This window comes from Bombus bifarius, unplaced genomic scaffold, assembly GCF_011952205.1.
Source record: "Bombus bifarius isolate JDL3187 unplaced genomic scaffold, Bbif_JDL3187 scf7180000008026, whole genome shotgun sequence".
NCBI classification, from domain to species: Eukaryota; Metazoa; Arthropoda; class Insecta; order Hymenoptera; family Apidae; genus Bombus; species Bombus bifarius.
The window spans coordinates 1,265,290-1,384,573 of NW_022884399.1; the positions used below are offsets into that span (position 1 = coordinate 1,265,290).

At 29.7% G+C, this 119,284-nt stretch overlaps 8 protein-coding genes across 21 annotated transcripts; 5 read left to right on the plus strand and 3 right to left on the minus strand.

Moving 5' to 3' along the window:
• Nucleotides 1–4,414: 4,414 nt before the first annotated feature.
• LOC117207289 lies at nt 4,415–18,869 on the plus strand. The gene is made up of 3 exons (XM_033447338.1): nt 4,415–7,095; nt 7,245–7,645; nt 18,409–18,869. Exons 1-2 carry the CDS (start codon nt 6,464–6,466, stop codon nt 7,636–7,638), a joined length of 1,026 nt encoding a protein of 341 aa, XP_033303229.1. The 5' UTR covers nt 4,415–6,463; the 3' UTR covers nt 7,639–7,645; nt 18,409–18,869.
• Nucleotides 18,870–24,886: 6,017 nt separating this feature from the next.
• On the plus strand, nt 24,887–30,278 carry LOC117207254 (cytochrome P450 4g15-like). The gene is made up of 5 exons (XM_033447258.1): nt 24,887–25,157; nt 25,668–25,736; nt 27,698–27,866; nt 28,565–28,734; nt 30,021–30,278. Exons 1-5 carry the CDS (start codon nt 24,999–25,001, stop codon nt 30,210–30,212), a joined length of 759 nt encoding a protein of 252 aa, XP_033303149.1. The 5' UTR covers nt 24,887–24,998; the 3' UTR covers nt 30,213–30,278.
• LOC117207255 (cytochrome c iso-1/iso-2-like) lies at nt 25,772–26,962 on the minus strand. Its single transcript, XM_033447259.1, has 2 exons — nt 26,836–26,962; nt 25,772–26,100 (listed from the first exon to the last, which is right to left on the minus strand). Exons 1-2 carry the CDS (start codon nt 26,960–26,962, stop codon nt 25,916–25,918), a joined length of 312 nt encoding a protein of 103 aa, XP_033303150.1. The 3' UTR covers nt 25,772–25,915.
• Nucleotides 30,279–30,982: 704 nt separating the features above from the next.
• Nucleotides 30,983–40,817, minus strand: LOC117207294. 3 transcript variants are annotated; one of them, XM_033447345.1, is made up of 10 exons: nt 40,519–40,817; nt 39,355–39,547; nt 38,593–38,719; nt 35,223–35,437; nt 35,049–35,139; nt 33,940–34,208; nt 33,305–33,564; nt 32,561–32,853; nt 32,098–32,292; nt 31,346–31,687 (listed from the first exon to the last, which is right to left on the minus strand). In XM_033447345.1, the coding sequence occupies exons 2-10, from the start codon at nt 39,532–39,534 to the stop codon at nt 31,509–31,511; spliced, it is 1,809 nt and encodes a 602-aa protein (XP_033303236.1). In that variant the 5' UTR covers nt 39,535–39,547; nt 40,519–40,817; the 3' UTR covers nt 31,346–31,508. The 3 variants fall into 3 exon arrangements, with proteins under 3 accessions (XP_033303235.1, XP_033303236.1, XP_033303234.1); XM_033447343.1 differs by having other exon boundaries at nt 39,328–39,547; nt 40,519–40,813; XM_033447344.1 differs by lacking the exon at nt 40,519–40,817 and having other exon boundaries at nt 30,983–31,687; nt 39,328–39,534.
• A 3,925-nt stretch (nt 40,818–44,742) lies between these two features.
• Nucleotides 44,743–60,875, plus strand: LOC117207264 (monocarboxylate transporter 2-like). 4 transcript variants are annotated; one of them, XM_033447293.1, is made up of 10 exons: nt 44,745–45,379; nt 48,993–49,368; nt 52,241–52,367; nt 52,673–52,816; nt 54,254–54,381; nt 54,638–54,778; nt 57,466–57,757; nt 58,457–58,612; nt 59,802–59,993; nt 60,672–60,875. In XM_033447293.1, exons 2-10 carry the CDS (start codon nt 49,288–49,290, stop codon nt 60,833–60,835), a joined length of 1,425 nt encoding a protein of 474 aa, XP_033303184.1. In that variant the 5' UTR covers nt 44,745–45,379; nt 48,993–49,287; the 3' UTR covers nt 60,836–60,875. The 4 variants fall into 4 exon arrangements, with proteins under 4 accessions (XP_033303187.1, XP_033303185.1, XP_033303184.1 ...); XM_033447296.1 differs by lacking the exon at nt 57,466–57,757 and having other exon boundaries at nt 44,743–45,379; nt 58,420–58,612; XM_033447294.1 differs by lacking the exon at nt 52,673–52,816 and having other exon boundaries at nt 44,743–45,379.
• A 4,919-nt stretch (nt 60,876–65,794) lies between these two features.
• On the plus strand, nt 65,795–80,492 carry LOC117207263 (monocarboxylate transporter 9-like). Of its 3 annotated transcripts, none has more exons than XM_033447292.1 (8): nt 65,795–66,030; nt 70,517–70,703; nt 72,463–72,733; nt 73,409–73,653; nt 75,098–75,401; nt 76,810–77,037; nt 78,173–78,367; nt 79,682–80,492. In XM_033447292.1, exons 2-8 carry the CDS (start codon nt 70,623–70,625, stop codon nt 79,864–79,866), a joined length of 1,509 nt encoding a protein of 502 aa, XP_033303183.1. In that variant the 5' UTR covers nt 65,795–66,030; nt 70,517–70,622; the 3' UTR covers nt 79,867–80,492. The 3 variants fall into 3 exon arrangements, with proteins under 3 accessions (XP_033303183.1, XP_033303181.1, XP_033303182.1); XM_033447290.1 differs by lacking the exon at nt 65,795–66,030 and adding an exon at nt 66,079–66,230; XM_033447291.1 differs by lacking the exon at nt 65,795–66,030 and adding an exon at nt 66,087–66,230 and having other exon boundaries at nt 70,524–70,703.
• A 4,940-nt stretch (nt 80,493–85,432) lies between these two features.
• LOC117207335 (protein spaetzle 4) lies at nt 85,433–93,458 on the plus strand. Of its 2 annotated transcripts, none has more exons than XM_033447431.1 (6): nt 85,433–85,653; nt 86,979–87,154; nt 89,112–89,267; nt 89,465–90,238; nt 92,179–92,301; nt 93,100–93,458. In XM_033447431.1, the coding sequence occupies exons 1-6, from the start codon at nt 85,624–85,626 to the stop codon at nt 93,338–93,340; spliced, it is 1,500 nt and encodes a 499-aa protein (XP_033303322.1). In that variant the 5' UTR covers nt 85,433–85,623; the 3' UTR covers nt 93,341–93,458. The 2 variants fall into 2 exon arrangements, with proteins under 2 accessions (XP_033303322.1, XP_033303321.1); XM_033447430.1 differs by lacking the exon at nt 85,433–85,653 and adding an exon at nt 86,099–86,189.
• An 11,015-nt stretch (nt 93,459–104,473) lies between these two features.
• LOC117207334 (disks large homolog 5) lies at nt 104,474–116,761 on the minus strand. 6 transcript variants are annotated; one of them, XM_033447427.1, is made up of 14 exons: nt 116,640–116,761; nt 115,886–115,991; nt 115,246–115,263; nt 114,708–114,855; nt 114,233–114,581; nt 113,717–114,136; nt 112,271–113,359; nt 111,629–112,193; nt 110,246–111,352; nt 109,057–110,080; nt 108,723–108,964; nt 108,372–108,601; nt 107,976–108,195; nt 104,474–107,887 (listed from the first exon to the last, which is right to left on the minus strand). In XM_033447427.1, the coding sequence occupies exons 2-14, from the start codon at nt 115,926–115,928 to the stop codon at nt 107,781–107,783; spliced, it is 5,562 nt and encodes a 1,853-aa protein (XP_033303318.1). In that variant the 5' UTR covers nt 115,929–115,991; nt 116,640–116,761; the 3' UTR covers nt 104,474–107,780. The 6 variants fall into 6 exon arrangements, with proteins under 6 accessions (XP_033303318.1, XP_033303317.1, XP_033303314.1 ...); XM_033447426.1 differs by having other exon boundaries at nt 111,587–112,193; XM_033447423.1 differs by having other exon boundaries at nt 110,246–112,193.
• Between the last annotated feature and the right edge of the window lie 2,523 nt (nt 116,762–119,284).

Below are 119,284 nucleotides of genomic sequence, written 5' to 3' on the forward strand. Positions count from 1 at the left end.
TGAAAGTATACGCGGAGCCCCACGAAGCTGTTGCGGTTCAGCTAACAATGCCAACTAAGGATTTTAAAATTTGTCGGTGTGCATAATCCTTGAACGATGCAACGTCGTTTCTCGTACGCTCGTTTCTCTCGAGCGGAGATTAAAGATTTTCTTGTGAGGGTCTATTGGACCCGAGTCTATATATTTTGTATTATATATTCGCCGAGCTCCCCATTTTCGTCGTAGAATCTATTTAGTCTCCCTAGTTTAGATTCGCAGGGCATAAGACTAGATACAGAATCTAGATCAAATCTCTGCGGAGACCTCTAAGCGCTTTGGGTGCTTTGAAAAAAGAAACTTGCCGGCTATTTTACAAAATTTGCAGGGGAGATGTATTATTGTGTAACATCCTGCAAAATGCAAAATTAGCATGGTAACATATTCTAAAAGAATGTATTGTAATGGTAGTTATACCAATCATTTGTCATTCTTTCAGATTACTTTACTATGGGAAGTTATATTTTAGAGATTCCTTAATAGAAACATGATTAACAATATGTAATTGTTGTTAATAATTTAGGTTGCAGTAAGAAAATAAATTGTTGTTTAACATTTATTTTATTTTAATAAAACATTTTATTTTACATATTTATTTTAATAAAATTAAGTATGAATGGCAATAACTATTATTTTATTTCGTTTATAAATAGAGTGTTGCATTTATGCTATAAGCGGTAGGCTACTTTGAGATTTAAGAATTAGGCAGAAAATAAAGTTTTGCCCCGATTCGCCCAATTTTCTTTCTCTCTATAATATAAAGCTTGCAATTTAAATATACAATTCTAGAAAAATATACAACAGAATGATTTTAACTGGTTGTCATTTTTCAACACATAAATAATAAATGATGGTAATAAATTCAATTTTGGTTTCAGCTGTTCAATATCTTTGTTTTACAGTATTTTGTTCATTACTCTTCAATTCGAACATTAATGTGGAGATTTTATAAAAACAAAGGAAGTTTCGTTTTTGTCATATAACTTCTTTCCTAAACATGTTTACATTATCAGAAGTGTTCTAGAAATATCCTGTATTGTGTATTATAATTAAAAAGACTCAGTTTGGCATAGGAATAATTATTTCAATTTCATCTATAGGACAAAGGATCTATTTTCAAATACACGAGCTGAATACACATAAATTCTAATGCTTAACCCAGTCGCAAATTATTATTATAATCAGAGATCCGTAAGGGATTGCACGTCGTCCGTATGTTTCACACTATAAATTGAACCGTGCCCCCCATTATACGGGGTTGGCCCGCGTTCTCAGGCCTAGGTATACAGAATATAAACTGGATCTAGGCCAAATCCCTCTGGACCTTTCGTTCCTGCGATACAATCACGAACCCATGGATGAATTGTGAGAAAATTTATTTGGAGTTTCGTTTTTTGTTCATATTACAATTTACGAGCAGGAAATGCCGTTACACTGTACTCTTGTGTAAGAGTCACTTATGTATAATTGTTTTAATCGTTATGGTGACCGAAATTTATTATTTAACATTTATTTATTATTAATTATTTAATTTACCTTCTAATTTATCTTCCGTGTGCTTCAACTCAAAATTTTATTAGTGAAATTTAAAATCCAATTTTTATGGTACAAATTATGGTACAATTATGGCATATGCTATGGTTATCGTTTTATTTGAACAATATTGATATTATTCTTGAATAATGTTTAAATATTAATACAGTATTATGTAAATAATCTTGACGACATTAAACTAACAAATAATTTAAAGTGCTTTTGTATATAATTGAATATTATTATCTATTGCATTCACTATTTTACTTGTGCACACTATTTATTTTAAATTTGAAATTTATTAATTACTTAGAGATTTTTTAGATTACATTTAAAAAACTTTAACATTATTGAAATACAACATGGGATTACGATATTAATAAGCGAGTATACTATAAAGAATTATAAAATGTGAATTATAAAAACATATAATATACACATAACATACATGTATAATATTATATGTATGTTATTACATATAATAATACCATAAAATTATATAGTATAAAACTATAAACTAAGATATAACTTCTACACATATACATGTTTCTTATATACACAAAATAAATACATACGCGTAATTTATTAGCTTTAAATATATCATACGTATGTACTTTATTAAATTCATTTCTTTACTATAACAATATAGGTTATCATTTATCGTTTGTTTAGTTATTACTATGTGTTATGTTAAATTAAAATCACGATATCACGGAAAATTAGAACTTCCTCGAATATGGTCAAACTTTTAAACATCGTAATGGAAATTCTATTTTAAGCTTGGAACATTACCGGCCTTCGCGAGTGCACCGCCCCGAAACACGAAACTTCCGTGGCAAACCGAATGTCGTTCTTCCTGTTTTGCACCGTGCAACACTTAGCGCAGGAAAATGAATTAATTCATTCAGTGGACCTTTAATTACGAAGCTTTCACAATCTGACATAAGATTGTTTGAAATATATCTAAACTCGTTTCAGTGGAAATAAAAGAATTTAATCTGTAAGCGAAGCTACAAAGATATCTTTCGGTTCGTTTTGATTGTGAAACTATCGACCATCTGCAGATGTACTGAAAAATTGTTTTCATTTCGTTATATACAACCGACGTTGATACACAAAGGGATGGAGGAAATCGGATCAACGAAATAATCCTTTCTCTCGTCTGAAATCTTTTTGAGGACGGAAACTTGATATGTAAACTCGACTAAGTGTAGTCAGCTTCACTACTCGGAAATATAGATCACAAAATCTGCTTCCATAGCTTAAATATATTTTCGGAAGATTTACATAATCCACGATTAACAGAAAAACCAGATTACGTCAAAGCATATTTTTCAATGTGATTAGCCCAAGTGTGTAATTTTGTAGATAATGATTTTTGCAAGATAAATCAGTAAATATTAGTAAGACTGCAGTTGCATCGTCTTATAATAATAAATACTATAAAGGAATTTGAAGGTGTTATTTTATACACGGTGATATTACATAGTGTGCAAATAAGGTACTAATACATGCGTGTATGCACATTTGAAATGAAACAATACTAATAGGAATACATCTATGTGCATCTAATTAAATAAGCTTTCCACGTAATTGTTAGCATTATCTGTCGTGAAGACTGTTTTAAAGTAAGTACATATATAAAACGTAAGGTCAGCTCTATCTTTAAGGACGTAACTTAAATATTCATTTGTGACTAAATCTAGATATCTACTTGCTTAAAACCAACAACTGAGGAATAATATAGTTTCAATGTTAGCATCCGAATGAAGCATACTTAAAAATGGAGTTAGAATAAATAAGAAGATCCCAGGCAAAGTATTTTTTTAATAGACTACTAAATAGACTACTAAAAAATACCACGCATGTATACAAACAATACTGTTGTTGAACACAAATTAATGGTATAATATTTTTACTGTAATCATATCTGTAACAATTTCGTTTAAATAAATTATATCATACAATAATGTCATCGAGTTAATAATATGTACATATTACCGTTAACATTGGGAAAACTCATTTACTCAAAATTCTCACGAACGACTATATAGATGGTATTAAATTCGCTATACTGATTCGTCGAACCACCCTCGCAAATTTTCGGAACATTTCTTTTACAGTAGGTGCCCTCGGATTCACTTTCGCGTAGCTCTCGAAATAACAGGGTCCATAGTAGCTGTAGTCAAGGATCAACGGACATGAATGTATGGCGCGCGCGCTTTCGTTCTCATTGCTCGCCAATAGATTCTTCGAGCGCGACGCCCGTTTACGCACAGTCTCATAGACACAGACCCATACGTGCATAAAGTACGCAACTGGCACACGCGCTCCCCCCGGCATATGGCGCGCACGGTCCCCCTTTTCAGTTCCGGGGGAGAAGAAACGAGGGGGCTGCGGCGCGTGCTCAAAATCCCCACTACCTCTTCCTCTTTGCACAACACGCGTTTCCCTCGCGTGCTTCTTGCTCGCTCTTTCGCCTTCTTTCTGTCCCTCGTAAACCCTAATTCCCCTCGCCCCCTGCACAGCGTCTCCCCTGAAACCAGCCCTCGGTCTCACTCTACGGTGCAGCAAAATGCTGAAACCTAACCCATCTATCGGATGTCCGCGTTCATTCTCAACGCAGACGCCATGCGGTGCGTAACACGGAGGTCTGATCAGAAACGAGAACTGCCATTCGCCGGGAAGAGCTCTGTGAAAAAGTGACCGCTGACGAATGCCGAGAAATCATCGGCCACAGTGTCAACGAAATCTTGATAACCCGAAGGAATTTCGGACTGAGCTCTCGCGTGACTGTTTCTTTCGATCGGTTCGATGGGATCGAATGGTTCATGATGGGCTCATCGCGAGTGAGTTCGAACGTGAGATCGTGTTGGTAGAAATTCGCCATTCAGTGTGAGTTCAATATTTTTACAAGTTGAAGGTTGAATCGATTGACGAATTTTGTAAGTGTGAAGAAAACGGGAACGTTTGTAAAATCCTGTCGTAATTGTCGTTCGAGATTATTAAGTTGGTTTCTTTGATTAGACCGGCATTGGCTACGGCGCGTGCTTACAAAACCCCCCACCACCTGGTCCCTTTGCTACCCCTTTTTCTCCCATGCGCGCTACCGTACATAAGTACGTCCGTGTCATTCCGTGGCGTAGTAAAATATTAGACGGGATCTAACCTCTTGTCGAAGAGGTTTCCACGCTCATTTTGTAGTTAAACGCTATGCAGTCCGCGACGCGGTTTTGTTTAAAACGATGCTACTCTGATCGGTAGCGAACGCTCGATGACAGTTTTATCGCCTGAATGGAGTTATATTTGTGTAACGTATGTGAATTTCGACCACTTTCAAGGAAGCAGAATTGCGACTGTAACGTTCGTCTTGAAAACCGTAATCGACCAAAAGAATTGTTAATGTTGAAATTACGCCAAAGAAGAAAATTTGTATGGTGCTCGAAAAGTATTAACGACCTATATCAAAATATTGATCTCAGGATTCTTGACCATTTGAATTACTTAATGGATTTGTGCCTTAAATTTTTAGTAGCAAGTGACCTTAGTCCTACAGATAGAGGAACGAAAATTGGTTACAAGTGCCTTAATAGCCGAAATAGATAAATCGATTCGTAATAAGTGTTGAAACACGAACAATGGTTATTTGTACCGTTATAAATCATTAAGATCGTTTCAATGCTCTATTTGAAGTTATTAAAGTGCTTTCCTTTTAAATAAGAGCATTTAACTGGTGCTATACAATTCCTTCAGTCATATTGTGATAATACAATTCAAAGATCTCGATTCTAATTGAGACGTCACGCGACGTTTGAATGATATTCTACAATTTCAAAAGTTACTGTTTCGTAGCAAGAGATACGCGAATGAAGAGTTGGACGTTGACAATTGTTTTTGATATTATTAATGTTTTTAAAATGTAACGAATTCAGATTCCGAAGAATAATTTCCGAGGAGTCGACGACCGTCGTGGAGAAGAATAGACGGTGACCTCATGCTTTACTTAAGCCGTTGTGACCGACAACGAGACAATTGGATCTTGGTTCGGGTCATCAGCTTCATCATTTGGTAGAAAAAAGGCCTATGGCCTATCGAAAACTTTGGCAAAATCGCTCGTTTAGCAGAGATCGTAACAATAACAGCGTTTTATTAAATATCTGTTTATGCTTACCAATTTTTCAACAAGAAAGTATACGCTCTCGTACCTGTTATGTTATAAGAATCATAAATAATTTCAATCATTTTTTTGTATAAAAAGGATATATAATCTGTCGTTACTCATTGATACATAAAACAAAAGAAATGTCTTAGAAATAAATGGTACTGTTATTCTTGTAAAATAAAAAGTGCAAATTAGAAACTCTTAAAACAAAACCGAATGATACATAGGAGTATACCTTTATGCTGGAGTGATATTTTTTAGTATTAAAGAAGATATAATTCTAAAAAGAATCATTGTCAGGCAACTTTGATAATCTTCAAGATTTTAGTCGTTAAAAGATATTCTGATCCAAATTTAAGTATCAAATCGAATAGTCGTCTAACCGTCTGTATCGATAAACATCTTTGTCTTCGAAGGGAGAGCGTGGTTTATTTATAAGTCTATCAATTAGACTCGTCCTCGAAAGGCATTAGAGTCGATAAGTTACTCGTTCTCTTCGCTATTCTCACAATATAAGCTCGTTCTGCAATCGCCACGATTCGAGCTTGTTATTTTTAAAAAAGAGCATTTTGTATTAAAATTACATTGAACGATTTTGCGTTCATGCACTTGAAAAAGACTGATGATAACAGACTTTACCAACGATCGTTTCGACCACGTTGTAACGTTGTATGTATTCGCCCAGTGAATGAAACTTTTTGGCTTGGCTATTAAAGCAGAAAGGTGATCAAAATGACGACTATGGGAGTTACTGTATTTTGTAATAGGGTACAAATAAATGGAAATGATCAAGAGCAACTAATGTTGCTAAGAACGTTGCAAGATAACGAAAGCAACATAATCGGCAATCAAACTCATCTGATAGTCCCCAAAAATAATAATAATACTAACGCAACCGCTTCTGCAACCGTGTTGCCGCCCTACGATCCCTCTAGATTGAAGAAACACGGAAAAAACGGACAGCCGCCGCCTGTTGCGGTTGCAAGAAGAAATGCACGCGAGAGGAATCGGGTTAAACAAGTGAACAATGGATTCGCAACTTTGAGACAACACATTCCGAGTCACATCGCTGCAGGTTATGGCGATAGAGGCAAGAAATTGTCGAAAGTAGAAACCCTGCGAATGGCCGTGGAGTACATTAGGGGACTTCAAAGGTTGCTCGCCGAAGCTGATGGGGTTGAATACGATTCGAATGTTGGTGCTACACAGTGTATGCCTTCGCCCACCAGCAGCGTTGTTTCATCGAGTCACAACGGTTCTGGGGAGAGACTCGTCTTGGAAGACGATGTCCTTGCTGCCGAAGACGATGATGGCGAACAGCTAGATGAAGACGAAGAAATTGGAAAACAGAAAACTACATCCAAGTAATTCTTTTGTTTTACATTTTATATTCTTATGTTGATCAATATAGCAATTTATTTAAAATGGCCCAACTTAAAATTTAAAGTAACAGTAAAGTATTGCCAGTAAAACGGATTGAAGTAATAACAATGTTTATATTAATGATTTTCAGATTGTCACCAAATCGAACTGCAGTTACATCGCCCCGTGATTACTACTCATCTTCGATAGGGGATGAAGAGAATCTCGAACCGAGGACTCTATCGAACACGCAGAATTTTTCCCGACTCTCGCCTAATTCGGTAGCATCTCCACCTTCGGAATATTATGGACAAAATGAAGAGAACCTCGAGCCTCAAATTCTATCGCCGTATAGTGGCGCCGGGGATAGCGAAGAGGGTGCAGCCACCGTTTATGCGGCAAGTCCGGAAACCTTTTCTGGAGCCCTGTATTATAAGCAGGAGATCACCGAATCCGGTGAATTCATGGACGTCGTAAGCTGGTGGGAACAAGAGCAGGGTAGGCTAGTACATCAGCAACATAATCAACGCCTCACACACGTGTAGTAGGAAGGTTCGTACTTTACATTTTTTTATAAAATCTTTCCCATTTACTTTACCTCCTATTTCTAATAGAGAGTTTATGAATTTCATAACTGATTATAATTATTAGATTGCGGATACTTATGTAAATTCGTATTTTTATGGACGTAATTGAAGAAATGGAATCTCAACAGAGATTTATTTTACTTCGTAAATATTATAAATACTATATTTTGTATATATTTATATATTTATATATTTTTTCAGTTTTGCAAATTGTTTTACCTTTCAATTCCCCATACATAAAAATCCGTAGTCTACTGATTACACGATTACGTATTTACTAAAGTAAAGAAATCCAAAATACATATTTTGCATTCCTTATTTGCAATGTGGAATGATTACAAATTATCGATCTTTAAATGTATATAATTATATGTTCAACAGAATATATGTACTAATAAGTGTTTGATACCTATACTATTTTAAACAAAAGATATACAAAACAAACAAACCTAAACCAAGATTTAATTTTATATAAATCATTCATAAATAAAATCATATTTGGTTAAAAGAGTTACAATTATACATAACGAGGCACGACAAAATTATATTTGAAACATGTTTCTTCTTGAATCTTATGTCAAAAATTATTCATGAGTTTAATAGACATCTTATTAGGATATAAATAATTACATTCTTGAATATCTATATTGAGCTATAACATATGTTAAAAATATCATTTCATCGTGAGAAGTATTGATGAACAACGCGCGTGAAATAAAGCTGCATCATTATCAAAATTCAGAAAAGTTACACGTGCGTTATGGTCGTGCATCAACGAACCGGATGAGCGACAATAGAGAGCCGCGTAATATTGTTTTACGTTCGTAAAACTCGCATGGTTCGAGTAGAAGAGTGCTCATTGAAGTACTTTAAGTGGCTTGAACCGACAGGGCTGTTGATCGGCGCCGCGCACGTGACAATTACTCCGAGGAAGCGTCGCCAAGTGGAAACTCGTGTACGGCGTTTCCTTTCGAACACGTGCTCGAGCGTCGACGCTCCCAAAAATAAACTTTACACGTTATAACCACTTTGCGAAGTATGTGACGACGTGACATTCGAGTATACCCTATATGCACTCCAATTTCGAAACAATAAAAAAGGAATGTTGAGTAAAAATTTATTTGCAAACGACGATATGATATTCTGTTTTAAAGTTTATTATATTTATATAGTGGGCTCTTTAAATGGCTTATATTGAACGTAATCATGCATATTGTGGAAAAATGGAAAATAGTAGATAAAGAATCAGGATAACTATTGATTTGAATCAAAGTCTCATAGCTTGGATTAAGATTAGATAAAACTACTTAATTATTTCCTTCAGAAAAAAGTAGTAAAAGAACATACATTTAAATGAATTGATATTTTATGAAATGTTGATACATTGAGCATTCTTATATGCTTTAGTTGGTGTATAATATTCACGATTAATGTTCTACTATATTATATTAATGTTCTATTAAATTATACATATCAATGTTGTATTAAATTATACATATATAATTTTGCATTATACACATATAATTATACATATTAATGTTCTACTAAATTATACATATATAATTTTTCTTCGTGAAATTATGATTTCCTTTGAAACAGCACTTGCAAAAAATTAGTATTTAAAGAGTGATAGATTTTTAATATATATATATTACAATACATACACTTTACATAAAATATTAGATTATAACACTCCAAAAATTACTTTCTTCAGTTGAAGTAAATACAAAATAATCTGAATAAACATTACAAGCTAATTTTTCAGACACCACTGCATGGAACCAATTTATTTCGTTTGAATTATATTTCCAAGGGAATTTTTAAATTTATTTTAAATGGAAAGCAATTAATTTCTCTTTTTTAATATTATTATAGAATCAGATAACATTTAGATGAAGCTTGTTCTTTTATTCTGTGTAGTTCAATAGTTGTGACGGAAACTAAAGTACTTTTGAAAAATTAAAAAAAAATTTTAAAAGAAATTTTTATTCTATATTTTCGACTTCGTTTTTCGCGTAGAATCACCCCCTTTCCGCTTGTACCACCAGTTACCAACCACCCTGTATATTTAGGTTATTGCTAGAACAAGATAAATCAAGAAATTCTTTTGTGTTTACATTATTCTATTTTTCTTCGTATTTATCAACAATTTGACCTGTTTGCTTATAATGTAACGTATCGCATATCTTTAAGAACTTATTAAGTTATTAATCGATGAATGTATTTGCTTTCGATAATAACGGCGTTAAATTTTAATGCATTGTGTCTCTTCTCTAAAACTACCAGAAAAAATATGTTCCTATTATTAGTATTCTATTATTAATAATTGGTAAAGAAAATATTTTTTCTACAGCACAAAGTAATCTAATCTTAAAAGTATTAAAACATGCCAAAGTTTTCCTACTCTTTAGTGTACAATATTTTGTAATTTTTTGTTCATAATTGTTACACACCTTCCACTTTTCTCATATTTTTGCTACGTTAACACATATTTTATTTTTTGTTCTTTCCTGTTTTTAGGAGAACGGTAGAAAATTGCATGCTTTAATGATTTTAGTTGGTTCAACAAAGTGAAGTAAATAACATTCATTTGTATTCTATTTCGTTTCTCCGTTTCGTTCATTTCATAAATGCACAGTACTACATAGTAACTTATATCTCGTGATAAGATTACGCTAAAGTGTACTTACGCCAATACCATGAAGGCAGCTCTTTTGCTGTATAGACGTATCAGGTATACGAACAAACGCGCGTCAAGGAAATTTCAAGTTCATATCAGCTTATTCGACTAGTCGGCCCGTACGTTTCGAAACCCTGCTGCCACTGTGGCATGTAACATCAAAAGTGCGCTCCCATAAACGGAAGTAGTTTACCATTTTACCATATGTTAGCTATCCTCCTCGAAAATATCTCTCGACCAGACCTTTCTCAATCTTCGTGGTTTCCAATTGCTCGACATTGATCCGTTTCTCTTCGCGTCGCTCACGCATATGCTCGCCTCCCTAAGTCAAATCGTATTTTATGTTTTTAGGTTGTTTCAAAGATGTAAAACTTTTGTCGTGTAATGAATTTGTTAATAGAATTTTACAGTTAATGTATACGTGCATTACATAAGCAAATATTTAACTAAGAAAAGTATTATTTTTTATCAGGTGTTGCTAATTTCTGTAGGTATTGATTAGTTGTATTAAATAAGTTGTTCTTTGTCACACTCTATAACATAATTTGTTACGGAATTACATTTAATGTTATTACTGTAGAATATCCCGTACAATAATTCCGATTTTTCAGATAATTACTAATGATTAACATTAATTCTAATTTCAAATATGCAAAGATTGATTACAAAATTTAAGTTACATGAATTATTTATCTTTCCTTAGTAATTAGATGAATGTTTATCGATTTTATGTGTTAATAAATGACATTTAAATAAGATAATTATTATTAGCTAAGATAAGATATTAAAACGTTGACTGTTTTATTAAAATGTGTTACTTAATATAACGTAAAATCCTAGAACAAACGATAGAAATATTTTTGTATAAACAGATGTTTCCAGGCAATCTAACTTTCTAACACGAAAATTAAATTTTACAATATTAATTTTATAATATTATAGGATAAAAGTTAAAAAGGAATTGATGCAGTTATATAACATATTAAAAAGGGGGTTAATTATCATGGAAATAAATTAAAAACATTTTTCAATTTTTTCGCATCTCGGTATTAATGAAATAAACGTCGACGGAGATGCAATGCTGAAATCGAGTTATAGAGAAAAGAAATCAGCTTGCTGTGCAGTCGAGTTATAAATAGAAATCATGATTTCCTTAAAAACATTCGTAACCCACGTGCCATATACTAAGTCTGATATAATGTTTGATACATGTGCACATATCGGTACTCAAGGCGGCCATAAGGCGACAGAAGCTCTTCGTATTTTTAACATATGGGTGGCAAGAGGACAGTCGTTAAGTAAGGAATACGGGAGATAATTTGGAAACTAAAATTCGAGTTTAAAAACCGGAACAAGTATTTATTTGTTTCTTCGATTCCTTTTTTTTTGATAAAAATACCATATTTCTAAATTTGTTTTTTAAATTTTGCACAATTAATATGTATAAAATAATTTTAATTGAAATAATCTTAAAATATTATAATAATTTTATTAATCGACTGGTGGAAAATTATATAATAATTATGATATAAGTAAATTTTTTTATTTCAACTCTTAAGTTTCATAGACAACTATGTTAGTTTCTATATATTATTATAGTTGTTTTTTACTTTCTCTCGATAGGAACATGCTTTAGTACCTTCGAAAAATATATAAGGCTTTTTATACCTAAAATATCATTTTATTACAAAATAGTATTAGAAACTGATATAATTCTTAGTTCACCAATCGTAAATGGAATATTTAAACATAAGATTTGTAGTGTAGATGGGATTTTATACAATAATATAAATATTGTAGATGTTAAATGTATTGTAACTATTGTAGGTATTCTTGAGGGTGCAAAACAAACAAATATTGTTCTTATAATTAACAATTTCTCAAAACAAGTAACAAAACAAGTAAAACAGTAACTAGTTACACAGAAATATACACACACGTGTGTACACATATGTATCTGCATTTACTTGCAGTTATCTGTATATAATTATTGCACATATAAGGATTGTTCTAATAATTAAAATTTGTAGTTGAATAGTAGAAATATACTAACCTTTTAAAACAACATTTAATATGTGTCTATGTTAGCAGTTAACAAGTATGAAGAACGTTGTAAGATATTTATAAAAAAATATAACATTCATGTTTTATAATGTCATTATTACTTATAAGATTGATCTGTTATTTTTAACTTACTTAAAAAGTGCCTATTTGAAACTGCTCAGATCATATCTAAATACATTTTTTTGAAGATTATTTTTCTTAATAACGTAAAATAATGGAATCTATTTTGGAAATGTAAATGAAGAAATCTTTCATATAATATACTAATTTCGAAACGTATCATATATTTACTGATTACAGAAGAACAACTAAAAGGTTTCCCTTAATCCTTTGTATTGTGACATTATTATCTACTATGAGAAAATACATTAAATGTTTATAAATATGAATTCTCTTATACTTAGCTTAAACACTGAAACCCTCAAGTTTCAGTGCCATATGGGTAATAGCACTGCGATTAAGAAGCTTTAGCGAAACGACTACCATATGTCAAGTAATATATTTGTGCATACCCGCCTTCTTTCCAACTTCTCATTTTGAGATTGCCAGTATTGAATCAACCTCTAAAACGTATCATTATTGAAAGAACATATCGATTCTGTAAGAATTGTAACCTTGCTACGTGCAAGGTACAATGTCGAAATTTTTTGATAATTATTAGCGACTTTAGCGAAATGACCGATATTAACTTTCACGTTATACGCAATTTAATTTCCACTCGTCCTACTGGCCAAAACTTTTTTCACAAGGTTCACCTTTAAAAGAAATCATTAACGTGTTTGCGTTCTTACGGTCCTTATAAAGTCTCTTTTTCGTTCCTTACGTCGTTCAATTACCTTGGCCTTAAAACGAATTCCCCGCGTCAATCATACAAATTAAAATGATCCGCTTCTGGCAATAAGCAGTCCACCAGTTTCGATTTTTCTTTTTTCTTTCCGGTTTTTACGATACTCGACGCGGAGGCCTGGTTCACGAGAAATTTCTGAATACCGGAGGCGTAGTTCTCGATGAAAGTAGCAATAAAATGTGTATCCTAGGGAGTAAGAAGTTCCACGCGAGAGTCGGGCCGAACGAGTGGACAACCAAGCAAGTAATTCTCGACAATTATAAAGTGAGGTCATCTACGAAATTTACGAGATGCGTCGCCGCGGCAAATTAATTTAATAAATTCCTTCCTTGGCTCCCGGTCACGTTGATATCGTCCCGTTGCGCGCGAGCCCATCGGCCTTCTTTCGGCTTCTCCATTTTACTCTGCTCCGCACTACTCTCTTTTGACCTCTCCTTTCTTCTCTTTTATTCTTTTCTTTTGTTTTGTTTCGTTCTCCTCTGTCTGCACTGTTGTGCTCGTAACGAGCACGCCGAAACTTTAACCTTGCTATAATCGCAACTATTTTTCTCCGGCGACCGTACGAAAAGCCGGAAGCTGTTCGATGAAATTTCTTCTTTAACTAATGATTATGCATCCTCATACGCCGACCGAAATTTCTTATGGCGGGTAAAGATACGCCGACATCGGTAGCGTTTTAATCCCGCTGTTAATCGAGAGAATTTTTCTTCGGGGCGCGTGACATACAACGTGCGATTACGTTTAGTCGTAAGTGATAGGTACAAATGTTATTCTTGCGAACGTAAAGGATGTTATTGCTGGGAAGTGTAATGGAATAGCGACAGTCTGTTAATCTTTGTCCATCGTGATCACAAGAAAAATATGTTCGATTAAATTTCACGATTGGACAATAATCAAGCTAATTTATATTTCGGAGTTTTATGTTGCTGAATACATTGTCGTTGTAAAAATATATTAATTTATATTTATAATTGGGAGAATATATGACTTATGTGCAGAATTAATATATTTACGTAATAGGATTTTTTAAAAAATAAATAGTTAGGAAGAATTACCTATAAGATATTAATTATAGAAGAAGTTACAGGAAGGGCAAGCAGATGATTTCTTTGAATTATTTAATATTTGCTGAAGCCAACTTAATAGTATACGTATCCAGTATTTCCATTTAAAAAACAAACGTAGTAAGACGTGCAACTGCGTCATAAAATAAAATGGTAGTAACATTTATGCAAGCCTGCTGTTGTTCTTCTCCTTCGACTTGGTGCGCCAAGAACAAAAGAATTTAAAGGTTTGCCATGCTGGTAACCCGCATGTTGCCTATCTTATCAATAAACATTACCAGCATGACAATGTGACGGCGTCCGTATCGGCGACGGTTTGCAGCCGATTATGCTGTTTAGAAATTAAACCTTTTCCGCGAACGAGATCCGTGTTTTTAAAAATTGGAATTGTTTTATTTATCTTTTAGAAACATTTTAATATATGTGTCTAGTATTACACATATATACCATTAATTACAAGTCACATTGGAACATCAAAATAATTTTTATTTCTGATTTTTGCGGCTGTGATATTTTCACATATAATAAAACACTAATATTACTAATTTATCATGTACATTATATATTTATAGTGTATCAAAACAATGAAAAAATAATTTTCAAAATTATTTGTTTATTTTGTTACCGAATGTCCGCAACAGACATACATTATAATATATTACATTATAATACATACATTATAATTAATTCCCAGATTAATTATTGTAACTAGACTGTTTCCTTATTATTGTGAAAATATTAATTACGTACCTTATTCACTGTGTACTTTAATTATCTACAGAAGTTTAGAGTAAGTTAAATATAGAAAAAGACAATAGAGTTACAATTAAAACATACATCTGGGATATAGAGATATATAATAAGATAATAGAATAAAAGATAGATTATTCTTCGCCTTATTACATCTATTTTTTACACATTAAATGATTTTTATTTAAAATTAGTAATACGAATATTCGAAGTTTAAAAGTTTAAACAGATCATATTGTCTACTTAGTACATACATACACTTATCTGCATACTAACTGCATATTAAGAAATATATTATTAAAATTATGTATTTAAGAACTAGAGAGAACTTAAACAAATATAGAATAAATTAATGCGATTATTGTTATCTGAATAGTTGCAGTAGGAAAATAAGTATTACTTTAACAAAGAAGATATATTATTTATTATACTATATTGAATTCCATAATACTGTTAAATTCCTGATTATGAATATGCCAATAAATTTGAATAAATTTGATACGAAAAAATTAAGTCAGTAAAATAGGTACATAAATTTGATAATACAAATAATAATAGTACATAATGAAATTTATGCACCGAGTGTTAAAAAATTACTTATCATGGCTTTGACAGGTGATTCTACACCTTCGGATCGGCACAGTGAAGATTTATTTAAAAAAGTATCCGCAAAATTAATTCCGATATCGGATTTTAAAATTAAATTATTTTTCATTACATTCTGTGGAATTTGTTACCAGATATAAAAGTCGCAAAGGGACCGTGGGTCCCTCAACTCAATCGTTCTCTTGGAAAGAAAGTGTTAAATTTTCATTAATTGTATATACTAGCTAAAACTAATTTTCTTTATAACATATTTGTTTAAAAATAATATATTTGCCTTACAGTCAGATGTAGGGTAAACCTCATCTATTGTCGCACGTGGATACTCGGATACATTATTCGATATTCCATGTTTTCCTTTTTGTCCTGTCGTATCTGTGTAATGTTCATGTCTACGTGGCAACTTCTACATGGTCACTACTGTCGTTTAACGTCGGACACGCATTTTCATATTCCGCCTAAGTCTCCCCAAGGTATTATGTGAAATGATTTTACATGATGGAAGGTATATTTAATCTGATGTTCGAATTGTTCAACGGATGTAATCCATCCAACCGAACTGAAATCCATTGAATGGTCCAATCGTTGAAAATCACAACCATCTGAAATTTTTTCTGAACCGCAGCGGTCTTCCATTGTTGTTTGCCGATTGTCGATATATTTCACGTACCAAAGAATAAGTGCTACTAGCTTCATCAATAGCACGCTATGCAAATTCTACCTGACTGCGAGATTTAACGTATTATAACCAAACTCAGTTCTATGTGTTCTACGTCCCTTGTGACATGACTTACACGATGTAATAAAAAAATTTGAAATTTAAGATCAAGATCAATTTCGCCGTTGCTTCTTTAGCTCTCTACTACGCCTACGTTTTCCACTAATGCGATAAAATATGATGTGCGATAAAATGAAAATGTTCCAGACGCTTTTCGGTCAAAGAACCACTTTCTGTGGTTCTTTAACATTTCAAAGTGTTCCTCTTAAAAGCAATTTCAAGTCGCGCCCTGCTACTGATAAGCAAATGTCCTTGCAGTGTCTTTCTTGTTTTTTTTTTTTTTTTTTTTGGTTTTATCTGGAAGCGATACTCTTCAAGGATCGCAACTTTATATATAATTAACGTAATTTATTTGTTAGTGGTAATATAGCATGTGACATTTTCCAGTAGAAGTGCTATTGATGCTTTTATTTTAACTTCACTGCATTTATGCCATTTACATGAATAATATAGCGATATGTTCCCTAAATATTCTTTTTTACTATGAGTTTCCATGAAATGTAGCACATTAGGAAATTATTAAGACTCATAAAACTATTATAAAAATAATATTTTTTTGAACATATAAAATTTATAGTATCAGGTGATTGGTTGAAATCAATAATGTTATTCCTGTAAATAAATTGTTTAACCATAATAGTCGAAATTGTCATAAGATAAAGAGTACTATAATACATATTATATAGTCTTAGATTATTTACGGAAAGACTACATCTTGTCTAATATTGCATAGTTTTTGTAAAAGATCATATAGAATGATTTATTAAATAAAAAACATATTGCATTCTCTAAGAAGCAGTTTCATTAGTTAATCATGTTTTAATTAGTATTTGGCAATTTTTATGGAGATTCAAGTAAATTATAAATGATTATGAATGAAGTTAGCGAAACAATTGCTAATTGGTACTATGTAAATATTGATTTGTAAAATTAACTTAATTCTGTCCATGAATCATACAATACAAATTTTGGTGAGGAAAAGTATAAGTTCCTTTTGTCATCAAGTGATGGGTACTTCCGTGAATTCTCTCCCAAATGCGTATACTTTTCCCACGATCTCTGGAGTTGCAACAGGGTGTCTCTAAGATTCGTCTGTTCGTTTCCGTACTTAATTCTCGTTGATCCAGGTAAATAAGGATCTTCACGATCGAGCTGAAAGAAATACAATGGCCAGGTGGGATAGTATCCCGAGGTTATATAGGAGTCTTCTTCCTCTTCCCGTAGAAACTTTTAAACCATTTGGGGAAAATATAAAAACTGATTTCTGAAATAAATCACTCAGGAAGAATTTGAGGGGTTCCGTTAAAATAACGGTTTCTCATGAGAAAAAATTATCTTAATAATATGGCTATAGCTAATCATTGTCGTATTGTTTTTTTCCATGTCCACGATGGCACATAATAAGTAATTATGTAGTTCATGGTAAATGATAATGAAGGGAAACGTTTCCATGTAGACCTGTATACCGGAAGGAAATTAAATTACAAGTCAAATATATATCATATTAAAAATCACATTGATTTCATGACTATAACATAGTAAGTAGCATAACAAAATATTGTAAATAATAGAGTTTCAATCTAATTTAATTATTTGTTTTTTAGAAAATATCATTTCCTATCCCTTCTATGCTATGTTAAACATTAAAAGGTATCAATAGTTCCTTGTTATACTGGAATAAAATGATTATACATCTCTTAAATTATTTTATGTATAATATATTTTCTACTGCTATAAATAAATACTTCTTCCTTAATTTTTAATCCTTTTGTAATATTTTCCAGTATATAATTTATTTTAATTCAATTTAACATTATGAAAAGTACTTAATTAAAGTAATTGATCTTGTTGGATTTGAAGCTGATAAAAATTTGCTACATTCCATTATTGCTGTTCCATCATAATTCGTATTAGTAATTTTTTTATTTCTTGTATGTTACAGGTCTCATAGAAAGTCTTAGACACACAACTCGTTTGAGTGATCTCACGAAGAGTTGCTTCGGAACCAAATTCCAATCGATTTTAACGTGGCAGTAAGAATAACGACAAAACCTGTACTTACCGCACAAAGTACTTCCACAAAGACACCACTGCCTATGATGTCTTTCCGCCTCGGTTTTATCTTTTTTATTTGATAACACATATAGAATATGCGTGATCCAATTCGATAGCAAAACGTTTCTCGCTCGAGTGCCTTAATACAACTATTTCAATTATAAGCAAAGTGATTTCTGCATTAATTAGAGTAATTCCTTAAAATCGTAATATGTGTGTTTGAATTACGAGGAAAGATTGACAAATTTATTAAATTTTTATAAATTCAAGTATAAGTAAATAAGTTTTTTAACGACCATAGTGAATATTTAGATTCTTTAAAAAATTCAGTATATCTAAGTACATACCTAAATACTGTGCAGAGGTAAGAAATTGACTAGTAAAAGAAATTTTTGTTACTACCATATTTCTAAACTGCGGATGTTTATGCAAATTTGGAATTCTTCTTCATTTTTTTGGTATTTTGCATTCGTAGATTTCTCGTAAATACATAATCATCCCGATTCTACATACTTCAAATCAAATAATGTATGACATCGCGTGACGAAGAGGACAAGTAGGACTTTTTGAGATCGAATAAGATACAAACTTCAGAGTATTCTGTGGATCCAAAGTAATTACCGTTAATACAAGGTAAAGAACAAATCAACAAGGTGGAACGTAATTATTCCTATCTATCTCTGTGCTGTTGAAAATAAAATAATGAGATTTTCGAATGTACTTTATTTTGCTTGTGTGGCATTTCACTAACCATCTTCTCACTTCTGCATAGTACTTGCATTTATACATTTTGTTGTCTTTCAACGTGATTCAGATATAAAAATACAGCTGATGAAAATTTATATCTTATTTATAAAACAACTGTACGTATATTACATTTCAAATTTTTAAAATATTGCATAAGTACACGTTCTATGGTTTGCATAAGACATAATAGTTATATACATATGATATTTTAACGAATTTTTAATTATGCTTTTCTCGTCACTCAATACCAATAAATATACGATACCATTTAAGATCTCGCAAGCAAAAAATTTAAGTATTTGTAAACCATAAGCAAGAAATAACAAAGAAATTTCTGTTTTTTCTTTCTTTTTTTGCCATTTAATAAGATTTTAAGATATCTACGAACAAGAAATTTTGTAGATATCGTGAAATATAAATGGTAATGAATTAGTTTTAACACATACTGTTGTCCATGTTATTTATACAGGCTAATTGTGAAATCGTGGTACAATGGAAATGAAGATGACTTCTCACGCAAAACGATGTCATAAATATAAATTAAAATTTTTTCATATAAAGTTTCATTTTCGAGAAAATCAAATTTGAATTTCGTTAAATACGGTTCCACTTTACTGCTAGATGCAATCTGCTTCCTTTACTCAATCGGACTAGTCGTCACCAATCATGTTTGCGTTAACAAACAATATCAGACATTCAAAAATTAATAAACAGCAATATCTTTTTTACTTCATTTACATTTTCCATCCTGATAGTCAATTTTGGCTATAAATAAAAATCCTCGCTGTTCATTATTCTCTACGGTCCTATTAACTTCTGACTAATTCGATATTATTCTGTAAACGGAATATAGTGATAACAAGCAAAATTGAGCGAACGAAACAAAATGGAGCATGTGTAGGTACTTAGCGAACGTTTGAATTGGGAAAATGAAAAATATGAAATTTTATTTTACTTTCAAGTTAATTCTGCGTGAGAAACCAACTTCCGGTTATGATTATACTACGATTTTACGAACATTCTGTATATGCGAAACATATTCTTGTTAAATAAACATATTTTTAGAGAAATACTGAAACTTCAACAACAGGATATTATAGTAAATTAGAAATACGATTTACAAACGAGAGGCGGTACTCTTATTACTCATAAAATAAAAATTCTTATTAAAGTTGATTTATTACTACCAAACTTTGACGCAATGTTAGGCAAAGCAATAAATTTTCTGAAAAGGTGATGTAGTTTCACGTTCAGGATGTTATGTTTGACCTCGTACTAGTATTATGCGAATTATCATTAGACTAAAGACAATATAAGAATGAAAAGCGGTACAGTAAAATCGAAGAATGTGTATATACGGAAGTGCCTTAAATGAAATTGAGGGGAATTGTATTTTTTCTACTTTAACTTTTTAACGAGTATTTAAGAAACGTTTTAATATTTATATTTATAACGTTGTCCACTCATTAGGAATTAATTATAATACATAAGGCAATACGCTTCGAAAAAGGAAAAAAAAAAGTAATTTCGCGTGCCAAAAATGGAAAATGTTACTCCCACGATATTATTTAATTACTATTAAGTCTTGGTCAGTATCTGTTATGTTAAGAAAAAGGAAAATTTAAACGAATTATTCTACAAATTATACTTGTTCTTGATCGTTCGGTATTAGGAGTACATAATATTAATCAATTAAATCAAAATTGCATATCTTTATAAAACCTGACGATCGGATCCATTGTAATTAGTTTATTCTTATACAAGAATGTTACGTGAGTTACAAAATCATTGGAATAATTACAGTAAAAGTATTGAATATATGAAAAATTAATCTGAAATTTTTATAGTTACATATATTTAGATAATAAAGATTATATTTAAATAAAATTTGGAAATATCTATTATATAAATATAAATATAAATATACAATGTTCATTAACATTTACCATAGAAATTTATTCAATTGATAAATTGTTAATATATTAATTATTATTAATTGAAATTTCATTGATATAAAATTCGCATTTGATACCAAATATATTACTTTTTCATGATTATCGTAGCTAGATACATAAAATCATATATCAAAGCTCATGAGAGTACTTTTCTAGGAACTTTTTGTACAAAAAATTTTGAAATTTTATCAAAATTTTACTATTATAATCACGGTAGTCGTATTTTATTAGAGTTCTAACTAAATTTAAAAAAGTACGTAATATATTCATAAAAGAATTCTATGGTAAGTGTTCAAATATTTCCGTGAGCTGCTGTAAAGCAGTAAAAGATTTACCAATGAAATTTTAGGATCCTACCAGATCCATTAACATATTTTATTACAGGACAATGAGATAATTCAATCTTTTATTAAAGGCTAGAACCGTATTATATTCTAACATATATTCGAATGTCTTTGTAATTCACTGTGTATCATAAACTTTTTTTTTGTATACTATATGTATGTATTTCATTGGCACATTTTTCACTATGATGAAAAATATCGATTTGTTGTAAATTCTGCATTAGCCTAAAGTACTTGTTTATTTCTATTAATTTAATTAAATGCGAACTTAAGTTACTAACGATGTAGCAATTTCTCCTAACTTAATTATAAAACGCACAGTACGTACGTCCAATTATATAGAAGGGAGGAAGTTTGCACAGAAGTCTTAAATTATTTTGCGTTTGTACGATACGATAAAAAAATCTTTGTAAATACAAGTGCCTTAAATATAACTACAGTGGTAGGAATTTTACTGGTAAGCTGTCTTCGATATGACGAAAAGCTGGGATTTTCGGTTGAGTTAGTTCCACGCATAAATTCATATAAAAATGTAAAGATATTATAATAGAATAATTCTTATACAATAAGATGTGACAATACAAAAAGATTTTTGCTCTCAATTCCAGTCAACGACTGTCCTGCGTGTAATTTTTTCTTATTATTATGAGCGAAATATTCTGTACTGAGTGGCGTATTTTCACTTCATTGCGTATATTAGAAAAATTATAATGTAAAGTGTATGTATCCTTCTGATGTTGGACCTGTAGGGCAGTGGAGCAAGGAAAGAATTTTTAAAACAGAAAAATTCCATATTTTCCACACAATATATACTGAAACTTGCACTTTTTCTATTTTACTACCACTGTCACTCAGTCCGATCTATGTAAATATTCCTAGAACACATTTGATCACATTTACGATCTTGAGTGATTGATCATCTGACCATACATGTTTCTTTCGTAGTCTAATTTCAAGTAATCGGTATCTTCCTCGCATTTTTATCGTTCGAAACTCAGCTACTCGCTATAAACATTTATATTAAATTCCCAGTCCTGTACCGTAAGGATTTTTTAATTTGTATCTCCTGTAACAGTTTTTATGAAATATTTAAAATACATTTTATTATTTATACAATTCGATTGTTATTTATTTATTATACCTTCATAAATGATCGTGGAAGACTCGTTAAAGTGCGTACGATTATAATAATGTTGTTTGTTTAATTAATCTTCAACGTAATGAAGGAATTTATTTACACTCTCTTTCCTTAGAATTTATAAATCAGATTTTATAGTAAATAGAATCTTGTACATTTTATTATTAAACAATAATTTCCAATCTTATTATTACCTATTAGGCAGATAAGAACTATAATTCTAAAATTTTGAGAATAATTACCGATATTGATTGGTGTTTAATATCTATACATGTGGATATATGTGTAAGCATCATAAATATTTTCAATTCTCTCTATTCTTAATCCATTCACATATCATATAGTATAGAAACACTTTGTTATTTCTCTTTTTTAATTTATTTCATTTTTCATTCGCGTTACAATGGAAACTCAAGTACAAAATTCTGCAAATATCATTTTCAAGATTATAAGATGATAATTTCTAGAAGATACACTAACCAAATAGTACTTTTATTCACGACATTTGTAAAGTATCGTTTTTTCATAAGAAAACTAACTAAACTAACCAAACATTAACCGGAACATTTTATAACACATACATATGTATGTATACCGCAAAAGAGGAAAAGAAATTATTTTTCATTCGAAATGGTATACATATATGATAGAAACATATGGCGTCTGGTATTCATTATTGTTTCAATACGTTTACATTCAAACTGAAATTCAAATACAGTATTTGCCGATCATGTCCGCGTTGAATAATAAATATTGTTCACCTGCAATTAAAATAAATGACTCACGTTTATACATTTATACATATACATAAAATTTTATTTTTATTTACATTACTAACATTTTCCTTTAAATGATCTCTTTATGTCTTTCGTATCTTTTATTTATTATATTTTTTAAATATAGATTTTAGTAAAAATATAATTTGTGTAACTTTCCTAAAAGTATCGGTTATGATATCGAATATTAATTGAAAGGTGTTTAGATATAATGACAGAATAAGATTAGAAATGTTTGAATTTCATGTTACTATAGACATATCTCTAATCATCAAATATTTTTAATTTCCGTATGTATATATAGAAATATTTAATGATATTCTGTATTTAATAATAATAATTTTACAAATTTACATAAATGTATAATAATAAAAAAATGCGATTATTTTCCATAGATACATACATATGCATAGTCGACTATTATGACGTAATAAAATTAATTTTTACAAATGAATACACATGTAATAAAAAGATTACCATCCGCTGATAGTTAATCTTATGAGATTGTTTACATGTTTCAAAAGTTCTTTATTTTATTTAATTTTCATACATACTATTAACAAGCTTTTTTGATACATAATTTAAATCCGTAATAATCCGTGATAATCAATTATATCATTGGTATGTCATTATTCCATATATTCTAACTCCATTGGTGTGTTATTGTTACAATTCAACCAAAGTATCTAAATATTTGTAAACAATACCATTTAATTAATGTAACAAATATCGTATGACTAGATTATACGAGTATGAATACAATACAATAATTCTATAATTTTTATTTCTAATCGGTATCGTTTATTTGCAACCCACATCGTATTTATTTTTATTTTGAAAAAATAATTTCAAAGAATGTATTGTGCATTTGATGGGTTACAAACGTATTTTCATCGAGGCGTGTCAGTCGCCTGTTTGTGAACAATTCGGTTGGTCAGGAAGTAGCGCCGGTAGTAGTAATAAAGGGTGGTTGATTTGGCGTCCATCGATAATTTTGTAATTTCGTGAAATTGGTCCCGCTTAACCGAACTCGACGAGGGAAAGTTCCTTTTTCTCGCCCCCCTATTTCGTACCTTTTCTATCTATACAACCCTCCTCGTTGTTTTTTTATTATCTTACAGGGTCGATTTCCGGACACGTACCATGTAGGGGGTGATCGGCAAATTGCTACGTCATTTCCGGAAGTACTTGTTTCCACATCAACGATCTAGCGGTTATTGTTATAATCGTCTTTTCATCTTAAGGTACGTGTATACGTGTATGTATAGCATATTACTTACTTACACGTAATGTAATAGTTAAAAATGACTATACCTTTCACGATTAGCATTTTTTAATTTTTCACCTTTTAAAATATAATAAACTATAGCTCAATTTGTTGAAATTAATCTTTGTTTCGCACATCTGTACTCACGTCTTATTTAAGCATTAAAAGTAAACAAACGAAATAAAAAGAAATAAACGTGTTGCAGAAGGATGGCGCAAATGTAAATGAAAAGTATAAAAATCTTCCAAAAATGCATTATGTTAGAGATGATTTAGACGATATCGATGAAAATGGTATTGGTGAAAAGAAAAGATTTGCTCTCCTGGATCTTTTATTGGAGCTTTCAAGAAATGGTGCGAAACTGACCGATCAAGAAATTCGAAAAGAAATAGATACTATAATGTTTGAGGTAATAGAAGTAATCATACATTCCTTCCAAAAGTTCTTAAAATAAAGTATATATATTTAAATCACTACGGTTTAACGAAAGTTTCATATGTAAAGCAGTTCAATTAATAATTATTTATTTATATAATATATATAGAAAACCTCACTTAATTTTATGATAAACTAAGCTAAGTGAATTCGAAACATGTTTTCGATTGTATGTTACTCTCAATTGTCCGGAAAATCATGTGAATAATTAATCTTTCATTCTTCGTATGTAATATGTCATAAGAAAATGTTTAAACTAAATTTATTCTATAAATTTTATGCAGAAGAAACATTTTAAATTGAAAATGACACTATTTTACAGTGTTTAGTACAAAGTTATAGCTTTTTGTTTTAAAAATAAAAGCTTATAAATTTTTAGATGTTACATAATCTCCTTTTATCAAAAAATTTCTTTCGAATAAAACAGAAAATAAATATAAAAATGCTTTTTTCGTATAATGAAAGGACGTTACATACATTTTAGGGTCATGACACTACCGCTGCAAGTTCTAGCTTCGTTCTTTGCGTGCTTGGAATTCATCAAGACATCCAGGTGAGTAGAGTAATAGTGCATTAAAATATGGGCAACAAATCTAACGAGTCATTTTTCTCTAATTTTGTTAATTTATTATTTATTTTATTTGTTTATTTTCATCGAACTAACGCTAAGAATACCTTATTTTGGTCACTGTACAAAATATTTCACATAAGTAGATGCAATTTTTCGAATTTTCATTTCAACGTTGCTAAGAAAGCGATTATATCTCTACGATCTTCCGCTTTTTTAATACCATTGAACATCATTTTCGTGCCAGGGATAAATTGCTTCGGAAATTGTAAATATTCGTTTAAAGTATTCTCGTCCCATACAACACCTTTTTTCCTCATCGCATCGGTAGATTTAAATCCAGGTACAGCTAAATTTATAATTTTTTATAAATGATTTTACATGAACTTTTAACAAATATGATACTTATAAAGCGATAAATTAAATAAAAGGAGCTTTTTTGCTCTCTTAGGTATTTTTTTACATTTTGTTAAACAAACATTTTATTATTCACGACATATGTATTATTAAATGTACCTATCGCCTCTATGAATGTGTGTGTCGATATAATTTGGGTATACGAAGATAACGAAAAACCAAATAGGAAAGATTTTTTTCATAATGAGAAAGATGGAAGATACTCCTATTTTCTTAATTAATTGGAAACTAAGAGAAACATATATGTGTAGCATAGTAACATTTGTATATTTATGATTCACATATGGTTATATTAGGTTAAATGTATATTTTAGAAATAAAAGTTAATAAAAATGGGATAGTGTATTGTGCGAATGGAATTTGAATAAACGATATTTATAAGTAAAATTATCATATGAAATTAAATATTACGTCGGTATATTTGGAATATAGATTGAAGACAATTTTTTATATTGTACTTATATATAATGTTAAATACGAAACGAAAATAGTATTTAGTTACCATTCACATATAATATATGATTGTTTTGTATATGTCCCTACATAAATCATATGTATATTTACTCGTATCCTATACGTACGTAATATACATGTAACATACGCAAAACATATTTTTCCGTATTTCAGTGCAAAAATTAATTAATATACAAAGATAATATATACATACTGCCACATGTTTTGCCAAATATTCCAAAAAGGTTAGGACCTATTTTATGTCGCTCGTTTTTATTACACGTATGACACATGCCACACATTCTGAGAAATAAAGTTTTCCCATGTACTGGATCTCCCATTCTCGCACAAAAATTTCCTCTCGGTGAAAAAGATTACATCGATTGTCTGTGTAATAATTGAGGGTTAATGTTTTACCATTCCTCTAAGTTCTAAGTTGATGTTGATCGATTACAATATAACTTGAAGTTTTCAAGTAAGGGATATCTTGATGAATTTAGTTTTTTATGGACATGAATCTATTTGTCTTTCTCAGATCATCTATAGTTTTATTTTAAACCTACCATTAGACTATCGTACAGATCGTAAAAAAAATTGCAGTTGAGTTAATCAGTCCATGAAACTAATCGATAATTGCAGATACTGGTAATTAACTTAACGTTGATTAAAAACATTAATTATTAATTACAATTTAATTAAAACTTTATTTGTTGCTAAAGAACTAAATTACTAATTTAATTTTTTATTTAATTGATGATTACTTAATAAACTATTTCAGTTGTAATTAAAAATTGTTAAACGTATTAAATATTATTCAATCGTGTAAAACATATATTATTAATTGTTAATATATATTTTCGCTTATTTTAATAAGAATGTATTGCTTTCTACAAGTTCTTCTTTTTTTTCTTTTAACAATCATCGTTACTAATTTCAAATAATTTCTTTTATATGAAAATAGGTTATAAGAACAAACTATTAATCTTTCATTTATTATATTTCATTTAATTATCTATCTTGTGAAGCTTAATATTTTCTGTATTTTTATTATCTGTAAAATACGATAATTATTACAGGAACGAGTATTCGAAGAACTAAACGAGATTTTCGGGGAATCAAATAGGCCTTGCACTTTCCAAGATACTCTAGAAATGAAATATCTCGAAAGAATAATTTACGAAACATTAAGACTTTTTCCACCAGTTCCCGCCATTGCAAGACATCTTAACAACGACGTCAAAATAGGTCAGTTTTGTATTTTATCTAACAAACGAATATTATTTGTTATTTATTTTTCCATAATACATAATACATACAACTAGAAGTTAAAATCTTGCTGCCACATTTCCAGAATTAATGAAAATTAAATAATAATTATTTTACTATACTCTTCATTATTGCAAAATAGATATTATCATAAACTGGCATATTTCTATTATCACTTAAAATAATTTTTCGAAATGTCCCCATTGGTTTAAAATCAGATTAAAAATATTAAAGCGTACAGATTAATTATACCTACTTGCAATTTTAATTTATATAAATGATATTAATGTAAATAATATAATCGACTACATTTTTAATATGAAAGATACCACTTGGATATTGGTTGCTGATAGTTTGCTGAAATTTGCACAGAAATTAGTTTTTTGGAAAATATTACGCCTTCTTCTATCAAAAATCATTCATAATTAAATCCATTACAAATGAACAGGTTTTGTCCCACGAACAGTTCTGGCGATGAATTAACATTGCCTGAAAATGTATAATATTTATTCAGTTTATTCGAATGTCTTTGTAAAAATTAATTCTATCAAAATCCTCAGTATCAATGATTGCTAGTTAAAATATCGTTTAAAGTTCGACTCTGTATTATCGACAGTTTATTGATTAAAACCGTATTAAATAGAATTCATTTGATGTATCTTACGATTCTTTTACAGTGACGGAATTATTTATTATCAAAAGGTTGTACGATTTTGATTATAGAGTTCACCGATTGAAAAAATTCTATCCAAACCCTGATGTGTTTGATCCTGATAACTTTGTGCCGGAAGAAATGCAGAACAGACACTATTACTCGTTCATTCCTTTTAGCGCAGGGCCAAGATATTTCTTTTCTTCATTTTCGCATCAATTCATTAATCTTATCGTTATGTTTATCATTATTCTTATCCTTATATTTTACATGATGTGAATTAAGTAATTAAAGTATGTATACAAAGTCGCCTTTGTCCATATAATGTCAGCATTACGTACCATTGCCTGACAAAGTCCGACGAAATAGTTGAATAGCGAACATGGGAGGTTTATAGTGGATACATTGTAGATAATGATAAATTCATGCGGTCACCGTCGTGCTAAGTTGTTCCTGTTTCATTCGTTTCAGTTATACCATTCCTTTTATAACGAAGTATCGGTATTGGGTTATGCATATAAATATTTCTTCTAAAATTTATACCAAGTAATGTTATTTAATAATAAACATCAGTCCCTAGAAGTAAATAAAATAGGAACAACCTGTCTCTCACTGACCACACATTTTTATATACGTATCGAAACTCACATGACTCTAATCTGATCTATTTCTGCGCTTAATGACAATATTATTTGCCGGTGATTTTCTAAATTTTCATCTAGTATTGCCAACCTTAAAAGCTGCAAAAGTTTCATAAAATTCAAAACAACGATGTTTTCCGAAAACACATAATGATAAAAACAACAGAAATAATAAAAAAATAATAAAAGTAAAAGATGTACAGATACTAACTTCCATTAATAAATTTACTTTGATGGAAAGCGATAACGTATTTATGTTAACACTTTACCGACCGATAGTCTATTAATCGGCTTTTTTCGTCGCCGACGTTCACCAACCGATAGCCTATTAATCGGCTTTTTGTCACTGACAATCTTTCTCATTATTTGAGCAATAATTTGTTATTTAGTACTAAGGTACCCTACTCAGTTGCGTCAGTTGCGTTGCTTTGTACGCTCCCACAGTTTTATATCAATTTGAAAAATTTACCGTTCGCGATGAACGAAAAGAATGGTATTGGAGAGTCTAAACCGAAACAAAGCCGGCGCCAGTGAGAATCTGCGCCTGAGATGCCGGTCGGACGTGCGTATGCTTTGAATCGCTAGCGGTCGGTATAGTGTTAATTAAAGAAAACGTTTCATATGTCAGAAGTAGACTGTGAATATTTATGCATTTATGGAAAATTTAAAGCTATGAAAATGTACAGAATGCATGTAATACGCAAAGGTATATAAAATACTCAAAATATGACACTCGTTATGATACTTAATGAGTAAAACAAACCTCTGCGAGGTTTCATTTCCGCTTTTTATAAATGTGATTGTGTCTTATGTTATTATATTGCGTTTTTTTTTAGGTGATGCGTGAGAAGGAAGTACGCGATATTGAAGTTAAAGGTTTTATTGTCGACGATCCTGCGGAACTACAAGATCCTGCCGGATCTCACAGAAAAGGACTTCCGGCTGAAGGTTGACATTATTCTCAAAAGAGTAGGCGGCTTCCGAATAAAAATCGAGCCACGAAACAAAAGCTATCAGGAGGTTCTCGTTTAAATGAAGTTCTCATAAATGATTCGTACTACATTATTAACATTAATAGCAATAACATGTTCAAAATATCTGCACACATTTTTGTGAGTATTGTAAAATGGATTATGATATAAGTAAACATTATATTAGGTATATATAGATATGTAACATTCAAGGCTCCTTATATGTGTGAATAAATTATGTTTATATACAATGATTGCATATACTATAAATGGCACAAGTGTTAAAATTATATCTAGGTTTAGTAATAAAACTTTGCATAACATTTTTTGTTTTTTGAACTCTTGAAAAGACGTAGAATACTTAAAAAGGACTTATCTATAGCATGTTGCATAGAAATACAATTCCGAGATAATAAAATATTAAAGTAATAAAAATTCATTTCGAGGAACTACCAGTTCACGGTTATTTTAATCTTAGACTGGCAATCATCATCTACTGACCATGTTGTCAAATTACCTGTTGTCCCTGTAGACGTAAACAATATTATACAAAACTGTATAAAAATATGTGTAATATTAAATGAAGAAGTAACTGTCATTAAATATCACATTCCAAATTCATCTTTCGTTTTTCATAGTGACTATCGCTATATATATATATACTTACATATATGCTATATAAGATATATTATTATATATATATCATATATTATCCTCCAATTTTTCTTATTATTTTTCATGATCCACATTTAATCGAATTTAACAAATTATGAATTAATATATAATTAAAAAAGTTAAAAACAAATCGTTTTTAAAAGTCATACACAAAGATTATTATACAATGTTCTCTTCATTTATTTCTTATTTTTACATTTAATAATAATTGCCACGATATGTGCAACAACTTGAATATAAAATATTCGTTTCAGTGTCATTCGCGACAGACTTAGAATTGGATACAAGATTTGTCTATGTACACCCGATATAATATTATGACTTATACTTAACAAATTTAAATTAATTGAAATTTGTGGTTTTCCCGATTGTTCGTAAAGCATTTTACGATAGGATATGTAAAAAGTTTAACTGATATGTATGATCTGAAAAATATAAATGACTACATATCGTTGTAAAGATCTGTACATTGTATCTCACGCTGCAATAATTAGCGCTATGGGTAGTAACCCCGAATTCACAACAATTTCCATTTTACGAACAAATACATTTTGTAAAAAAATATTTTTAATTGCCGTAAAAAAATATCTAAATTTATTTTTGTACAAAAGAGTTTCTACTATCAAATAGTAAAGACGTGTATTACACACAAGGTCTTTCTCCCTCTCTCTCTCCTTTTGCATCAATCTGTAGAAAAGGAACCGGAAGTTTGGGCAGCAATTTTATCCATCCGTTCCTTCCTTCTCTTTGGTAAATCTACTGAAAGGAACTGTACTGCCCATGGAATAACGAACAGGACGTTCATTAATATAAGGGCAAGCTGGCAGACTACGAAACTGTTGGTCCAGTCTTTCAGGAATCCTGAAAGAGATCATTTATATTTTAAAATTCGCTTTCATCTCCTTATAGTAAATACATATGCTTTTTACATTTCGTTCGTCATTAATATTTGAGTAAAACATTAATTTTGAGTAAAAGTGATTAATAGTGATAAAACATTTGTATTTACAATATTTTTATTTTTACGGCCGAATCGTATTTTTCTATTACTAGACAATTTTTTAAGTTTGAGGGAAATAGAAAAGAAACGTTATCGCGTGTTTCAATTTTACGTTAAAGATCTTTTTAAAACATTAAAAGTCTTCCTCTCGACTGAAGCGGAAACGAAACTGAGACGTAAGAACGTCGGAAATCACATCAAAGTAGTGTAACTAAAGTTACCATTAATTTTTAAGATATTGTTTTCAGCAGATTATGGTAATTTTACTTACCAACAATTGGACCAAATAATATAGAGATCACTCCGTTAATAGCGCCGGCAATTCCGTATGCTGAAGCAAATTTATCAATACTGATATCTTCTATAATGGCCAATGGCTGAGGAACCAATAACCATGATCTAACCATTCCTATAATTGTTATCATCACAAATGTACCGATCAAGGTATCATTGTACAGCAAGTATCCTGAAAAATAAATTCAGACTTTTAGAGGTATACATGTTTTTATGCAACGCGATAGTAGCTTGAACCGAAACAAAAAATTGTTTATAATTTTGAGAATATGTAGTAAATTTCCAATCTATGTTTACTAAGATTTAACAAATATGATTTACTTTCAAAATTTCGAAACACTTTCTTGCAGCAACTTTATAATTTGTGCTTTTGTGATTTATAATATTGTGAAACGTAATTATTGTATTATATTAAAATTTAATGCATATAATTTACTGACCAACTTTTGCGAACGCCATGCAGATCATAGCGACGAAGAACATGTATTTCGCTTTGACTTTTACCAACAAGATGAAAATTGTGAGTAAAATCTTGGATACCAATTCCGCGGTTGCGGAGATAGTAATCGCTTGGGCTGCTTGGCTCTTCGTGTAACCATTGTTAGTTATCATCAGTGGCAAAAGATAAGTAAACGTGAAATCGCTCGACATAACGAAACTAGTGCCCAGACAAATGTTTAGGAAACCACAATTTTTTAAAAGTGAGATTTCCAAAAGTTCACCCAATATTTCTCTACAATGTTAAACATTTTCTTATTGATCTTCGATATTTTTGAAATAAATTAGATATTATAAGAAATTTAATAAAATACGAAAAGTCATATTCAGTAATTGAGTTATTATAAAGAAATTAGAAAGGAATAGAGAGCTGAGAATGATAATGGTGTAAGTCAGTTCATTGCTCTTTTATATAAAATAATATTCTGTATATGTTACTGCAAAAAATTCATGATATTTTCTTAAATCATGGGATCATTGCGACTGAGAACATAGTTACTTAATTATAAAACTTAATTCTAAAACGAAATGTATAGTAGTTTCGAAAATTGAAATGTATGAATAAATTCAAATTTCTAAAAACTTAACTTACACCATTATGATTTTCAATTTAACAAATGCAAGAGATGTTGCAGAGTGTTTAAAGGTTAACAATAAAGAAAATTATGTAAGAATAATTCACGTACTCTAATTGACCTTTACCGATATCCTTTTCTTCCTGCATAGAAACTTGAATTCCTTTCTCTGTTCGTTTTTCTTTAGTTTTCTCAGGATGATGTTGCCTAGTATCTCCTAAACTGCCAATACTTGTCACCAAATTCACTAAACTTGATGATGACAAGGTCGATAGTCGTCGTGTTAGCAACTCGCGCATTGATCCAGATCTTATTCGGTTGCATATTCTGCCCTCTAACTCCGATATCGAAGCTACCCTTTTTGCAGGTGACTGTATTTAACAGAACATGTAAATTTAATAAATAAAGTACGAAATTGAGACCTTTATTAAAGATAATTGTTCTAATGTACTTAAATAGTTGAAAAACTTATAATAGAAATGACTCGTTTCCATATCTGCATTTTTCCAGGACAACAAAAGAATACTTTGCGAACTTTAATTTTCGTTCAATACATTTCAATTTTTTAAACATAATATTCACGATATTACACAGGATGTCCCAGCAGAATACAATCGTTTAAATATCTGCCTTCTCCATAGTTGTATGAAAAAACTTTTCAAGACAACTGCTTTCTCTCATATGTCTTTCTTAATACGTATTCCTTCCTTCAAAGTAACAATATCAGAACAACGTATAAAATTTACTTTCAATGTTTCAATTAAAAGCGGAACCTGTTTTCCGCTTTCGCCCTTGAGACTCGTTAAGCTGCTCCATCTGGTTTTTGCAGGAGTTCGTATAACTTCACTGTAACGACGATTTGAGAATACTATACCGCGCAACTTCCGTTCTTCTCTCTCGCGCATCTTTTCCACGCGAACTTCTTCCGGTTTCTTCGCATGCCATTCGACAGGGTGCATCATTGTCATACCGACGATGCAGTTCAAACTCATGGCACCCGTCATCAATGCTGTTCCTATAACACAGTAAAAGTTAGCGATCAAATACTGAAAATCTCAATATGTCGAAACTTTCTGTTATAGCTGCGATCAAGAATTCTCAAAACCCAGATAATGCTTGATGTAGCGGCATATGAAAATCTACTGGTCAATTAAGTGGCGAATTTTCTATTTGCAAATGTATGAGTTGTGGATTTATAAACTGGTCGAATGGTTGAAGAATTGTAGACTGAGGAGAGGAAAGTGTGGCTGAAGTTACAATGTGTCATTCGATTATATTGTAAGTGCGACAAATCGTTTTTGTTGTTGAAATGTGAAACATTCTGAATCTTGATATGTACCAGCATCAGGGATACATATGGCTCATTGATCAATTCGTTTATACAGATTAAAGCAATTTAAAATTCATTATGCTCATTTTCAGACTCCAAGGGCGAATTAATAGAGTACCATAGTATTAGTTAACTATTATATTATTTAGAAAATAAAGCATTTAAATATCGATAGCAGATAAATTCTGACATTTTCGAATGAATGTTTCTTGAAAATGAAATCTCCAATGCAATTGTGTTATTCTTGATTTTTGTCTTATTTTGAATGGCAGAATCTCCCTCAATTAATTTATACCACGATTAAACCTAAAAACCAAAAATGTTTAATGAGCGAAATAAGACAGATTTAGACAGCCGTGTTTGTTGCAGTGAGCGCAACATTTTTAATAGTGATGCTTCATATTTTGCATGATTGTTATGATCGAGCAAATGGAGCTTGACTATATAAACTATATAATTATATAGTTTAATATTAATATTTATTAATATTATAAACATATGTTATAAATATAGAAAGAAATTTACCTCGAAACCCATACATCCTCATCATTTTTTCAATACATATAGGATAGGCGATTCCTCCTAAGCCGACGATAACTTGGGCCGCGCTCATTACCTAAATAGCAAGAATTTCTCTAAAAAACTAAGAATATAAGTATGTTAACAATTATATCGGCCAGCGGCCCTGCATTTACGTACTGGTGCCCTTTTCTTTACGAAGTAAGCATTGAAGTTCGTGTTGCAAATGGTAACAATGAGACCAAGACCCATTCCTTGGAGAAAATTTAAAAATGCCATTTCGTAGACATTTGTAACGAAAGCCAGACAGACATTTGGTAACGAGAAGAGCACCGCACCAAATACCCCCACTGGCCTCATAGAATATCTCTTTATTAGCGAGTTGGTCATTAAACCTGAAATTTAAGTTACAATTATTATATTTTATCTTCTAACTGTTGAAATCCGTGATATAGTCCTTACATAATTGTGAGATACTTTTGTTTAAAATAATTTTATATTTTTCAATCAAATTTGAAGTAGGTGTTGCAATAAGGAATTAGATCTATTTTCTAGTAATTTCAATAAATCAACAAGAACCAACCAGGAATCAAGTACTTTCTCAAACATATAAATATTAATAGTTAAATAATATTCATATTAATAACGTTTTGCAACTCTGTATATAAAACTTCTAAATATTGAAAACTATACCCCTTTTCCTCTGCAATAAATACAATTCAAATATTAGGAGTCTCTTTATTGCTGCAAATCCTTTATCTCCCAGAGTCTAAGTGTCGTAGTTTACTTAATTTTTCACTTTCAAGTGATCGCAGCACATTCACCAATTAAAAAGTATGTACACTAATAACAAATATAACAATCACACCACCGTAAGCACTATACCTATTCATAAATCTTTAAATCACTTTTATGTGATTTACAGATTTACAGATAAGCATCGTAGCGTATAATAAAGAACGTTCAAATAAAATGTAAATTACATTAAAGTTGTCAACCGGTTTAATTATTCTACAGATAATCAAATGGTTAAGTGGATGCAATAATTAGAATCTGCTGATTCATCTCTCAAGTATTGAAATCCCAGCATATAGTCTATAGCTTCGACACGAATTCTTTATCAACATTGTTCTTTGATAACAACGAATGAAATAAAAATTTGTTTTAAATGTAGAAGTTATCAATACGAGAAATTAGATCCATAGTGCAAAACAATTCATAGCATTCTGAGCTCTGGTTGAAGAATCAGTTCCACTTCAGACTAGAATCATTGTAAGAGCTATATTAGAAAACAAAATACGTTTTCCTAAACTCCTTTACACTTTTTAGCTTTATGATATTTTTCGGTTCCTTTCTTATTATTCAATGCAAATATTATTTAGTATAATTCAAAATACGGAGAGTTTGAAGGAACATTTTATTTTAAACTTTAACATTTTAATAAGTCTTCACAGGAAGGCAAAGAACTACTAAATTAATAAAATTGATATAATATATTCAAACTTCAATTTTCTATTTTGTGCAAACATTAAATAATTAATTACTTGTCTATTGTTTTGACTGCTTAACTTATTACTTGGAAGTACCCAAAATTATTGTGTTATGTATGTAAATAAATTATATTAATACATTATATGACATATCCAATGCAAATATTAGCAATAGAAACAAAAATGTAATATACTTATTATTAAATTATATTGTTATTTTGCCATAAAATCGTTAACTATAATTGTTTCGCAATTTCGCTCTTATCTAATAGCTGTAAAGCTATAAAAGATTTACATAACAATTCGTGAGCCGCCGTCATACGCTTATCGGTAATGTTTTCAGTATTTAATAGTATTTAGTAGGAAACACACGATACTCTTTGTGATAATCTAATTGCACTTATAATTATATTAAGTAACTCTAAACACTACATAACATCTTAGTACTGAAATACACAGAAAGATATATAATTTGTAATGTAATACAGATTTATTTTCTAATATAAACAATCAGGTTTTATTAAACAAATTTCGTTTTATTTAAAACAATTTGATAATATATAGTGAATAATGAAATTATTGAAAATTATATATCCTAATTTAATTTTGATGAGAATATTATTTTTATTCACAAGGGCGATGACACCATCGATTATGAATAAATCAATGTTAAATATAATTTATATATTCGAAGGAAGAAAGAATAGTAACCATACAAAGTACAACTTATAACATCATGGGAATAAATATTGTATGAAGTGTACCTATTTTATGTTTCTTTAATTAATTATTCGATCAACTATTATCGTTATATAAACTATTATTATCATGAGATGGTATTATCAATTCAATTACCAACAACGAGAATTACACGTGAGTCTAAAAATATATTGTATCAACACGTTAGGATTTCCAAGCATAAAGTCTAAAATTATTCAATGACGTTTATCACTTTTATGTTCTTTTGTAACAAAGCATATCAAAAAGTAAATATATCAAACTATAAAATGTAATTGTAAAGTAGATATGATTAGCTTCGTAATAGTTATTTTCCATTAGTATTTCTAATTTCGTCTGTTTTAATATTTAAAAATCAATTATTGAAAGACACATTGTTTAATATATTTCTTTTCCTGTTAAATTTCAAATCCTTATTTTTATGTTTTTATTTTAATACCTTACAGTAACTGAAAAACTTTTAATTATACTATAATCATAATTTAATTATCTCTTTATGTTCTTTTATTTTATTGAAGTATTATATTAAAAAATAATTTTTTTTATAGAAAATTTGGCTCTGTAATCATGAATGTTATGGATATCTATTATTGATATTATGGATAAATAAAAAAGAAATATGACATTGAATGCGTGTATTAAAGCTGTAAATTAAGGCAAGGCACATTATTTGTACGGACAGACACGATTTTCACTTCCTGGTGTCTAGACATATTCATTCCACGTAGATAAACGTAAAATACATGTGATCAAATTGGACGAGTAATAATGTTACATCTTTTACAGTTTGAAAAGAATTCATGCATACATGTACATGTATACAAAGCGAATCATAAATATATGTCCTGTTCATGTCCATATTTCAGGGAGTGAATCTACACACAAAAAAAAAAAATAAGTAAGAAGGGTTTTGAGAACATATGTTCTACATATTTTAGTTTTCAAGTTATGGATAATTAAAGAAAATTTTCGAAGTGTCTGCTTCGTGCCTAGGCATACAGTATTACACGACATTGAGTATTCTTTTTGAGTATTCACGGAGTCTCAAATCCATTTTTCATCTGTTCTGTTAAGTTGCTGTTAAGGAATATTTTTGCTGTAAAAAGGAAAGAAGGCAAAATTTTAAAGATTTTTTGTAATCACCCATAACTCGAAAACTAAAGATACGTGGGATATATGGTCATGCTTTTTACTTATTTTAATGCATAGATTCACCGCTTAAAGTATGGAGACATGGATATATTCATGACTCACCCTGTATATTGCACCTACCGATTCCATTGCAATGATAGAAAGAATAAAAAGTGGGACAGGCTGCTTACCAGCAATTGAAAATGTAATCATAAAAACAGAATTGAAAAGTGTCATTGTTGTGCCAGCTTGACCAGTTGCTTCAAGAAAGTCTCCAAATATTATTGCAAATGATGTAGTTGGTCCAAATGTTGTAATCTAAAAAAGAAAAAATTAATTGCATATTATAAAAGTAATCATAGAAAAAAAGATGACTCTTATACAATATTCTATCATTTGATAATTTTCAAATGTTATAAGAAATACTTATATCACGATAAAATTTCTGACGAATGAAATAATTATTGTTCTGCATTATTTTTACTATACTATCTTAATATATGAATTACAATTACGTCTTTAATGCCTTATTGCCCCAAAGTACTAAACGCCATTTTATTCGTAAGTTAAAATTCACACACTTAATGACATTGCAAAAATAAAATTTAAAGAATTGTTAATAACTGAAGAACAATATAATCGGCTATTAATAAAAAGATACTTTTGAAATATATCTACCATTCTTTTGACTAATAAAAAATATATATACACATTAAGTATAAAATGCGAAATATTTGCAAAAGTAATGACTTTACTGAATGGCATATTGATATATTTTATGGTTATACATACGAAATGATACCGATATTGTCTCTTAATTGTTATAAGAAATGTGAATGAATAAATGAAATTAAACGATGAAAGAAGAACCAAAGGAGAAAAATTGCAAAATTTATGTTTAATACTAATTGAACATAAATACTAACAAATACTACTATCATAGCAAAAGCTACCATCCACCCCCAGCCACCATCTGGAGCCAAGTCTTCTAATGTAATTTCATCATCGTCATCGTCATCTTCTCCTCCCTTGTAGGGTAACAAAGCGTTACTTTGAAGTTTCTTTTCATTCTCGGTAAAGACGGTCGTAGTTGGATCCATTGTGGTTGTTCCATTACTCGTAACTACCGTCATATTCTTATCAAATCTATATATAATAGAAAATATTTGTTAATTAACTGCTTTGATTATTCACTATCATATTAAGAGTTGTGTTTAATATCTCTCAATCTTTCTCTAACACAAACCAACAAATTTCTTTAAAACTTAAAAAGAATTTTTTTAGAATTTTACATTTTAATCCTCATCAGTTTTATATGCAAACACAATTTTAATTAACAAGTAAATAACTAAGTTGAAAACAATAAGTTAAAAATTACTGTCTTAGTATCAGTATTAAGTATTTTTAAGGATTATAAATGGAATCTAACAATATAAGGCGTCCCTGGAAAAGATATTCTTTTTAAATGAAACGAGGGAAAAACTATCTTATACACATATGCATAACGGCATAATTAAATGAATATTATAATATATTTTCGGTATAGTTACTATCTTCGTTGTTACAGAACTGAAATCATCACAAAAGCGATCCAAATGTCTGTTGGGATACATCTAACACTTTTACTTATCATTGAATTTTACGATCTCTCTTAATATTTTCGAATGCGTTTGTTTAACCTCTCCACAATTCTATTTAATAATTCGTTAAACACTATTTATTTAATCGGATTTACATTTTTGATATTACTTTGATAAGACAGCTTTTATTTTATTTTCCATTTTTTTTAAGTAATCTTTCTCAAGGACGACCTGTATATGCCTACATATATTTAAGCATGATACTGCAATAGTACTATATTCATAAATTCTGCATCACTCAAAACTTTCTAAAATTTGCACATACATATAAATTAAAAAATAAGAGGAAAGACAAAATTTCTTGAATCTACTAATACCTAAAACTTGTTTACAAGAACAGTATCCATATTTTGTGCACTAATAACAATCGCAGGAGATATTTTTGAATGAATGAAAGATAATTATTTTATATATTGACACAATCGAGTGGAAAAGTATGGTATAAGACAAAGTTGAATACATAAACAAGGATCTTACCAGCTGAAAGTCTTCAATTTCTTCCAATTGATAGATAGAGGAACTGTGGTTATAATTAATAAATTTTATACAGTATATGACAGTCGGCTGGATGGTTTTTGACTGAACGAAACAGGGTACAAACGATTTCGAAGACTTTCTTATCTATGTACACAATGTCACCGTACTAAATACCTATCCTTAATAAGAATGAAATATTGCTACCGTAGCATCTGGAATTAGGAAATCATTTGAGGAAAAAATCAGATTGTAAATGAAATTTTGCAATACTACGTGCAAAACTGATTAAATCGCGAGATAATAATAAGGAAATAATAACAATACAGTAATATGTTTTCATACACATATACGGTGCTCTGTTTTTGTATTCCGCTTCTCTTATGCTTTTACTTTAGCTTATAATAAATAATTATTTCATAGTACAAGGCATAATATAAAGAAGTATTTAGGATACAAATATGTATTTACAATGATATAGCAAAAAAGGAGAAAATATAATGTCTCTATTAAATATATCTGTGATTTGACAATATGTATTTTAATTGTTTTAAAAGATATGTAATCATAAAAATGAAAATAACCGATGATATATATTTTTTTTAGTAATCTTTTGTACATTTTAATAACATGCAACATGTGTACATTATAAACTGTAATTTTAATTAATGATTCTAATAAATTAATTTATAATTGTGGTAGGAGATACATAAAATTTTATAATTATCATGTATTATTTATGATCAAATGATTTAAACAAGAATTCTATTAAAATCAAAAATATAACACATTCTCTGAAATATAAAAGTGAAATACAGCAAAACATCTAAGTTCGAAGCATACTACGCGTTTCAACTTCATATCTGTGCCTAAATGTGTAGAAACATTTAGAAAATTTCGTTAAAGGTTTGAAAAGCTAAATTGTAGATAGTAGTAAATTTTGTTCGCTCGGAATTTTTTAAAAATTACTTATTTTATTCATACATACACACTACTTTTAGACATAATTTCATTATGTACCTGCATGTTTCGACTATTTACACGTTTATTTGATCACCGGTTTTTCTGATATTCACAGTTTATCCCTGTTAAAAATATTTCATCTTTCACATCGTTAAAAATATTTCAAAAATTTTACTTTACATTTGAACGATTTTACTCCATAAATAACAACCATTATTTTTTCATGATACTTTTCCTAATAAGTTTAAAAACTTTATTTCACTAAACGAAATCATTAACCAAAAATTCATTTCCATGTAATTTAAAATGTAATACAATACGTTAAACTTTAAACGATACTTCTTTTTGATCCTAACATATGCACTACAGTTTCCACTGTATAGATATGGTTGCAGGAGATAAGGCGTACGCAGACTGTAAGCTCTACGCATTGGAAGATTTGTAAAATACCAAAGAAAATCGATGATACATCACTACAATATTTACGTATTATAAGTGTTCCACCATATATCATGTGTCTTATCGCCCACATATGATACGAATATCCCCTCCAGGATAGATATAGTATATCTATCTATTTTAGAGATTTATATTCCGAAAGGAAACAATTTTGTAAGTTTATGGAAATATTATAACTAGACTACAGATATTTATATAGATCCATATTTTCATAACCATAACTAAAGAAACGGAATCCAAATAATTTGTTCCGCCTAGCAAATGTAATTTTTCATTTTATTTATATCTTTGTTTAAATTTTGTTATGTTTAAAAAAATGAAGAAAAAAGAATGAACACATAGCAATAAAAGCTATTGAATGATTTAAAAGACAGAAAGCAAAAATAGCTGCATGGACTTAAACAATCCTATATGCAGACAATGTTATTAAAAATTAGGTGATGGAGTTATATTTCTTGCACATTGTGTATCTATGTATTACTGCATCTTCAAATTTTCTATAAATACATAAGCATATACAATCTTTTTATAGTAATCAATTGCTGCTTTATTGTTTGTTTATTTTCTTATCTTACTTCCTTAAAGTTTCGTATTTTTAATCTTCAAATACTTCATAGAATTATATTTGATGTCAATAAGGATGATATAAGTAATTGAATAACGATGTATCATACTCTACTTTCTTATCGCAACATTTCAAAGCTGTTGTAACAGTTGCAATACATTATGGATATTTAAATAGAAATGAAAGTCTAAAATATAAGTTAAATTAAAATATAAATTAAATTAAATATTATTAGAATGTTAACTCTATACGCAAATACACAGTTATTGTTTATACGTGTCTATCTTTATTCTTTTATAATTTAGTGCCCAAATATATCGATGTATTAAAAATCATATTTTTAGTCAATAACTTCATATGCTAGATATGATAGCAGTAAAATTGCGTTTCTTGGCGCTTTAAGTAACATAATTAACGCGTTCCGAATACGTTTATCACGTTTCAACGTGATAAAATACAATACATACAGTCTTCGCACGTGATAGATCGTTTGTATGAGAAATATTATGTACACGTTGACATTATTAATATAATTCATGTATATGTACATGCCTTTCTATGTTTAATCGTATGAATAATATACCTACTGATATTTTTACTAACCAATAAATAATTTTTTGTAGCCTTTCGTAAATTTATTACCAATTATTTGAATTGACAACAAAAAATGAATTTCGATAAATCTCCTCTCATCATTTAGTTTAATTAATCATTAAGTTCAGGGTGAATAATATTATAAATGTTGAAACATTGATTGCGATCAAAGTATATTTGCGGTGCAAAAATAAATTTGCTTTTAAACCGCAGCTAGTTCATACCGCAAGTAATTTAAACCGTTGGTAAAAAATATTCTTATTGGTCATGTTAATTAATCCATGTAACGTACAGTTACTACTGAAGCTAATAATGAATAATTTAACTGATTTATATAACTCTCTAATGATTAATCACATTATATTATTTTATTTTTATAACTTTTGTATAAAAATAAATTTGTTGTTATTCAGTTTCTCCTTGCGATATATTTTATTTTTAATTTGTTGTATACATTAGAGGAATAAATTTAGCTTACACATTTATTTAACTTAACATGAATAATCGTAACAATGAAGTCATGAAAAATGCGTGACTTCTCAATATAAAGCACCTCACATTTTAAAAGTGGAGAAATTTTTTAATGTACAAACGGGGTGTTATTCGCTTGTGTTATCAATCTTATTGTAACATGTACATATGGACTTCGCGAGACATAATATGATAAGAATAATAAATAATAAGAAGATAATTGAGAAATTCTTGAAATTAGATCAGAATACAATTTTTCTTTCGTGTAACATGACAGAATAAAATAATTTTTACCATTAAAAATTCAACTAGCAAATGTAAGTTTTTTCAGTACGTATGCATCCATAGTAGTTTATGTATTGAATATTCATGTTAGTTGTGCTAGCTATGTTTCTCTTTTAAAGATTGCAACCAGACCATAAAAATAATGCTAGATTTGTAATGCGAATTATCGAAAATGTTTTATATGTGACTGTATCTATGGTTTACTCTTTGAATAAATCAAAGGCGTAAAATTCACATACTTGAATTGTTTTGAATTGTGCAATCAAAGTGTAATGGCAGTAACAAATAAAGAAATTAGAGTAGTATTGATAATAACAATAATGTCAACTGTGAAAGTGATAAAGCTATCTATTTCTGAAATATTTCATTTTGAACCATTATATCAACATGTATTTCATTTTATTTGAGCATACCTGTTGAAAGATATAGCAATGTAAATATATTCGATATAAAATAGGCATTATCACACACATCCACACATCCACAAATAAACAACCGGCGAATTTATAAAAAAAAAAAAGGAGAATATGAAAAACGACGTCCGTTTCTTCACTTTACTCGTTCTCGTTCGAGAGAACGAAAAAAGTTAGAAAGGAGCAGGAAGAAAGAAATGATTCATGATTATGAAGAAGAAGGATCATTAGTAATCAATCCATCATTGTTATCACCGTTCCAAACAATATGTGTGTATCTTCATTTTAGCCTAAATCGATTCAGTTTTTGATTTAAATTCCTTGGTGTGTAAATGACCGCTACGAGAAGCGTGTTTCTATTAAATGCAAAATGAAACAATATTGCGCGGCGATATTGACGCGGATGTTCGAACGTAAAGCTTTGTCAACGTCAATGCACATTCCGCCGGTAATGCTGCGAAAATCGATCTCACCACGCGCGTACAGTGTCGCACTCGGACGAAGTTCACGTAATAGAACGAGGTGTGCACGATGCAACGAGACAGTCAGTTTCGAGACCGAGTATAATAAAAATCGGCTGCGATTCGGGAAACGGAGAACATCGAAGAAGTGACACTCGGGAAAACCAAGGTTGGATCGACTGATCGCCTGCACACTAGCCGCGAAACGCGACGAAACGAACGCGAGGCAGCAGTGATCGTGGTCAAACGAGAATAACGAGATATCGGTAATCTCTTGTGTCTGCTCCGCTTCGGGCTTTCGTTCCTTCTCGTTGTCGAACGATCTTCCTCCAGTGTATTCACTTAACACGAACTACGATAAACATAGCAGTGGAAAAGGACGTGTGTGACATTACGAAGACTTTTCAGTACGCGACATTCGATGTTCACCATCCTGGATGGCATCTGTTCATGATCATTCATAGTGAACGCGATCCGTAAAACGGGAAGACGAAATTTGTGTGCGAAAAATATACAATTCTGTGGTGAAATATGGACAATAGGACGAACTGCTTCTTTCGTCCGACTCTGGTTATATTTTTAATGGAAATACGAGTTTTTGAGACCGAATACGATTATCGATATATATCTGTTCTATATTCTGAACTGTCCTTGTAAGTACGCGTTTTATTTTAGCTTAATTTATGTTTTTTGGATAATTGACTTCATATTACGTTATAATAGTGAAAATTTTATGATAAAATTGCGGATATGTGTTTAATACGGTGTACAATTTGCACATTTTCTTGGATTATTATTTTACGTAATATTTGGCCCTCAGAGATTCACTGAATTAATTCATTGAATCAACGTTAATTCTATGTGACGTAAACTGGCATACTTTATACAGTACATTAAGAGAAATATGGTCCTTTTAAAACGATCTTGAATTTTGTAAGATAATAAGAATAGATTAAGTTTAAATAAGAGACATAAAGAAATAAATTTCTAATTTTAAGATCATATTATAAAGTAAATTAAGAGAAGGGGAAACATCATATTTTTATACTATCTACATTGACATTCGTTTGATATTAATTTTACTTATAGGAGATATTATTGCCAAAAGGTAACAAAAATTATATTTAAGTTCTTGGCGCATGATTATATTAAGAATTGAAAAGTTTTAATATTTTTAAAGATTGAAAAATTCCAGAGAATCTATTTAACATTTTCGTACATCCGATCTCGACTGTTATTGTACGAAAGGTACATTGAATATTGAAAGAAAGATAATTCATCATATTCAAAATACCTTTTTTTAACTTGCATATTTTTCATAGGAAATAATTAAAAACCTTTTAATATTATTTAAAAAATGTTTGATAAACATTTATGAAGTAAATCTTTCATTAATTACAAAAATTACAATAGTAATTATCTTATTGAGTCTATTTTATTCTTCCAATATTTTTTAATATCATTCAACATTTATCATAGTAAACATAATGATCATGTTGGAACTTTCTATTTTATTCGACATCATTTGTTTGTTTATATTTAAGTGCAAAAGGATCGTTACTAAGAGATTGACGTTTCTTATTTTATATTAATCAAACACAAAGATTAACGAAAATATTGGATTTAGAAATGTTAATTAACAAAATGGATACATTATGTGATTACTTTTATTTTTGTTTCATTTTTTTTTTAACATACTGCCTGGTTGTATTGTTTAATTAACATACTGAAAGCCTAATTGTGTGGATGATAAAAGATCAAAAAGTTGTGTATTTAAAGCTATAGGATAAAGCTATAATTTTAAAATACATAAGTAAGTTAATTCATAACGTATATTAATATTATATATAAGTACTAATTTTTGTAATAAATGAATGATATTAATACGACAAATTTTATAGTAAGCGCATTTTATGTTTCGAAACATTCGATCATTCTTCAATTAAAATTTTGGATAAAGATATATTGTGGTAATTTTGAAATATCAGTATATTTATAAAGCTATCAGAAATAGATAGGATAATTATCAGTATTATATTGGTACAATTTAAAATTAACGTTTATAAAATGTTAACCTTAAAGATACATCAGAATTATCACTAATGAATGCACATTATATATTGTCAATTTGCATATGCATTAAAGATGGTGTAATTAAATAACGTAATATGCGTATTATGAGTATATTTGTAATTGCTACTCTTAAATAATTCATGTTTATAACAAATAATTTGTACTATGTACAATAATTGTGTTATTGCTGTAGATAATATTACATTTTCTTCAAATTCTGATAACATCAGTTTGATGCTAGTTTTTTAAACTTATTGTTAGAAATTGTATATAAATTAAAAATTTAATTTTTTACTTTACAGATTCAAATATATTTATGTTTCGGGCTGGAACTTTGATATTCACCAAAAATTCTTTCTACTAATAGTATAACCATTCTATGCTTGAAATCCTCTGGATATCCGTTTTATATTTCGCGATCGATTTCCTGCGGTTACGTGTCATTGGAGGAATACTGTGTCTCTTTCAAAATACTTCAAAGTTACTTAAAAAACCTTTATCATTCTTGTTCTCGCTTAATTGTTTACGATATTAAAGATCATTCGTTGTTTTTCTTCTTCTGTCACCTTGAACTGTGAAAATGATGGGAAACGAATATGAAAATATAAAATCTAAATAAAACGGAAATTGAGATAGAGAACTCTGCGCATTTACATATTAACAATCAACGTCATGTGCCGATGTTCGTACGCATCAACGTTTCAATGAATCTATGAGTTTTTATAAAGACGTTCGTTTCTCTCGTGCTGTTTAGAAATTATGCTGATGTATGTAACTTAGTTATAATTGTACATAGTATATTTCAGATATTTAAGCAGCCAATCACTATAGATAAGAGATCTAACCTTTTTACTTGTCGTGTTCCCAATTCACTTCCAAGTTTCATTTTTGGAACACCTGTGATCTATGGAATTTTATAAGAGATATAAAACCTGAACTGTTACGCATGATCGAAACTTAAATTCAAAATATGATATGTCAAATTTTATGTCTATAAAAAATATATATAAATTCAGTTCAATTCGTCTAAGAAGAAATAAAGGTGTTATTTTCTGTCTGCTGTCTAGTACTTTCCCGCGAAGGAGCAAAATGTCCAACTTAAGTAACACGTAATTATATTTATTAGACTGAAATTTCCATGATTGTTTTGATAGCAATTATAGTATAAAATGTAAGTATCACGAGTTATAATTATCTTATAATAACTTGCTGTGTAACAAGAGTGTCTTATTTGCATTTCTACACGTGTGTACAGTATAAAATGTGACCTGAAAGGTGAAATAAATGAAAGTTACAAACAAATGAACGTGTACACGAAGGAGTATAATTGTAGTAATGGACTTTACAATTGTACGGATCATTATCGATCATAAGATAACTATTATATATGTATATTCTCATGGAGCGAATATGTGATTATTTGTATAGCTGCTCAAATGAGCAATTAATTAATCATTTTGCTAGGAACGATATAGTCATAGCGAAAGAAATAGAAGGTGTTATTCGATATTTTAAGTATGCATAACACGTTATCGAACATTTCTATTTATTATATTTTACATATGTATCGTGCATTTTTGTATTTTCAAATTTCCTGTAAATGCATAAAAATCCACAGTCTGGTTATTACGTCTATTAATATTTCGTTATATTTATTTATGAATGGAAAAAAAGAGAACATGCTTAATGGTTCTTGCAAATTCTGAAAATAATGGTTGCAGTTGAGAAATATTTTCTTAAATTAAATATAGTAATTAACACGAAAGATAATATTGTATTTCTAACAAACTATGTGCTACGCTTTTACAAATAATTTACTCTCACCTCTGCTTTGTATTTACTTTAATTCTATACATCACTTCACACTTCTTTTACATACATTTACATAATATAATAAAATAATAATGAAATAAAAAATAAATAAAAATAAAATGAAATAATAAAAATTTACGTAGATTAAGCAATTGAAGAAATAGCATTAGTAGCATTAGTATTGCGAATGCATTCTTGAAGAATGTACCTGTAAAAAAATGTCCTCTCCACATAAGTAATGTTAGCTGCAGACTCGCAATATTTTTCATTCCTTGAATCGCATGAGACACCAATCCATATTAATACCGTTTCATGTGAAATTATTTTCTTGTTATGAGTCCTACAAAAGGATGTAACTCGTATTTTTCCATGGGCTGATAGAACAAAGAGGGGCAAACGTGAAACGAATCGGTTCGAGATGGCATTGCAGTAACTTGCCAGTACTTAATCGAAGCAAGAAGTGATAGAAACATCGAGCCGGCCTACCAGACTACGTATCGGATCATTGAGCAGTGAATAAAGAGGCGGTGACTAAACTATTCTGGGATATGGAATAATCAGCGTATGATCGCGACAAGTTCATTTTACTACACGTATTGCACGATATCGGTTAGATTCCTGACAGTTCTTGCATGTAACTCGTTCATATGTGGAAAAATAGTTGGAAGCAAACAAGATGAATTCTGGTGACAAGAAGAAGAAAGGGCTTGATGGCGGTTGGGGATGGCTCGTTTGCCTTGGCAGTAGTCTCATCACGGTAATAATATTTACTTATAATTGTTCTTTGGGTTTCAGTATCAAAGATTTCTATGGGTATATTATGCGTGTTCTACAAAACTTTTTGAGATTTTACCTGTATTGTACTGAAACACGACTATCGTAATTATATCGATAAAATATAAAAATATAAAACAAATCTGAAAATGTATGTGAAAATTAAATGTGTGTTTGTTGCAAATGTATATTTCCATTTAGTGAAAAATTAGTATGTAACGTAAACAATGGCCTTAAACATATAATTGATGCTAAAGATATTCTCAGTACATATTATGGGTTACTAATATGATTAATTGTTCAAACACATTGACGATCTTTACGAAATGTATGTTTGTATAAGTCGTTGTATGCATATATGTTATATACATTTTCAAATTCGTTTCTACCAATATGTATAGTTATAAATGTCGTGTCTCATTACACCGCGAATGAAATTTCAAAATATGTTATGTTACATAATATATTCTTATCATAAGGCATTACATAAGAATATTACATAATATATTGATAAAAATTTACTATATATGTATTTATGAACATAAATATGCGCACTATACATAAATATATTTGTAAGCCGCTATGCATGAACTTTCCGTTTTAATTGTATATAAATGTATATATGTTTGAAGTCTTAGTAACCTATTTTTTCTAGATTCTGATATCTACTAATTCTGATATCATTATATCTTTGTTATCAAATCGATTTGCTTTTTCAGCTGGCACCTCTGCAAATCGATTTATTCGTAGTTATATGTGTTTATTTCAGCGCGACCTCTGGTGGTTCGGGACCCACCTTAACCTGTAAATCTCACATGTCTTGCAATTGTACCAAAATTCATTATTGCTCTGCGAGTACTCATAAAAACTAGTAGTGTCGAAAAACAGATATTCATGTGCCCCAGAGTACTAGAGCTTTTGTACGCGAATACCACAATGTATAACTCACACAACAACTGTGTGCTGTATAAATCAAAGTAGTCGCTAATGAGCTCACAGTTTATGCGATTAAAATAAGTAACGCAAACAAATCGACTTACCACCTTTGTGCTTTTAGTTTCATAAATCTCATTGATAGGTAACTTCAGGGCCGGCGCAAGGTAGGTTCAGCGCGTTCGCCGGAATCCGGCCCCGTGTTTTGAGAGACCCCGCGGTCTACAAAAATTACCCAATTAAAAAACATCGATTTCGATTAACTTTTTACAAAATGATGATACCATTAACAGATGCAACACATTTTTTTTAGTAGCGTTGATTCAGTTTAAAGGAGTGAGAAAAATCATAAAGGTTCAGTGTAACTCCATAAAGTATCTCATATCCTGGAAACTATTTTAGATAAAAAAAATCCAGGCGCTATCAGAGCAATGTACTTTTTAGAGAAATTAAACTACATCAATAGTTTGTTGCAAAAATCATACATGATTACAGATTTTCTACTTTCATTGAATTTGTTGCCCCTTGAAAACGAATTATGCATGCGAAAAAATATTACTTGGATTTGTTTAAAAAACTGCTTATAAAAATATATAATATGTAACAGAAATTGTAAATAAATAATTCCTCGTTGTAAAATTTAAGTGTAAGATTTGAATGTGTATTCAGGCTACGCAAAATTTTTGAACCCGGCCCCGCAAAATGTCACACCAGCCCTGGGTTACTTCGTGCAATTTTGTTGCAATAATGTTACGTGGTATTGACTTTAGTATTATATGAAGATACATTTAGTAGTTATTATATACTATGTTGTTTAATATACATATATTATGTATGTACTAAATATTTAATTATTAATTACTATGTACTAATTATTTAAAACTATGTACGGAATATTCGAACATTTTTAAAAGCTATTTATGTATACATACATATGTTAGACAAAAAATCTTGAAATGACATTAAAACTATAACGAGACACGACTGTTCTGATTATATTGGAAAAATTTGAAATGGATCTGATAATACATATATAGAAAATATGTAAAAGTTGCAAAATATTTAATTAGAAGCATATACTTCACAAAGATGACCGAAGTACTCGTATAGCCAGTTATTCAGTATATTAGTAAACTACAACATGTAGTGAGATCATTTGTAGCACTAATTGTATACTTAAAATTACTATTTATGCAGCGCATCAATCTTCCACTAAATGTGCATATATATATTTGTCATAAATGTATTGTAATTTCTATATACATTTGCGAATTGGTTTCAAATTTTACTATTCTAATCACGATAGTGGTATCTCATTATAATGCCAATAAAGTATCAACGAGTTTCGTATAACGCTCATAATAATGTATCCACAAAAAAATTTTGTAGTAAATGTTCGAATATCTTTGAGAGCTGTTGTATATTTGGCTATCTTGTTTATTTTAAAAACATCTGTATCAACAATATGATCGACTTTTCATTTGCAAATATGATTTGGATATTATACGATTGTGTATCCTTCCAGCTTTCTAGTTAAGAATGAGTACATCTTAATAATGGCGTAAAAGTTATCGCACAAATTTGAATAAATAAATTAGTCAGGAATATCAATATTTCGGAGTATAAGTATAAATAATAATAGTAAAAAAAATTATTCTTTTTATTTTGAATATTTATTTTTCTCCATTAAAATATATTTATGTTACATAATATAATCGAGCCAAATTACTTTAAAAATATTAATAAAAGTGCGCATGCACTATTAGTACTGAAAATGTATAAAGAGATTGATAATTATTCAACGTGATGAATATTTACATGTACATTTTTATTCAAATCTACAAAACTAAAGTGACGCTTTTATGATAATTACCTTAACACAGAAAATATGTAATACATAATTTTACAAATTTGGTTTTCAGCTTTCTTTAAGATCTTTGGATCCCTCGTTTGGACTCCTTTTCCACGACCTCTTTATAGAACTTGAAATTGACTCCACAGGAGCGTCATTCATAATGAGCATTCTTGATGCTATTGTTAATTTCTCAGGTATTAAGGAAATACGCAAATAGATCTAAATACAATATAATTTGTTTACATATAACGCCAATTGTTGTTTTATAATTACGAGTAATTATAAAATATATATAGTGTTATTTTCTACATTAGAAAACATAAATTTTTTCATTAATAATTCATAAATAATTGTCATTAGAGTGATTTCTGATATTTAATTATACCGTATGTTGATCTATAAAATAATTATATTTTATGTATTTTTTATTTAAATCAAGTTTACCATAGTAAATTTAATTTATTTTATTGTAATTCTTTTTTGTTTGATTATAATTTAGGTCTCTTAATAGGACCGTTATTGAAAAAGTATTCTTATCGACAAGTGGCATTCTTTGGATCTCTTTTAAGCTGTACTGGACTGATATTGACGTCGAGAGCTAATAGCATGTTCCATATTGTTTGCACTTATAGTGTTTTAGGAGGTATGAAAACAAGATAAGCCTTTGGATTCTAATATGCTAATTACATGTTTTTGCACGTAAATTTTATATTTACATTATATATATTTTTCTAGATTGGTCTCTCTTGTATATACATATGTATAACCATTTACATAAGGTTAATGCATATGAAATACCGTTGTTTTTCAGATAAAATATCATAACATAAAAATTATACGTAGTTTTTTACACATCACATTTTAAACATCATATATTTCATCAAAATGATTTTTATTTTATTGTGTGCAGACTTTTTAACAATTTTTAACAATTTCATTATCCCGACCTTCTAAAAATTATAATTCTAAAATCCAGAAATTTTTCTATTGCTACTTTTACAATTCCTTTACTTGAAAATAATGTAAGTTTAAGCAAGATTTCAAGATTTTAGTTGATTTCTATTTGTTTATTAAATAAAAGTTGTTTTATTAATAATTCTACATGTACTTCATCGATTTATTTTTAATATGTTTCTGCCGTAATTGTAGTTTTAGATTACAGAGAATGATAATAAATAAAGAATAATATATGACTATCTACAAAGAAAGCGACAGTTTTGGCATACATTTTGCTTCTTCATCTTTGTCAAGATCTTATCTTAAATGTTTTCAATCGTGACACATGGCAATTTGTTTTAAAACTCGATGCTATTTATTTCTTTCAAATTTGGTGATTACATCCATTCTGTTCAGTTTCTGCACATTAATTAACACATCTGTCTACCTTCTCTACTTTATCCTTAGTTTTTCTTATTTGAACCATATGAGGAATATCAATGGAATGCCCTACTTTCATTTTATACACTTATAATACCTTGCTGTTTCATGAACTATTTCCTTAAATATGTAATTAATAATACATATAATATAATATAATATTATATTATATTACCATTGCCTGTATAAATAATATTTCCGTAATATGCCTTATTTTCAAACGAAAAATCACTCTTTTCCAATTTCAAGAATCATTGTACTAACATTATTATATAACAATTGTATTATTATATAACAATTATATAACAAATGTACTAACATTTATATCCATTTGCAAATCAAAAATTCTCATTTTTTACAAATTCTACGATTGTTTTCCCAATTTTAATTTCATATAAATTTAATCGTTTCTTAAAGATCGCTTATAATTACATTTTGGCATTTCTTCTAGATATTTTATTCGTATTTGGTTTATGTATATTATGAAAAATTTTTCCCTTAATGTAGTTAATAACTTTTTAAACGTTTTAAACATTTTAATCTTTTAAACTCAATATATCTAACATTTTAATGCGATTATTTATAAGAAATGATAATCAATGTTTTTATTCATAACAAATAACGAACAAATATACCTCGTTATGTTCATTTGTTGTTAAGTATTACTATATTTACTTAATTTGTTTTGATATACTTATGACAGGCTTAGGAACTGGACTGGCCATTGCATCAGCGTTCGTGGCGTTGAATACATTTTTTGAGAAAAAAAGAGGACAAGCTGTTGGCTTTTCTATGGCTGGAACAACTTTGGCCATGATGATAGTACCTCAGGTACGAGATATTTTTGTTTTTAATTGTTACATTTTTAATTATATAACATTTTTAATATATTTTCTTTATACCATATTTTATATCACATAATAGTTTCAACCAGATTTGAAATACGATATATCCCTACAGACTTTTCTGTAATCTTTCTAAATACATAATACGATAAGTTATCTTCTATAAGAATGATTTCAATAGATGTATGATTCAGATAGTTATAAAAATTATATTCATCGATGGTTTCTTTCTCCTCTTATAGTTAATTCATCTTCTTTTGAATTCATATGGATTTCGTGGAGCGATGTTAGTGATTGGAGGATGGGCGTTGCATTCCACTATTGGCGCTTGTTTATTACGTCCATTTGAATCTGAAATTGAAAGTACAAATGCCGATACAAAGGTAAGATTATATTACTATTGAAATTTAATATTATGTTAGATCTCATTGAAAATTCAACGTAATTTGTGATGCAAATATGTACATATAAAAACAGGAAGTTTTGCACTATAAAATAAATTAGAATTGCAAAATTCCGATTCTTTTTGTTTAAAGTATGAAAGTTTTTTTTCTTTCGAAAATACCTTAAAGTTTTGGAGACTTAGAAATTTACTAAGCTAAATTAGATTTGATCAAAAAGATTTAGAGATATCAATCTGTTTGATTACTATAATAACATTCGAATTCACGAAATAGATTCACTTGAAATTGTTTAACTGAAATAGAATTCCCGTGTCATTTTTATTTTTTGATCCTATTATATCTTTCAATTCACCGTTTTGCATTTCGAGTAATTCTACTATACGAAGATTGAATGAAAGAAAAGAACAGATTAGTTGACAATGGCTTGAAAGGAGTTTTAGTGCTGAATAAATAATTCATCATAGTCACCTTTGTACTCTTTATAACATTTCCATGGAACTATTACCGATGAATCTTTCTGCAAACAGAAATAAGTTCAAATATAATTTCGTTTAAATATTATAGTATTTTGTTTTACGCCAATTTGAATTACTATTTCTTCATTCTTTTAATAATATTTGGTTTATAAAATAATTCTTGAGAAAATTTTTATAATTGTTAAATTACATGTTAACGATAATTAATTATTAAATCATTTTAAAGTAGTGTTGTATTTTTCCATTTCATCTCAAAATGTTGGAAAGTGAAATATATCATATTTATTAATAAGTAATATAATATCATTTGTTTAGTAATTGTTTAATTTTTCTCTTGGGAGTTTGTTACAATTTTGACAATTGGTCAGTTATCGTTTTTTTACTGTGTTAAATTTTTTTACACTTTATATCATCTTATGGCAATCAAAATGAATAAAAATTTGTCGAGGCTGTTTAATAAACAAAGTGACTGATGTAATAGCTTCTAATAATACTCTTTTATTGTCACAAATATTTTTTTATTCTATGTAATATTTTCAACGTGTGCGACCAAATATTATCATAAATTGAAACATGAATGTCCAGTTTATTAATATGAATTACTTCCTTGCTGATGCTATTTGTCACTTCCTTAATTTCTGTTTCTAAATTGCAGCGATTACCATTCAAAGTACAAAATAAGAAACGATATAAATTATCGAATAATTGGATGATTGAACAAAATTGTATTTAAATTTCTTTTTATCAGAGAAATTTTAGGAATCCAACAACATTAGCTTCATAGATTTAGAAACAAATATAAAACTTCAAATTTCTATTATCTAATGATAATTGAATATTAAATTAATATTTCACTGTCATCGACTAGTTATTCGAATATGAAATATTATTTTTCGTTGTTTGTGTTAATTCATACAGTAAAGATATGGTGGGTTGACTACACGTTAAGCGGAAATAAATATATATTTAATCATTTATCTAGAATCCATCGTCAGGCATTTACTCTTACCATTTTACACAGTTAATTCATCAAAGTGAAGAATCCGTGTCATCTAAGATTGACTCATACCATGATGATTCAATTATTAATGAATTCTAACTCCACGTTTGTTCTAACTCATTTCTATTCTAATTCAATTCTATTTTAACTTCTGTTCAAATTCCATTTTTCAAAAAAAAATCAATCCACGTATATTTCATTGGTATAAAGGGTACAAATTTATGAAAATATGAACCATGAAAATTCTATTTAGAAATTAACAAATATTCAACTCTAACTCCAGACAATAATATTAAACTTCATAAACTTTGAACTCAGTATTCCCAGTTTACAAACTAATGGAGATAGAAAACAATTAAGAACTAGAGTGACGGCATATGCACATATTTCATCTTATTGTTAGAAAAACTTTGTTAATTGAATTATTGATTTTTTTACAATGAAAACGATATAATTATATTTAAATGATATTGGAAAAATAAAGAGCACCTTATGTATCATCGATCTGCTGAAAGCGTGACACGTAAATTATTATTATTGTATATTATCTTTATTCGTATTGTTTATTGCATTCTCACTTCCCCACAATAGATAGTTCGAAATATAAAATTGTTAACATTTTAATGTCATACTTCATATCATTACATATCATATACATATACTACATATCATTATGTTTGGTCAAAATTACATACGTAAAATTACGTAAAGCACTTCTTTTTCACACATTTCTCTAAAAATCAATGAGCCCTAAAGGAGCAATATATGAGATTAATATATTATCTAATATTAATATTGGGAATTTAGCAATGGAAAAATTTGTTAACTTTTAGAATTCAGATACTAATCTTTGAATCGTAAAGGTCTGCAGTTATATTGTTCGTGTATTATATATATTGTTATATATATTGTAAGTATCTTAAGATTGACAATTTTTGAAATGTGCCATTCTCCTAGCAAATTGACGATACCTTTCATTCAGTGTTCATTGAAATAAACAAATGGGGCAAAAAACTTCCTATTTTAGTGGAAATTTGTTGGGACGAATTACGTTTAGTTTCTAATAATATCTAGTCTTATCATTCGTAAATTTGTATTATGATCCTGAATAATATTCTCATTTGATAAATATCGATGACCTAGGCAAAAAAAGAAAAAGGAAATTAATGGACAATTATTACTTATAACAGCATAGAAATAATTCAACTAGAAGTGACATGTTATTACAAGTAGAAAACAATGGAATGGTGAAGGACGTTAAATGTGATACAAGTGATTCCGAGAATAATATGCTGGAGTATAATAAAACGGAGAAGATAAAAAAGAAATCTCAAAATGAATACCTTAGGAAGATAAAGGAAACCTTTGATTTGGACTTACTTAAAGATGGCATCTATCTAAACATAGTTATTGGCTTGAGTTTATATTATGTTGCTGAATCGAACTTCAAACTAATGACACCATTTTTTTTAACTAGCATACGTAAGTAATTCTTTAAAGATGAACTTAAGTATGATTGGTATCGTAGCAGAGGATGTTATTAAAAACTATTGAAATTTATATAAAATATTTTAATATCGCATTCGTTTAAATATTTAATCTTTGTACAAATAAGTTAATAAAGTAATAGATATATTAAATATTTAATATAAGGACTAGAAATATTGTATTGATAAAAATAGTAACAATAATATTGCAATATATAACACAGTAGGAAAACGTTTATGCTTTATGTAACATCCTAGCTACGGTACACAGTGGAGCGAACCCCGAAAAAACGTGACAAATGGTCAAAAACTTGATTATAGAATTTCTAATAAAATATTATTAATCTAACGGCACCATGTGTTGCGAGTATAACATACTACATATCTAATATATGTATGTTATAGTTTAAGGACTATAAAGTGATATGCCATAAATACATAAATAAATAAAAGAAAATGATATCATGAATAGAAAAGTTTCATAAAACGACTTTCATCAAAATATTATAATGAATATACCTAATCTTAGCAGTAAATGAATTAAATAATAGTTAAATAATAGAGTGGGTTTAAAAAAAAACTGTGAAACGCCGAAATCAATTTTTCGATCGTTTATCGCGTTTTTCGGGTTTCGTTCCACTGTGCTCCATTTTTTAGGATATCGGTAGACTTTTCGAAGGAACTTGGTCGACAGGAATGAGCAAAGCGGAAGTTGCCTCTTGTTTGTCGATATCTGCATTCACCGACATTCTTGCCCGCCTTTTACTACCAACCATTTTCGATAGATTGGGATTGAAGAACAGAACCATCTTCTGGATTTTCTGTATTCTAGTTGGAATTGGACGATCTAGTATGTACTTTGCATTTATATCTACCATGTTCTTTCCACATACAAATACTCCATACGCATATAAAGTTTCTACGTTGCCATTAATGATACTTTGTATATCAAAGGAACTCAATGTCAATATCGAGAAGCATGAGAACAATAATTAGTAATGCAATAGTAGCAAATATAATTAAATCGATATATTTTCAATAGTCAGAAAGAATAGCAACATGCCTTTTGATAAATTACATTTATGTAAAATTACGTAGTAGGTATTGGTAATGATTAGCATACTTCTTTATATATATTTTGCACATTTAAATTTTCCATAAATGCATAGAAATCATCTATCGTTAACTTTGATGCGAATTCTCAACTAAATAGCGATCGGTCAGATTCAACCGATCGATTGATATCGCGAACGGTGCGACGCTCTGATGAATCTTGTTGTTGCTCTCTCCACCAGAAGCTTCGTCTCGTTAAGGTTTTGCAGCTTGGGGAAGTAAACAATTCGGACTTTCTCAAAAAAGGGATACGTATTGTCCGAGTCATAAACTGACGGCCATTCCAAATCCCAAACAAACTTAAAGCAATAAATAACATATCGCTGGTTCTGTGAAACCCAATATTCTAATTAAAGGATACATATCAAAAGTGGCTCCTTCAAATTTTTAAACTTTTCAGATAGTAACACATACCGTTTTTATCAGAAGCTATATAAGCTCACAGCATGGTGGAATTGATATTACAAAAAAGAAAAATGATCTATATCTTGATTCCTTGTCATATTAAAATTATGCGATTCTAGAAAAAGCTTTGGCGTGAGGTCGACATGATTTAATTAGATATAATTCTTTTGTGGTACAATTTCAGAGTTGTGGTACACTCATAAGAATTATGTAATATAATGAATAAAATTAAAATTCATTAACAATAGGTAAAAATTAAAGATACTAGAGTATCCCTTGGCTCTTTTATAGAAAAATAAACATGAACAAACATCTTTTTTTGTTATAAGTCTTTCAATTTTCTTATAGTTCTTCTAGTATTTAGATAATTTTCTTATAGTAGAATCTTTCTTTTTATATTTTTCTTTTTATGCAACTTCTTGTTACTGAAACTACATGCATATTTTGAATAGATATTTACCATCAAAAGTATTAATATTGTTCCTTCATTTTTTCTAATTTCTGTTTATTATACTTTTCAGTTATGGCAGCGCAATCTAAAGGAGTACTTTTGATAATAACATTCGTGATAATAGGGTTTCTACGTGGCGCCACTTTGGTAAATTTAAACCTTACCGTTTCCGAATATTGTCCTTTAAACAAGCTGCCAAATGCCTTTGGGATGTTTATGGTATTTAAAGGTTTATTCGTTGTAATGCTGAGTCCTTTAATTGGTAGGTCTTTAATAATTTAATTTAATTGAATCCTATACAATACAGGATTTTAATTTTATACATTTTATATATATATATAGAAGTCGAAAATATAGAATAAAAATTTTTCGTTTGAGGCTTTATTTTTGAGAAAATAGACTTTGAATCTTCGCTCGGTACGCGCGCGGTATGTTATAACGGATCTCACTGTAGATCGTTGTCTCGATGGAAAAATTAAAAAAGAAATTTTTTTTCTATATTTTCGATTTCTTTTTTCGCGTAGAATCATCCCCTTTCCGCTTGTACCACCAGTTACCAACCACCCCACCAAATACCATATATATATATATATATATATATATATATATATATATATATATATACATATGATAAGTTAGTAAAAGAATATAAGTCGAATTTTGGATAAAATATTGTAGGATATGTACACTAATATATTAATCATTCCCTTCATAATTGAAATCAATTATAACATCTTATATGAAATCAGGGGTTTTAATACTTATAGAGGGGCATGCATAAAATCATATATTCACGAGGGAATAGAACAAAATGTAGAGACGTAAAATTAGTTTATGACATTATTTAATATTGTAAAAAAGATATATTATACGATAATATATTATACTATTAAATATGATGGAAACTTTTTATGTTAATCAATTTTTATTTTTATCTTAGGATACATCAGAGATGTCAGCGAAAGTTATGCACTTTGTATACATGTTATGACACTAATGATAAGCATCACGTTCATTACATGGAGTATCGAGTGTATGTATAGGACATTTAAAAACAGGAAATCTGTTTTAGCTAAACAAGCACAAGACATCGTGATAGAATAAGTATCACTTAGGATTCATTATGTAGCATTTTCATAAGAACTGGTAGAACACGATTTTAATGAAATTCAGACAAAACTCCATCTAAATAGGTAATGGATATTTGTTATGATTTGACTAGCAAATGAACACTGCTTCATCAAAATATTCTATTATTTATATATTTGAGTATAATAATATTTTATCGAGCGATGAATATTCGATTATTGACAGATTATTTATTATGAAAATTTATATCAATATGTTAATTAACTTATAAAAAATATTCACAATACTGTCTGCAGCTTATAACTGTTTGCAACATTTGCAAGCATGAATATTGTATTCAATAATTCCGTCTCTTATATTTTGTTTACGTTTAGCAGTTTAGATTGCAAGCCTTGAAATACTTTTGTAAGTAATTTTACAAAAGTAAACATTAAATACTAGATAATGTTTTAGTGGAGATAGATGAATTTTTCATTTACGTTATATAATCACTAATATACATCACATAGTTTCGATCTAATGCAATATTATTTTTTTAATAAGAAGCTATTTTTAATAAACGTAACTCCTTCTTTTTTATTTTATCTTTTTTTTTCTTTTTCTTTAAGATCGCATTCACTTGTAAGTGTTATTATTATTATTAGTGTACCATAATATCATTAGTACCATAGTACCTACATAGTTGCATTATATAGGCTTGCATTATACTATATTAAGTTCGTACGTCCTTAGATTATCGTAGATATGTACAATATTTACATTGTTATAACGAACATTTATGTATAATAGATGCCAATTAGGGGTGAGTGGCGTAATACCGATCGTTCTAAGTTCTTTTTGTTACATCTTGGGCTAGAGTCGGTAAAAAACAACATTTTTCAAATGAGTTTACGATACAAGTAGTATTTAACGAAGGGAAGGAAAAATTAATTTTATGGAATTCAATAATAAGAATAAATAATTTGCAAGAGTAAAAATGTTATGATTTGTAAAAAACGAAAAATTGTCGTCCAGTACCGAACAATTATTTAATCAGTAGATTTTTCGGTCTAAATGATTAATAATATTAAAAGAAAACATTTATATGTTAGAATACATATTTTCATTCAAATATTATCTTTACATATATAAAAAGTAAAAATAATCAATATTTTTTTGGTCTGTGCATTCGACATGTGCCCAGCCTTCACATTCGTTGCTTTTTGAAACATTGAAAGCCTCAGCGTCCTGTTTCTGGATCATTTTATTTTTGACGCTTCAAAGCATCATTCATATTCTTTTCTGTATAGTTTCCTTTTCTCTACTTTGAAATATCGGACATTTTTCTGCGGGAGAACGTACAAGAAAGATTAAATGAATACCTTTTAATTTAATTTCAGTTGCTAACAAATTGAACTTACAGATAGATAAAATTTGGAACGTATTGGTCTATGGCTGATTCGTTGGTACAGGATGACAAACACATGGAAACGTTTTAGATCATAATGTATATTTATACATTACATGGAATTATTATATTCATTTGTTTATTCAAATAAAAGTGCTAATATCTGGTAAAAAAGGTCAATACTAATTTTGATTAGTTTAGTTAGTAATTTAGATTAGTTGAAGAAGGTTTGTGTCTTTTAGGAACCTGTCAGTATTGCAACTTCTACGCGTGTATCCATTGTTATATAACATGCAAGCTAAATTATTTTTGTGATATTTTAAATGTTGATATCCTTGAATTTAGTTTCGCTGTATTATACAGGATACTCCACTTAGCATGGTCGGCTGAAAATTATGTTGTTGCTAAATTTATCTACATTAGTAAAATTTTGAAACTGATCTAACTATTTATATATTTTGTGAACCTCAACATGATCTCATAAAACTAATTTTCGTATCACTTAAAATAATAGGTATATTTCAGATGATCATGTTAAGTGAGGTAGGCTATTCATTAATTTTTGTCATATGTTTTATATGAAATTTTCTAATATAATGTATAATTTATGTTACTTACAATATGACAATCGAATTTAAATTTTTAAACTTTATTTAATTCGTTTATTGGAATCTTATTAAAAAAAAATATGTGTATATGTATATTACTAACTATTTATATATTAGTAAATACCAAAACACGTGTAAATATTGTAACTTATCATAGTGAATTTAAAGATTAGATATTTCTTTATTCGAAATAGCCAAATACGTCGAAAGGAAGTGTAATGAAAGTCGAAAACTGATGTGATCTTTGTATTTACAACTAATTTCAAATTAAATGTACTAAAGTATAACGAACACAATTAATAATGTTTATATAAATGCTATGATGTTAATCATAGATTTCATGTTATTATTCTCATAATGAGATGTACCTGACATTTTGTATATCGTAGGGATCTTTCATGCACCCTATTTTGGAGCACTTTTGATGAGAATTTAAAGTGAAAGAATTAAGAAAAATTGTCGCAATCTATTATAATATTATGACGAAAATTAACTGCTAGTCGATGTATTGTATCTATACATATCTTCCTACCTCTATAGACAAAAACAGTATGTCGAATTTAAATTGTTATTGTAATTAAAATTATATAAACTTCCTAATAAAGAAAATAAATATAAAACACACCCAGAACAAAATTTATTTCTATAAAATATCAATATTGTTTACATAAATAAAATAACATTCTTCGTAGATTTAAAAATACATACAATGCATACAATATAATAATATATGTACATACTTAAGTACAAATACATACAGAATTATAGAAAATAATATTTCTTTTCATTTAAAATGAAAATAAAAATTCATATTTAAATATAAAGTTCTTAAATGACAATTCAAAACTCTATTTAATTGAAAATGTCTGAGGAAGAGTATTTCTTATTACAATTAAAACGTTTTAATCTCTTAAATTTGTAAATATTTCTGGAGACACATTTATTCAATACATTTGTATGTAAGAACTTTGAAAAATCTTACTGCAATAAAGCTCAAACTATTTTGTAATCTGCTATTAGAAATTATTCACTAAAAATTTATATCAACGACATATTTATGAATACATACATTCCGAAAATATTTTCTGGCACATAACAAACATGTATAATGTATTCATCTTTGCTCTTCTAAAATATTTCTATTTATCTGTTTTAATATTAACGTAAATAATATCAAGGCTAAGCGTTGGCTTGTCAGATATAAAATTGTTGCTTTTTCTGTTTGTCATTTAAGAGTTTTAGACATGTAGAATCCTAAAATGTAAGTCTTAACTTTATGAATAGAGCGGCTCAAAAGTTACACGTATGTAAAGCTGAGCGTTTTTAGCACGTTTTAAACATTACTTTGATGCCTCTGATTTTGAGTGGAGTTGCTAGCGTGTACAAGTGCACGTGGCTGGTGGCCATATAGGATAAGTCAAATGTTTCTATGTATATGCATGTGTATTGCAGATGTTTGGCTTGTCGGCCTAATATGATTCAGTTGTCTTGCAGAATGCAGGTAACAGCTTCTTTCAGTTTATGCAATGCGTTCGGAGTGTCTACATGTGTTTTCTAAATTCTTTTGCGTTTGTCCTCATTTTATTTTCTTTCTTTTAGCTTGTTCTCCTTCTGCTATTTTTGTTGTTGTTGTATGTTTTTATATAATACGGGATATGTAAAGTGGAATTTGTGTAATTTGCAACTTCAAAGGGAGCGACTATTATTTGCATAAACGAATATGGCCTTTTGCGCACAAGAAAAAATTGATCGGTTCATGGAAAACCGATGAAATTGTATAATCGATCAGAAAACGAAGGCGGAATTGGACGTTTTTATCGCAATATTGGTCAAATTAAGTGTAATTCCGGCTACAGTTGATTCAGTTTCCAAGAACGCGCGGTTGCCTTTAGATAAAGTCATCAAGAGATTCCTCTGCTTTATCAAGTAAAACAATCGTCGCATGGTTTCACTACCATCGAGAGATGATAGTGGACCATTTTTAATTAGGGAAATTAGGGAGAATTTCAGAATCAAGCTGTACGATTGATGTTCAAGTAAGTTATGTAACAGTTCGACATTTTTCTATTTTTGTGTTACTTATTTTTCCACCTGAATGTTGCTATTTTTATATGATTTAAGAGTCAGGAAAATTTGCTTTCTTGTTTCAATTTGGGAATATATGCTGACTCCACCTCTGCTTTGACCGATCTATATTATGGATTATATTTCGAACTCATAATTTTCTCCCACCTTTTCTCCTTACACCTATCTCTGAATTCACATTCTAGATTCTGCTACATTCTCAAACCCGCATGCATATCCCATTCTCTCCTCACGTTCCGTCTCTCTAACTCCCACTTTGATCTTTCCATATTTCCCTTATTAGTTTTGTTCCTAATTTCTCGTGAACACAGTATCTTAAGTTAATAATAAAGAAATTATATATTTCAAAATTAAAATAGACTGCATAAATAAGCTTAATTACTTTTTAAGAGAGATTGTACAGAGAATTACATAAATTGGATAACTGTAATCTCGACTTCAACTTTATAACAGTTGCAAACATACAATGATGTAATAAATAATATGATATAATCGTATTACAGTTTATCATATTATGGATAATATATTTCTACACACTACACCCTATCTCAACTAACGTAATAATTTTATTGCGTAATAATATGATTAACGATAATCACTGTTTTGGAACTTATATTTTCTTCTAAGTCTTAATTAAGCATTTACAACATACGTGACAATGGAAAAAATTACTTGCTAATTATTCCGAATATCATTTCGCGTTTATACTTTGATTATTCGTGCGGTAAAGCACGTAGAACTGCCAGCTTCAAGCTGTTTGTGGCAAATCGGCAGTGTTGGAGGAACGGAGATATAAAATTCTTCCGTCTCACAAAAAAAAGACACATACATATGTATTTCTCCGTTCCTCCAGCTCGCCATTGTTGCGGCAATTTGCCGCAAGCCACTCGTCTGAAGCTGGCATAATGATGCACGTAAATGAAGCCACAAGTCAAAGACCAGACTCGGCTTAGAGTCGAGTCACGAAGCCGGTTTTTATCGGTTGACTTCCCTTCATCGAGCCAGTCACAAATAGTCCGCAGCTCTGTTCGGAGTATATGTTGCTTATTTTTGTGCCTCACTCGAGCCAGAACGCGACGCAGCAGCTACCAGTGAAAAGTTTCCAAGAATGCGTTCGACCAGGAAATACGGTAATTTCTAATGAATGAACACAATAGGAAATTGTATTCGTTGTAGTTTCAGTTATCGTAGTTGGTAGTTACGTTCATGAAACGCGTTTTTAACAGTGATAATAATCTAAGTGCGAATTACAATGTAATCGCTTGATGTATCGTCATAATTCAAGCAATGCAACGAGAAATGAGAAACTACGTTTTATTTCAAAGAAATTGTAAGTCTATTCTCCTTTTCATTTTCTCTGATTTCCGTTTTCTGTCATAAATTTTGTTATGTTTTTCTATAAATAGTGAGTCACAACCCAGTTTTTTCATAAATTCATGTATGCTCAAATGTTGTGCATATACAAAATTTGTTTCTCTTCCCTTTCATTTTTGTATTGTATTGTTACTGCATCACTTGTACTGTACCGTTAAGAACACTTCTATGCGTTCACAGCAAAGTAAGTGATGATAATTTCGATTATTCCTGTTTTCCGAAAATCGAAAATTGTTTTGTATATTCGTAGCTAAAATTAGTTTATTTAATTTCAGACATCTTTTTGTGTATTGTTGTTGTGATTGTATATTATTTTATTATTGTATTGTATGTATATACACGAAGTAAAATAAGGATTACGAATTTACTAATTTATTTTACATTTGTTTCAAAACTACACTGAGTCAAACATTTTACCTTATTAACAAATTAATAAATCACAAAAACTGTAATAATTTTATATATGAAATATATATTATTGCTATACATTGTTACACTTTTGATTATAAATAATTAATTTATCTTGGTTTATCTTCTTAGCTAAATAATCTTTACTTTTTAAATTTCATTTATCATTGTTTATTTATTTTATTATTTTATTATAATTATTATTAGTCATTATTTAAAAGAATAATGTCACGAATTATTAAGAGAATCGGACACATCTAAATGTAAGAAAAATATTAATATCAATAATAAAATATAAAACAAAAATATCAATAATCAGCGAGTTAGGAGGTCCTGTATGTCCTTTTACAACTGACATGTCCATAACTTCCTTTCTATATAACCAGAATCTTTTATCTATTAATAATAAAATTTCATACATCGTAATGTCATCGAATTTCTATAAACAAAATGTTTAAATAATTTAAAAATTAGTATACATCTCGTTATTTCATCTTGCCAATAATTTCCATAAAAATGATATACACTTGAATTTCATTTTCTTTGCAATAATTTAATTATCAATTACTTCTCAGTAATCCGAATATAAATTATACTTTTTATTGTTACTTATTATGAAATAATTCATAATGTTTGTTAAGAATTAATTATTTTTAATATCTGTTATATCATAAATTACTAACGTAAACAAAATTTAAAAAATATTTCAAACGTTCCCTTAAAATAATTAAATCTTGAACTCAATTCCTAGCAATAATGCAATTACGTATTACAAATCGTACGTTTTGAATTAAAAGGCCGTTCCTAAATCAACATTTATTAAATATCTTGCTAAAGAATAAAACGCATAATTCAATTCAATCCAATTGAACGCTTGAAGCTAAGGAAAAGTATTATCAAGTGGCCATTTTCACTTGGGACAAATGCTTACCTAGTTGGACAAACTAGTAGTAACGGGGCCATCAAACCATTATTAAACAATAGGCTAAAGTAGGATACATGATGAAGAATTTTATTCTTTGTAATTGAAGCACTTGTCATTAATATCATCTTATCGTGTTTAAAAGCTTGCGTTTCAGATTTTTTCACTCTACGCATAAGTACCTATCAACTAATATATGTATAACTGTCTAATATCTATCTTATCTATCTATTTTAGAGATTCTGAATTTATTTAAGAAACAAAAGATATTTATTGGATCATAATGTTCTAATTTAAAATTAATAGTAAATTAAAAATTAATTTTTTAAAATACGAAGTTAAATAAATCATATAACCAGGTTCAAGTAGTAATGTTCATCAGAATTTTTTCCAATTATATTTTGTGATTATACTATTATAGACTCATAAATTTTATTTGTACAAAATATTATAGTACTGCTAATGCGAAATATGCTTATATCAATGCAAATACTTTAAGAGTGTATTAATAATCTTTTTAGTACAATATAACTTCCTAGTATGTTTTCTTACATCTTTTTACTCGTCTTTACATTCTCTTTTTTTGATATTAGAAAGTCATACAACAATTAAGATAATAGTAAAGATTTCTTACTGCACTTATCAATTATCAAGTACTATTCTATCGTATCATTACCAGTATAAAAATATACATATATACTCTCAATCCCCCTTGATAATTTTCTTAAGAGGCAATATTTTTTGGTATCTAATATAAGTTGTGTAAAAAGTGTTGAACTATTTCATATCTCATAAAGATCAGTTAAATACGTATTAACAATATTATCATATACGAATAATCATATTAACTCGTATATAGAAATGTGTTTAATAAACTAATCACTTTCTACTTTGAGCGTTGGATTATAGATAATGTTAAGAAGAACCATACATTTGAAGTGTCCTAAAATATAAATATAACTTCTTACAAACTTTTCCGTTATTCTGTTATCTTCTATAATTTGTAGACCTTAGGTTTTATAATGTCATATGAAATATGCTATCTGTAATCAAGAAAACAATATTTTATGAATATCAAACAAAACGTTGGAGCCGAACTTTAAGACAAGTAAAAGATAAAGTATATAAAATACTGTTCCTCAAACAGATACATCGTTTAATATCGTTCTTTGAAAAAAAAGAAGAATAATTTGATTTTCTCGTTTTACGCTTTACAATTATACATTATATTCGAAATTAACAATTATTTAGACAGATAAAACTTTATCAAAATGAATCTTAGTAAGCATGAAATGCAACAAAAATATTTGTTTGTTATTATAAATAATTTTTGGTTATCCAATCCTGTAACGTATTTAAGTAAATATAAATTACATAAAACAAAAGAAATACATTTAAAACATTAATTTAAATATAGTGCTTAAATTAGTGCTCGGTATATAAAGTACGCATTATAAGAAAATAACATAGGTTGGACATTATAATAATTTATAGGCAGTGTTTTATTATTTTCTTGATTACCAAAAAATACAATATTAAAAAAGATATATTTTTTTCAATAATATTTAATATCATATAGTGTAGGGGAACACACACTAATTCGAGCCTCATCACAGATCACAGATTATGTATGATATGTAAAGTATTTAAGATACTTATTGTTATTATATTTGATCTCTACTTTGATTACATTTTTAATAAAATCAGATTAATCCGGAAAAGTGTCTATACATTTTTCACTTAGTAAATTTTAAAAGATCGAAACAGGACCGATCCAGAAATGGTCATTACTTTTGCGAATTAATGTGTATCATTTTGTACGAATATACATACTTTATTCATCGTTTGAAATAATATAAATTTTGTCCTTGTATGCTGTGTTTTTCTTTTTTAGAGTCATAAATACGAAAAGTAAGTTACATGAAAGATAAAGTAAATTATTTTAAATTATGTAAAAGATTAAGATACGTACAATCACGGTAAAAAGTATTCGTACAACAATGAAATTCAACAAAAGATATCGTTCGTTAAGAAAATTTTAATAAATGAAGGATCCGCAGAATAATTTTCATGAAAGAAAAGACGGGATATCTATATCCCATATGAAAATATTAACAAATATCTAAAAAAATGGCAAAAATATATGAGGAATAAGTATTCCTACAGTTACGGTTTAATGGGAAAAACTAATAAGACTCATTTATTACGCATATATTTCTACCATTTTTTAAATATTTGTTAATATTTCGACAAAGAATATAGATATTCCATCTTTTCTTTCATGAAAATTATTCTGCAGGTTCGTAAGAATATGTAAATATCCTTTATTTATTCAAATTTTCCTAACGATATTGTACAATATTTGTTTTTTAAATAAATTACTGTACGAATACTTTTTACGCTAATTGTATGTGGATTTTATAAGTGCATACATTTAATTGTATTTATATCTGCTTTCATCAAATAAATTCCTTAATAGAGAAACCCATCTTTTGCTCTAACAAAATAACAGAAAGGTTTCTCCAATAAGTAAAGTAAAATAATAATAGGATTAATTAAATTTGTAACTGCCTTGTTATTGAAACTTAATTTCACAATTATATCTAGGAACAATTTATATATTTTACCGATTTGAACAATTAAGATATCGATTAAAGAGACGCAGACCGACTCTTCTAAAAACATTTTTAATTACAAATAATGAACACGTAATTACGAATATAAAAGCGAGCATCACTGACTGTTCAAACAGCAGTACGGTTCGATTTCTCTGTGGTTATGGAAGTTATGGAACTGTAAACAGTTGGTATATACACATGTCTCTGCGTAGACGTAAACGTCTAGTACTTATCCAAGCTAGCGCGTATCTTATCATTTACCCAATCCGTCTTGTATTTGGTCGACACGTTAAGTTTGCAGTCTGCGATCGACTCCAAGGCACGAAAGAAACAAAGGATCGACGCCGTACGCTTGTCATTCCTATAGGAATCGTAACGTGAAAGTGGAAGCAGTATCTCGATGATGATCGATAAAATGTCACGTGGTAAAGCTGATAGAGGTTGGGCGTGGATAATCGTCATCGGCGTGACAATCATTAATGTGAGTTTCCCCAGTGAGTTTTCTGTTTTCCAGTCTCTTATACAAGCTATAGGCATAGACATCGCGTGTTCTGAATTGACTTACAAGATACATACATATGTACTTACTATGAGACATATTCCACACGCATGTGCTTTTGTTTAATTTTCAAAATATAAAACCGCAATGAAACAATATTATAGTTCATTTTATGTAATAATATTATTGATTTTGAAATTATACACTACCAACGTATCTACATTTACGGCTACATTTCATTCTATGCAAAATGATGATCATTATAAAAATGATGTCAGATTCATTACAGCATCAATTGGAAGTGTAACGACACTAGTAGTTTTACCTGAAACCGTTGGAAATTTAAAAAATATCACCATTTTGTCAAAGATCAATTATTTTTCATGTATGTTACAAAGCTCGATATTTTGAACACCTATTTTTATACATATAACTGGTGGTCGACCGTAATTTTCGACCTTGGCTCTAGTTTTCAAACTAGATTGAGTTAGTAAGTTAATATAGTAGTGGTTAACCCGGTGTTGTAGCGCGCCATGAAGCGATCAGCCAGCGTTGTTTATATAAATGCCAATAAGGGAATTTACTGCGCTTGGCCGCCCCGTCGTGTTGTCAAATAGCCGATTTGTATTATAATACTAACTCAATCCAGAACTGAATTTGAAGACTAAGGCTGGGCAGCAGAATATTTTTCCGTATAAGCCGAAAACTAAGACCTTGTATGGTAAACAAACTTAACGAACTTGAAAGATTATACTAAAAGCAATTGTTTTGTCACTTCCTTTCTTTTGTGTTTATTTATATAGTAGATATCAATAGCGAGGATTAGTATGGAAGTATTGTACATATTGTATTGTATAGAAATATCTATATGATATAAAGTAAAAATACATAAAATATGTTGTATAAATATTCTGTGAAGTAGATTCATGAATTATTTATGATTATTTTCCCCCAAAAATTGTAACACATAAAATATTGATACATCTATGAAAAATTCATGATTTACGGTGATATTTCTTAAATAAATGAAATAGCTTTTATAATTAAATAAAATTTAATTAAATTAAAATAATATTTAATAAATTGTAAACAATATAGTTATATGTAGAAAAATTTATGTTTACTTTGAACTATGTTCAACTATATTCTTCATAAACACTCCAAATAACATATTCTGTTACAAGCTCAAATATGAGCTCAGCTAAAATATAACATTACTAAAATAAATTTATGACATGTGAGGTGGATAAACTATTCAAGGACAGTAAACAAGAAGAAGGATATACTGTTTTTACACTTGAAATCTCAAATTATGCAATTATTCAATTAATCAATTTATTGTCTGTACTGTACAACTCAGCTTATTCTCCTTTCCTTTTTACTGTACACTAAATCATATTATTAATGCAAGAGAATATAAATGTATTTATCAATATTTAATTTGATATTAAATAAATTATATGCACACATTAAATTGTTAGATAATATCTAAGTATCAAGCTTGAACATTTATTAAACTGAGATATTGGTAAAACCGAATCTAGTCCATATTTATCAAACACGTGCAACAATTGTTATAAAAACCTGTTATAAATTAACAGATTTTTGCATTTAATGTAAAGATTATACTGTTATATTGTAAAATAATTTTAAATGGCTTGAAACGATTTTATTTTACTACATATGTATGTGGGAGCACGGATACATTTCTAACTACTCAGTAAAAATGAATATGTTATAGCTGGCGGTACTTCCAATACAGCAAAGCTTCGGGCTAATCTTTAGGGAACGTTTTTTTTCACTCAATATAACCGCAACACAGACATCGTTAATTGTTCATTTGAATGGTACCATTACAAGCAGTCTAGGTCTGATAAGCGGTCTAATAATGAAGAAATTCACGTTTCGAAAAGTTGCCTTTCTTGGTGGTCTTATCGTTGCCATTGGAATCTGTGCGACTGCATTCGCAGTCTCTCTTCCCGCCATTATTATCACTTATTGTATTATCGTCGGTGAGTAATCTCTACCGGATGTTTGCTTTTTTTTTAATCCTAATAAAACAGCACATTATTCTCGTGGTGTACTTGACTTTATATCTATGACGTTATATGTGAGAAATGAAAATGCAAGTAGATTAAAATAACATATTTCTTTCGTATTATATGTTTGCAAAGAATAGAAACTATGTACATAATTAATATCAAAATTCTGTGAAAATCAATATGATGGTGAATTTGTTAGATAATAAGGAGTCAGAGATAGTAGTAATAGATAAGAAATATCTACACAATAAATACATCTTGAAGAGTATTTAAATTGAAACACTGTTGCAATGGACTCTAACATAATCATCTCTCTAACATAACTAAATTAGATCTTTGAAATAAAAAATCATTAGTCTTTCCATTAGCTTATGAGAGAAATTAATGATGACTGATAGAAAAACACTTTGGGATAGTTTTTTAAAGAAGATACATTTGTAGTAAAATTTGAGATTAGTTTAATCGAAAAAAGTATATACGAATATATCTATCTTTTTAGTTTGAGTTTAGTTAAAATACAATGTTGCTTATACGCAATATCGAATGTGAAAAGATTAACATTTTTGTAGATGTTAAACGTTATTTTATTAAGCTAAAAGGTTCTGCCGAGAAACATAGACATTGATATTAAATCGTAATTTATAGGTATCGGTCATGGTATCATTTTTCCAGCCACGAATCTCGCGATGAACACTTATTTTCGGAAAAAACGAAATGTGGCTATGGGATTGTCAGTAACTTTAACTGGCCTTGGACCTATTTTGATGCCACTTCTAATAGCAAAATTATTGGAAAATTATGCTACCACTGGGACTCTTTTGATTATCGCAGGTATAGCGATACATTCATTGATCGGGGCAGCGCTATTGAGACCATTTAAGGAAAAAGAAGTGAGTTTAATAAGCGTATTAGAAGAATAATGTGTATGTGTTAAGAGGACATTGAACGATGTATTTAGTACTTGAAACTAGATTTTAATTTCTTAGCAATTATAGTAATTCGCCTTTCACAATTAATTGAAATTTATATCGACTATTCACTTCCTTTAAACTTATTTTTTAGTTTACTTCGTTGACAAAAGGTAGCTTAATATATAGTTGAATTAGATTATTCAAAAACATTAATAAAACGCTTGATATGAACTTTGCATATAAATTTAGGAATGACTTCTGGCATGCAAATATTACGTCTGAAAATGATTATCTCAAAATGTTTCCTTCTTTTTATCGATCTTGCTTATCTACTTTATTATATTAGTATTGTGTATGCACTATCATTATTTAGTTGATACAAAATTTCATTTGATTTTATTGGGACTTTATATTATTATATATGTACACTGAATATTTTTTTCTAAAAGGACCACAAAAAAGACAGTAAATATAGGTACAAAACAAATAGGAAATAAACTTAAATAAATGATACATCATTGAATTATCATTTTGTTAACATATACATATACGTTTCTATATACGTTTTGCATAAATCTTTTCTACTTCTTTATACAATTACATTATCAAACAGCAATAGTGCGTTCATAGCAATTTTAATACAATAAATTAAAAGCCTAATCTCCGCAGTCAGACGAATAAACATGAATTATTTGTAAAGTTACAAATAGTATTCATAACTTTATGCACTAATTTCGTACGTCCAACAGTTGTGTAAATAATAATCATGTACACATGTTTTTACAAACTAATAAGTTAAGTAGTACATAACAATAATATATTGATAGACAAGTAACAAGATACTGACTATAGGTATGTATGTATAGTCTATAAAAAATATTTTACGAAAATACTGGAGAATAGGTACAGAATAGTATTTTAATCTAGCTATGTAAGATGTTATCTCTATGTATAATTGAAATCTAAAATTCTTATTTCTAACAAAATCTATTTAATAGTAGGCGTATAGGCAGAGAAACAGGGTTGGCTTTTGTTTAAGTATATATCTTTCTGCAAACATTTTTATATGCATAATATATTTAAAATGAAACTTTCTGATTCTGATCGAGTTTACGAGAATATTTTATTATTCATGATTATCAAATATAATTCATTGATTATGATTGCTAGTAATTATTAAACTATGAATGTTTATGTAAGTTCTATTTTTATATACATAATTATAAAAATGTAATTTATACAAATATTTATTGCACACAATAAATACATATTATAATCAGTACTTTACTACTTTTCGTATAATAATTGCATAAACATCTGCTTGCTTAAATATAGCTATAATACATCCTTTATTGTTCACTGTCTTCTTATTACATGGAGATAACAATGATTAACGTTCACGGTCAAGTTTAATTTGTAATAGATTACAAGTATAACAAAGGACAATGACATCACGGCATCTTCCGCAGAGAGCAATGAAAACAGGATACTGAAAGAAGTCAAAAGATTAAAAATTGAAAACGTAACTGATGTCAAAAACGACGGTGCTAATTCTAAATTATTGAAAGAACGATTGGAACAAAATACGAGCAATTTTGAGCAGAATTTATCAGAAAATGTGAATAGCGAAAATAGCAAACGAGAGAAGAAGTCGATTTTGAGAAAAATAACACAGCATATGGATCTTGATCTTTTAAAGGATAGTCGTTATGTCGCCGTCATCCTAGGTAATACTACTTAAAAAATTATTTGATAAATGTGGCCTTTTATAATTTATTAATTATTTTACAAGCTCATTCTATGCAATATGTAATAAGATAATATAAGAATTAAAAAAATAATTATTTCTTCCTCTTAAAGATTTCTTATAGGTTTCCATATTTCGTGAAGCTATCTTTCTAATACGAAACATATGAAATATTATATTTTCAGCTCTCAATGAATAATATATTTTAATAATTTTTTAATGTATAATAACATTTAAGATATGAAATTTTCATCTTTTACTACATTGTGAAAGAGTTATATATCATTAAAGTTAATTTTTTCTTAAAGTTTTGATATTTTTTACAAATTTATATTATTCTCGATTATACGGAATTCGGACAAAATATTAGTGTAGCTCTAAGAGGATGAATTTATATAAAAATTGACCCGAAAATATAGAGTAGTATCTTTTCGCACAAAGCTTTATTTTTTAATAAATCAATGTTGAAGATTGATCAAGTACGCGTATGCTTAGGTACGTACTTATACATCATCTCAAAAATTTTTAAATAAATAACTAGTTTTAAATATAATTTATTACAAAATAAATTTTATTTCATATTTTTTTAATTTCCATCTCCATATTTTTTATCTTATATTTTATCTTCCATAATTTTTATCTCCATCATTTTACTTTTATTTTTCTATGAATGGGACCTTCGTTGTAACTGAGTCGATAATCTCAGACTACAAAAAGGTTTAATTCGGTTCTGATCTCACTTATGTCTACGTTTAACAGACATCATCGCAATTCTCTTGACTCATTGCAATACATAGTAAGAGATAAAAGACCGAACAAAAATTTTTATTCAAGAATTTTTTTATTCTTATTCCACAGTCCTTTCTATTTTCTTACTTTTCTTTTTATAAATATTTGTCCAGTTCTTATAATAGGAAGATGACAATTCATTATCGATTGTTTTACGCAGTCACAACGATAGAATGACAAAGACTCGGAGTCTGAATTGGGAACGATAACAAGTTATAAGATTGTTGATGTTTATAAATGTAAACGTAACTAGCACAAGTTTAGAGCATATTCAAATGTAAGCATATTCGATAAATCTTTAGCATTAATCTAATGAGAAATAAGGCTGTCGTTCCGTCATTTATATTTTTAATTACACCGATTCGGAAACATCCTGTACACGCGTATTGTACAAATCTTCAAAATCGATTTTCTTGAAAAATAAAAGCAACAGAATTTTATCTTAATCTGCTCGTTTATCTTCGCTGATTTATCTTCTCTGCACGTAAGAACATAATCTAGTCGATTGACCACGTTATGCGAGACTCTTTGTATATAAAGAATATAAAATATACATGCATAATAAATTCTCCACCATTATCGCATTTTATTTACGACAGGTATGGGAGTGTCTTTAGTCGCTGAAACAAACTTCAACATTATGATTCCTTTCGTCCTAACCGAACTTTCTGGTCTTGAAAGGGACTCGATCGCAACCATAATGTCTATCCAAGCTGTGTCAGATATTACCGGACGTCTTTGCATTCCACTCCTTGCGCACAAAGCTGGTTGGACATCCAGGAACCTTTACGTGTTGTCTTTAATAGGATCCACCATTGGAAGGACCAGTACGTAAAGCAACGTAAAATATTCGAAAATGAGAAATCGACCCCTTCATGGCAACGAATATACGATCTGCTGGGTGGGTTGATTTCAGGTTTCTGATAATCTGCATAGAACCAATAGAAGTTACGAATATTGGTTTTACCGAAGCATTTATGAACGAATTATTTTATTTTTCTGTTGATAAGATTTTGATAATATTTTATTGATGTTTTCATTGATGTTAATATTTTATATTTGTTTCTTCTTGTACTATATATAAAAATTTTATTTCATAAATCTCTATGACATTAGAACTTACATCTTGTTGGTCAGTTCATACGGAGGGTGTCTTAACTTTTTTCGCAAAACATTGTCAGCTTATTCTATGAGTAAAAATATAATAAGTAACAAATATCATATAAACATAGATTCATAAGTGCTTTAGTAAAACGTTATAATGAAAATACCAAATGACAATGAATCGATTTTTCATTTAGATATGATAGTTAAATGAGCATTACCCACAATAGATATCATTCTATGAAATTCATTTTCTTATTTCGTCCTATGTCAATAAATAAATCGCTTATTCTTATCAGTTTAATATGCCCATTTTGTTAAGCTCTTATATAAAAGTCTGCTAATTTCAGTAAGTAACTTTCCTTTTTATCTTGGTGCTGTTATATTGTTTTATCTTCTTTTTATCTTTCTTTTACTTTTTTCTATTTAATCTAGTTTCAGACGATCTATAATACATACGTACGTATGTTCATCAATACATTTTTTCTTACTTTATATATAAAACATATTTACCAGGTTTGACCGTAAAAAACTACGTCAGCATATATATAACAAAAAAGATAAAGCAGAATAAAATATTTATGACTGCCAACATACGAATAAAATTCAATATTCGCAAAGAATAGATATTAATTTACAAAAAATATTAATATTAATTTAAGGCAAATTTATAAGTTAAAATAGATAAATAATAGTCGTATAAATATACAAAATATTTACATATACCAATATGTATATGTAGACACATAAATAAGTAAGACAAATAAATAAATAGTACATTAATAAAATTTTATTAATTGAACAATTAGCAAATAACATTTTATAAAAGAAATTCAGAACTAATAACGTTAATTTCAGTATTATCAACGTGGGGCAGTACGTACATTGTGGTAATCGGCGTTGCATTAATTATTGGAATCGCTAAAGGAACGAAAGCTGTCTTCCAAACGCTAATAATTCCTGACTATGTATCTCTTGACAGACTTCCAGCTGCATATGGGATGCAAATGGTTTGCAATGGTATATTATCTATTGCCATAGGCCCATTAATAGGTAAAGAACTATGTTCAATTTCCTTATTTTATATTTATTTTTTAATACTTTTTTATTGTTCAAAATCGCATCAACTAGTACAATACGCTGTTAGCGACTTTGTCCATTCCTACCTTTATTGATTAATTTACCTTTCACAGATTCACTTTTTTGTCTGATTAAAAATTATAATTGCTATCATTGCCCGGTAATTTTTTATGCATATCTCTGCTCTTTAGAAACTTGTTTTGTTATTTTATTACTATTTCAATTATTACTTTTCGTTATCATCAGAGATCTTTCTTTTGTGCAATACGCGACTACCATATAAATAAACAAATTGTAGCTTCATTCATAATGAAAGTAAACGAAACTTACGAAATTAATTTTAATTTTAGACAGAAAGTAAACGGAATAAAACTGGCAAATAAGTTTACACCGAATCTTGTCTCACCTGATTTCATTCTTCTTGTGCTTTTCTTTCGCATTTTCTCATTTTGACCCACATTTTATGCCTCACCTCGATTCGCTTAGCGCGTTTTCAGTGTGTAAATCTCAATGTGCTAAATACTTTTGCTTTGCTGTGTGTATAAAAATATAAAAAAGATTATTAAATTTTTACATCTTAAATATATAGAGTACACTCCTTATTGGCTATCCTTCGTACGATGGAAAGTTCAGAAATGCTTCACACACGAATAAAAATATAAATAAATATATCAAAGAGTAACATATGAATACTTATACAACTCGGCTACACAAAATGCTTGACTTCCAATTTCAATCAACTATTATCCCCATACATTTTCCATACGATATAAATGTGTAGTCTGACAAATGTTTTCGTAAATACAAAAGGCAACTCATATTTTTCAACTAAACGATATTATCTGCACCTTTTTTCTCATTTTCGCGTATTGCATGTAACCAATAGTGATTGAAAATATTTAGATTTCCATAGCTCTATGCTCCTGTATATGAAACGCAAACTATATATATATTTATAATCATCGAATGATTATCAAAAATAAAATGCACAATCTTTGCAATACATTATACGACACATTACACAATTACTTTCATTATAAAATATTAATACATTTTTTATTAAAAATTATGTGAAATACAAAGCAAAATACATCGTGTAATACAGTTTATTATATTATTACATTTTTAAAGCTAGATACAGTATGTGACCGATGGAATGGATAGAATTTATTGAATAGAATACATATGTACAAATATTAGTATCATACTGTATCTAGAATACTTATTAATGCAACTAGAAAAATAAGTTTCTGAATTATTATTAATTTTTTTGTTTTAATATTTAAGGTTTAGTACATGATCAAATGATGAGCTACGTAAGCGCACTCCATTTCACATCAATTTTAAGTTTATCTTGTGTTGTTTTATGGTACATGGGAGGACTTTGGACATTTAATAAAAGCATTAAAAAACATAGCGCAAAAGAAGAAATGTCTCAAACACAAGAAAATTTCCCTGAATGTAATGCATAATCATTTGTTATATACAATTGAATCGATTATAAACAGAATTACAATCGGGAGAAAAAGTTGAACAAAATTTAACAAAATTTTTAATAAAATAAAATGGTTAAGTATCTTCCACGAATATGATGTAAAATTTAGGCTTCGTGATTTCAAAGCATAATATGGAACATTGGAATCGGAATAATATTGCAAGGTTTAGAAAGAGAATATTATTAGTATTAAATGTTTATGTTCAACGACGTGCTATTTAATATTAAGTTATTAAATCAAGCTATCTACGACTGATTCTTATATAATGTTAAAGACTCCTCGAGTGATGAAAAACTTAAATTATTTAATAGAGTATATGTGTAAAATATAGTTTTATGGTATATTACAGTTTTGTAATAAAGCCATATAAGAGACAAATTGATTAACTCTGTTAGAATTTCTCGTTTAATTTCTGAAAAATTGGACGTTATCCATCTGATAAAATCTAGTACTAAAATTGAAGATCTTTGGGAAAACGATGTTTATCACTTTGTCTTTTGAATGGCTGAATTAATAATATCACATAATGTTGTCATAAAATAATTATTTTATTTTGCTATCAAATTTTATGCTGTACGGAGCTACGTAAAAACTCAAAAGAAGAGAAAAATAAACAGTACAATGTTTGCAAATACGCTATATTTCTTAAACTTCTTATTTTATTTTCCTTTACAATTTCAAGACTACGAAAAGATTATAGAAGTTCTACATTTTATCACTGTATAAGACCACTTTTTTATTTACTAATTTAATTAGAATCTGATTTCACAAGAATAATAAACATAAAAAATTAAACTTAGAATTTTTAAAAGAATAAGAAGAACGTTCCCTTTACTATTATTGAATGTTTAAGTATAAGTATAGGATACAGAAAAAACTATGTTAATCGCGATTTAATTACTATTTTAAAAGATTTTTTCTGTATTACATAAATCTTCTATTAAAAAAGATAATCCGATAGTAAGCATGTAATTTTAATTAATCAATTGCAACCACATTATTATTAATTTGTGATTACTATTTGAAATATTTACACCGAATTTAAAAATAAAATAAAGTGATGGAATAGGAGAACTGTACTTTAAAGCCATACGCGCGATTTACTTAATTATGTTTAGTCAGAAAATATTTATTTTCATTACCTGTAATCTGTGATATTTTTGTTGCATTAGAAAATCTCTAATTTTTTCATATATTAAAAATAACTTTCCTAAATTAATGATTTTAAATCATAGCAATTCCGTTTTTTAAAAACAACAATTACAAATTAGAATTAAAATTTTGCTAAATTATGTTTATCCTCAACATCTAAATTCCTGTTTCGAAATGATACAAACCAATATCGAAATGTTTCATTTCAACGCTTATTATAATTTATTTACGCGAGAAAAAGCAAAGAAGAAATGCAAGGAAAGACCGAAAGGATCTTAAGGTGATTCTTTTATTTTGTTTATATACAAGAAAGCTATAACGAAATAAATATTATGTTGATAATTATCATTGTGGTTTACAAATTTAGACATAAAATTTTTGTGCTATTTTAAACGTTAGCACTTAAAGAAAGAAGGTGATTGACAAATATATTTTTTATCCATTTATTTAAAGAAGCTTTATGTAATTATATAAATAATATATCATGATAATTATTATTATCATCGGCTAGATTTATACATAACAATAAATTTGCGAACTAGTATATGTAACATTCTTACTTTGATATCTCTACTTGATATTGTTCGTAATGTTTCGTACGATTATTTAACAATAAATACTTTAAATTATAAATTGAAATTATATCAATAAAAACTGATATGACATCAAAGGTAAACCTGTGTTGTTTCGGAATTTATGATTTTCGATATTGAGTTTTCCACGATTACAGTTATTTTATTAGCGCGCGTTTCTGCCGACTTCATGTAATACCGCTAATGAGACTTCATAGCGTTATCAGAAATCGTAACGTAATCAGAAATCGCTGAAGTCCGTGCGTGCTCGTATGTGTACGCGACGAGCAGCTTTCTTTTCTACTGCTAGGTGAAGATGCAAGAACCAGTATCTGCGTTCACTAGCGGCCGCGGCAAACTGGTATTTTGCCAACTAGTAATCGGGCGAAACGATGCTCCAATAATCCAATGCTATCCACCTAACGGAATAGTACAGTATAATACTATTACCTTAAGGCTATCGAAGGCATTAAAGATGCATCTTTTAACAGTAAAAAGTAGGAACGTGAGCAAGTAAGCAAGTGAACACACGTAAAACATTTATGCTGGAGTTGCATGGCATCCGTGGAAAATCTATGAGTACATACTGTTCATGATTTTTTGCTTAACAAATTGCTACAAATTACATATTATTTTGTATACTCAGTTATCATACTGTTGACAAACATGAGTTTAATCTTGAAGGAATAATTTTAGAGTTATACTTCATAGTTTTTCAGAGAATCCTGTATGCTATATAATATAACTATATAACTTTAATTTTGTTATAATCGCCGAGTATAGTTGTGGAAAATATAGAAGTAAAAAATGCCCCATTTTAACACTATTTTATCACGATTACTATATATTATACCACGCTGTTTGTAAGACTTACTTATTTTTCTTACTATTGCAAATAAATATTTATATCTATGATTTATTATGAATATAAAAATATAACAAATACATTTATTTATTTATTACAAAGATGTTTGTTTGTCAAATTAGTCATTTTAGTAAGTTATATTAATAAACAGTATTTAAGAACTTATTAAATCTATATGACTTTTCCATACGATTAAATCCACACACAGTAAAATACTATAGAAGAACCACTAAATTATACAAAATTGTCTAAATTGTATGGTAACTTAGAATCGCAGTTTTTCATTTTTTTTTTTTTGCGTTGTTCTGAGTTTAAATAAAAATAAGTAATGCAAAAAAAGAAATAGAAATCTACTCGTTATATTAATGTAAAACATAAGAGTTTACTAAAAGAATGCTGCTAATATCAGTTACAACTGCTTATGTTGTGTATGTTTCTTGAAATCGAATACAAGTTATCGAGTGGATTATCGTGACACATACATACATACATATATATATGCGGTAACGAAAGCGTTGCATCTTTAGTTGCGTCTTTGAATGGTCGGTGCCTCCGCATCACACAAAAGCAAAAAAATGCAGTGAAAGAGATTTCAAGTGACAGTGGTTACGAGGTCAGTGGAACACGCAGAAAGTTTCGTTGGAAGCGTTAAACAGCATTTACGACCATACTCCGCAGATTTTTTTTCCTTGTAAATAAACAAAGTGAACAAGGAATAACCACGAAATGACAGAAATTTCAAACAGAACTTTTTTACAGGTGCAGCAATTGTGCAGCATTATCTTTTATACTTTTTCATTATACATGTTAGTACTTTGTTTTATTGTTAGAGAATAGTATATTTTACATGTAAAAATTAAATAAGATTTCTATCAATTTCAAATAAACTCTGATATAATGTTACTTCAATTTCATATAACAAAATAAGATATAACAAATAAGACTGAAGCGTTAAGTTTAATAAGCATTAATTACTTAATTATTATCAATAAATAACATTGGTATAAAGGGAGCTATCCATTTCTCTGTAAGTAATCATGGACTGGATCAGTATAAACAAACAAAAATGTAAATATTCAAATTATTTATCATTGTGAATATACAATTAACTATCTAATGTACCAATCAATATAAACGAGCTGGAGTAATAATCGTTATTAATTAAAGGTGAAGAAAATATAATTAGTATACTGCAATAAAATCAATTATCAGTAAAGTTGATCTATGTAGTACTTATAGATTCTTTTAGAAAGCTGTTAACTGTTTTCATAACAAACGTTAATTGTCAATTTTGCCAAATAAACGAGCATCGTAATGTTTTATGTGAGAAACGAATTAGCAAGATTTTAACCAAGCTCTAACATGGGCAATATGATAAGTAGGTTAAAATAAGTAAATACCTAATTGTCTGTATGATCTTTTTTAAAAAATACATATGTATGTTAGGAATATTTACGATACTATTTTATTTCCTTGATAGCTACTTTTCGTCTTTCACGTATTGAGCAAACATAATTTGTTGGATTCTTTTCCACTCTATTACACATTTCGCATCTACATATCGACAAAAGACGAATCCGTGTATTTTACGAACTGACTAATACCGAGCTCTACTTTAATTACGTGCATTTCCCCTATACGAATGTTACACACAGTTGTATGTACAGTTGAAATGAATCTCACGTAAGGTTTGAAATACCTAATAAAGGAAGAAACAATTGTCATGGGGGAAAAGGCGTTTAGAAATAGAAAAAATGTCTGGAATCTCAAATTAGAAATTCGAAAAGAGAAGAGACGTGAGGTCAGAGAGGGACGCACGATAGCACGATCCATTAACCTTCCTCAAACAACTGATCGCGAGCCAAAAGATAATGCTAAAGAGAAAGGATATAGTGACATGTCCGAAATCCCACGCAAACGGTGGCCCAGAGCGAAAGAAAGAAAAAGCTAGTAGTACCACAGATTCGCAAAAACGATTAAGTAGCCGATATTGCGCCAGATTTCACCAGTTTCGAACAATATATATAGCTATTTCTGATGATCGCCTAGAACAATATTCCTCGATGTGAAGCGAACAATCAACGAGAGAGCAATTTTTAATATCTTTGGATCAATTAGAAAATTATGTTGCATTCGTGACCTGCATCAGTGATAGAAAGTTAAAAGATCATCATTGTTTTATACGCTAACAGGCGCTTCATTCAATACAACATCTTTATATGCTATTAGTTTTCTAACTACCCAAAGGATACGCTACTATTAATTAAATAAAATGAACATTTTGTCACAATTCTATTAGGACCATATAACAATTTGGGACATAAACGACCTTTTGTATTCTCCAAATTTATATTTATTGAAAGCAGTCAAATTAAAAACGATTTAACCCTACGCCCCTTTCTTTCTTCTTTACTTGACCTATCAACATTATACGCCGATACTTTTGTAGAATTTGGTTGACTGTTATATTATGGGTGGGATGAAAGCCTTTGAGGTATTGCGGTGGTGCATAATTAAGAACGATCGGGAAGAAGCACTGCGCTAAGGCTAAAGGCACGAGATACGCGCTATTAGCTACCTTTCTCCTAATTGACCGAGCAAGAAGAGGTCTGTTGCGCCAGCGCCTAGGAGGGCCCTTGCTACGTCACTGCGGGGCCCCGTGACACACATCAATGGGCCGAAATGTAACGGTACCCTCCGCGGTGACCTACTCACCGGGTGACGCGCGCTCTCTCTTCCCCGTTCCTTCCTCCTTCCTTCTCGTGTCTTCTCTCTTCCTTGCACCCTTTCTCTGTTCGCCTCTATCTCGGTTGCTTCTCGGTCAAGCGAGCGTCGAACGCGAGCGGTTCGCTGTTCTCTGCTTCCCTGCTGCTCTGTACTTTTACCGAGCGAACCCGAACCCCTGGCATTGCACGCGACGCCGGCTGATTACACGGTCAGTAATGAAAGCGTCCTCCTCGCGCGCGGAGGTGCTGTCATGTAGCCGCGAACCACCGTACCGCCTGTCCCTGTCCTTTTTTACGCCGGCAAACGTCCTGTCAGTGAAAACGGTTTACGTCTGCAGACTAGTAGCGTGATCGCCGATTAATACTCTTGGACCTCGCTCGCCGGTCCAAAGCTTCGAATTAACATCAAACGCGAGTTATGAATGTGATTGTGCATCTCGTCCTCCAGGTGAGCGTTACTATATGTTTCACGTTTTAAACTCCTCTGTTCGTCGCAAGGTTTTACTAAGTCCAGTAATAAGTATACAGATCCCGCATGTTTATTCCTTTATTTGTAAACGTATGTTACGGTAAGCTTATACCCTTAAGCTATGTAAACGTGTATTATCGATGTCCAGTACGCTTTCCTATAAGTAAAAGCTTTCTTTTAAAGAGCTTGAGGAAGCTTATATAACTTCATTTGAACATTCATAACATAGAAATTATAATAATAGATTGGAAACATGTATTATCACCGCAAATCTGTGAAGTGAAATGCGTAAGATATATTGTCATGATTAAACCATTCTAAGTATTCTTTATACAAATTGTCGTAAGGGAAAAAGAACACTGATACTGTAGTCGGAATGATCAAATTTACATTAATTGTACATGTTACTAACAGATTTTTCAGAACGTGACACGATATTTTTGTATCTTATTACTCTTGGGAAGGGGGTGATCGCCTCTCTGGATCGGATTATCTTGAATACAAATATGTATCTTGTAGGTTTTCTTAAATCAATTTTGTAATTGTTATAGATAATTTATAATTGCGTTTCAAAAGTACCTATTGAATGAAAGAATAATTTCGCGACTGATATATATCATGAATGTATAAAGAAATATGAAAGAAGATGTAAAATAACTATTCGGAGAATCATATCAATTTTAACATTTTTCTATTTTATCAAAGAAATGAGAAGGTCAACATTATCAAAATATTTCAGATCTGTAAATGAATAGAAGATACAACACTTAAAAAATAATAAAGGATAGATTTAAAATTATCCTTATGGTAATTTTTTCCTACATATCAAAATATTACTTAGAATGTTATAAAATGTATTCAACTGGATTTCTGCTGTAGATAAACTTTCAGAGCAAAAATTTATGTAAAGAAATTATTGTACCTAGTTGCCTTTATCCAAATGATTATTGGAGAATAAGTTCTATTATATTTACTATGCGTTTATTTACTCTTTACTCTGCATAAAAATACATATTATGATGCATTCTACATCTTATCCTTCCTCCTCAAAATAGAAAGTTTCAAACACATACTTAAGGTACACCCGGTAATATTCGAAGCATGTATAAAAGTTCACAGAAGAAACATAGTCTATGACGTAGTTCGAGATCGAGGAAGTAGTTAGATTAATCGATTAAGGAATAAACAGATATAAAATTACTAAAACCTGTTCCTTTTAAATACATTAAATTGCGTTTAAGAATTTAGAAGAAAGCGAGGCAGCATACGTAAGTGTATCTAACATTAATTCGATCTTTGCGTAGGTGATCACATATCAGCTTGTAAGATGTCAAGGAGGTGGACCAAGCACCTTTGGATATGACGCATCCTCGGCTTGCAGTAAACCATATTCTAGAGCTGGCCGCGCAAGATTGGTAAATCTTCCTTGTGATTTTCAACAGCAAAACTGGTGTACAGTAGCTGGTAGCTCTTATCCCTGGTAAGCCAATAAAATCATTTGTTCAATGAAATGCTTAAATAAACCGATATTAGCTTTTAAATAGTTCTTTGTGCAATATTACCGGCTTACTGACAAATATACAGAACTGAAGATTTCCAATTCAGATGTAACTTTCAGACGTATATTATATTTAATATATTTCATGTATTAATTATAATACACTTAACGTGTGATACTAAATGTATTTTATTTTGGAAATCGAAGTGATGTTACGTACTTCATATATTGAACAAAAAATTGTATTTATATTATCATGATTTGTGGAAGAGGATAAAGGATCTTAAAGAAGAAAATCATGAATCATGATTGACACATAAAATTCAAATTCGAGGATCTGCAATAATGTCCAGAAATTAAATAATCAAACACCAAGAATTTTAGTGTACTAATTAATTGGATCACAAACTGATAATATCAAAAAACGAATATCAATAAAAAGTTACGCTGAATTCATTGGCAGTAGAAAGTTAATTGACAATACGGCCAGAGACATATTCTGGGAGTTTCACTATTCAAAGGTATCATTGCTGATCTGAATTTTAAGCAGGACATTGAAGCTTCAATTATTAAAATCCTACGTGACTAAACTGTGAGAGTATTGAGGAAACGACGTACTTTTACTCTCGACAATGCGTACACAAACTTGACATGCTATAATTTCGATGGTACAAAAGGCTCCAAGCGATGACAACTGCGTAAAATAATATTCATTTCATTTCACATTTCATTCCTGATTTAATAAATTTGTTATATATGTTCAACCTCATTGACACAAATAGTTAATATTGTTTGTTGTAACTATGTGCATCGTTTAACTGAATTTTAGTTCAATTGAGCAGATTTATTAAACGATAATAAATTGTTCGTAAATTTTAACTAAAGAAATTAGAAAAATTAAAAATTAAATTTAAGATTAAAAGAATAAAGAATTTTGTTTGGTAAAAAGCAGTGGAAATACATCAGGTGTTTCAAATATAAATAAAGAAATTTAAATAGAACTTCTTTAAATAATAAATGATTTAAATAAGATAGAGATACTTAGGTTTCCAGTTTAGCAACTTTCACTGAATATACACATGTATATGTACCTCAAGGTTTAGACATTTTTATAACTAAATATACATATTTATATCTATAATAGAACTAAATATTGATAAAATACTTATAAGAAAATAAAAGTTTGCGTTGCGCTTGTGCATTGTTTGTTTAACATGTTAGGTTTAAAGACGTTAAAGAGTACATATTGAGCTATAGTACAATTATGCATACTTTGTATGAATATAGTCGAAAATTGAAAATACATTTACGAAGATAGACCCACGAAAATACATCAACATATTTTGAAATAAATATTTAGACGCTTAACTGAATTATTTGAAAATATTTGATAATTACAGAATTTTTTCTTTAGAGAAACCATCATATGTATATAGATAAAAGAAAAGAAAATTTGTGTTCTATTCTATAAAGCCAATAAAGAAACTATTTTTATAATGTCATTTCTCTATTTAAGAATGTTCCCAAAATATTTTGTAACTTTTAGTAAATACTTTAAATTAATAATATATTAAATTAACAATAATAATAATATTTTTTATATATTTTATTATCTATTAATCTTAAATCACACGTGCAGTAATACATATGTACATACATGTTAGAAATTTAAGAATACTATACGTTTCATATATTACTCGACGTGAAAGTAAAAAATATTGCTTAAATATTATTGAAGAATAACACTTAGATCGAATATTTTAGTAGCAAGAGAATCGAAATTTTAGTATGAGTTTAGACTACAAAATCCGTATCCATATGAATTATAATATACCTTAAATTTATCAAACATCAAGATGGTAAAAATTCTTCTAAAAGTTATCACCGAAATCAATATATTAGAACGAACTATCTGAAGATATTTATTATATAATTTTAGGCATGCGGTTCGTCGTTTCGTGCAAGAAAACAAAGGATTAATGAGGCGCATGTATGGCGATGAAAGGCATATCAATGTATTAAGAGCCGAATTCGAGAGAAATGACATCGAGTTAAACTACGACGATTATTACCAGCATCTTGCTGACGATCATAGGTAAGTTTTTGAAATAAAATAAGTAGTGATAATAAATATTATATAATTAGGTACAACAGTATTTAATAAAGTAGACGAATGACCACTCAATTTTGTCCCTGACTGTGTATTTCAGACTTAATACATTTTAACGAATTTCTTTCTTAGTACATTGTTTTCTTATACAATGCGTAACCTATTCACGAACAATATTTTAGAAAATATCAGTACATGCACGACTACGAGTACTTCGAGTCCGAAGATGATTTGAAATTAAACGGCAATGAGTTCGAGGGACGAAGCTTTACGAGCAGATCCTTCAATGACAATGCCGCGAAACGGGTAAACAAATTTCCAAAATTAAGCGAATACACGAGGCCCCATTTCCGACCAACCGAGAAGACTACTACTTCAACTTCGACAACGACCACTAGCACAACCACAGCATCGACGACTACCGCCTCTTTTACCAAGGAAAAGACATCATCGACGATAACGTCAACTGCTTCGCCTACCCGTGAAACAACCACTCAATCCACGCCTTCGATAACGAGTTTAATAGTAAATAGGACAAATGAAGAAAAAGGAAACTCCGCGGACGAAGCGACGACAAGCTCTTACGCCGTGAAAGAGCAAAATTTCAGCATCAACGAAATTCTCGAGCAGATAGACAGAGTCGACGAGGTGGTGGGAGAAGCTGGCGAAGTCGTAGAGATCTCTGAATCCAGCCTCGATGAAACGTCGACGGTAAATTTGTCGGACACCACCGAATTTCCGGATGAAGTCGATGGCAGCGAAAGTCTATTTGCGACGCCGAAAGGAACAACTGTTCAGGACGAGACGTTGAGTTCGATCGACGAACAAGAGTTCAGGCCACGACCGGAATATCGACCTGCCATTAAGCAGGAAGCTTCGACTATGGGAGGACAGTTGTATCAGGACGCCGCCGCGAAAGATCAACAGGAACAACCGGTTTTGAAGCTTCGAGGAGTGTAAGTGTCTCTCGGTTTGTTTGCATTAGTTGTGAATTTATCGAAGGTGTTTCACTCTTGTTCAACACACTCCTAATACTTCCTTAACACTTGCCTATGATTAAAACAATAGAACGACATAAGCTGAAAACGCGAAATTATTTTTTAAGATGATAGAAGAGAACGACAAAATAGACAGGAAAAGGAGGAACGGTAGATCAATGAATAAATTTCTTTTAGGTAAGAACACGGTATTCGAGAACTATTTGTCACGTGCATCGTAGCCTTATTCTACACCTCGCATCGGTAAAAATCTGTAAAAGAAAGTAGACGCAAAATTGGCCTTGAGCTAGAAATTCAAAGTGAAATTTTTTGTTGCGTCGTATTCTACTCATGACGAGGACGAAAAGTCTCAAAGGAAGCGTAGGTCGCAACTTCTTAACCGTTCTACTAGAAAAAAATATTAAAGTTCCATTAATTTCCCAGCTTGCTTTAACTGTAACGTGTTTAGATGCTGGGAAAATATCATCTATTTTCGTACGTAGTTACCCTAGATCTACCATTACATATCCCGTATCTTCATTTCTTTCTTTTTCTTCTTTTCTTCCTCGCTATATAAGCAACTATTTAAGCGGATTCACAATTTTATATTCCGGTCGTGTTTCTTCCTAAGACTACGCACCAATTTTAAACGACGAAAACATTGGCGAATCGGTCGATGATGGTGCTCTATCTCACACTGGTGAAATGAAATGTTTGGGTCGCGACGGGCAGTATGCAAATCTGCTGCTTGCTTATGGCCTCCTCGTTCACCAGTTTTGACCAATGAATTTCTTCTTTTGGGTACGAAATTACGTAAAATTGCGTGAAAGAAATTGTTCATCGTTTGAATGAATGGGTTATATACGTTGAACAATTGAAATATTGGCTCGAATATCGCTATCATCATCTAAAGTCAATGCACGATCGTGGAGAGAAACTTGATCGGAATGTAGAAATGCGAGTTTGAGACTACTTAAATAGCGAGAAGGAAAGGAAGAAAAAAGAAAGGAAGATATTGGATACATAATGATAGATCTGGATTAGATACTATTTTCCCAGCATCTAACTACAAAATGTAAACACATTATAACTAAAGCGAGCTGGGAAACTAATGCCACTTTAACATTTTTTTTCTAGGAGAAAGGTTGAGTACGAGAGAATGATTGAGTACCATGGTTCCTTTGAGACCTTTGATCCTCACGATGTGTAGAATACGGTACAACCAAAAATTCAACCTTGAATTTCAAGGTCAAGATCAATTTTACGGCTACTTTCTTTTACAGATTTTCACCGATGTAGAGCTATAGAATAAGGCTATGATGCTCTTGACAAATAATTTCTAAACGCCCTATATATATATTGATATGATCATTTATGTATTAGTTTATGTGATTAAGAAGTTATACTTATTAAAATCGAATTTTGTTACATCTTTATTTGCATTGCTATGAGTACAGTTATATTCAATACATTTCATATCAGCATACTTATGTAGGTCATACCTACATCGAAGTAAGAGTCTTCTGCATAATGTATACCTAATCGATATTGTTTTAAAATGCATATAAAATATTTCTTATCTATTTATGGTAATATTTCTTTACTTATTTATAATTAATATGTAACAGTAAATTTATATTTTATTTTAAGAAATCACTAGGACGATTAAGGTTTCTTTCCTCAAACAGTAAAATCTCATTAATGATATTCATACTTTGTAAGAGATTTTATTAAAAAAAAAAATAAGAATAGAGAAATAAGTGTAGAGAAGTGAAATTAAAAAATGCGCTGTACAATTTCACAATTATAGTCTGTTACGATTTACCTCTTGAACTTCGCGTATATAAGTGTATATGTAACAGATATAATCTAATCTGACAGTTATAATTTATCTTCTACATATACTAAAAATATTTCAGAAATGCTTGTCCTGTAAAAGAGGAAGTGGTTGCGCCATTTTGGGCGAATAATACCAGGGGCGAGGTATTGGCACTTTTGAATCTTTATCCGTTCGAGCAATACGTTCACTGGGAAAAATGCACGTGAGTATTATAATATCTTAACTGCTCTATCACTTCAAATTGCACATTCTAATTCATGCTTTTGTAAAATATTTGAAATATTTGTTAGTATAAGATAACACTAATTACATACTTGTTGATATTATAGTATTACACATTACATCAACAATATTATACAATATCAACACTGTAACACTTTTAAACAGGTTTTCTAAAAATGTCATGAAAAATAAGTAATTATGGAATTGTGGATATTTATGCAAATTCATATTTTTATAAAAACATATAAAGAAATAGAACTTAAACAGTTTGGTTTATCTATCAACTATTACAATAGATAAGTGTAAAACTTTGTATATTTTATATATTTTTACGTATTATGTGCATTTTTAAATTTCCCATAAATGCATAAGAATCCGTGGTCTAGTAATTATAATATATATTTCCATCTGTTAGTTTATTATCATATCGTGTCGCTTTGAAAGAGAACTGTTTTGAAATCAAAGCTGTCCAATTTATTTATATTGATATGCATTTCATTCCTTTAAGTGGATCAATACACTTATACATGTATTTCAACAAATATTTTTCAGTTTTTCAGTTTTAATTAGTTCTTAAAACACTTGTAAAAGAAGACAGTAAACGTTATTATTTCTTCATATATTTTTTTCAAAATGCCGATAAAATAAACTCCATAGATCTCTTACAAAAACCTTGAAGAAAATGCTTCAAATAAGATATGTACCGCTTTAAGATTCTCATCTTCAGTAACTTGAACAATTACGTGGGATTATTAACTATCATTTTGTTTGTTTAAAGACACGAAAACAAGCAGATGTACTGTCGAGATGGATGCAGATGCGAACAACAATACAGACTTCATCGGTTGTTAGCTTACGATCCGAACAACGAATGTCGTGGTATCTTCAGCGATTGGTTTAAGTTCCCCAGTTGCTGTGTTTGTCGCTGCTACGACTTACCTCTTGAATTTCGCGTAACATCGCGTTCACCTCGCACGCAGAAACAACGAATTAAGGTACGACCGCCGCAAACTCGTTAGATATATTCAAAGAAACAAATTTTGTTTCGTCGATGTAATCCATTCTCGGTGTAATACGAAAATACAGCCTGTCACTCTCTTTGATACATGTCAAAGAGAATGTAGCAAATTTTACTTCTTCTATTTATAATACTGTTATATATAAAGGAATTATCAAAATTTATTTGCTAAAAAAAGTAAAATGTATGACGTCACAAATCTTAAAAGACCTTGACAACAAAAAGATAATTACTTTCTAAGTCACTTGTTCCGAATGCTTTGTTATTTTATTACATCGTAAAAGGGTTAAAGCAATTTAAGTAAAAACGGCGGCCTATTAAATATTAGGAAAGAACTTTTCACTATTTCCATCACTAGTTTAATATGAATATTGAACATTTTGTAAATAATTCCATTATCAAATTTCATACCTTATTTTGATGAAGTATTTCAACACATAGGATGATGCTGGGACGCATAGAATGATAGGATGACATAATTTGTTAATGCGATTAAGAGGGAGATAATCTTTCATGCAGAAAGAAATAAAGTTTTAATAAAAAGATGAGTAACTGCAGCTACAACGAATATTAATATGAAAATATTACTCCTTGACTCCAAAAAGCTTTGTTATAGAAGTACTGGGCTTTCTAGTCGATTATATCATAAAAATTTTTGCAGTACGAAGGGTTAAATTAAATTACGTCGAATCGTATGTGTATCAAGTAAATTTTCAAAATATTTTTTCGTAAAAACGAAACAGTACAAAACAGTACATATGTTCTCTTTGCATGAAGAATTTCGTTCTTTTTCGTCTTAGTATGATTTACACTGTTATTGTTATTTCATGTAACAAGAAACATACTGCCGTAAAATTTGAAAGAATATACATTAATGTGTGTGGTTTGAAAATTTACGAAAATTTAATGGCTCCAGGCTAGTCAAGAAATTTAGTCTTCGTTATTGTTATTTATCACAAGGAAGAAATTTTCTCCCATACAATTCATTTGCCATAGCCATTTAATGTTACGTTACTTGAAATATATGTAGTTTAATGTAAATATAAACGATTGAAATGAAAAAGTATAATCCACGAAAAAAACATTATCAACACAATATAGACTATCATTCCTTTTAATTGTTTTACAATAAAACTCAATTGTCGTAAATACCAATTGACACGATTGATAGATGTATTACATTATGTTTCTATAGATATTTACACGTAAAAGTCACTAAAACTCGCTTAAGCAACGATAACTTATAAGAAGATACGATATATATACAATGAAACGTCTGAAGGTGAAAAAAATATTTGTCTTGGTATTATACACTTGAAACTAAATTTTCCTTTAAACGTCTTAAGAAAATTCAATACTTATATTAGGTTTCTATTAAATTGGTAATATTATGTTTTTAAAGATTCTTTTTATACGCGACACGAAAGTTCAATTGTATTTATATTTCTTACAATAACATGTATATACAACTTGGAAAGAAATTAGTAGATTCTTTCTATCAACGTTTTACTGAACATTATTCTTCAGAAGTAACGAAAAAAATACCTTTAAAGGTTTTGCAAGATATGCATGTATTATTATTATTAATCAATATTTAGAAACTATATATCTATTACTTGTTACCGTTAATTTTATCATTACTTAATCATTTTAAAAAGTACTTTCAGATCGAACACGAATATTTAAGAAAAATTTCTTTACCGATGATTTATAAAACACCTCTTTCTATATCTTATTTTATAAAATATACATACAACAATGATTGCTATCATAAGTAAGAATCAAAATTTATGTTAATGTTTCATCATTTATAGATTGTAATGTGATCTTAAAATTCTTGTAATGTTTCGAAAACTTTGAAAATTAATGTAATGCTACTGAAAACTGTCGGCCATCTAAAATACTATGTTAAAATGCACAAATTTTCAAAACATTTTTACGTAAGTAAAGTAACAAATAACGTGGATTAAAACACACATATGTTGTTCAAATTAAATTCATATTGCCATAGTTAAACAACGCTCTAAACGCTAATATGTAACATCCTGGTTAAAATATCAAAATTATTTATGGTAAAAATAATTAAAGAATAACAAGTGAAATACAAATTAGCATAACACGAATAATACATTGATAAGTATTATAATACTTTATGTTTCAATATTACAAAAAGTGGACGAAATCAGATTATCATTAAGTGAAATGTTTTATTATTCTATGAATTAGTTTTTCATTCAGTTGATTCTGTAGCAATTCTTTTATTAAAATTGTATATGTTCAGTATAATGTTTTTTCTTCATAGTATCGTTTATAGCATTTTCGTCCCAATGAGAAAAGATAATTAATTACATAAAAGCACTTCGAGATACAAGCAAATACACATAAACACATTTATCTAATATGTATACATAGTATCGTATTTAATTAATTTATTCGTTATTATAATTGTATCGGTTTTAATACCTATATTATAGCGACTTTAAGGCTTGTTTAAGATGTTTGTTAGATAATTTGTTGCAAGATACTATAAAAAGATAAGGCTCGTGAATAAAGCTATATAAACCATGTTTTCGTTGCGTTTGTCGTTAATTAATTTTGAGTACTAGATATTACATACCTGATCTTAGATTATATACATTCGTAACATGTAGCAGACAATGGTAATGGAGCTTTGAAATGCAAAAGTTTTGTAATACTAAATCATATAACATTGTTACCCGTAATTGTTAACATCCAGTTAAGAATGTAACTATTTATTTAGCAAGTAATTACATGTTTTATGCCAAAAGATTAATGTAAAAAGCTTTTCATTCGTTGATTTTGTAACCATCGTAAGAAATCTGGGTCGACCTGATTATATATGTATCGATGTTAATTTACAATAAAGAATAAATACATTATAGTATGAGCAATTTAATTCAGCATACAATTACAATTTCTTGTATAAGTAACAATCGAAAATTAGAATTTTCCCAATGGAGTAAAAGCAAATCAAGACTAACGATAACAGTAGTTTCTAAAATTTGCATGAAAGAAGTTATTAACGAAAGGATAATCTTTATTTAAATGAAAGAAAGTGATCACTAAATCTTAAAGAAACTCTTAAAAAGTTAAATGATTAAAAAATATTAGTTTTTAAATGTTCTGATTACGAATAACCATTATAAATGATCAAATATTTTTGGTTACTAGCAACCATTATCGATGAAAGACTTCTGTTTGATTATCAATAATCATTATCGATGACGAAATTTGTTTTGGTTCTGTACTTCCTCTGTCGTTTTGATCCCCAATCATCATTATCGATGGTGGAATTCTTTTTTTGTTACTGATAACCGTTATCGATGAAAGTATTTTCTAACTTACCTTCAGCCACTGTCAGTTTTTATTGATACTAATGATAAGCAGTACCTACCTACTCTTTTGTGTACGTATAAGGCCCTTACGTAATTTCACACAAAAGCTTTGAAATATTTTGATTATAATGTTATAGATAATAAGAAAATTTCAAATACAATAAAATTTTGTTAAATTTCATATACATGTATATAAATATATGTATATGTAAAATAGTAATTGAAATAGTTCATAAAATACAAAGCAATAGCTTGTGAATCAGAAGACACTTCTGTAGAAGTTCAAACAATAGACAAGTTCTCAGAGCATTAATATTATGATCGATTTGTATAATATCATTAAATTTTATTATATGTCACATCACTGTTCTGAAATTGTTTTTAATTACATTGAAGTTTCTTTGTATTATAACTCGTAGAAATAGTTTCTACACAAATGATTATAATTGACAATATTTACTGATAATTTGATTTATACTATAATTAGGCTTTTAGATTTATTCGTTCACATAATTTGTTTACGATACACAAACTAAATCGAACAGTTTGGCTACACTTTTAGGTGGTTCAGAAACTTCACTTGTTAAAAATAAAACTGTTACGTTCGATGTAATTTTCATGCTCTATAAAAGAAGGATCATAAGTCTACTACTACACTATAGTAGTTCAGACTACTATCATGAGTAGTTCAGAAATTATTACAAGTTTACATTCTATTTACATTCTGTAAACTTATTATCTTAAATTAACAACCTTATTTTATTTTATAGTATTCTTATCACAATCAATAATATCGATTATATGACCTACTAAGAACCTCAAGACCTCGAGTTTAAAAAACATTGCTGTTCAACACAATATTTACATGCACGAATAAAAATAACATTACGTATCATACTAATTGCTTCAGAAAAGTGCTACAAAAGACAGATACAATTATAATAATAAATTAATTAATCAAACACAATACTATACGTATATACCTATAAGATAAACATTCTTCTCGTAAAACAAATTACTAACAAATGAAAAGAATAAAAATATTTCAATGCGACTAAATAAGATAAATTATAAATTATATCTTGCAAAATAAAATTACACCGGTTTTTTTAAATAATTTAAAATTAAAAATTCTGAATTTTTTTATTACGACAATATTTGAGCACTAAAAATTCGAATCATAAAATTGCAATAGGTTTTTTTAACAAAATTTTAACATTTATTGGGTTATATATTCCTTACGTTTTAAACAGTTTGGTATATCACAAATTATTTTATGTAAATAACGAATGTTAATTTTCTGTCATTCTTTTGCCAAACAATTTTTTAATTCCTCTTTAGTGTTTATTACGCTTACGTATTTATCTAAACTATAAAGCTTACCAGTAAAAATTGAACATAAGTTTGAATATTTTTATAATCGATCGCATGTTATAGGTCGGAAGAGAATTTTGAATATTGGCAGAAAAGCTATTCAAAATTATTTCCATACGCAACAAGAATCATCCATAAAAATTTCTTCAAGAAGAAATAAAAATTTGATTTCTCTAGAGATAAAGCAGAAAAAATAAAATATTAAAGATAAGTACCCCAAAAAAGCAAACTTCCGATGAAACGTGATATCAGTGACGTACGGGTGTTATATAAAACATATGTATATAACGTACATGCGTTAATAATAATGATATATGTAAAACAATCACTCTCTATTAATTTCTTACTTGAATAAAAGAGAATTGATGAAAGAAGCTTTCGTTACAATCGACTTTATTTCCTTGCTCTCCTACATAAGACAACTTGTACGTTTTACAAGAAAGAAGGCTTACAAAGAATAACGAACGTCGATACGTTAATATTTATTATAGGGGCGTTCGTGTGTTGCTGGAACAGTCTCACAGCAATACCGATACATCCCTTATATTATACATATTAATCAGAGTGTCACATATACATATATATTATAATATTACAAAGATCGCCGACGGTCCGTGTATCGTCGCATTGCAAATATATGTATGTACATATCATATAACGCATATATATATACACACACATATATTCAATATATGTATTTATATGTATATAAAGAGATGCTTATATAAATAGAAGTATACGTATTTATAAATTACGGGCTATAACATTTGGTATCAAAACCATTGCAAAAGAAACGAAGGAAATTGAATGATACAATACAGTTTTTTATATATTGTTATCGTAACCAAGGAATCCTACAGTGATCGATAAATTAGTCGCATGAAAAACAAAGAAAACATGTTCCATGTTCATTATTCTACTAGTAATTATAAATAGATTACGAATTACATAGTAGATTGTTTAAGAATTTTCTTTCTCAATATACTGTAGTCTTGTGTTTATTGTTAATTTTGATACTTTGTTGTCGTTTAAAAGAGAACAATTCAAATTACGATGTCTATTATTATTACCGTATGCAAGCCTATAAGAAAACTTTCTGTCGTTATTCATGAATTCATATCTTTAAGATCAAATTGGAGCTCGTTTTGTTTTCTCATTGAGTTTCTGCAAAACTCGAATTCTATTAAGTAGTGTTTAATTGTTTCTTTTTTTCAAATTTCTTAATCGTTTAGATTTCCAAAGGCCTACGAATCCATATTGTATATTCGAAATCTTTTAATAAAATTTAATTTATTATAATTCGGTTTCATACACTGTATGAAACTTTACCACACAAATTGTTCTGATCTTAAGGAATTGACAGTTTTATTCATACCATGTGATTTTTATTGTAACTTTTATCGTATTTGATAATTGCGATATTTCTTTTTTCGTTATTAGGTACAATCAGATAATACTAACTGGCATCAATATGGTACTTAGTTGTTACGGTTAATAAAAGATTTTAAAAATAATTTTCACTAACCATGAAAGTAATGTTGCAGTTATAATCGTATACATTAGCATACAAATGTGATGAAAAATCGTGAAGGTTTGGTAAAAAATATTTTCAGGGCAGTCAACGCGTGGCAGGAATAGACACAGGAAGACTTATTTTCTTTCAAGGGAACGGTGTAAAATTGGACATTTAAAGCATGTACTTAGTAGTTGTATCAGCTATAAATATTGAGCTGCAGCTTGAATTTTAAATAAAATTCAAGCAAAACTCGCGCTGTAAATCGGATTCTTTTCAACACGTAAAATCAATGTATCATCTATTTGTGAAATTGGTATAAGATGATACGACAACATATCGGATGTGTTGCCAGATGATAACGTAAACGTATAAAATCTCCGAAAATGTTGAATTGTTTCCTCATTACAGAATCGCACTTTTTATAAGATTATGTTACGTTTTCGTATTGTACGTAATATGTGATGCCAACAATTTTTCAAGAAATTTAAAGTTGACTATAAGAAATAGAGAAATAAAATTAATCACGTTCCATTCTTATGTATAATATTCACTTCGTATTCGAACGAATAATTAGCTCCAATAACAACGAACAACCGTTCCAATAAATATTGCATAAAAATCTTGCGATTTACTGTCATAGAACGTTTTGATATTCGGAAAATTTGTCGAACCATGTACTAAGTTCTACCACTAATTTCGTCTCTCGGTACATTAAATACGATCGGCTACCGTCTGAGCATATACACCAATTCGTATAAAAAATATTTGCATCTTAGTATAATCGCAAATTTCATGCTGCTTATACGTGTCGATATATATTGATCACAGATTCTGAAATATCCTATCCGTTCGATCCTGATAACAAAAAAAAAAAAAAAAAAGAGAAAAAGAGAAAAAGAGAGAAAAAAGATGCTACAATCGCATAATTGTATTACACTGTTAGTTATCAAGCGCGATAAAAATATTATATTAATAATTGTGCACGCATTCACTGTTAAAGCTTACGCATACAAAGCACATTGGTGGGAAAGATCGAATGACGAATACTTGAAGGATTTATACAAATGTACATTACGTTGTATTAGTTTATCAGTAGTGTAAGTATTGGACGTCTTGATTACAACCTTCGTGATTAGAATTAAAATGCGAGAAATATTTTGAGTGATTGATAAATACTCTCAATAAAATATCTCTTCCTCCTTTCATTTAGTTTGTTAACCATTCTCCATCTATACGATATAAGTATGAGTAAATAATATAAAATTCAATAGAAATATAAAATGTAAAAATATATAAAATCTTTGTATTTTACGTGCAATAAACAAAACGATTCAAACATGCTGGATAATTACTGAGATAACAAGAAAACACGTACTCTGAAAATAAACAGACAAGTTTATTGCTGACTATGTAAGAATTTAACTATAAATAATAAATAGTTGAAGATGTAATAACTTAATAAGGGCACTTGTCGTGCGGAGTTTCGTGTGAGTAAATAAGATTTCGGTATTTTCTTTATGGAAGCATATGGAAAACTGCGTTACCAATCAAAATTAAAATGATCCTTAAAGCTCACTTAAAGTAATACGAAAACTTTCTCTTTATACAATCCATGATACATTACGCACAAATATGCTACATATGTATATACAATACATTTATAAAACATAATATTATATCACTATAATATTACTAAATAATATTATTTAACATTATTTCAATAATATTGTATTAATATAATATTATTTAACAAAAAATCATTTACAATCGAATCTCTTGAGTTTCTTCTTAACTCAAACATCCGTTTATGAACAATAAGTTTTTACAAGACGATTTTCCCACCACGATGCAAGTTATTTATCTATCTTTTCTCCATAACACGTTTCATACGTATATTTTTATTGCATTGCAAATATTTAACCTTCTCTATGCATTAGCAGTATAAAGAAACAAAAGTTAAATAAATATTTGGCAGTGAATGCGTTTATAAACAAACGATACAACCATATATTCCGATTTTTGCTTGTAAATGGAGACTTCAACAACCTATGAAGCACAACGTTTTCTTCTTTTAGTTATTCAAATTGGTAAATTGATCAATGTCTCATAATTCTATCACCGACAAAATAGACACAAATTTGATGATTGATTATTTTATAAATCAGTCTAGGTTTATCTGCACTTAGTAACTATGTATACAATTCCATTTCAATAATGCACTCTGTGTGTGTAAAAACGTAGAAATGTGATTATCAAAAAACTAGAAACGTCATTCTGTAATCTAACTTTTATAAAATTTGATTTAGTCTGAATTTCTTGCATCCTGATATTATGTAGTCATTCATTTTGTAATCGATTAACGCATTTCTTTTTAACAGCCATAAGTAGTGCATTTTAAGAGTCAGTATTGTTTGTTTAGTTTTTCTTAACTCTCTGATCGCTGAACATTTCACTGTTTTCCTCTTGAAAAGTCATTTCTTCAAAAACGTTTTCAAACAATGGAAAAGATCAAAAATTTATACCGTGAAAAATATAATAATATAATCTATAAGTATTTCAAAATTTACAAAAACTTTATCTGTACACAATCAAAGAGTTAAATATAAAAATTAAGTGTTATTATCGATAAATACTCTTCACTGAAAAATACTCAAATCTAATTTATCTACGCTCGCAACATTGTTACATTTGTATTTATACATATTATACGTTTCCTTAGTCAAAAAAAGAATAAATTTTACTACTGATGAGGTAATACTCTGATTCAAAGACGGTTCTACCGATGAGGAGAGACGAATAAGACACTTTGCATGCCCAATTAACAAACTTTTCTGTTGTTCATCAATGAATTCTCTTTAGATTCTCTTCGAATTTACCGAAATCGTAATAATCTTCATTATCTCAATAAGAATCAAAATACATACGTATGTTAACAAAAGATGTGTATACACATACAGATATAAAAATTTCAAACCATCCAATATCATAGTTCCAGGATATGCACAAGTGCTTACGATCGCATTGACTGATAAGAGAATATTCTTAATATATGTGTATAAAAACTAATGTAAGAAATGTGTAAGAATAAACAGCACCAAGTTGATATTATTACATTATACATTCGCGAGCTCTATTCGCTAATTTTTCAATAAGTATAAGAATTTTATTGTTCTAAAAAATATGCTGATTAAGAGGAAAGGCTACAGACAAATTAAGTGTATTTGATTAGACAATAAATTTAAATCCATTAAAAATTTTGATATTTGTTTTGATAGCTATAATCACTTTTGTTACAAGATAAAAGACTCGTAGAATACTTGAAAAATATACAGATATGATAGAAGTTTAATTAGAATCGTTAATATAGTAGACTCATATGTTCTCATAAATTACAAATTTAAGATAAGTAATTTGTTTTTTGATATTCATCAAATTTATATAACCATATTGATTGGGTGATAACGATTTACAATTGTGGAAATTTGGAAGACAAAAGCAAACAATGACAATACTTCCTATTATAGTAAGTCGTTTCTCTATATTTCAGCATTTCGCGTTTCAAAAGTAACATTTTTAATTGAATCTGAGTTAAAGTTGAAAATTAATTGAAATTGAAATTTTTAATTAAAAAGAAAAATATAAGTAGAGTTTTTCATTTTTAGGAACTTTTATATAACAAAACATCTAAATTTGTTAACTCCGAGTTTAATAGAAAATATTTGAAACAAAATAAAATCAGAGAAACGAAAGAAATAAAACATAAAGTCAAACGTGCTTTTAGTTAAGTTTAGAATAAACTCTTTTCAGTGATGATGCGCAGTGTAATTGTTACGTACATCGTTATTGGTTAAACAAATAGTGCGATACAAATAGAATAGGAAACCTATGGGGAAATAGCGAATATAATATCGGACACAATGATATTAAGACGATAAAATTTCAGCTGGAAATACAAGTTATACTGCGAGGAGAAATTCGTTATAGAAAATAGAATACTATTGAAGACTAGTCGCGATTGTCGTTTGAACAAATCGCTATTAGAATCATAAATCATCGATCTATATCGCGCATTTTTCAAACCCAATCGTCAGGCTTTGCTTCTTGTCTAAGTAATATATCACCATAAACGCTTCAATGATTGCCAGTAATTAATGCTTCTATTATCGTACATTTAATTGTTTGTTAGTGCACCACTCAGCACGTGTGTCAATTACGTCTCAAATATTTTTAGAAACATTTCGAGTGAATAATACTTGCAAACATATTTGATTTATTTCTTTCATTAGACAAATTCAATTACACTCTTTTAAAAATACATTAAACAACAAATGAATAAATGAATAGTAACAATAAATAATAACAAATGAATAAAAGTTCAATGATCATTAGAAATAAGTAATTTGTAATCTGAGATAAATAAAAAGATATAATTGCATTATACTTTCATTTTAGTCCGTTAAAAAGTAATAAATTTAAATTTTTCATGAAAAACATACTTTTATAAGTTTTATCCTTATACATTTTTAGATAATATATGGAAAATATCTGGAATTTTTCATTCAAATTCAATCCACTCGAAATTCTATCGAAAAAAGTGTACATCATACATCCTTCGTTTATTAAGGATGTATTTGCGCGCACTAGTGCTATGTATGTGGGTATTGAATGGTTCAGAATCACGTGCTTATGAAAAATAGTAAAAGTGCTTAGTTAAATATATATAACATTTATGTATATGTAAGTATTGCCCAAAATATGTATGTATATTTGTAATAGTAATGTAGAAGGATTGTGAAATTGATATGTTATCAAAGCTGTAATGTTATATGTATCACAGTGCTGTGATTGAGAATAATCATAATACAAAATTAATCTTTTCTCCCTCCTCCTTCGATACTGTTTTCTTTTTTTCTCTCTCTTTTTGTTATTTTTGGCATTTCACTTCGCCCTCGACCTATCTTAATTTTTCCTCTTGCACCGCACAGAAATTATGTTTAATTTAAATATCGATAGTTTCTGTTTTTTAAAATAGGATAGTTGTAGATGTATCAAGCTATGGGAGAAAATAAACCTTTTAACTCTCCACAAACGAATCTTGCCCGTTATACAAGATTCTTATGTAAGGTGAGAGTTTTATTGTTTCGTTCCATTTAAAAGATTATTCAATACGGCACAATTGCAATAATTAACAAAATTTTATAAAGTTACGGTTTACTCTTCAGTTACATTATACCTAATTTTAATTAAAAAATATATTACTCAAGGCGCAACTTATGATTTGGATATTTTTTTAGAGTTAATATCCATTGTAGTTTTATTTTTAAAATAAATTAAACAACGACGCGTGCTGTTTTCATAACATACTGAGTCTTATGTTATATTTTGCACTACATTTGTCGTAGATACTATATATATATTAAAAAAAATATCTATACATTAATATTTTGCTATTTTCTTTTTAGAATTAAGTATCTCAATCGTGCTTTCGTCAATTCAATAGTGAAAAGAAAATTACTGCCATTCTTACAAAAAGTAAACAGATTTGTTGTATTTTTCAATTCGAACAATGCCAAAATAAATTAGGAAAAATAAAATCGTTATAAAAAAAAATATAATGTATTACTCTCATAAGTATTGTACGTTTGTAATATCAGCATATAAAATATAAATAAAATTGTCGATTTAAATAATTTACTTCACCCCACACATGTATAACGTTCAAGATTCATATGTGTGTACAAATATATGCAATATATAAACGTACACACACATATATTATCATATCCTCTCTACTTATTAAAAGAATAAGAATTAAATATTCTTTCCCGAAAATATTTTGTTATATTAGTTCGCTAGTAAATTCCTAATTTTAACGCCTAGATTGTCCACGATAGCCTTTTAAAGAGTATTTACCTTGGGTGCGAAATACAATAATTCCTTGTTATTATAAGCTGCCAAGTGTGTACGGCACTTTTTATAATTCATAATTTTTTCCCTTTTTCTTTCTTTTTGAGCCTTTTTTATTACGAAATTCGTACCGATGATTTCGCAACGTATCAAAAAGTATATATCTACACTTCCGCATTAAGCATATCGACGCTAACGATACGAATAAATTTAATTGTAATCCTTATGAATTAGCATAATATTCTTTTAATTTTTGGTCTCACTTTGATAACTTACGCCTAAATATTGTCTTTGTTAGAAAACTAAATTTCTGTTTTACAAAAAGCAATGTTTAACTTCATTTGTTTGTCTTCCACTCTTACTGGATTCTTTCTGTACGTACAAATTGTTATTAAACTTGATATTCGATATTCATCGATATCATTAAAGAACGTAAGCCTCTTTTGAAATTAGAAAGGCTTCATTTCGAACAAAAAAAAAAAAGATTATGTATTTAAGTATCGAAGCATCGTTACTAGACTTTTACGATAGCTATTTCTTTTAGCAATTTCATTTAATGTACTCTTAATTTTTTCTGATAATATGTATATACGAAACTTGTATCTACATCCAGATATTGAAAACAATATAAAAAATCCCGCTATATTTATCAAAATGTTTAAGAAGAAAGCAAGAAATGGGGCAATTTAAATATAATTTTTAAGATAATAACAGTAAAAATTATTTAAAAAATGTATGTCGTCCTTATATTTAAAAATGCAATAAGAAATATGTATTGAATTCTGAATGTAGATACATAATGATACGTACTCGCATTTTAAATGTGTTCAAAAATATGACTGCACCTTACAAAGCGTCTTAAACTCGATTTAAAAACATTACAGTATAAATTCGTAAAATAATTCGAACTACAGAAGTAAAAAAGCAGTAGCATACTCCATCATACGTTTCGTTACGAGCGCTTTATATTGAGTTTCTCTGTGTTGCGGATATCTACTGCTTATTATCATTTCAGATATTTACAAATTTAAAAAATGGCAAAAACAATCCATTTTTTGTCAATTCCGTATTCAATTTCTTTACATTTTTTAATTCCTCGACCTACAACATTAAAATTTTAACCCCTCAAACCAATTGCTACGCAACAAATGGATTATAAACAGTTTTATGAAACAATGACTAAAGTATCACTTAAATTTAAACATACAATTAAAGGATTCATTTAAACTAAAAATTAATAAACATATAATCCATAAGTTTCATAAGTAAATTATATACAAATAAGTAACCTCCTTTAATTTATAACGTCCTCTGTACAATAATACTAATCACGCAAAATTATTCTGTACAACGAAGTGATCTGAGGGGTTAATAACATCAGCCAAGAACTGAATGGCTGAGACTTATTCACTAACTAATGAACTTTACATTTATCCACCAAATGTTTTATGGGCCACAATACGATGAATATTTTTACTTGCTACATTAATTCATTTATGGTCTCACGCCAATTGCAATAGATAATTTTCACATTGTTGCATACCTTATTGGGAAATTATGATCGATCGAGGTTCGAAGCAGCAAGCAAAGTTTTCAACTTTTATGAAGCATGAAGAATAATTCTTGCACATGTCTGTTGATTTAAGGGAAATTAAATGTTGAAACTATACTATGCTGATTTTTTTCCATAAAAGTGAAATATTGAAATGTAATACATCAATAGTGTCATTTTCATGAGGAAAGTAAAAATCAGGGAAATTAAAGTTGAAAATATAAGATAGAATTCGTATAAAACGTACTGTTTGTTTCTCTTCTTTTTTAATATGAATGTTGACTGCATGATATGTTTAAATATTAAGAGTTTTATATGAAGTCTTGTTTATCTCGTAATATTTTATAGGAAATGTCAGTGTTGTTTAAATAGCATCAAATATTTGCTGAAATAGTGAAATACTTATTAAAATACTTATGATAAAGCTTATTAAAATAAATTGTATAATTTGTATCAGACTTCAAAGTAAAAAATAAATGAAAAAAGGAAGAAAGACAAAAAAATATTAAAAACTTTGCATAATTGCATTACAATAAGGAAATAAATAAAAATAATTAAAAAGATCGTAGTAATGGAACCATGAAAAGAAAAATTGAAATTCCTGCATACTGTCGTGACAAATAAGAGACCATAAATAAAAAAAATTGTAACAATTTTACAATCGTACGACGTAAGGGCCCCCTGGTGGAATTTAGATTGATTTCCACTGTGGTTTGTGGGGACCCCCCCTTAAATGTCAGGGAGGTCCTCTAGGAACCCACAGCGCTTTGCTTTGTTCTTCATCTACTGCAGCTTTTACTTGAGTACATATGTACGCGACATTTACTCCAGCTGGAATTACAGCTGAAATGCGTGAAAGTCGTATCAACAACAATGCAACAAATTCACAGTAAGACATAAAATTGCATTTTTATTTTATAGATATTCTTACCAGAAATATAATGTTTATACTCAGCTTCCAATTTTAATGCTTGTTCATACATCTCCTTGGCCGCTTTCGCACTAACTTTATCGCTTGGGTATCTGGAATCTTTGACTTCCTTTATTTGTTTGGTACTTTTAAATTTAATCAACAAAACTATAGGATAGATCTGATGTCGATGAAGTCGCTCGATCGACGCAATTGATACATCCAATATGCAATGAGTATTCTATAAATAAATATGTATCAACAAAGTTTTAATAAAAGGTAAAAAAGAAATAAAAATAAATTCGCAGAATTATATAAATTTTAAATGATCTACTTTTAGGTGTTTAACCTAGTGTTTATACGCTTACTATAAATAACGTTATCAATATTATATAGGCATTGGATAAAAAAAGATACCTTCTCACAGATGTCCTTGACAGCTTGTACTGTGGTACACTCGAAATAGCTTCCTTTTTTTCTATAGTCCACATAAAGCGAATCGCGCAAACCTTGTTCGAGCGTCGCTTGAGAACAGTGCATAGCTTCTGCGAGACACCTAGTGAACTCTCCTGGAAATTCTTGTAATAGTTTTGTCACTACACACTCGCTTAACGGTCCAATGATCAAGACAGGTCTTAAAGCTGGATCTGCATAAAAATAAAAGTATAAAAACGAATTTAATATTTCGATAGGATAAATTGAATAATGGTTAATGATAAGTAGTAATAACTGCGTATTAAATAAATATTTGATGTAACAAATATTTACAATCCAATCTTTCAACACGTTGATAACTTGCTGGAAGAGTTTCTTCATTTAGTGTTCCACTATCACTATACCAACCCAAATTTACTCCCGTAAGATGTGATAATTCTTTACTATCCCTACTAGAAGAACGTTGATGTTTCTTTCGACGAAAAAAGCTTCTTCTTGCGCTTGTGCTACCTCTTCTAGTAGTATCTGTTTCTAAATCGCCTAATGAACGTCGTAAAAGCAGTTCTTCTTCAACCCTAACGATATTATGGATACATATGAGATATAATAGAAATATAAAACATAATCTTAAAAGAGATTCATTCAATATTTGATTTACCCAACATACTTGAATTTGCTCGGAATTATACCACAGGTTTGTCTTCTTCCAGCTTGATCAACTATCCAAGCTCTCCAATGACCCGGAGTACCATTAAACATTGTATTATCGACGTATAAAATATCATCTTTACTAAACCTAAGTTGTAGGCTATCTCCAACTTCGCCTACTCGATCGAACATTGCCTTCACATAAAAACTGTCTCCAGGTTTATCCTTTACTTCGTTATACCTTTCAGGTACATATTGAGCAATCAGAGTTACTTTATCTGCTGGTCTAGCCAATTCTAAAGCAGCTTGTTCTGCGGTTGCTTGTCTGAGATCAACACCATTATATTCCAGGATACGGTCACCGGGACGTAATCCTGCATCTTCCGCGAGGCAACCTGGTTGTACCGAGTGTACGAATATTCCGACACCATTACCACCAACAAGGGAAATACCTAAATTCGAACATTTCCTTGTTTCGATAAAAAGATACCTCGGTTCACTTGGTGGTGGGCTTTTACGATTTTGTTCTTCTTGTGTCGGACTTCTTACAGTTGCATTTTGTCGTTGCAACGTGGTCGCTGCATTAAGCTGTGCGCGTGTAAGAGTATTAGCAGTACCACGTAATGTATCAAGAGTTGCGGAATTACGCATATTATCTAACGTAGCTGAACTACGAAGTTCCGGTTTTCTGATATTAATATCCAAAGATGCTGATGCTCTAATTTCTCGTTCTCTCTGTTGCGTACTTGGTACTTCCAATGAAGCAGAGTTTCTGATATCTCTTTCTCGAATTGTACGAGGTGGTTCTAAAGTATTTGAAGTTTCGCGCATAATAGTCAAGGTATTGGAAGTATCGCGTATTGTACTTAAACTAGTAGAAGCGTCACGTTCAGGTTCTGAGCTCTCCAATGATTCAATAGTTGTTTTTCTAGGAGCTTCAGGGCTATTACATGGAGTGGGTGATCCACTACGACTACCTCCTTCAGCACCACCAGCTTCTGATGAACTCGAAGAAGCAGAGCCTTCTTCTAACTCATTGTATTCTAGCAAAAAGAAGTGACATATAAGGATGATGTTATATCAAAATAAGAACCATGCAATAATGATAAATAATGATCACGTTTAATAAGAAAGGTGCAAGAAGATTTGTATAAAGTGCAGCTTGTGATAGGGATATTCTACTTTTTCTAACAAAACACTGTACTCACTGTCTGGACTGTACTGCACCAGCATCGTAATGGAATTACCGCACTGACGTAACACATTGGCAGCAAGTTGATAAGTAGCACTCCTCATATTGATACCACAGACTTCAAGCAACTGGTCACCGATTTGAAGACCGACTTGAGATGCTAAGCTGTGCTCGCTAACGGTGGAAACGAATACACCGCCGCTCTCTAAGCAAGAAATCTGGATACCTAAAGGTTCGACTGACTTGTCTATGTGAACTCTGCGAAGTTCTCCAGGTGCTGGCCTAGGTTGAGAGTAGCAATAGTCCGGCATGCTGGACCGTTTATTGCCACTACTTCCTCTGACAGTTCCACCAGAGCTATTTCCGCTACCGCTACCAGGACTAAGTACTTCCACGTGGAATGTTGGCATCGGACTGCCTCTTTCTGAAGTTCTTTCTATACTGCCCGTAGATAATTTACCCACGCTGCTTTTTGAAGTCACACTAGGATTTGATGGTATTCGAAAACGTTGATTTTCCTTTTTTCTTGGAAAAGTTCCACCTTCGTAGCCATGTGTGTACGCTGGTACGTCGTATGTAGTGCCAATCGGTGGAGCGCGAGATTTGTGGTAATGCAAATCTACAGAGGGTGTGTGCAAATGCCCGAATCCTGTTTGCGGTCCGGGGCTATATGAAGGTTCGAAACAATAAGATCGTGCATCGGGTAGTCCTATTGACTCCCCGGACTGTGCAGACGGCAAAGACGGCGGGGAAGGGTATCTCGAAGGTAAAGAATTTTGTTGATGGGGATGCGGATGCGAATGCGTATAGGGAGGAAATGAAAAATTACCAGTCAACTGCTGTCTCGTGCCGCTAGTCGACGAAGTTGATGATCCAGCCCCGGAATAAAGTTGAGATTGCACTCTATTATGCTGTAGTGTGTCTACTTGACTCTCGTTGCTAGGAGTATACTTTTGTGTTCTTTTCTTCGAGAAATATTCTACATCTTTTCCCGTATTTCCAGACTTCACGGAAAAATCGATGCTAGTTTCAGATGGTGTCAGCGTAGAACTGAGTCTATTTTCCGTGTTCTCGAATTCGGTTGCTGGTTTCTTATCTATCGGGATATCTTTGAACTGCACCACTGGAGTAAAGGATTTCTGACTAAATAACGGTCCAGTTTTAAGGAAATTTGGTAATGGTTTTTCTACAGGTTTATAAACCGTATGCCGATTGTTCATATTGGAAAAATTGGTTAAGGGTATAGGATTAGAAATACGATTATAATTATAACTTTCATACTTTGGTGGTTGATTAAGGAGTACACTTAAGGGCAACCTTTCTTTTGTCTTACGTGGATGTAAAATAGTACCAGTACCATTTTGAATCAGAGGTCCACCTCTGGCTTTCGGCCACGTACCTCCATTTTTCTCAACTTTTTCGGTTCCGCGTCGCTTACTTCGTTTCAGTACTCCATTATTCGCTTTCTTGTGGTAGCTCTCTATTACTGAATCTAATTCCGCTATTGCATCTTGCTCTTGCTCAAAAGTATTTGGACTCGAATTGCGGTGTCGTTTCTTCTTCTCCTCCCGATCTTTGCTATGTTTACGTCCTCGTACTATATCAATCTTCTCTCGTATATTGTCCCAAGCATTGCTAATTCCACTTGGTTTTTCACCACTAACGGATTTTGAAACTTTGTAAACACTTCTATCACCAAAGTTCGAAGCAACGTGTCTTCTTTCATAATCGTCCGATGGAATCTTTAACAATATTCTTTCTTGTTCTGTTTGAGAACAACTATTCACCATTTTTTGTTTCTCAGTACCAAAGCTACCATCAATGGTCATAGTTTCAGAACTAGTTGCCGAAGGCAATGGTATTCCTTTCAGGGTCGTAATAGTTAACACATCCGTACTTGTATCATTCAAAGTTGCCATCGCTTCGTGGCTGGAATTAATGCCTTCCATTGGTTTACTATTAATCTATGGAAAAAAGAACTATATTAATATTCAAGATGAATAAATAAATAAAATCAATACAAAATATGTATAAGACATACATTTAAAACTCTATCTCCAACAGCGAGGTTGCCATCTTTAGCAGATAAACTACCTGGTGAAATCTTCGAAATATATACTCCAAGCTCCAAAGAAATACCATGAGGAACTGAACCAACAGGCAATTGCGTTGTCCTTAATGACCTTCTAGTTAAACGCCGTCTTCTTATCGTTAATGTAGCTGATCCCACCGAACAGGTACGTAAAGTTTCCATAATTACACGCGTAAAAACAGATGTACAATCTACATTGTTTACTCGCATAATGCAGTCATTCACTCTTAATTTACCATCAACAGCACTTCCTGATGTTACTTGAGCAACATAAATTCCTGTATCGTTTGGATAATATGGATTATCACGACCTCCGACTAATGTCAATCCCAAATCACGATCAGAATCTAAGCAAACTCGACTAAGATCCAAGTGAATAGTAAGAATTTCCCAGTCACTAACATCAGTATCGATCGCCGAATCATGTGCATGCGCTAAGCTTTGTGCAAATTGACTTGCTCTTAACGCATGATCACCAGATTCTATCTTTTCTTTGAGATCCTTTAATTCTTTCGATGCTTCGTTCCGTTGCTTTTTAATATCATCGGAATCACGTAAAGCACCCGCTAGTTCCGAAACAGCACGATCACGCTCTTTTCTTAATCTATCGCAGAGAGTTCTAATACTTTCCCTTTCTAAAACTATTTTATCCCTTTCACTGAAAGCCCAATCTCTTCTTCGTTTTGATACTTCTGCTTCTTGGAGGGCTTCCTCAAGTTCTGTTTGCAATTTATCGACAGATTTACGAAGTTTATCCAATTCCAAGTTAGCTTGATCCAAGTTATCCATACGTTCCTTATCTCGTTTAGTGTAATCTGTAGTGTTATTTTCTCTTTCAGCTTCTTTGTTCGAATTATCTCGTTCACGATTATATGAGTGTAATTCCATACGATTTTTATAGTCCCTGTTTGAGCCTTCAGAATAATCACCAAACTTTTGGCGTAATTCGTTACATTGTTTTAAAGCATCGTCTCGATCTTGCAAAGCGGATGAAATTTCTCTTCTTAAAGTTTCAATTTGATAGGATAAAGCTTTTTTCTAAAAATAAAGAAAACAGATATTAAAATACAGAACATTAATTTAAAAATAGTACACGTAGTAGCAAGTAATGTGCAGTGTATAAATAACTAAAACCAATACAAAATCTATGAGAAGAAAGTAATAATGAGCCAATTATTGTACTTAGTAATTTCTAATTATATTATACTGATATTGATATCATGTTTTATAGCACATTTAAATGGTTAAGTAATAAATAAAGATATATATATACATATTATTATTATTATTATTATTATTATTATTATTATTAAATTTAATAAAAATAAATTTATCATTGAGTTATTTACATGAACAAATTAATTGTTTTTTAATGACTAATTTAAGAAAATTTACCTCTTCCATAAATTGTTTATTCTGATTCTCTAAATGTGTGATTTTTGTATATGCTTGTGTAAGATCATCACCAAGTTTTTCCATTTCTTTATGCACTGTATCGCGCTCGCCCATAATTAAACTGTATTCTTGTAATGCAGCATTTCTTTCTTCTGTTAATCGTTTCATATCCTTACTAGCTTTCATGCGTAGTACCATTGCATGATTAATTTCCTTCACTGCTTCTTCGTGTTGTTGCTGTACTTTGGCTAAGGCTTCACGATATTCATTTCTTTCCCTTAATGCAATATCCCACTGTCTAATGGCAGCAGTACACTGTTGTTTTAAACCATTACGCTCACGAACTGCGCTATTACGTTCTTGAACAATTTCATCATATTGTTTTTTTAACCTGGCAGCCTCTTCTTGAGATAATTCCAACTATATTGAACCGAATATATAAAATTTGCATTACAAATAAATTTTAATATGTGCATATATGTTTCAACATTTTGTAAATTAATATTTTGTACATACCTTATTAACGGCCGATGAATGCGATGATATTAAATCATCGTACCGTTTCCTAAGGGCATCGTACTCATCTTTAACGGCTTCATATTTTCGAAGCGCAGATAGATAGTGCTGATTCATAGTGTCACTATTACTAGCATCAGAAACGAGAACTTCTTGATTTTGACACCTTAATTCAGACACTTCCTTTTGCAACGCTTGGACTTCCCGATCTAGGCGTTGCTTGTCATTTACTAAATCTCCATATTTGCCCCGCAGTGCGGAACTTTCTTGAGACGTTGCCTCTAATTGATTCATGACTGCTATATGCTGTCCCCTGTAGTATTCCAATTCCTTCATAGTATGTTCACACCTGCATTTTAAAGTACTTCATTAAATAAATGTATAATTATTTAAATTATATTTGCTTTGTACAAAACATCAAACACAATATCACAAACAATTAAGCAATACCACATTAAACAAAACCAAGACAAACCGTCTTATAGTATCGGAGTGCTTATGCCTAAGTAGCTGAAGCTGATGCATGGCTTGATCACATTGAGCTTGCAAACCATCATAATCACTACGACATTCAGGCCCACCAACAGGACTGCCAACACTGCCATAGCCTCCACTATCTCTTTCTGCATGCCATACACCCAAGTTATATCCAATAATGCAAATTGCAAAACAATAGATACAATGCAATTAAATATAATTTGTGTATTTCTACATATAAAAGTAATATCAGTGCAACAAAGTGTGCATTAAATTGAAAATAGCTTATATTAAATGCTTTTGTGTCAAAATTTATTGTATATAAGGATATAATTTTAATTTGCTTCACATAAAGGTATAATTTGGATTAAACACACATCTTAACAGAATACATAGAAAGATAGTAATATAACTTGAATACTACAGTAAATGAATAATTTGCTCATTTTAGATAAATTCTCTTGATACAAAATAATTTGTTACACAACACAATTTGATTGACATTAATTTGTACTTTCTTCACATATTAATCTTACCCATATTGAGTGCTCCATCTGCAAAAAAACAATGAATAAAAATGTAAGTAATTGTAAGTATAATATATGATCCACTATAAATATAAAAGTGAAATGACTATATTTATACAAGTATACACTATGTTGTTACAATTGGTAGAACAATATAATCAGCGGTCTAGCTAGCTTTCACCAGGAAAGAAACTCTATGTCACGCATGTAAGCATCATGATTCACTGTTTTTTGCAAGGTGAAATTATAAATACTCTTTAAGTATCACACACCTACAACTACAATGCTCCATTTATTCAAGAACTATAAAACTATGTATTTAAATTATACATTACATTATTTGTCCAAAATAAAATTTGATACTACTTTCTGGCAATGAATTTTTGTAAAATGATATAAATATATCAAATATTATATTATATGAATGTTTACATAAGACTGTCTTTTTTCCATATTTAGATATGGATAGAATATTGTTGCTTCCATTATTGTTTCTTTTGCTGTAGAGTTTAAAATTAAAATAAATCATTTTTTAATAGCATTGAAATTATCAGATCAAACTTTCCATTTAAATCTGTACCTATAAGAGTGGACAACTAATACAAACATATATTAACATGTAACATAGAAAACTAAAAACTATACTTACCACTACTTCCAGCACTATCCAAGGAAGATGCACCAGAAGCCATACTCTTGATTCATCGAGGATCTACCACAAATATTTCTCTAGCAAGGTACGTGCTAGGTATTGCCTGGAAAGTATCCATGCGCTGTACTTCACGGAAGAGTGAACCCTTTGTGAATTACTAAGAAGTAGCCTTCGGGATGACATTATGGCTATGGTCTAAACGGTGCATGGCTCTCATCAGAGGGATGCAACAGTGCACCTGGCACACATACACACAGAGTAGCTCTTACTCCAATACAGACACGTGCCTGGTAATATCGAGACTTTTCATGCATCACTTTTTTCCGCGCGGTTACTGATACGGGAGAAACAACGGGTAGACGTATGTTTTCTGAATGGACGTAATAAATTAATCTACGTTTTGCTGATGTGTCTCAATCTTTTGAGACCGCGTCGTATCCGTTTCTTTTTTTCCTGTCAACTGCGAGGTTATTGATTCTCGTACGCAAGCGAGTCCAGACAAGTATCGATCACCGGCTAGCTCATATCTAACAAACTGAAAACTTGTTATCACTGTAGAAAAAAAAGGAGCCAACAAGCCTTTCAGCAGTAATCTCGATCGCGCACCTCTTCAGATAATCCATTAAGCCGCTCGACAACACTAAAATCGACACAATTTTCACTGATTTCGACTGTTCAGATCGCTACAAACTGCGCACCGTTCATCCCAAAGCGACTAATGTCCTGATATTAACGATAATTGATCGCTCACCTGCTACACCAACGAACCTGACAATTAGCCATTTTCATTCCGCCACTACAGTCTGTTTCGCATTGTCGATAATAAACATACTTTGTGGACGAGCTTGTTACTTGTGGCGCTAGTATCCACATGAAATCAGTCGATTATGTCGTTTAAAAAGGCTCATTCTAGAATACTCATTCTATTAATGCATTCCTAAATAATTTTATTCAAGACATGCAATATGTTGTCGTATTTTATTCATTTTATTCACGAAATGATTAATTCATTTATATAAAATATCACTTTTATTATACCACTATTGTTGTTGTTAAAACTAAGTTATCTTAGGAGAGAAAATTTTTATTTTCATGTATTCACTTATAATTAGAAGAAAAATAAATATCTATGTATTATTTTGAGATTTTGAAAATATAACTAATTAAAAAAAATTTTTTAGCAAAATTAATATGAAATTAATTAATTAATACGAATTTCAGATGTTATATATTTAAAGCAATACATATATGATAATATTTACTCCGATATCAATAAAATGGAATTTGTAAAATATGTATGTATATACATACTTACATACATAGTTACTGTATAACACCATATTAACCATCGATCACCTCATTTTCTTCTGTAGCACATTCTCAGCCGAAAGAAAGAATTGCGACGTCGATTATTGTATGCAGAAAAGCATCAGTGACAAAAAGGAGATACAAAAGCTACTGAGATTTTAAAAAAATACAACCTATCTTCTTCAAAAACTATAAATATTGTCTCTATAGATTAAGTGGTTGATATGACTTGAAATAAATAAATGACAGAAAATTAATTAAAAAACCGTATAAAAATAACTTTCTAATTATTTAAATATGTTTTATCATAACAAAAATATCAAAAACGATTGCAAAATTTTAATTAAATTTATCGGCAAAAATTATATTTATCGGTTTTATATTCTACTAAAATATTTTATCTATTTTTATATGATAACGATAACTGATAGAAAATCAGTAATAGATATATTTAATCCTATATTAAGAAGTATTTTATATACATGTAATAATTACAAACAATTGGTTTAAATTATTTTATTTATTGGCGAACATCATTACCACTGATTTTCAAGTTGACAGTTGTGCATAGAAAAGAAAAAAATATTATGCGAATACTTACACCAGTCATAAGAAATATATACTTTCGTGTCATAGTGTCAGAGAATAATAGTATTCGCAGTTTTGTTAGATAGATTTGGGCGATTAATATTAAATACAAAATATATATTTATAGCAGTAATATTTTATCTCTCTCTCGTTCGCACTCACACTCTCTCTCGTAATATAATAACACATATCTCTTTGTAATATAGATAATCTTTCTTTGATTTTGCAAGGCCAGCATAGAAATCACACTAGAGAATGGTAAACACAGTTTTTTTCCTAAATTTTAGACAAAGAGACGCTCTCATCAGATGACCCATTATTTAAACGCAATTCACGTTATGTACATACATTTGTAAAAGTAATCTCGATTAATTCCGAGCTCTTCATACGTAAATATCAAATTTAATACGCAGTAATAAAAGTTTTTGAGCACTGATCTTTAACAGTGAAATACATTCTATTAAAATCGCTTTTATGTCCTGCAGCTTCAGATTTATTTATCGTATGTATATGCGTATGTATGTGCGTGCTTTCTTCAAATTATTGAATGTTTATGGTTTATAAAGAGATATTCTAAGATTCAAAATAATTGTAATGCACAGTTTCTGATATTTGAGATGTTTTGAATATTTTGTTCTATAAATTTCACAAAACCAAATATTCGGCTGACCTACTTCACGCTCATTCTAAAAGAACTTTGTAAAAATACATTGATCGTAAACCGTATAAAATATACCATGTGTGCTCATCTTTACGACAGTTAAAAATAGTACTACTGGAAAGTGTTCGCAGCGATTGCTATTTCTTGTGTATCTTTTTGGAAGCTTCATTTTCCTGAAGATCTCAGCCGGCATTACAAAGATCATCATTTCAAGTAAATTCGAACGTAAATCATCATAAAATGTTTGGAGACGTAGTTTGCTCTTTATAGTGACGATTCGTCGATGAGAAATCTTCATTTATATACCACGGTTCTCTTACATATGGGATAGAGATTTTCATGGATAGAAGTTTTCCGAGATAAGCAATGCAAGTAATTGAAAAAATCGTATCGTACCGCGTAAATTGCAAACCAGAAATTTCGTTTAAAATGGAAAAATGTTATACACTCCAAAACGACATTATACAGGCAGTGATAATCGTAATATGTCTGCAAAGTATTTGTAAAGACATACAAAGATTCATTGAAATTCAGAAGAAAACTTGTACTTGTAGAAAAAACGTTTGCTTGAGGAAAGTATATGCTATTTTTATATGCAGGTTTTAGAGGCAAATATTGTATGAAAAGGAATGTAGAAAACTAAGAGAAGTAGATTTTACTATGATAAACTTTGGTATTATATATGAGTGAACTTTCATGTCCCTCTGTCCTTTCTTTCACAACACCCTCGATCTTTCTGTGTAGAAAGATAGTCAATTATTTACAAAAGAAGAAAGAATGCTATAAAGTAAAACAAGATTAATAGTAATAATAATAATAATAATAATAATAATAATAAT

What these genes read in the sequence shown, in the direction of transcription:
- LOC117207334 (XM_033447423.1), bottom strand. Translation starts at nt 115,928, where the DNA reads ATGGCTTCTGGTGCATCTTCCTTGGATAGTGCTGGAAGTAGTG. An exon ending in ATTCATCGGCCGTTAATAAG is followed by an intron (nt 114,137 to 114,232) that starts GTATGTACAAAA and finishes GGTTCAATATAG; the next exon opens with TTGGAATTATCTCAAGAAGA. An exon ending in ATAATTCCGAGCAAATTCAA is followed by an intron (nt 108,965 to 109,056) that starts GTATGTTGGGTA and finishes TAATATCGTTAG; the next exon opens with GGTTGAAGAAGAACTGCTTT.
- LOC117207263 (XM_033447292.1), top strand. Translation starts at nt 70,623, where the DNA reads ATGATGATCGATAAAATGTCACGTGGTAAAGCTGATAGAGGTTGGGCG. An exon ending in TCGGCGTGACAATCATTAAT is followed by an intron (nt 70,704 to 72,462) that starts GTGAGTTTCCCC and finishes AATATGTTATAG; the next exon opens with CTGGCGGTACTTCCAATACA. An exon ending in TTATGTCGCCGTCATCCTAG is followed by an intron (nt 75,402 to 76,809) that starts GTAATACTACTT and finishes TATTTACGACAG; the next exon opens with GTATGGGAGTGTCTTTAGTC.
- LOC117207255 (XM_033447259.1), bottom strand. Translation starts at nt 26,962, where the DNA reads ATGGGAGATCCAGTACATGGGAAAACTTTATTTCTCAGAATGTGTGGC. An exon ending in ATTTGGCAAAACATGTGGCA is followed by an intron (nt 26,101 to 26,835) that starts GTATGTATATAT and finishes TTATAAATTTAG; the next exon opens with CTGTACCTGGATTTAAATCT.
- LOC117207264 (XM_033447293.1), top strand. Translation starts at nt 49,288, where the DNA reads ATGAATTCTGGTGACAAGAAGAAGAAAGGGCTTGATGGCGGTTGGGGA. An exon ending in TTGGCAGTAGTCTCATCACG is followed by an intron (nt 49,369 to 52,240) that starts GTAATAATATTT and finishes TTTGGTTTTCAG; the next exon opens with CTTTCTTTAAGATCTTTGGA. An exon ending in GTACAAATGCCGATACAAAG is followed by an intron (nt 54,779 to 57,465) that starts GTAAGATTATAT and finishes TACTTATAACAG; the next exon opens with CATAGAAATAATTCAACTAG.
- LOC117207289 (XM_033447338.1), top strand. Translation starts at nt 6,464, where the DNA reads ATGACGACTATGGGAGTTACTGTATTTTGTAATAGGGTACAAATAAAT. An exon ending in AAACAGAAAACTACATCCAA is followed by an intron (nt 7,096 to 7,244) that starts GTAATTCTTTTG and finishes AATGATTTTCAG; the next exon opens with ATTGTCACCAAATCGAACTG.
- LOC117207294 (XM_033447344.1), bottom strand. Translation starts at nt 39,534, where the DNA reads ATGACGGTAGTTACGAGTAATGGAACAACCACAATGGATCCAACTACG. An exon ending in TCGTAAAGAAAAGGGCACCA is followed by an intron (nt 35,140 to 35,222) that starts GTACGTAAATGC and finishes CTTGCTATTTAG; the next exon opens with GTAATGAGCGCGGCCCAAGT. An exon ending in ATTATTTGGTCCAATTGTTG is followed by an intron (nt 31,688 to 32,097) that starts GTAAGTAAAATT and finishes GATCTCTTTCAG; the next exon opens with GATTCCTGAAAGACTGGACC.
- LOC117207254 (XM_033447258.1), top strand. Translation starts at nt 24,999, where the DNA reads ATGCATTATGTTAGAGATGATTTAGACGATATCGATGAAAATGGTATT. An exon ending in GAATTCATCAAGACATCCAG is followed by an intron (nt 25,737 to 27,697) that starts GTGAGTAGAGTA and finishes TAATTATTACAG; the next exon opens with GAACGAGTATTCGAAGAACT. An exon ending in TAACAACGACGTCAAAATAG is followed by an intron (nt 27,867 to 28,564) that starts GTCAGTTTTGTA and finishes ATTCTTTTACAG; the next exon opens with TGACGGAATTATTTATTATC.
- LOC117207335 (XM_033447431.1), top strand. Translation starts at nt 85,624, where the DNA reads ATGAATGTGATTGTGCATCTCGTCCTCCAG. An exon ending in CATCTTGCTGACGATCATAG is followed by an intron (nt 89,268 to 89,464) that starts GTAAGTTTTTGA and finishes ACAATATTTTAG; the next exon opens with AAAATATCAGTACATGCACG. An exon ending in GTTCACTGGGAAAAATGCAC is followed by an intron (nt 92,302 to 93,099) that starts GTGAGTATTATA and finishes GTTTGTTTAAAG; the next exon opens with ACACGAAAACAAGCAGATGT.